The sequence below is a fragment of the Conger conger genome, chromosome 3 (genome assembly GCF_963514075.1).
Source record: "Conger conger chromosome 3, fConCon1.1, whole genome shotgun sequence".
Classification (NCBI taxonomy): domain Eukaryota; kingdom Metazoa; phylum Chordata; class Actinopteri; order Anguilliformes; family Congridae; genus Conger; species Conger conger.
In genome coordinates, this window is record NC_083762.1 from 8,753,041 (window position 1) to 8,894,583 (window position 141,543).

General features: G+C 43.2%; 9 protein-coding genes, 1 long non-coding RNA gene and 1 other non-coding gene across 17 annotated transcripts in view; 6 read left to right on the forward strand and 5 right to left on the reverse strand.

Annotated features, from left to right (window-relative positions):
- The window catches only part of sytl4 (synaptotagmin-like 4), a 17,502-nt gene extending 7,497 nt beyond the window's left edge, over nucleotides 1–10,005 (forward strand). The window contains exons 9-17 of one of the 2 annotated variants that reach the window (XM_061234908.1): nucleotides 118–227; nucleotides 1,558–1,647; nucleotides 2,488–2,666; nucleotides 3,750–3,852; nucleotides 6,353–6,514; nucleotides 7,462–7,567; nucleotides 7,888–8,005; nucleotides 8,170–8,378; nucleotides 9,080–10,005. In XM_061234908.1, coding sequence (XP_061090892.1) covers nucleotides 118–227; nucleotides 1,558–1,647; nucleotides 2,488–2,666; nucleotides 3,750–3,852; nucleotides 6,353–6,514; nucleotides 7,462–7,567; nucleotides 7,888–8,005; nucleotides 8,170–8,378; nucleotides 9,080–9,222 — 1,220 coding nt within the window. In that variant the 3' untranslated portion in view covers nucleotides 9,223–10,005. Of the gene's footprint in view, nucleotides 1–117; nucleotides 228–1,557; nucleotides 1,648–2,484; nucleotides 2,667–3,749; nucleotides 3,853–6,352; nucleotides 6,515–7,461; nucleotides 7,568–7,887; nucleotides 8,006–8,169; nucleotides 8,379–9,079 lie in introns of both variants that reach the window. The other variant, XM_061234907.1, reaches the window with a different exon arrangement.
- Nucleotides 9,760–22,644, reverse strand: LOC133124056 (sushi repeat-containing protein SRPX2-like). 2 transcript variants are annotated; one of them, XM_061234910.1, is made up of 12 exons: nucleotides 21,642–22,644; nucleotides 20,903–21,017; nucleotides 20,569–20,659; nucleotides 16,929–17,009; nucleotides 16,449–16,640; nucleotides 15,644–15,820; nucleotides 14,294–14,420; nucleotides 14,089–14,210; nucleotides 12,678–12,857; nucleotides 11,982–12,115; nucleotides 11,312–11,433; nucleotides 9,760–10,613 (listed from the first exon to the last, which is right to left on the reverse strand). In XM_061234910.1, exons 3-12 carry the CDS (start codon nucleotides 20,633–20,635, stop codon nucleotides 10,433–10,435), a joined length of 1,383 nt encoding a protein of 460 aa, XP_061090894.1. In that variant the 5' UTR covers nucleotides 20,636–20,659; nucleotides 20,903–21,017; nucleotides 21,642–22,644; the 3' UTR covers nucleotides 9,760–10,432. The 2 variants fall into 2 exon arrangements, with proteins under 2 accessions (XP_061090894.1, XP_061090895.1); XM_061234911.1 differs by having other exon boundaries at nucleotides 20,903–21,047.
- A 2,451-nt stretch (nucleotides 22,645–25,095) lies between these two features.
- Nucleotides 25,096–33,144, forward strand: tspan7 (tetraspanin 7). Its single transcript, XM_061235085.1, has 8 exons — nucleotides 25,096–25,290; nucleotides 27,680–27,868; nucleotides 28,534–28,608; nucleotides 28,738–28,833; nucleotides 29,374–29,529; nucleotides 29,872–29,955; nucleotides 30,285–30,369; nucleotides 30,930–33,144. The coding sequence occupies exons 1-7, from the start codon at nucleotides 25,204–25,206 to the stop codon at nucleotides 30,351–30,353; spliced, it is 756 nt and encodes a 251-aa protein (XP_061091069.1). The 5' UTR covers nucleotides 25,096–25,203; the 3' UTR covers nucleotides 30,354–30,369; nucleotides 30,930–33,144.
- An 857-nt stretch (nucleotides 33,145–34,001) lies between these two features.
- Nucleotides 34,002–36,326, forward strand: mid1ip1l (MID1 interacting protein 1, like). Its single transcript, XM_061236668.1, has 2 exons — nucleotides 34,002–34,158; nucleotides 34,882–36,326. Exon 2 carries the CDS (start codon nucleotides 34,942–34,944, stop codon nucleotides 35,449–35,451), a length of 510 nt encoding a protein of 169 aa, XP_061092652.1. The 5' UTR covers nucleotides 34,002–34,158; nucleotides 34,882–34,941; the 3' UTR covers nucleotides 35,452–36,326.
- An 11,487-nt stretch (nucleotides 36,327–47,813) lies between these two features.
- LOC133125277 (uncharacterized) lies at nucleotides 47,814–49,234 on the reverse strand. The gene is made up of 3 exons (XR_009708400.1): nucleotides 49,130–49,234; nucleotides 48,150–48,444; nucleotides 47,814–47,897 (listed from the first exon to the last, which is right to left on the reverse strand). It is a non-coding gene; the product is annotated as an uncharacterized LOC133125277 (long non-coding RNA).
- Nucleotides 49,235–50,839: 1,605 nt separating this feature from the next.
- bcorl1 (BCL6 corepressor-like 1) lies at nucleotides 50,840–72,641 on the reverse strand. 4 transcript variants are annotated; one of them, XM_061233500.1, is made up of 13 exons: nucleotides 66,287–66,419; nucleotides 64,254–64,354; nucleotides 62,591–62,684; nucleotides 59,607–62,171; nucleotides 58,097–58,232; nucleotides 57,402–57,812; nucleotides 56,292–56,491; nucleotides 55,688–55,951; nucleotides 54,779–54,945; nucleotides 54,136–54,281; nucleotides 53,743–53,820; nucleotides 53,288–53,444; nucleotides 50,840–52,935 (listed from the first exon to the last, which is right to left on the reverse strand). In XM_061233500.1, the coding sequence occupies exons 3-13, from the start codon at nucleotides 62,594–62,596 to the stop codon at nucleotides 52,578–52,580; spliced, it is 4,488 nt and encodes a 1,495-aa protein (XP_061089484.1). In that variant the 5' UTR covers nucleotides 62,597–62,684; nucleotides 64,254–64,354; nucleotides 66,287–66,419; the 3' UTR covers nucleotides 50,840–52,577. The 4 variants fall into 4 exon arrangements, with proteins under 4 accessions (XP_061089484.1, XP_061089482.1, XP_061089481.1 ...); XM_061233498.1 differs by lacking the exons at nucleotides 64,254–64,354; nucleotides 66,287–66,419 and adding an exon at nucleotides 72,536–72,641; XM_061233497.1 differs by lacking the exon at nucleotides 64,254–64,354.
- A 6,599-nt stretch (nucleotides 72,642–79,240) lies between these two features.
- trnav-uac (transfer RNA valine (anticodon UAC)) lies at nucleotides 79,241–79,313 on the forward strand. Its single transcript has one exon. It is a non-coding gene; the product is annotated as a tRNA-Val (tRNA).
- A 3,110-nt stretch (nucleotides 79,314–82,423) lies between these two features.
- On the forward strand, nucleotides 82,424–91,764 carry cstf2 (cleavage stimulation factor, 3' pre-RNA, subunit 2). Its single transcript, XM_061233541.1, is given in 16 exon segments — nucleotides 82,424–82,570; nucleotides 83,007–83,085; nucleotides 83,601–83,770; nucleotides 83,928–84,064; nucleotides 85,530–85,649; nucleotides 86,183–86,305; nucleotides 87,232–87,334; nucleotides 87,424–87,486; nucleotides 88,324–88,383; nucleotides 88,649–88,690; nucleotides 88,947–89,094; nucleotides 89,245–89,435; nucleotides 89,709–89,833; nucleotides 89,929–90,021; nucleotides 91,643–91,673; nucleotides 91,676–91,764. Coding segments are annotated over 16 exon segments (1,653 nt in total). The 5' UTR covers nucleotides 82,424–82,491.
- Nucleotides 91,765–94,494: 2,730 nt separating this feature from the next.
- Nucleotides 94,495–101,851, reverse strand: nox1 (NADPH oxidase 1). Its single transcript, XM_061233540.1, has 13 exons — nucleotides 101,731–101,851; nucleotides 101,159–101,254; nucleotides 100,529–100,639; nucleotides 100,089–100,173; nucleotides 99,723–99,868; nucleotides 99,005–99,186; nucleotides 98,257–98,383; nucleotides 97,638–97,730; nucleotides 96,729–96,970; nucleotides 96,400–96,562; nucleotides 95,557–95,703; nucleotides 94,908–95,032; nucleotides 94,495–94,667 (listed from the first exon to the last, which is right to left on the reverse strand). Exons 1-13 carry the CDS (start codon nucleotides 101,773–101,775, stop codon nucleotides 94,541–94,543), a joined length of 1,689 nt encoding a protein of 562 aa, XP_061089524.1. The 5' UTR covers nucleotides 101,776–101,851; the 3' UTR covers nucleotides 94,495–94,540.
- A 1,892-nt stretch (nucleotides 101,852–103,743) lies between these two features.
- On the reverse strand, nucleotides 103,744–119,515 carry xkrx (XK related X-linked). 2 transcript variants are annotated; one of them, XM_061233544.1, is made up of 3 exons: nucleotides 119,402–119,515; nucleotides 106,152–106,414; nucleotides 103,744–105,638 (listed from the first exon to the last, which is right to left on the reverse strand). In XM_061233544.1, the coding sequence occupies exons 1-3, from the start codon at nucleotides 119,404–119,406 to the stop codon at nucleotides 104,836–104,838; spliced, it is 1,071 nt and encodes a 356-aa protein (XP_061089528.1). In that variant the 5' UTR covers nucleotides 119,407–119,515; the 3' UTR covers nucleotides 103,744–104,835. The 2 variants fall into 2 exon arrangements, with proteins under 2 accessions (XP_061089528.1, XP_061089527.1); XM_061233543.1 differs by lacking the exon at nucleotides 119,402–119,515 and adding an exon at nucleotides 118,287–119,393.
- Nucleotides 119,516–122,788: 3,273 nt separating this feature from the next.
- arl13a (ADP-ribosylation factor-like 13A) lies at nucleotides 122,789–134,471 on the forward strand. The gene is made up of 10 exons (XM_061237066.1): nucleotides 122,789–122,870; nucleotides 124,816–124,920; nucleotides 125,706–125,776; nucleotides 126,328–126,577; nucleotides 128,256–128,361; nucleotides 129,612–129,814; nucleotides 130,031–130,133; nucleotides 130,980–131,244; nucleotides 134,107–134,223; nucleotides 134,359–134,471. Exons 2-10 carry the CDS (start codon nucleotides 124,862–124,864, stop codon nucleotides 134,412–134,414), a joined length of 1,230 nt encoding a protein of 409 aa, XP_061093050.1. The 5' UTR covers nucleotides 122,789–122,870; nucleotides 124,816–124,861; the 3' UTR covers nucleotides 134,415–134,471.
- The last annotated feature ends 7,072 nt before the right edge of the window (nucleotides 134,472–141,543 follow it).

Here is a 141,543-nt window from a genome sequence, read left to right on the forward strand (position 1 = left end):
GCCGTCGGTGTGAGTGTGTGTATGAATGGGTGAATGAGAAGCATCAATTGTACAGCGCTTTGGATAAAGGCGCTATATAAATGCCAACCATTTACCATTTTGTGTGCTGGCCTCCAGAGTACAGTCGACCCACCTCCTCAGTGCTGGACCTACGTGTTGCCGGTGGTGACGTCACAGCGACCAGCATGGGGGACCGGAGCAAATCAGTGCCAGGACTCAATTTGGAGGTCAGTCCCGGCTCCAGACACGTAGACTGGGGCAAAACTAAGTGCTGTATACAAAGTCACAAGTCATAGGCCCGTATTCATAAAGTTTCACCACTGATCTAGGATCAGCTTTCATGTCTCCATATCCTAACGTTGTCCATTATGAGCCAATGGCAACCCTGACCCCAGACCTGCTCTCCAGCTGTGTCGAAGTGTCCCTGAGCAAGACACCTAACCCCTAAATGCTCCTGACGAGCTGGTTGGTGCCTTGCATGGCAGCCAATCACCGTCGGTGTGTGAGTGTGTGTATGAATGGGTGAATGAGAAGCATCAATTGTACAGCGCTTTGGATAAAGGCGCTATATAAATGCCAACCATTTACCATATTAATACAATAAGCTACCCAGGTTTGCTGCTCTCATCCCCTGAATTAGAAGGTATCAGAAGGAATGTGGCAGGTAGTTCAAGGAATACACCAACATTTTGGGAGATATACCTTTTTTCCGACTTACTCAGACTTAGACAAGATGTTCGATTTCATTTTCATTTTTGTGCATTTATTGGCTCGGTTTCCACATTAGCACAACGTGTTAGCTTAGCATAAGAATCAGAATCAGTAGCCTACCTCCTTCAGAGTGAAGAAATACACCTTACAGCAACTCTGAAGCGGTCTTACTTAAGGTATCGTGTATTTGAAATACCCATGCAGGATTTATTTTCTTTTTCTCTTTTAAGTGAGAGATATTAGACAGTTGGAACTATAACCACTGAACACACATGTATCCTTCCATCTTCCGCTGGTTGAGCGTAGTGATCCATGTACCTTCTGAAGGTAGAGCTACTACCTTGTTCCCTGCTCTCAACCAAGGGAAGATGGAAGGATGTATTCAGCAGTTATAGTTCCAACCGTCTAACTTCTCCAAAAACAACATCTCTTGTTGAAAAAATATATAATAGTAATAATAATAATTCTGCATGGGTCTAACTTCTCCGGGAAAATTAAAAAAAACATTCTAAGCCATAGGACAGCCCTGTTCTGCGAGAATGAGATTGCAATGCTGATCTTTCTCACTCTGTTTATCTGTTTATCTGGATATATGAGCACAGCTGGTCTGTTTTCATCATTATCGCACGTGGCACTGTCAAACTGATGGATTTTTTGATATATTTGTATATAGGCACACACACCCCTTGAATACATACTGGATACAGTCGTATAATTATTGGGCTTAAAGAGCATTGAGAATAATAATCCCATAAAACGCTGCAGCTTTGTACGCTGTTTCAGCACTGGTGGAGTGAGAGTTATGGCTCTGTGGGAGAGGTGTGACTCATTGCTCTGTGTCTGCAGGAGGAAGAGGAAGAGGAGGATATAGACAGCCTGGTGGAGACCCACAGAAGGACTACAGGCGGCAGCAACTTAAACCTTCGCACTTCTAAGGCGAGTCCATGAAACACTTGCAATTGGAATGAAACGTGTATTCATTGGCAGCAAAAAGCCAAGGAGGGAGTTTTTGTTTTTGAGTGGGAAGGCATGAATCATTTGTATGTATCAAGGGTTTCATCCTGTGTTGGTTTTATTCAACTCTTTTCTGGAATCTTGCATACTCATACACGTGGCGAAAATCCAAGCATGGATTTTTACAACATCTGCGTTTTGTTTTCCGTCCCACGCGATCTCAGTGATAAATGCCTTACAGTGAACAGGGTTTTGGGATTTGTAATACAAAGGGTGGGATTTGAAAAAGAAAAACCCTTGTTAACTTTTCAGTTCTTTCGTAACTGAATCCTAAAGTCCTTTGAAATTTTTGTACATTTGTTCTTCAAATCCCTCAAAGTGAATAGTCGGAGAAGACAAGAAGATAAAGAATTCTTGATGATGGGAACAGGCCTGTCACTGCAGCTTCTGTCCATAGAATCCCGAGCACGATGTCAAATGTGATAAGGGGGTGGCCTGTGGCGTAGTGGTTAAGGTACATGACTGGAACCCGCAAGGTCGGCCATTCGATCCCCGGTGTAGCCACAATAAGATCAGCACAGCCGCTGGGCCCTTGAGCAAGGCCCTTAACCCTGCATTGCTCCAGGGGAGGATTGTCTCCTGCTTAGTCTAAATCAACTGCAAGTCGCTTTGGATAAACGCGTCAGCCAAATGACGTGTAATGTAATGTAATGTAATTTTAAACACCCAAAGAGTTGCTGCGCCCTACTGCAGGAACCAGCCAGGAAGAAAGTTGTTCGCGGGAAGTGACGCGCGCGCGCGCGCGCTGTGTGTTTCCAGCAGAGAACGCTGGGCAGCCTGCTGAGTGTGTACAGTGAGGCGGGGGACTACGTCAGCGTGGAGGTCACCGGGGACATCGTGTTCTGCCTGAGCTACGACGAGCGCGCCCAGACCTTCTGCGTCCTGGTCAAAGAGTGCCACGGCCTGGCCTGCGGGGACGCCGTCCGACAGCGCTCGAACCCGTGAGTGGTTCCGGCCGCGCCCCCCCCATCCCGTCGCTCTTTCACCATCGCCCCGGTATCGCGTTCCCTTCTCAGCTGGAACTAAGCATATGCTGTACTGTTGACTTTCGGGCCTGCTATTGACACGAGTGTCTAGTGTAAAGTTTCCATGGGGCCTGCGAGTCCACTGTATAAATAAGATGTATTCATATTCCTATTACTACTATTATTCCTCAAGCATTTTGCAATGTTTGTCAAAGAAGGCGCCTTTTTCGGTGAACGGAGAACGTGTTACGTCACCCATATTTACTGCAATAACAGCTAAACGTGTTTCGGCTCATGGACCCTGCTCTGAAGTCAGGCGTGTCAGAAATGTTAGAAAAGCTGGTTTAGGACACAGAAAGCCGTGTCTTATTGATAGCCATTAAGGCAGTCCGTCTGTCTTTGGGTACAGTGCACAACAATAGGTCTTATTTCCGACCTAACTGGTCTCCGTGCCTTTTTCCTGTTTGACATATGAACATGAAGATAAGCTCTTTTTTTCTTGCTCAGGGTATATTTTAATAATTTAGGCATTCAAGGCTTGTTAGTAAGACCTCTTAAAGGAATACTTCACTTTCTCAGTGTCTTTGTATTATTTCTATTTTAGTGTACGTTTTCAATTGGCCCACGTTTTGTGTATGTTGTGGAGGATATTTATATATTTACAGTAGTTCCTCAGACCCTGCAGGCATTACGATGTCTGGCATTGAGGTATTCTGGTTCTGTGGTCTAAAGCAAGACACTGCACTTTAGGCAACTCCATAGCGGCTTGTGCAGTACTGTGATGCATACAGAGTTTGTATCACCTCATAGAGGTTCATTACAGCATTCAGTAGTGGAGAAAATATTAAACACTTCACTAGTATATTTTTACGGGTTTGGAATGCCTCAAAAATTAATTTCTCTCTCGGGAATGGTTTTAGACCTTGAGGTTTTTCTCCTGTACGAACACATTGTGGAATCAGCTGGCTGTACAGACTGGTATTCCATGCTTAGACTTTAATCAGAACCGGAACCATGCGCAAAACATCCAGCTGCCTCAGTGCTATTTTCCGGCTGCAGATATGTCAAGTGCTATTTGCTGCCAGACAAGTCTCGCCAGAGCAAGAGGAAGACCACCACCAAACGCAACACGGTGAACCCCACCTACAACGAGACTCTGAAGGTAAGCGTGTGTACATTTTGCAGTCCGACGGAAATGGCGATCGCCTTCATCAAATACGCTCTTCACCCTTCGGAACGGATTCCAGCTATTTACAGCGAAGCCACCGCAACCGGTTTTAATCCTGCGACATGTGCTCGCACAAAAAGTGAGCCTGTTCCAAATGTTTAATCTTGAGTTACATGGTGTGAGTACATCTTCGCCTAATTAAACAATCATTAGTGGTTGGTTTGTTACTTAATGGCCTATGAAATTGCGTGACCTCTGTGGTCTTGCAGACTTTGATGGCTAAATGTGTGACGCTAACTATAAAAAGGAAAATAGAAAAGTTTTGGTAAATTTCAAACCACTCGTCCAGGGGGTGTGACTGGCAAGTTTTTTGAGACTTTTTTGTACTGAATTTGGATTCGGTGCGGATATGTTGGATTTTCAGTGAACAAAGTAATGGATCCTTGACTCTTCAAAATGATAATGTGCTACCCTCCATCAGGCAACTGCCCTGGTATTGACATTCAGGGAAAGTAAATTTTATCAGCATGCATGAGCAACAGGCAAATATTGATTTTTGTATCCCTGCCCCTTTATTCATCCAGTGTGTGAACACTGTGACCATTGAACATATGGGAATGTCAGGAAGCAAAGGAGACCAGTGTACACGTGTGCGTGTTCGTGTGCCTGTGTGCACGTGTGTATGCATGTCAGACCTGGGTTAAATACATAATCGTTTTGGATTCAAATTGTCTATGCTTTACTGAGCTTCTCTGGTGTATTGGAACCTATAAAGTACTCTCACAAAGTGCTGTTATTCGACTCAGACATTGGCCCCTGTTTCACATAAGTCACTAACTGAGAACTTAATTTGTTGACATTTAGAGATTAACCCAGGATTTTGGGTTTCACGAAGCAAGTTCACATTTTAGGCCGACAGATTTATGTCTTAAACCCAAACTTGCAAAAACTCATGTTTTAGGTGAAGTTAGCTGTATCACATGAACAAAGTCTATATAAGCCACCCGGTGAAATCGCACACACATGCTAACAGGTTGTTGTAAATATTGTATAGTTATAATTATAACTATAATAATTATAATTATAATATTATAATTAAATATTGTTAATAATGTAGTTATAATAATTATACTATATGCCATTTAATGACTTCCCCAGGCATGTGACAGCGGCTACACTGCAAACAACAAAAAACAAGCATTTTTAGTCTTAGTGGTAGTTATTACTGGTAGTTAATAATGTTGTAAAGCGTTCAGCTACAGACTTAGAGCAGGTGCCCCCAGGGCTGCCCTCACCACTGACCTGTCTTAACATGTTTTAGTCTTATCATGATTTTTTTCCCTCAAGTAGAAAATATTAGCTTGGTTTAAGTTTGAACTTTTTGCTCATTAAATTTTCTTGCCCCACTGGCAAATCCTGAAATGGGTCAAACCTTGTCATCTGATTGGCAATTTTTTGTCTTATTTAGCAAAAGTAGTTACAGAAACCGAAGTCTAAATATAAGACTAAAATGCTTGTTTTTTGTTGTTTGCAGTGTAGCCGCTGTCACATGCCCGGGGAAGTCATTAAATGGAATATAATATAATGTCTCAGCATTAGTGGCATTATCAGAAAGCACAAGAGTCCAGTTAGGGGTTTACTACCACTTTAAACTTAAGCAGAATTAAATTAGCCACACTGAACATTGAATAAAAGTCTTCTTGCGCATTCAACTGCATTCTCTGCCAGGCTTTCTGTCTTATTTTTGGCCACTCTGACAGTGTTTGTCTTTCTGGTTAGGATTGCTTTCACTTCACAGTACTCAATCGTGAGTTCTACAACCCAAAAGCAAATGAAAAACAGCATAGGTTACATTATGTGAGTTTGAAAAACAATTCTTCAGTCAATTTACCTTCGTAAGTACTCTAAACTATATAACCATTGCCTAATGTAATCCGATTTTTATTTGTCTGTATAAGGAATGCTATCCTGTTTTTTGGCATGTGATTTTTCTCCCCTTTATATCAGAGCAGGCGTGCAGGTTATCGGAGTTGATTCAATGCTAGGTTGACTAATCGAATCCTAATTCACATTCCTGCAATGGGAGTATACCAAAATGTAATTCATGAGATGATTTTAAATTGCATGCCTCAAATTATCCTGGATTGTTTAAGCAATGTACATGAAACCAGGCACTTGTGTGTGTGTGTGTGTGTGTGTGTGTGTTTGTGTGTGTGTTTGTGTGTGTGTTTGTGTGTGTGTTTGTGTGTGTGTGTGTGTGTGTGTGTGTGTGTGTCAGACCTGGGTCAAGTACCTGATTGTCTTGTATTCAAATAATGTCCTATGCTTTACTGAGCTTGTCTGGTGTATTGCAACCTATGAAGTACTCTCATAAAAAGTGTGACGCAGGTCTTTGTGAATGTGTGTGCACGTGTATGTGCACAATGTGTCCTGTGTTTGAGGAAGTTGACCCCGTGTCTTCTCCCCTCCTCTCCTCCCCGCGCCCGCGCTCCAGTACTCCATCACGCAATCCCAGCTGCTGACGCGGTCGCTGCAGCTCTCCATCTGGCACCACGACCGCCTCGGCCGAAACGCCTTCCTGGGCGAGGTGGAGCTCCCGCTGGACTGCAGACGCCTGGACTCCCCCCACGAGGAGTGTGTGACCCTCAGGGAAAAGGTACCCCTTCACAGCTTCACCTGCTCACACTCGAGAGAGAGCTTTGAGTATGTGACCCTCAGGGCAAAGGTACCCCTTCACAGCTTCACCTGCTCACACTCGAGAGAGAGAGCTTTGAGTGTGTGACCCTCAGGGCAAAGGTACCCCTTCACAGCTTCACCTGCTCACACTCGAGAGAGAGAGCTTTGAGTATGTGACCCTCAGGGCAAAGGTACCCCTTCATAGCTTCACCTGCTCACACTCGAGAGAGCTTTGAGTGTGTGACCCTCAGGGCAAAGGTACCCCTTCACAGCTTCACCTGCTCACACTCGAGAGAGAGCTTTGAGTATGTGACCCTCAGGGCAAAGGTACCCCTTCACAGCTTCACCTGCTCACACGTAAGCGGACAGTAGGCAGCCTGTAGCGTAGTGGTCAAGGTACATTACTGGGCCCTGCGAGGGTGATGGTTCGATCCCCGGTGTAGCCACAATGAGATCCGCACAGCCGTCGGGCCTTTGAGCAAGGCCCTTAAGCCTGCATTGCTCCAGGGGAGGATTGTCTCCTGCTTAGTCTAAATCAACTGTAAGTTGGATAAAAAGCATCAGCCAAATTACATGTAATGTAAAGTAATGACATGTAATGTAATGTGAGAGAGCTTTGAGTCACTGTACCCTGTGATTATTCAAAATACTCTCCATACTCCTTCAAGATACCAGTACATTTTCTTACAGATTACAGACCATTCAAAAAGAAACATCCATTTCTACTTATATTCAGAAATGAATCATTATTTGCGTGGATTTAGTTTAGAAGCTTGTTTCAGGAATGTCTTGTATGTGTTTGACCCAGATATGTTGTGGTAGTGTGTTATCAATGTATGTGGATTTTTTTTTTTTTCCCCTCATGAAAAAGGAAAGATATTCCATTTTGTTTCTCTGCGGTTAATACGGCTGTTGTCCTTGTCAAAGGTGGTGCCTGTCGCACTGTCCTCCGCCTTCGCTCAGTACAAAGGAGAGCTGGTGATCTCCCTGAAGTACGTGTCCATGAGCGAGTCGCACACAGAGGAGACAAAAGGTAAGGGGGGTTTCTAGAAGTACTTTTAAATTATCATTATTTTTAAACTCCTGTCATTATTTAATATGTTTGTCTTTATGCTTAGTATAACTTATCAAACTCATTTCTGATGCGTCATTTGATATTTCAGCCAAATTGAATAATGTGCGTGGAACCCCACACAAAAACAATTATGTCACTCTTACGCAAGGACTCCATTTCCCCTAGTGTGAAGAAGGAAAGTTCTCTGATTGTATAAGAAAATACAAAATGATTATTGTTCTCCTTCGGACCCCTTCCTGAGCACAGTGAAAACCCGTTTGGTGCTTTCATTCCCCTAGGCAGGAAGAAGAAAAAGAAGAAGAAGGAGGAGGGTGGGGAACTGCACGTCCTGATCAAAGAGGCCAAGAACCTGACTGCAATGAAGGCTGGGGGCACGTCGGATTCCTTTGTGAAAGGGTGAGGGGGAAATGGGGTGCCTTGACCCTGTTAAAAAGAAAAAAAGACACCCTGTATGTAGAAAAAAAGTGATGATTTAAATCTGTGGTGTGCATGAACAGGTGAAGCCTGGCAGTTTGAGCTAAGATGTCCGGCTGTTTGTTGCATCTGCTGTATTGGCGCAGGTATCTCCTGCCGTGCAAGACCAAGGCCACCAAGAGGAAGACTCCGGTTGTGAAGAAGACCCTGAACCCGCACTACGACCACACTTTCGTGTACAAGGACCTGAGGCTGGAGGAGCTGAAGAGCATGTGTCTGGAGCTGACCGTGTGGGACCGGGAGGCTATGTCCAGCAACGACTTCCTGGGAGGAGTCCGTCTGAGCTCCGGACCAAGTGAGAGACCATCAGAGGGGGCCAGACATCATCAGCGCACTGTTATTATCAATAACCAGTGGGACATTCACAGAGCTGACCACCAGGGGGCGCCTGACAGCACCGACACACTGTTTGTTACTAATGACCTGTGGAACGTTTACAGAATTACACCGGCAGACATACCCCAGCCAGCCCCCTGAAAATTAGGACAGCAGTGTAGAAAAATGAGAAAATTATACAGGCCTGTATCTCAGGCTGCTGGTTTGTTTCCCAAGTGGGGCACTGTCATGGCGCCCATAGTAAGGTGCCTAACCTTAATCGTTTCAGTAAATTTCCACACTGTGTATGTGGCTCTGCCTGTTAAGACCGTTAAGACCGCCTATAATGCAATGTAAATATAATTTGCCATTCCAAATCAATCCAACACACCACATGCATGCACGTGCACACCCACACCCACACCCACACCCACACACGCACACACACACGTGGCAGTTTTTAGCTCAGCTTCAGTGCCACAGCGGGGAAACTGATGACTGTTACGGAGCTTGGTGAAATGACCAGAAAAAAAAAAAAAAAAAAAAAAAACTGCCTTCCTAATTCCCCCCTACATCTGACTGGCCTATAGCTGACAATCTTTAATTTCCTATCCACTCGATTGCTCAGTTCATCATTGTAAGAGCTCCTTACATAAAGTGACCTTGTGGCTGTTTCTCCAGGTGTGGCGCAGGGGGCAGGAGCAGACTGGCCTGCGGACTCCACGGGGGAGGAGGTGTGTCTCTGGCAGAAGATGATGCAGTACCCTGACTCGTGGGCAGAGGGCACTCTTTCACTGCGCTCCTCCATGGCGAAGAACAAGTGAGGCCGCGGTGAGGATAACCCAGCACAGTTCAGCGACACTGGGTTCAATTCCATCAGTTCTCTACTCTACTTATTTCATTGTGTCTGCGACTGAACATCTCGCACGGAACCAAAGTGGCTTGTGTTTTCTGCGTTTTCACGTATCGTATGCATGTCTTGAGACTGGTTTAAAAAAAAAAACGTGTGTGAGTGATTATGTATGGCTTTGAGTCCTCACCAAAAGGTTTTATTTTAGAATAATATGTCTCTGTATGTATAATGACTATAATGATCCCATCAAGGGGTTCAATTAAAATGCTACACAAACATAAATATCAGTAACCAAAGAGTTTTTCTCACTGTAGGTTTTTAGCCACATCTACTGTAAACGGATAGCTGTATGAGACATTGTACTTTTTCAGTGTGACTGATCAATGACAAAACAGTGTTGACATGTAAATGTGGTTATCGACTGAATATCATCACTTTTTCATCATTTCCATCACAATCTTTTGTATTCACACAATATTAAAAAGTCAGTATTGTTCCATTTGGGCAGTTCTTTTGTCAAAAATATTATTTATTTGGCAAATAATAAAATGAAAATATGATTTCCGTAAATGCATAATGCATATATAAGTGCCATATATCATTAACTACTAATACACAGCTCTCTATTTTTTATATTCTGGCATTTCTTTTCTTATGACTCGTGCTTCCTTAACTTAAAACCAAATATTTTTTATTATTTTCTCATGATGATTTCTCTATGATATTATTTTAATGAATAAATATAGTAAATGTATTTCATTTTGAAAGCTGTGGTCATGTTATTTCATTATTCTTTTTATTAACAATTGTTTCAATATAAAATGGTTACATTAAGTAGATTTTAATTCTTTGGGATTTTCATGTTTATACTCACTCAAATGCTAATTGTGTGTCTACTAGCTATACAATATATATCAATAGAATGGATACATATGGCAATCTGTGTAATTTTACACCTGAAGCAAACGTGCTGCTTCTCACCAGTTCCGCCGTATAGACACTTTTCAGGTTTTTTGGCCATTGACAAAAAAATCCAATAATTACGAACCACTTTGTTCTTGGTGGTTATGATTTATGAACAGAAAGCCCTTTTTTGGCAGAACTCTGTGTGTTTGTTCCACTCTCCGCCACTGGGGGGGCGCTGTGGTAATCAGCAATTGGGGGAAGTAGCAATCAGCCGCTCAGCTGCAGTAGTTCCTGTACTTTTCGATGTGCTTCCGCTCCTCGTCGTCCAGCAGAAAGGTGTCGATCAGTGAATAAAGCTCTTCTGAGGTGATGGGGTCCATGAGACGCTCGCGGTCAACTCCGCGCTTGTCCAGCAAGACCATGGAGAAATACGCTTTGGAGATCCTCAGCACCGACCTACAAAACACACACACACACACACACACACACACACACACACACACACATTGCTACCATTATGTCTCCTCCCCCTGCTTTGTGACTGAAGTGCATCCCCCAATGTACTTGCTGATCACCCGGCTGCTGTTTTCTACAGTACGAGCCACACAGTACTACTACACAGCTAATGGCAGTTGGCAGGGTCTAAATTCTGGCAAGTTTCTTTTCTGCCTTTTAACCCAGGATCTTTTTATTCCCAATTCATAATATCAAATTATATTAGCTGGTGTATCATTGCTGCGAAATCCACCATTAATTCAGAAAGAGTGCAAGGAAGCACACTCCCAGCTAATCGTGCACTACCAGCTTCCACTTCTGCATATTGTTTTGCTGTTTATTTTACTCTGTTATTTTACAACGGATGACCGTGGGTTTGACAAGAGTCCTGCTTTAGCTCTTGTGGCATGACACGAAGTCATAAGATCAGCTGCCTAACGTAACGCTGTGGCTGTGGTGTAGTGGTTAAGGTAAATGACTGGGACCCGCAAGGTTGGTAGGTTCGATCCCCAGTGTAGCCACAATAAGATCCGCACAGCCGTCGGGCCCTTGAGCAAGGCCCGTAACCCTGTATTGCTCCAGGGGAGGAGTGTCTCCTGCTTAGTCTAATCAACTGTAAGTTGCCAAATGATGTGTCGCGGCGCGGCGGGCGGGGTCACCTGAGCCCTCCGATGACCTGCGCGTCGAGGGGCTTCCCGTTCATGCGGCCGGTCTCCCCCGGCGGGAGACCCAGCAGCTCCACCACCGTCACCTCCCGCATGTTCAGGCCGCACTCCGAGTTCTGCGGCACACAGACAGAACGCACGTGGTCACCTCCTGCAGGCCCGAGGGGTCACGTCCTTAAACAGGAAGCCTCTGAACACGGCTGACTCATCGTGATAAAACTGACTCATCGCATTCCTGGACGGGACGACGCTTACTTGCGTTGGGTACATTGGTCAGGTTCCCCTGAGAACGGTGCACGTGCTTTCAGGATTTGACTACCGCTTTGCCCTAGACCAGGCACGCCTGTCTCCTGGAGTTCTACCATCCTGTAGGTTTCATTTCAACCCTAATTTGCGCGCACCATACTCTACTAATTTGAAATCTAGCTGTTGAATGAGGTGTGCTTCGCAGGGTTTGGGGTGGAAACTTACAGAAAGGTAGATCTGCAGAAACAGGGTTTTGAGCTGCATGCCTTTGACCAGACTTGGAGCACAGTGGTATAAAATTAGCCTGAAATACCAAGTCCTACAGGCTGATTAAATTTTTATATAGGCTTCCCTTCCACCAACTCTATTACATGTGCAATTGGTTGCAGTCTGCACAGCCAGGTAAAGACGGCCCTACCTGTAACATGATCTCCTGGAGCTTGTAGTACTCGTTGTCGGTGCTGGGCGTGGATACGATGAGCAGCCTTCTCTTCTGGTAGAACTGACTGAGCAGGGACGACGACGTGCTGACCTCTGTGAGGATCTCCACCACTGAAACGGCACACCGGTTACTCAGGATCACTCTGGGACCCGATCAGGGACGAGCTCAGTCCTCCTCTCTCAACTATTCATCTAAAGGACAGCAGACGGCCCGTCCATCGTAATCTCTTCTGTATTTTTACAGCTTGTTCTCATGAGGGGGAAACTTGAGAGGGTCGTAGATAGATGATGTCACAGTGCAGAAAGTGACGTCGTTGGGAATTTATCCCCTCTCTGTATTGGGATTGCTGTATTGGGGTTGAAAGCTGGCTGTGCCACATATTACGTGCCAATTATTATTATTATTTTTTTAATAACCTTCAAAGCATTACAATCATAACATTACAATTACATTACTGTATTTTGGCAAGTGGTCTTATCCAGAGCGACTTCCAATGAGAAGACCTGAGCGTAGCAGTGTGTAGGTGATGTCTCTTCAGAAATAGCTTCCAAATTACTTTTTTTTTTTTTTTAACAGTTTCTACAGTTATATGAATTCAGAGCATCGCTGCTGCAGGTACGATACTGTCTAGGAAACAGCTCTGATATCTCAGCGTTTGGTGGAAATACTCACTGGCGCACGTTGGGGGTGCCCCAGACCAGCTGTGGTCAAACTGGCACTCGGTGGAGGGGTTGCCCCTTCGCTCGAATCCCCTGTTGCAGTGGTATTCACACTGAGACCCGTAGATGTAACCCTCCGGGGAGCAGGTGAGGTGGCCGTGGAGTGGCTCTTTTAGCTCAGGGCACCTCCTCACTGGAGACAAAGAGCACACCTTTCACATCATATTACATTAACGGCATTTCACAGACGCTCTTATCCAGAGCGACGTACAGTTAGACTAAGCAGGAGACAGTCCTCCCCTGGAGCAATGCAGGGTTAAGGGCCTTGCTCAAGGGCCCAACGGCTGTGCGGATCTCATTGTGGCTACACCGGGGATCGAACCGCCCACCTTGTGGGTCCCAGTCACGTACCTTAACCACTATGCTACAAGCCGGCCAATAACAATGTTTCAGCTCACAGCAGCACAGAGGGGTTAGTCTCTCCCCCCCCAAAAAAAACAAAAACTTTTCCCCTGTTCCAAGTCCCCCTCCACCCATATCAGAGCAACCAATGTCTGGATTCTGGAGGATGCCAACTAGGTCCCACCGGAGGTCCAATGACCCCTGGAGGTCCTTGAAGGTACTGCAGGGGTTTCCTGGCTAGACTTCAAATGTAATACTATACATTTATTTGGGGAAATAATCACTTTTTTAATAAATGCAGCCTTTTTTAAATGTATGATGGTGGACCCCTGGATGCCTTTGGGTCTGGGTGGGGGGTCCCCGGATCAGAAAAGGTTAAAAATCCCTGGACTAGCATGCGTGGCACACATGGCAGCCAGCTGCAGCCTGTTTTCACTCTGCTGTTCACCAGGCCCCAGACACCTCATCGACTACAAGGAGTCATTCTCTGTAACTAAGCAGGGTGTAACCTACTGAATGAAGCTATCTGTCACCAGGCAATGTTTTATAACCAGGCCGATTATAACCAATGTAACCCAATGGGACTGGCATAGTGAGGATTCAGTGTCAGCCAATCAGGTACCTGAAAGCTCATATATGGTGGTTTCTTCATGGTCATTGGTAGTGGCCTGCCATGGTATTAAGGGTTAAGGGCCTTGCTCAGGGACCCAACAGCTGTGAATTTTATTGTGGCTACACAGGGACTTGAACCATCAAGCTTCCAGGTCCCAGTCATGTACCTCAGCCACTTGGCTACAGACGGTCTGCAGGCAGTTTTCACCATCTCAGGACAAGATGTAGTAGTGATCCCATGACATTCTATGGTAAAATCTTACGACAGAATTCAGCATCAATGATTCTCCTGTTAATATGAGATGCAGCCAATGTTGTGCAGGCAAAACTTACTGTAGCTCTGTGGCTAGTGTTTTCACACTGGTGAAGTCACCTCATTCCAACTTTCAGCACCCGCCCTAACACCTTACCCTCGACGCGGACGATGAACTTGCACAGTGCCTTGTTCCTGGCCTGGTCATATGCTTTGTATTGGATGACGTGTATTCCCTCTTCAAATTCTGACCCCGGCGGTTCACCAGTAAGCATTATACTGTACATAAAGAAAAAATAATTAATTTAGACAAAAAAAAAGAGAATGGATAGGCCTGAAAAAAATAATAAAAGTTTATATACTCTGTGACTTTTGCGTCAGCAGTATCCTTGACAACTGGACCATCCCAGGACACCCTGACGGTCAGTTTTCCTGGCTCCGCAAATCTCACTCGAGACAGAGGGCACTTTATTTTAGGTGGATCACGATCTGTAACAAGATGAGATTGCACAGAAATTACCAGCTGTGCTCAATTAAAAAAGCAAAGAATAAACAAACAAAAAGAGAAGGAAAACCAAAAAACATAAACATTTTTTGTTCTGCGAAATATAAACTTCCTTTCTGCTCCAAAGACTATTGCTTCATCTGATTTCTGAATCTGATCTGAAGTTCACTGGAGGAGGAAAACTTTGAAGTTTACAAAATAATCCTCTGAGGGACTGGAAGAAATCCAGTAACACAAAGGGAAATGTGGGGGGGGACAGGCTGGGTAACATTTAAACAAGGGGCCAGCTTTAGGGACGGGCTTCAGAAGTACTGCACAAAGCTAGCGTGGGAATAAACACAATTTGGGCTTTCCTTTCTTCATTTAAATGCCACAACACGACTGCATCAATGTACGAATCCGTTCGTATTCAATTCAAATTGAATCTGCGATTAATCATTAATTCACATGGAACACTTTTATTTAGGCAGATTGAGGCACTGCAGTTAAACACACTTGTTAACTAAGGTCTGATCTCTTGAGTGTCCTTGGGGTGGGGTGGTGGGAATCTGTCAAATCTAACGGTCACACTCACATCACAGCTAATTGCATTGCATTGCATCCTGATTAATCGTTATTAATCATAACATTTTGTTATAAATTACAAGAAAATTTACTAATTTGCATCATCGTTGTTCATTGTTTAGAGTATCCCTATCTTCTGGTAGCGTGATCAAGTTGTATTGTTACACGGCTATTTATCTCCACAACCATCTGTTAAAAAATAAGCATTTTAGTTTTGTAAGGCTTAGTCATTTTAGTAGAAAATATTAGCTCGTTTTAAGTTAATGTTTGCTTGAGAAATTTACATTTTCTTATTCCACTGATAAATCAAACATTCAGCAAAAAAGTACAAATTTTAAGTCTCACTAAAAACTAAAACACTTGGGTCTTTGCAGTGCCCAGCCAGTATGACAGTTGCATCAGTAGCATCAAGCTTGATGGGGATCTACCCCTCACAGTCAACCACTGCTGCCTTGCTCCTGGCTGCACTGGGCCGCAGGAGTGTGGATTCTGGAGTTGGTGGTTGGGAGTTTTGAACCCAGACACTTGATGGGGATCTACCCCTCACAGTCAACCACTGCTGCCTTGCTCCTGGCTGCACTGGGCCGCAGGAGTGTGGATTCTGGAGGTGGCGGCTGGGAGTTTTGGACCCAGGCGAGCTTACCCACGCAGACGGGCTCGGCGCCGCTCCACCTCCCCCCCGGCATGCAGGTGCGGACGTGGACCCCCTCCAGCCGGTACCCGCGGTTGCAGGTGTACTCGCACCGGGAGTCTGAAAGCACCCCTCTGGTGCAGGTGTGCGTGCCGTGGAACACCAGGGGCAGGACGTGGCAGCGCACCTCTGGGGGAGCAAATGCGTCACGAGAGGGAGACACAGAGAGGGGTGAGAGGGGCTTACTCTACCCAGGGATGAGCACTATTCTAGAAACATATCATTGAAATATGTATTTTAATCTGTCGTGTGGGATGCTCATTCTGTTTTCGGATGGTTTGTATATGTCCACCATTGTAGTTTATGGATGCATTTATATAGGAGTTATTTTATTTATTAAATATATATTAAAATATATGCTAAAATATATTTTATATATTGGGGTGGGGGAAAGAGGTGGATTCTTAATGCTGATTCAAACAGGCGTTCACAATGACATGGTAGCGCGCACAGACGCAGGACCTTTTCCAGGTCGGTGTTATCATTAAGCTCGTCAATGTCCTTGTCCGTCTTTTCCTCGAAAACGAACATCAGAACTGCTCGGTTATCATTCGACATCTTAAATAGATAGATAGATTGTCTATTTACATATTTTGTATATACTGCAATGTTCACTTTTTAAGAACAGTAGTATGAACAGTCCCGGAGAAACACGATTTAGCTCCCCCCGGGATGTCCCACATATTGTGGAATGACAATCAAGTTAACTTGACCTGACTTGACAAAGGGAGCCAGCGGGCCTTCCTAAGCCACTCACGTCGACAGTACGCGGTCCCTGACCACCTGCGGCTCGGTAGGCAGGTCAGCGAGGACCGGCCCAGCAGCCGGTAGCCGCGGTCGCACGACATCTCGCAGCGCGTCCCCAGGGTGTTGTGGTAGTTCCCGCCGCGCGGGGAGGAGCAGCTGACCTCGCCGTTGGGCATCTTCAGCGAGTTGCACCACCGCGGGACTGCGAACCCAAAAAGCAGAGCAGAACCGGCCTCGTCAGCACTGCCGCGGGCAACACGGGCGACGCCAGCACGCCGCTCACACGGGCACAGCCGGGGCCTCCGGGACCAATGAGAAACATCCAACACACCACGGCACCAGCAAATTACGAGTGTTGTGCGTGACAGACAAATTGTAGGTAAGGGGCAATTTGCAAACCTCCCTGCCGAGGGACAATGACATCACCGTTTGTGAGTTCTTAAGTGGGCCATAAAAAGTGAATGAGGGAGCACTTTTTCGCCTCGCCTACCTCTGTAATCCAGTTGGGGTGTATAGGGAGCCTCCTCTGCTGCAACCTCATTGTAGCCGGTCAGCAGCGTGCTCCCCGAATCTGAAACCGGCAGCAAGGCAACAACAGTTAGAGCCAAACCAAAGCTCCAATGCTCTAGACCAGGGCTACCCAAACCGGTTCCTGGAGATCTACCGCATCCTGTAGGTTTTCATTTCAACCATATTTTGGACGACACCTGATACTGCTAATAGGCAGCTCGTTGATGGCTAGGTAATGAGTGAGGTGTGCCTTGTGGGTTAAAGTGAAAGCCTACAGGATAGTACTATAGATCTCCAGGAACAGGGTTTACCTTTAAGTTAAGTTAGCACCAGGATACTGTCAATACTGCAACAAATGAATTTGGCATTATTGGAGTCACATTAATGGTGTTGTATGTAGTATTGTAGTAGGATCTGACTTTCTGAAAATTCTCCATTCACAGTAGACTAAGGCAGAATTTTGCTTCGTGTGCAATAACAAGCTGAACACCCAGTTGAATATCATTGTACTTTTATTTAATGTACTTTACAATGGCATCCTAAGTATAATGTATTCTAGTAGGCCAAAAGGGTGTACCATTTGCCAGATTCAAATGACAGTACACAAGCGCTTGAACTGCTTGGAAATGGAGGGAAGGTTAGAAATAAAAAGTTTAATGAAATTTTCAGACTAATGGAAAATATGTGAGTTGAGATACATTTGGCTCTAAAATCTTTTTTCCAAAGATTCTTTTATGAAAATTTTTTTTTAAAAACACACAAGCGCACATATAGATACTCACACATATGCCTGCCGTAACTATTAGCAAAGCCTTGGAGACCAGCACAATTCTATTACCATCCATTCTCTAGGAGATGGTGGAAAAAGTGAGTCTGAACTCAAAGTTATGAAAAATGTAGTAAGATTGTACCACAAGTCATACCACACTGTGCCATTGCATTTCCAATGGGGCAATAATTGTGTTAATTTTCCAGGAGCCGTCACAGTTTTTGAAATATTAGTCTCCTCATGGGAGCCTTGTCTTCCATTCCAAGTATCACATGAACTTTTTAAGTCCAGCCTCTGAAAGGGATTTGTCAGGGCCAGGGAGAAAAAACAGATGACATTTTTCTATTTTCCGGCTCCATCAGTGTGCTTCTTACCCCAGGGAACTGAAATTTCTTCTGCCCTCCAATCCTCCATCCCAGAAGGCAGGAGGAACTTCCACCCAATCACTTCCCCTGATAGCAGGTCAACGCTGTCAAAGTGCTCAGCTACCAGCAGGGCTCTTAAGGTTCCATCCTTACACATTTATTTAAAGTGGATCCAGACCCATTCCACCTCTTTAAAATAAGTAGGACTTTTTTTTATTCTCTCCAGATGCAGATCCGTTCCACGTGCATGGACAGCCTAGTACGTAGCATCTGATCAGTCTTTAGGGCAAGGAACTTGGAGCTTTTCCCAAGGAACGCTAAACTTCATTATTGAAATGTGTTACAACAACATTGAGAAAGCATGTTTCAGTCCCTGTTTAATGTTTTGTTTAAACATCTAGAGATATTACAGAAACTAGGGGAAAAAACTACAGAACTCCCTTTTTGGCATTTTAAATTTACTCTCTAGATGGAAACATCCATCACTGTTCCATACAGCCTGAGCTCTAAATCCAAACAGAGGTGACCTACAAGCAGTATATCACCCAGCTGGAAACACACAGTACACAGTCTGATTCTACAAAATGGAAGTAAGTCAGCGCAACAGACAGCTCAGAAAATCACAGCTGGATATGGGGAGTCCAGTATATCCAATGAACCAGGCTTTTACATAATCTTCTGTGTGAAAACCTGGTATCATTCTGAACAGAGAGACTGGCTGACTGTACCAAGTTAGGTATCACATCACAGATTCCATACAGTATGCAGGGTTTCCCAGTGGGTAACTTTTCTGTAGTGGCCATTGGACAGAGCAGTTATAAAATACTAAAGCTGTGTCATAATGGGTAGCCATGGGGCCTGTGCCTTAGGCCCTGCTTTCTGTCTGTTCTTAGCTGGCTACTGTGCCATGATCGCCCTGATTCTCCATCTTGCTAGAGGAACCTTTCCTCGTGAGAGCTCTGTGATTGTGTGCCATCTTAATAAAGAGTGGTTTTACTGAGCTGTCTTTTCAAGCCCCCACTAAAATAGCTACATATGCAGTGCTCTGAAATTATGCTGATTCATTTTAATATTTCAACATGAATGTGAACACAACCTTTGATCAGAAGACAGGCCTGCTCAGAGGATGTAATGACTACTGCTATTTGCATTACAAGCAATGTAATTTCAGGACATGAATGCCAAAACATGATTTATCATGTTTGTTTTGTTCTTTCTTGTTTGATTAATCATTGCCTGGTGGTTATGATTCAAAGCCTCAGCAGACCCTGCATGAGGTGTTAATTGTATGCTCCTGCCCATGTCTATTTAGTTCATTAAATTGGCTGAGTCGTCATGTCGAAACGGTGAAATGAATCCTTGCCCCAGCCGGTTTGCACGGTCCCAGTAATTTACTTGTAACTTGAGTAACTGCAGATCTATAATTACACAATTTTTGAGAGGGTACAACAAAGTGACAAAGAGAGGGTCTCCAGAATAACAACACAGGTGCATAAGTAAAAAGCTGCTTGTTACTGTCCTGCTCATAGTGACCAGCTCATACCAGGTTCCATGGAGGCCATAAAACAGTCACTAACTGTGTTACATAGAGAGAAAGAAACCCTTCCCACTTGGAACACTTTTTTGAGCCGCGTTTTTGAAAGTGAAGGCACAAACAGTAACAGGGAAAACATGGTTTCTGCAGGGGCTTTGCAGTCTAACCGCCATGTTTTCACAACATTAAATGAGATGGAAAATCTTCACACTGAGATCTGTCACCATGATTTTCCATTTACAGCAGGGTGAAGTGGAAACGGCAAGAAGCTCAGAGCAAGTATCCTGCATTGACAAGTTAGCACGACATTACAATTCCCCATCATATTACAACATACATATTTCATTGTCCATATTTGGCTTGTACAAAAGATTTTGTGTGTGAATGAAAAGATATTCGGACATAAATCTAAAAGACAAAAGACAATCTAAGAAGAAAGCACGTATTAAGCCTAGCTCAGTTATAACTATAAGGTATTTCAGTTAGATAATCTACTTATTAAGACATTATACATTACCTATAGCATTACTTGTGTAACAGAGCTTTTCATAAAGGAAACAACAGTAATTCCATTCACCAAATAAAATTGTGGTTCTGAACAGTCTGAATGTCTCCCAGGTTGAGAAAGTTATGCCATGTAATTTTTGAAATGGAAAGCCAAACAATTCATGCTTCTTCTCCCTGAAGTATTCTGCCAGTAGCCTAAGGGCAGACAGACTCCCCAACAGCTGCTTCTAATACAGGGCATTAAACTGTGGTGATAGTGGTATTTCCCTGTGTGAAGGGCTGCACACAAAAAGGAACGTTATGCGAACGTGATGCGTAGGCTACGTACAGAAATGTAGAATTATACAATATTTCACGTATAGTTCAAAAAATGCTCAATTGTCTACTGGCAGCATGCAGCTGCTGTCTACTGCGGAAATGTGTCATGTTTGTGTTTAAGTCCTACCTTCATTGGTCAATCCAAAGACGTGAGTCAAAGCTTCAAATAGTAAAAGAAAATAAAACTTTGACATTTCACTCCCTCGAAGTTCAGAGAGCTATGTGTGAAAAGAGAGAAAGAGAGGGAGAGTGAGTGCCATGAACGCAAAGATAAAATAGCGGAAAAGTTCAATAACAAGACATCGTACTGTACCACTGGGCTCTATTAGCTTGTAGCTCTTTGAAGTACATTCCACTATTTTGCAGTTCTGTTTAAGACTTGTTTCCAATAGGCGACATTAAAACACAAACCTTTTTCGCGCAGTACAGAAAAAAACTCCATTAATAAGTAAAAAATGTACCTTTTCGTTTTCGCTGAGTATGGAAGATGTTACAGTGTCGACTCCTCTCTGCACAATGCGTGAGTAGGCTAGCTCACCGCCAGCAGGCACGATTATTGCGGTCTTGCATTCACTGCTAATATTTTGGCACACACAAGCGCTTTGCCTTTAAAGACACACTGTTGTTGTAGGAAAAGTAGACAATGGAATCTAGTGACAGTGGAATCTAGCGTTTGTACAATGACAAGTTGTATATTGAATGTGGGGGATACCAATTAATTTGCTATAATAACCCCAATAACAAGGCATAATATGTTTTAATGTTGCAGAGTGCTTAAATACAACAGTGCTTAAGTAAACATCGGGAACTTGATAGAACATTATACTTGATTTAACGTTGTTGTTTTTTAAATGGGAAAGAGCAATCAATCATGACATTGAAAACCACTTTTAAAAGTAATATTTCATTAAGCCACGGACTCATCTTTAATGACAGCAAACCATTTTGCCAGGCATTAGTCTATAGATATTAACTGTAGTAAACTGAAGAGCACATATTATTTAGTCAATTTTTTAATGTGTCAGTTCAACCAAATACAGTAAATACAAATTAAATATTTCAACATCTGTTGAGTTGCTATCAGCAGTTAATTACTTTGGGCCATGTGCCGCTATAACATCTAAAAATCATATTCGCATAACTTATTAACAATCATTCTACTTTAAAAAGTCATTTTAATGAGTCAAATTAATTTTCAACCTGTCTCCGTTCCAGTTCGTCTCCTCACTGCTTTGAGTCTCCAATGCCCTCTCAAGCTCCAGTTTATTCTCAGGCTCACATTCCTCCTTGGGCTCCTGTCCCTTTCCGAGCCCTACACCAGTCCCACGTGCCGGTCCAGACTCTCACCCTTGTCCATCCTGAGCTTTCAACAGTGGCTTTCAAGATGAAATGTATGCTGAGTATGCTGACCTGAGTGTGGTTTTCAGAACGAGACGAGCCACCACTCTTCCTCCTCATCAGCCATACAACTGCGCCGCTGACCACCTGCCCCGGAACCTCCTCTCCCTCTCAGCCCCTGAGACCACAGCCATGGAGGAATATATTTTGAGTTGTGCTGGCTCTGAGTTTCATCCGCCCATCCACCTCTCCAGCAGGCACAGGCTTCTTCGTTGTGGACAAGAAAGATGGCAGTCTACAGCCCTGCATCGACTAACTTGGCCTTAACAAGATCGGCATAAAAACTACCCTAAAAACTACGCTACCCTCTCCCGCTCATGTCCACAGCTTTCGAGCCACTCCAAGGGGCCACCATCTTCACGAACCATGACCTGTGCAATGCACAGATCTCATCCAGATGTGCTAGGGGGATGAGAGGAAACCTTCAACATGCCCACAGGCCACTAAGAATACATGATGATGCCCTTTTGGATTAGTTAATGCCCCCACCATCTTCCAAGCCCTCGTGAATGACATCCAACGTGATCCTCTCAACCACTCTGTGCTGGATTACCTTGATGACATCCTCCTTCTCCAGGACTCTCTCCAAACATATCCAACATGTGAGACAGGTTCTTCACCGTCTACTCGCCACCGTGGGTCCAAGAACAGCAAGCCTGATGCTCTCTCCAGATAGTTTGTCCCTCCTTAGCTGAGACAGGGCAAAGCAGGGCAAGACAACCAGGACCAGGGCGAGTCGACCAGGACCAGGAGACAACATTGAGGTGCCTTGTGTCCTCCAACCCTGCCTCCTGGAGTAACCATGTTGTATGCCCACAACACTTTGCACTGCTTCTCCGCTGACATGTCCCCATTCCAGTACCAGTTTGGGTATGTGCCCCCACTGTTCCCTGAGCAGGAGCTGGGAGTGCTATCAGGTGAACGGTTCGTGTCGCGGTGCCGACGGACCTGGCAGAGGACTCACCAGGCACTACTCAGGGTGTCCAAGCAGCAGAAAACCCAGGCCAACCATCTACACCCTGGGTCCAGCTCTCCACAAAGGACCTTTCACTGGAGTCTCACAAGCTGCCGCTATGGTTTGTGGGGCAGTTTACGGTTGTGCGGTGAGTCAATCCCGTCGCTTATCCTCCGTTACTCCTTCCGTTCGTGAAGACCACCGGCTCTTGACTCTGCAGTACAGTGGACTGGGAGGAGAGTTACAGCCACTTTTGGGTTCCAGCCCAAGACATTCTGGGCCCCTCTCTGGTACGGGACTTCCAGCGTCACCACCCATTGCATCCTGGGGGAACATTAGGGTTCACTCAGGCCCTTCCAGCTGCTAATCAACAAAGGTCATTAGCACTTCTCCCTTCTGTTCCCCTGTCTCATTAGAGTTTATTGTTTGCCATTATTAGATTATTGCTTCTTGTTAGTCTGCACATGTTTATTCAATTTAGGTGATTGTCTGCATGTGTGTCTCTGTGTATATATGTTCCACACTCCCCTTGTTTTGTGCAGTCTTTGTCTTGCCTTTCCTGTTTGACATTCAGCTCCTTGTGTTCTCTGTACATTCATCATTTTCCCCAGCTTCCTTTGTTTGTTATCGCCCGTTTACTTTTGTCATCTTGGATTTTTTTGTACCTTGTTGCCACTTTGTGTTTTGAGTAAAGATTCTTATCACTCCTGCTTCCTCTTGTTTCTTCATTTGGATCCACATTCCTGAGTCCCCCTCGTTACAAAATATGAATGGCTTTATTTTATTTCATTCCATTGGGTAATTCTTAAGGACATCACATATTACTATGCAGGGGGTTATTGTTTAGGCTGCATAGCTCTATTGACAACAATAATAAATAAATAAATAAATAATATTAGAGTTGCACACCCTATATTACTACATGCAGACAGCTCCAGAATTATTGGCACCCTTGATAAGAATTAAGAAAGGCTTCATATAATAAACAACACAGACGCGGCAGCCTGTAGTCTAGTGGATAAGGTACATGACTGGGACCTGGACAGTTGGTGGTTCAAGCCCTGGTGCAGCCAAAAAAATATCCACATAGCTGGAGCAAGGCCCTTAACCATGCATTGCTACCAGGGGGATCTATAGTCACTTTGGTTAAAAGCGTCAGCTAAATAACACAGTATTATTATATAAACGTACTATAAATACATTATTGGCACCCCTAACAATTATTGTCAATAAAATCAAACTAAGTTAATTTGGCAGAAGATTTTACCTAATTTAGTTAGCATAGTGGTTAAGGTACATGACTGGGACCCACAAGGTCGGTGGTTCGATCCCTGGTGTAGCCACAATAAGATCCGTCCGCCCTTGAGCAAGGCCCATAACCCTGCATTGCTCCAGCGGAGGATTGTCTCCTGCTTAGTCTAATCAACTGTAAGTCGCTCTGGATAAAAGCATAAGCCAAAGTACATGTAATGTAAAGTAATGTTGTGTCATTCCATCACTTCCTGTTTCACTAGAGTATAAAATTGAGGTAACAAGCATGCAAAATCCCTTGGTCAACTGTCACACTCCGTGCTCCCGTATCCTAGCGTTTTCTGTTTCCTGCCTTTGTTTTTGCGTTTCTTGTCCTTGTTCGCCTTCCGTAGTCTTTCACTCACTTGTGTCTCATTACCCGTTTCCCTGCACTCATACATGTTCGTCATCTCAGTTACTATGTCAGTGTATTTATACCCGCCTAGTTTCCCAGTTTCTTTACCAGCTTGTTATGTGTCCCGACCATACTCTCCAGCGGTTTTCTGCCTGCCTGTTCCGTGTTTTGACTTCCTTTGTGTACCCTGACTTCTGCCTTTTGGGCGGCCTGTAGCATAGTGGTTAAGGTATATAACTGGGACACGCAAGGTCGGGGGTTAGATGTTTAAGTCCTAAACTATCTGTTAACCTATATTTGTGGAAATATGTGTAGCCTACGAACATGCAAGCTACATTGTTAGCCTAGTGGTCTTTGTAGGCCACACATCATTTGGTAGGCTACATCCCAATCTGATCAGTCATATTGTTAATTGGCAACTAAGCCGTCTGTGAACCCACTCAACAACCTCATCGTGAAAGACTGTCAAAGCACAAAAGCGCGTCTTGGTACAACAGAGGCAAGACTGCTACCTGGGGCACTGTTTCTATAGTAACAGCTTCGCTCAGGGAACACAGGGGACTCTGATCCAATAGTCGACGCTCTAATCAAACTACAGCCCCCCGAACTCTTTTTCCATACCGGAAAGCGAGAGCCAATCAGTGACGACATTTCCCTTCTCCTCGAGCGTCGAGTGAAAGTTTTCCTGGGTAGACGAAACGGAAAGTTTGGGAGCCTTACCAAAGCTGTGAAATTGCGATTAACACCCCGCTAAACCCTTCAGGATGTCTTCTCCTTCCAGAAGGCTGCAGACCAAGCCTGTGATAACATGTCTTAAGACATTTCTTATTTCTTACAGTCTTATATTTTGGGTAAGTTACAAGCAAATTGTTGATGGAGAAGCAAGCTAGTAGGAGACAAAAAAACAATGCCTAGTGGCGCTGATAGCAGTACTATGACCTAGCGAGTTGTCTAGATTCGGAAAACAATGACTGACTTTTGCTAGCTGACAGGCGAGTGTTTCAAATTATTAACTAGCTAACTTAAATCGTTAACTTAAAAGTGTTAGCTACAATTATGTTCCATCATTTTAATTGATAGAAAAATCTCTGTATTCTTGTTCAACTATTTAGCATTAAATAAATTATCCCAGCTGGCTGTTCTAGCAGAGCCTAACGGCAGTTGTCTCGGCGTAGCAAGCAACAGATGTTTGTAAATATCGCTACTATTTTAGCAAGCATATAAGTGAACCAAACCACTAAACCAGATCGCTTGGTTTAATTATGAAGCTGGCTACATTTGATATTTTGTTTGCCGTTTACGGTTTACGAGCGAGATATGCTAGTTATGTTAGTTCCTAAGTTTCTTACTTTTGACCACGCACCCCGAATACCCTTCAACGTGTCTGTCATTGTATGTAAACCCAGGGCCGGTTGTCAGAAGCTGTTGCAGCGTTAAATATACAGCTTACGTTAACTCTCTAGTTAACTCTCTGGGACACGTTTGGACAGAGATATTTTTAAGGTGCTATAAAGTGAACTAGTCTATCTCGACTGACGTTGCCAAGATAAACGATAATTAATTTAGCTAGTAGGATACGTTGAAATTATTTTAATCTTATAATCTTCACAGTCGGCTTGTTTGTCGTGTGATAGGGTCAATGTGGCCTGATCGTATTTTAAACCTGATAAGTATTGAGCGCAGCATACTGCACGGTAATTAATTGACGTGTGTGTGTGTGTGTGTGTGTGTGTGTGTGTGTGTGTGTGTGTGTGTGTGTGTGTGTGTGTTTTTAATGAGAACCCCAGGGTACTTCAAAAGTCTCAAAGTGCACTGATACTGTAGCCTACATTTAATTCATATTTTTTCAAGCATGTAAAGAAGATTAGTTCGACGTAGAGGTATTGGGGGCTGTCTGTTTATTTTCTGGAATATTTTTGTCTCCATGTCCTAATAAGTTTGTCCGTTTGGTTTTCTACAAAAGTTAACCTTGATATAAAAAAAGAAGAAGCTTGTGCACATCGAGCATAATGTCTTGGAAAATAAATATCTCTTCCTTCTGATCAGTATTGTACCAGTGAAAGTTATGATTGACAGGAGATCATAGTCAAAAAGAACACATATCACTGAATTAGTCCCGGGGGTGCAAAGTGCAAAACAACACAATTTATACAGCTGCAATTTATTGCTTTATGGTAGCCGAGTGATTTTGTCTGTCTTGCACCAGATGGACTGTTGATCAGTAATACTGTGACTCCCAAGTGCAGATTCAGTATATTCACAAAGTTACTGATAGTAGATAATGCGTATGACAATAATAGCAGATTGCATTTGTGCATTGCCTTTATGTCTCAAAGCACTTTGCGGTAGAAAGGGGTGACTCGCTTAAACCAACACTTGCGTGCAACAGTTACCTGGGTGATGCTCAGCAGCCATCTTAGACCAGATCAGTAACCATACATCAGCTGTGGGGTTGTGGACAAAGGGTATTTCTTTCCCAAATCAAAATGGGGGGGGGGGGTTTAATCTGGCCAGGTTGAACGAGCTGGAACTGGTTTACGTTTGTATTAGTCGTTACGTTACACTTTCCGAGCCATCAGCATCTCCCCATGACTTCCTGAGACCGTCGGCCTATTGTACGTGCCCCAGGGCACGCGAAGAACAAAACACTGCAGTAAATGTCAAGTGGCTAACCTATGCCTGTTGAATAAATTATTGCCTGTGCTGGCTGCACAATTATAATGGCTGTTGTCAGCTCTGAGGTGTACTGTGTGCATCACCGGATAGTTGTCGGTTCAAACAAGCGGAATGTTTCACAGGTTTTGCTTTGGAGAAAAGGAGATGGAGTAAGCCATCTTGCACAAACTGTACTCAAACAGAATTGATTCCCCATGACTATAAATAAGATAGTGCTGAAAGGTGAATTCCAAAATCTAAAAGAAAATAAAAAGAATTCTTCATGCATCTGTTTATTTTAAATGCGTATACATTGCACGTTTTAACTATTTTTAGTTTGCATTTTTGCTTTGTATTTCTTTAAAAATGCCTTTTGGCTAAATCCTTTGTCAACGGCACATTGTGTTTATTGCTAAACCTTTTCCCAGTCAAGAAGACTACTCAATAAAAAAAAAGCAAGTGAGAGTATGTTTCAGCACTAGAAAGATTGTATAGTTACTTGGTGTAGCATGTCTGCCAGTTGGGTAGACCACTGTAAGGGTGCTTTTTGAACGCAGCAATTAAGCTGGCCCCACTTCCTTCCAGTTAACAGGGGTCATCCTGCTGGCGGTTGGCGTGTGGGGCAAGGTGAGAATGGAGTCCTTCTTCTCTCTGGCCTCAGACAAAAGCACCAATGCGCCCTATGTGCTCATCGGCACTGGTGCCATCATCGTCATCTTTGGCCTGTTTGGCTGCTTGGCTACATGTCGCGGGAGCCCCTGGATGCTTAAGCTGGTAAGTTTTATGTATGTATGTATGTATGTATTTTTATTTTTTTCTTCCCTGATATGTGGTCTATTGTTTATGGGAAATATTTGACTAGACCACAAAATAACAGTAGCCACACACATTTTGGGTCTGAAAATAAGTGACTGATTAATCTGTAAAGTCACACCCCTGGTGTCCTTTCCTTTCCACAATAATGCACTCGCTGCACAGCAAGGGCTGAACCATTTCAGAGTTTTCAGGCAACTTTGGCTCATAATTATTTAATTAGCTCAATCATACTGCATCTTGGTCATTTGTATCAGCAGCAGCTACAGTCACAGACTGCTGGTGTGTCCTGAAGACTATGTTCTTACTGTGATCCAGTGCAGGAGTGAAGCAGCGTAATCTATAGAGCTGTCAGAAAACTAAAATGAAAGTAATTGGTTGGAACAAAAACCAGCGCGCAGAACGGCCCTCCGGGACCTTAGGCTATGTGCTGAAAGCTGCTGTCTTTTCTGTGTTTTGGTTTCAGTACTGAATGATTCTTCAATAGGTAGTGTACAGTATCTGCAGCTTTTCAGTTTAATAGGTGGCTACTGTATGCATCTTTGTTTGTGTGTAGAGTGATCATATAGATGAGTGAATTCATAGGTCTGGTCTCTAATGGCTGGGTTTCTTTATGGTCCCCTCAGTATGCCATGTTCCTGATCCTGGTGTTCTTAGCCGAGCTGGTGGCAGGCATCTCTGGCTTCGTCTTTAGACATGAGGTGAGGTGTTCATGCATGTACAGTTCAGTTTTCTGAGAGATTAAATGTGATACTATTAGTGATTTAACTAATTGTTGTTTTGGAGTTCCGCCATTGCCTCTAATGCTTGGCTTCTCTTTTCCCTTTCAGATAAAGGATATATTACATGTATCCTTTAAAAGTGCTATGGATAAATACGATGGTACCAGCTCCCAGAGTCACACATTGGACACCATCCAGACATCTGTATGTGCTCCTTCCTTCATATATTTTCAATACTGCATGCTGTAAATATTGTAAAATACTAAACATGTTGCCCAACCTGCGGTGATGGAAATGTGTGTATAAAAAGCATGATTTTTATAAAATAATGTGTTAAACAGGAAAGGTCTGTGCCTTTGTAACATTCCTGAGCTACAAGCTGACAGACTCACAACCAAGACTTGTGTATAATGGAGGCATTAAAAAAGTTAAAATGTATGGACAGAAATAGACAACAAAATTAAGTGGTTATGGTAGAAGAAAATTGAAACACTGACTAGACTGTTAAAACATAAGAAATTTGAATCCAGTGTAATGTGCCACTGGCTTGTAGATTCATATTGAATCCCCATACAGTGCCATAAAGTATAAATAAGTTAAGGTAAATCTTTTCTGTGTTGTTTATCTCATCAATTCTCGATTCCGCCACTGTGATTGGTCAGGCTCACTGGGGAATGGAGTAACTGGTGAATTATAAAACCTTCCTTCCTCGGTATGCTAATGTGTGACCCTGGTGCTGTGCAGCTGGAATGCTGTGGATCTGTAAACTACACGGACTGGGAGAACACGGGATACTTCAAAAGCAAAGGGATTCCTAAAAGCTGCTGCAAGGAGAGCGACGTTTGCCCCCTCGACGACCTTAAAAACCCAGACAAAGCTGCCAAGGTGGTTTTCCCTGAGGTGAGGGCCCTGTTACCTGTCAATCGCAGAATTGCTGTAATCAGGTAGAGCAGGACCGGCTCCTGCCGAAGGTAAACACTGGAATGTATAATATAAAAACACACATGAATCTTCCATGAATTTAATGACTGCTACTCTTTCACATTGCTATGTTTAAAAAGCAAGTTGTTATTTTTTAAGAGTTCTCAAACATCAGATATGGTTATGATGCTGTGAGTGTGAGCTAGAAGGTATTAAATGTTAATAGGTATTATTAAATGGTGCTATGAGTGTGAGTTAGAAGCTATTAAATGTTTGTAGTTGTCATGACACGCCCTTCATTTTTTCCCCTCTCTTTTCCAGGGCTGTTTTTCTAAGGTATCTAATAAAATGGAGTCCAACCTTGGAATCATTGCAGGGATCTCCTTTGGAATAGCCTTCTTCCAGGTAATACGGATGTCATTGTTCTCAGTGGTGCAGCGTGCTGAGTAAGCATATTTAATCTATGAAGCAATCGCACATTTATTTATTCTTTTTTTTATTTATTTATCTGATAGCTTTGGGTGGGGTGTAAATGAATAGTTAGTAAACATGGGAAGGGTGAACTGAGATAGAAGAGAGGAAATAATGAGAATAATATTCAGTAGGTGACCAGAATAGCTCGGAGGCAGGGTGACTCAGTGAGCTGGAAGAGCCATGTACGGGAAAAGGGAAATGTCACACGTGTTTTTCCTTATGACAAAAAGGTTTGATTAAATGTTTAATGTTCTGCTCAGCTCATAGGAGTCTTCCTGGCCTGCTGTTTGTCCCGGTACATCACAAACAACCAGTATGAGATGGTCTAGGAGCGGCCTGATACAGGTATAGCACCATGCTTCACTCGCATACGTACAAACAAGATCGGTCTGCTCATTCACCAATATTGTCGCTGCCAACCATTCCAGGGCAAAGAATACCATATTATGTATGCTATTACATAATGGAAGAAGTTTAATCAAAATTTTGGTACTCATTTCTATGCATGGAAATATGTTTGGTTTGAGTTCAGTAGATATTAAATGTATTTTTCTCTGCAGAATCCTGAGCACACAAATAAATTGTGTGAAAATGCAACAACATACTCATTCAACAATCATTTTCACTCAGTTATGCTGGTACAAGAGCTATTGATTCTGCAATGTTAGATGCATCCTCTCACATAACTGCTGTATCTTGTCATAGAAAATTACTATTTGGAATATTTTGACCACTTTAAGGTGTCCACAATGACTGAAGAAACTAATTATAATTAGTGCTGTCTTAAGTGCCTAACAAGAGTTAATGGTGGAAGTATCTTAATTCAGTATGTAAAACATATGGGAAGAATTAAAAAACGAAATATGAATTATATGTGTTTTCCTCTTTCTTTCTGATTTCTACAGACTGATCTGGATGAAAGCTGCCTAAAGGGACCCAGTTTTTACCTTTTTTGTCTCTTTGTATGTGTGTGTTTTGTTTCATTTTAGATCATGTGCTGCTTGTTAAAGGCTGTTTTTCATTTCTCCGTTATTTCTGGAATGAAGGGAAACGCAGACCATGAATTCACCTCACAAAGAAATCTACTTGGATCTGTGGCAGATCGTTTTGACTGAAATGTTTGTCACATACTGGACTGGCACAAATTATGGAAACATTGCATTTATATACAGTGTTTGACGATTCGTGAAAAAAATGTTTTGCAACAATTTATCTTTGCATAATAAATGTAGCCCTGTGATGGACTGGCGACCTGTCCAGGGTGTATTCCTGCCTTTCGCCCAATGTATGCTGGGATAGGCTCCAGCCCCCCTGCGACCCTGTTCAGGATAAGCGGGTTAAGATAATGGATGGATGGATGGATGGATAGTAAATGTATTTGTAATAAATGTATTATCATCATAAAACAAAAACAAAAAATCATAAGAATTTGTGTTAAATAATAATCATTACTCCTTCCTATATAGAACAGTACAGGTGTCCTGTACAGGTGGCTGGCCTGTTGCGTAGTGGTTACGGTAAATGACTGGGACACGCAAAGTTGGTGGTTCTAATCCCGGTGTAGCCACAATAAGATCCGCACAGCTGTTGGGCCCTTGAGCAAGGCCCTTAACCCTGCATTGCTCCAGGGGAGGATTGTCTCCTGCTTAGTCTAATCAACTGTATGTCGCTCTGGATAAGAGCGTCTGCCAAATGCCGATAATGTGATGTAATGGAATAGTTCACAACTACATCATCGAACACTCTAATGTATCTTACGGTTGTAAATTTTATAACCGCTTGAACATGTCTTTGTCCAATATTTTTGTACATAAAATTATATTTATAAAAGTTTTTTATGTATATATACATTTCATTTCAAATTACTGATGGTCACGTGATGTCATTACCACTCATTGTATTCTTTTTGAATACATTTTTACATACAAGAATGGTTCAGAAAAACAAAAAAAGGGTCAAAGATTCGACACGAAACGTCTTTAAACACAGTGTTTCCATAATGCGTGCCGGTACCGTTATAACAATTATAACAATGTGAAAAGTCAAATGTAATTCTCATTTAAATCAGCGGTGTCTGCTGGCGAGCAACCGTTTTAATGAGTCATTCCAGACCTGATTTATTGCCAATGTTTTGATGGGAACATCAGTCACCTGATGTTAATCACCTGTGAACAGCTGAAGTCTGATGTTAAACCTGCAGGACTGTCGATGGCCAGAACCAGGAGGGGTACACCGCTGATTTAAAATTCATCCATTACATTTCATAGAGCCATTAAACCATTACCAGTGTTTTGTGCATATCTCCTCATCCCACATAAATGTTGTTACGGTGCATGCAGTAAGCTATTTAAACTCTTTTGGGCCCGCACTGTATGATGTATATGTAAGGCAATGTGTTCAACCTTTATATATATAGTGACATTCCACAAATTGAAACTTTTGCCCACCACTCTGTGATGGACACTGTTATAGTTCCAGCCCTAACCTACAAGGAAATGGAAAGGGAAAGCTGACACTGGTATTAAAAGCATTTATGGCAGGCGATTTATGTGCTGTGAACTCTGGTCAGCCTTTACCCATTTTTCTTTGACTTGTTCAAGTGAATACAAAGTGCCATTTAGTCAGATCCTCGATTCAGACTAGCCATAGCCATCTCTGTGATGATTCAAGAGGCCAGATTGAGTTTGTTATTTAATTCCAAATGTGTGCCTTTTGAACCTCAGCTTTGCCTCTGAGAATGTATTTGATCCGTACATATCCCTTCTCTTTTTGATGTCCATAAAAATGTCAAATCTAGGAAGAGCTGATGTGTTGGATTTAAAGAAAGTTGTATAAATGTAACATAAATATTCATGTAAAAAAATTGAAAGAATGAATAGCAGAGAAAATCATGCCACCAATTAATCTAATTGGAAACAAAGGGAATTTTGTTACTTAAGGGAAAAGAAAATTGTGCATATAATCACTGCAAAATATATTTTTCATCAGCTAGAACTATTTAGTGGTTTTGTGCAACTTTTGCCTCTTTAGGCGTAAAATCTTGGAGCAACTCTATAATTAATGTCTTGTTCACATATTTTGTGGTTTCAAAAATAAAACTTGCTTATTGTCAGTGTTTAACATTGCCTCGGGTTTATCTCTGTGTACTGCATGTCAGTGTGGTTGCTTGCTTGCTTTTTTTTTTTAATCACGTATTGTCCAATTCCTTGTCTAGTTTCGACATAGTGCTACGCCAGGTGGCACTAGCGTATTTGATTTCGTTCTCCTGACCTGAATAGTTCATTTTTTCCTGTTAATGGGAACGGTCAGAGATACCCAGTCATGCAGCCTACTGTCGGGTACAGATCCACAAGTACTGTTTGTAGATGATGTCCCCTGCGGTAGTTTTACCTTTTTCCACTTAAGGAGCAGGGGAGCGTGTAAAATAACAATTTCAGTATCTAACTTCACGAATAATATACGAGTCTTCACCGTGTTTAGGTCAATCAACGCTGGTTAATAGAAGGATTGGAATGATGTTTTTGAGTCAGTCCATGACTGAAACGGGTGCATGAAAAATGTCCGATTAGTTGTCACGCTTTTTTATTTAATTTAAATGAAACCTAATCAAACAGGTCACCCTAGCAAACGATTATGGTTCCTAGTGGCTATAGTAAAACCTCTCTGTAAAATGAGTTGCAAAAAAACCATTTAAAAGACGTGTACGTTTATATTTCCACAAAGTCTTATCAAACTTAAGCAGAAATATCTTTACGATCATCACGCAATGATTTCTCTTTACTGAGTAAAAGCCGTAAATAGGTAAGGGCGGCGTCCTTGGACAAACCCTTCGCGTATCTGCCTGTTATTCGACAGAAATGTTGATGGAAGAAACGAGGTAGTCCTCTTCCATTGGTGTCTATCACGTCAATCAAATGGCCGACGTTCAATCACTGATGCAATCCCTTGATCGCTTGCACAGTGGGGGAAGTCCTTTTCAGCCGGCTTTCAGAGTATAAATAGCACAGGGGCTGGTACTGTGCGAACGCCCAGTTGTTTGAAGCGGCAAGAGCTAAGCACTAGCAGAATTTACTTCCTCGGTTTAGCGAAGTTAGTGGTTTTCTGGAATTTCTTTACGATCCAGGATTCATTCAGGTTAGTATTTTTATTTATTTATGCCATTTTCATTGTTGTCGTGATCTTGTACGCGCCCGTCTGATGTTTAGTAGCAGGGTGTCAAGGTCAATACCAGCAGGATGCTTGTTTTACTCGTTGCAATAAATTGGTGTACCAATTCCAGTCTGGTTTTAAATTAAATTGTATCAAATGTGTTGATTTGTAGGATTTGAGCCACCATGCAAATGGCTTATCTTCCTGTATCTGCTATGCAGAGCTTTGGTTTGGTTATGTCCGATGTCCGGGCTTTCTGTTTGGCAATATAGAGCTCTACCACTAAAATGGGAGTCGCAAAGACGCTTGCTAAATCTAAGCTTTTCAGTTTCATGTTATCTGGTCGTCTACCTGACGCAGCCACTCTTTAACTCCTTGTTCATCATTCCGTATAAACAACCCGGAGGGCGCTTTTGGTTCTATGAGGCTAAATGATCGTTATAGGCTTTCGATTTATGTCCGTAAAACAACTGTAATTTGGACATTTTAGTTACTTTCGCAAAGCAGTGTATATACATTGACTGCACATGGAATATCTCAAAAAATGGTTAGGCCCTTTCCCTTCAGCTAACTGGAATGAGACATTTTGAACTAGCGCTCTGTGCTAGACACCATGTGCTTGACGTGTGGGGGCTGATGGGAGAAATGGCATGCAGTTCCGTCCGTCATCTTTGCCTCCAACTCTTTTTTTCCGTATTGTCTTCACAGGTCTTCTAGTATTCCTGTCCACCCGCTTGCTTTCACAAGGAGCCTCTAGGTGCCGTCGCCATGATGCAGCTCTGTTCTGAGTCCAGTAACAAGCACTCCCTCATCAATGTGATGAACCGTTTCATCGCTGCTGCCAACAACATGGACGAAACCATCATGGTGCCCAGCCTCCTGAAAGACGTACCCCTGGAGGACCGGGAGCCCACGGAGCCGGTGGTCGTCAACAACAACAATGACGAGGAGTTGTCCTCCAATGGCAAGCAAAGGGACATGTACGAGCACTACCTCCTCCTCAAGTCCATCAAGAACGATATGGAGTGGGGCCTGTTCAGGAAGGAGGCAAGCGGTGGGTCCAGCTTTCTGGAGATGGCCTTCAAGCAGGAGGGGCGGCAGGAACAGGATGGAGGTGGAAGCGAAGAGGCCCCTGGTGAGGAGACGTGTGATCTGGAGGGCCAGTTTCACTACCACCTGCGGGGGCTGTTTGGGGTCCTTTCCAAACTCACCGTGCAAGCAGACCACCTCACCAACCGCTACAAGCGGGAGATTGGCGGTGGGAATTTCATTAGGTAGGACTCGGCTCATTTTTACAGACATTCTGGGACTATGGCAAAGTGGTTGGTGGACTGCTGTGAAACTGAAGGGTCTGGTTTTTGGGTTTCTGACCAGGTGGAAATGACCACACAAATGAACAGATGCTAACCTGTCAAATGCATGGCACTTCCTGCCTGAGCAGCACATTTCTAGCATGCAGATGCCCACAAAACCTCCTGTTCTCATTTGAGCAAGGTTAACTTTGGTAGCTGCACATGGCCATGCATCTAGATTTGGAATGGTGCTCTTAAATTTTAGCGGGAGGGTCCCGGCAGTGCCTGGAGAATTTGGTGCATCACAAGGACTGATGTGGATCCAGTTGGCAGTAAAGTGCTGCAGATTATTGATCGATCAGTTCTCCTAGGAACCGTGTCTTAACCTGCTCCAGCTTCCATAATCTAATTTGTTGTGTGTTAAAAGATGTCTAATTATTCCATGCGTTTAAAATGTCAGCTAATGTTGCAATCTGAAGTTTGCGCATCCGTTTCCAAGCCTGTTTGCTTGGTCATTCTGTGAATCATTTTAGTACATTAACTCGATCCCTTCATTTAATTTCTTTTTATATTATTTTTATTTATTGTCTGATCCCCTCCAGACGAGATGTGCCTTCTACACATTGTTTAATTTGGGAAGTCTCCTCAGATCACTTCCTGCTCAGGCCCCACTGAAATAAGCATTGCATCAAATCCATCAGAGCCACTACCCAATCAAATGCAAGTACCACTACAGTCAACTTTGGGGAACTTGTCTGTTTGTGTTCGGTGACATTTCTCCTTTCAATGTTTGTGTCCATAGTTTTCACATTTTTATATAATGGTCATGTGTATATGAATAAAGCGTTTCAATTCCTTGTACTATTGTATTTGACTTATTGGTTCTAAATTAACTGCTCTTGTCATTGTCGTCTCTTTGCAACTGCCAAATGCCTGTTCTTGTGATGCAGGTTTAGTTTGCTTTGTAGCTGCAAGTGAGGATGTGGTAAGGCCTAGTAATCAACCCAAATAGCTTTGCTTGTCCCTGCAAGAAAGATTATTTTGCATCTTCTGTTTGACAGGATTATTTATTCCTCGCTAATGTTTTGTTTTATGGCCTTGTTGCACATAATCTCACACAGGCAAGATGAATAATTCTTTTTCGGTTTGTTGCAGCAGTTTCCCCGCTGTTCAGCGTGTCACGGCTCACCATTTAGGGGTTTCATCTAGGGGTTTGTAAACTTGACCTCAGGTGAAACTGCTTTTGGGCGAACCAAAGGAACATAATGGTGTAAGAATGCAATGCATAGGTCATAACATTAATTGGAAGCCCACCAGAAATGTATCACAATTCAAATGTTTCATGAGTGGATTTGGCTGTATTTTTAGTTTATTTTTTTTCTCCCCTAAGCTGGTATCCCATATTATGAACAACTTTCACAAAATGCAGAATCATGAAATAATGCCGTGGTAAATTTAACCAACTTTTTGAAGGTGCAAGGTAATTTCAACTAATTTCAAAATGAATTCACAATGGCATACATAAAGGTAGAATAGGCTATATGAAACACAAAGGAAAAATTAACAATGGGCTTGCCTATCTGTCACAGCCTTTTGTACAGTGCTGCAAATTCTCCTTGCTCTGAGCACGCACTCTCCCTAGCAACTAAATCCAGGACAGCAGCCAATAGGATTACAAAGTCCTCTTTTTCAGTCCTGGAGGCCAAAGTAGTGATTAGAAGGCCAATGAATGGTGTGGAGCAGGGTTGTCCAATCTTATCTTAAAAAGCACTGATGTAGGTGCAGGTCTTTGCTTTATCCCAGCACTGCAACTCCTTATTTAACCAAATATGCTCTGTAATCAAGACCTTGATACGTGGAATTTGGTGTCTTGGCGCTGGGCTAAAACAAAAACCTGCATTCACACTGGCCCTTTTTAGATCAGATTTGACACCCCTGGTGGAGAGGCAGTAAGAGGGAGAGTGCGTTTCTCAGGGGCTGGGCAGATCCAGCATAGTGCCGTACTCTTGGACATGCACAAACACGCAACGCCTCCGTGCATGTGAGGGCCTGGCATCACTTCATCTGCCCCCAAAAAACAGCTCCCCTTCTTTGTTCCTCTCCTCAGACGACCCGGTGAATAGAATGAGGCAATCGCTGCAGGGTCCAGCGCTTGAACAGTGAACAGTCAGTGAAGTCTTTGATCCACTCCTGTGAACTGGGTCAGCCACTCTCCAAGGCACCTGGTGAACGTGTTTGTTTTTGGCTCATTCACTTGTCGGTCTTTGTGGCAAAAAGAAAGTGACAACTGATGAATCCTGAAACTTTTTTTTTTTTTTTTTTTTTTTTTTGTCTTCGCTCCACTTTCCGAACATTGAGTAAAGTTTCCCGTGCCTGCATTCCTCTCTGCTTTAGGAACATCTTTCAGCATGTACAATAATTCTATTTGAAAATGTTCAATAGGTAAATAATAAATATCAAATGGAAAGTATATTCTCAAGCTGAACTGGTTTTTTATTTATTCATATTCTTGTTGCTGCTCATCGTATAAAAATAGTGCACAGCGTGAATATGGTCCAGAAAAGGGAGTACAAAGCAGCATGCAGGATCCCAGCCTTAAAGGGTACGCACGGGGCCCTGACTCATGTGGCACGGGGGCCTGTCTGCACCGAGCCGTGCTAGATATCTTGAGAAACACTGGAGCCAGGGTCGCCTTCATTTCGTTGCCCTTTAAATACTGACCCTCCAGCTCAAATACAGCACAGCACGTTTCTACCAGCGTATCCAGCTGGCACTTCGCCCCAACATGGCAAATAAACGAGGTCACATTGAAAAAGCAGGAATTGTGATTGTAGATTGCAGATATGCGACAAATCTCTAATCCTGCTTCCCTAATGAGTCTATTTTCTTCTTCTTCTTCTTTTTTTTGGTGAAATGACAACACAACTGGGTGGCATGGATGGTGCAGTGGGTAGAACTGCCGCCTCACAGCAAGGAGGTCCTAGGCTCCAATCCTGGTCGGCCGGAGCCTCTCTGTGTGGAGTTTGTATGTTCTCCCCGTGTTTGTGTGGGTTTCCTCCAGGTACTCCGGTTTCCTCCCACAGTCCAAAGACATGCTGGTTAGGCTGATTGGAGAGTCTAAATTACCCGTGGGTATGAGTGTGTGAGTGAATGGTGTGTGTGTCGTACGATGGACTGGCGACCTGTCCAGGGTGTATTCCTGCCTTTCGCCCAATGTATGCTGGGATAGGCTCCAGCCCCCTGCGACCCTGTTCAGGATGAGCAGGTTAGGATAATGAATGAATGAATGAATGACAACACAACTGTGGGGTAAGACAGGGGTGCCACAGCTGGTACAAAGGCACAGGAGCCCGGGACTGTTGACACACCGTAGGCCATGAGCTGATTGGGTGATTTAGTAGCCCATGCAGAGCAGGGAGGAGGCCGCGTGATCAAAGAATATGCTTGGCAGGAAGTTCCCCGTCTGCGTCCAGCTCCCCCTGGCAGCACCTTCCAGTCACTCTGACTTGCGCTGACTTTGCTGATCTCCTGCAGGGTCAGTCTGCTGACACATACAGAGACAGGTCTGTGCTCACAGCCAAGCTCCTCTGACAAGTGCCCACAATTTATAGAATTCAAAATGCATGAGCTAACGTACACCACTGACTGAGTTTCAGCCTACACAAGTAAGTAAACGCACAGACCGATCCCAAGTTGGTTAGGGGGAAACGCTGATGTGCCTGGCCACTTGCTTTTATATCCTCTTTTTTCATTCGGATGCTTACCCCCAGGGCCTTATTTTGCCTAGTCGCTCTTCATTCAGAAGTTACATAACAATCTGTTTCTAGCGCCTGTCAGTCCTGTTGCACTTCTCTATTTTGCTACTTGCGGTTATATACTGCCCTCCTGCATGGCATCTGGTTGCCTCTAAGAATGGAGCGGTTGGTTGTCTCGGCAGGCAGTCAATCACACTCAACTGCCGTATCGCAGTCTTGGGTGGAGTGCACCAGACGCCGGTCGGTCGATATGAATTTGCATGCACCTGCTGTAATAAAATTCTGATTTGCGAGGGCTCTTGATTTCAATGCGGTAGAAATCAGACTATTTCTATCCCAAGGACACAGTCAGTGATGGGAAATATTGTGAGGAAGGAAATATTATGAGGAGCTAAATGAGCTGTCAGTTACTGAATTGAACAGACTCAATGGGCTCTGCTCCCCATAGAAAAACACAACGATTGTTTCAAATCACTGAGATGTCATATGCTGCATTGTCACATAAAAGCATCCTCAGACCAGTGAAAGACATAGTGACCATGATGTACAATATTTCCTTACAAACACTTAATAAGTGCTATAAGATGCAAGTTGGCTGTTTGGACAACAAAACATATTAGTGGTGGCCTAGTTCTCAGAGGACCAAAACAATATACAGACCCTTTTAGACCTCTGGCCGATGGTGCAGTTATTGCCTTTTCCTGAAATAAAAAGCAAAAGTGCTCACTTCATTATCTGCTTTGAGGGCGATTACAGTTACTGACTTTGCATTCGTAACAAAGTCCGCCACACTTGTTAACGTGTTAACTCGCTCCATTGAGCCTAGATCTTGTGAAGGACCGAAGCAAGGCTAAGGGAAATTAATGGTGTGCCTCCCTCCCCCCTGCTGAAGTTTTAAGCAAGCAGAAGCAGAGCTGTTTGTTCTGGATGTATCATGTGTTACTTAATATATTAAGACCCAAGTTCACAGTGAGTGAATGAATGGAATCATTCTAAGAAATCTAAGAGATTTCATACAATGAAATAATATTTCCATAATTACAAGCAACCACCTCACTGTTTACTTAACAACTATTATTATTCATGGATTTCAGGGGCAATATCAGGTTAGAGCGATATCAGGATAATGGGTGGGACTGAAATTGGAAAACAGCCGGTCGCTAGTCCCTCCTCTTGCAATTCTTTCAAATGTGTTACATCATATAGGGGATTCAGATATTTCAGCCTAGATTTATGCCTGAAGTTTTAAGTTAAACTCAATGTTTTTTGAGGTCTCAATTTCAAAAGAATCTCCATCATTTGTATAATATAACTGTTATATATAGTACATATTGGCTTTTTAGCATTGTTGCTGATGTGAGTAGTATGAAATGACATCGGGACAGCTCTCTCACAACCTGAATATTCATATTTTTCATTTAATATGAAGCTAATGATCTACACATTTCATTTAATGTCAGTACTGGAAAAGATAATATATCATTTTACTTATACATATGAAGGAACGACATTTGAGTTGTTGCGAAGGCTTAAAAAAAAATGTTTTGCAAGCCGTAAAAAGAATAGCACCTTAGGTGCTTCTGTGATAAGTGAAAAGGAAAGTGCTTTACCGTTGAGCCCTTGAACAACGCCCTTAACCCATAATCTGCTTCAGGGGATTTACCCCCGTTCTCTCTTAACTTTCCACTTGCAACTGTTCTTTCTGGCATTCCTCCCAGGGCATACTTGAATAAAAGTACCTTCAATGGACCTCCAATACATAAATAAAGGATAAAAAAATAGAGTTAAATAATGTTAAATACATGCTGTGAATAAATGCTAACTAACACACTTATCATGCGATTATTCTACTTTAAAAAATGGTTCTTATGTCATATTATTATTCACATACTATTCACGTGAAAAATTCATAAATAACCCAAATTCAATAACCATATCCCCCTCCCAGAAGTAGGACTGCTTGCCTCATGGTTTCAGAATCTAAAATTAAAGTGTAAGAGGAAAGAATCTTGCGCTGCACATTTGCTTCAAATTACCCATAAATCTGCAGCTACAGCTGTGGGGAGACTCTGGTGTTGGCTGACACAGCGTGGCTGTTCTGTGACGGGAACATTGTGTTCTTTTCTGTCTGCGGACGCTCGTCCTGCAGAAGTAGCTTAGCTGTAGGACCTCCCTTCTCCTCAGCGCCCCGGCCTTCTTCCGTCTTACGCAAAGCTAAGCACCGCAAGTAAACCCAAAGAAGGGGGCTCACCTACGCTCTGAGCAAAGTGCGTGTGCAGGCTCTCATGTTGCCAAGTATCAGTCATGCAGTTTCTAATGCGACACAAAATAAACAACAAAAAGACAACAATGTAGTGCAAGCCTAGTTGCAAATGGCTTATCTATGGGTTCATCAATATTACCCAGAAGCCACGAGCAGTGCCCGTGAGTACCCCCACACCATCCCTGAGCATGCAGCTCTGGTTTCCAATCCTGTGTTTGTACCCCCCACCACCAGCTCTTCAATTCCATGCTGGTCCCATACTCAAGGAATGTTCTCCCCCACCAGAAGTTGCATAACGGCAAGGAAATGGGTGGAACTGGCTGCAGCTGTCTGACCTAAAACAACTTTGACTGGGTCCTTGCAACCCTGTTCCCTCTGTCCCTCACTCTTTTTGAATTACAAACTGAAACTCAGTCTTATAGGCCTTACAAACTAAAATTCAAAATATACATACATTAGTGTGCTTTTTGTGGTTGGTGTATTTTGTGTGAATGCGCATGGTATTGAAAGCTGGACTTGCTGATCTGTTCAAATCATTGGCACGCAAATAGGGCTGATCTGTTTCAGGATTTAATTCTCCCATCATTACTCATTATATTTTGATGAAACCATGAACTACAGCAGCAGTCTACACACCAATGAACCCGCGCTGATGTACTGTTTTGCCAAAATAAATAAACGGCCAAAAAAACAACAACAGCAACATTCAGCCCAGCCTGCCTTTCAGCAGATAGGGGGGGTGGGGGATCATTAGCTCCCACTGCTTTTTAACCACAGGGCCTGAAAGCAGTTGTGTCAATGACAACATTGTGGAATCAGAGCCAGCAAAAAAAGTAGTTTCTTTGCAGATCACTGCTCTGGCCGGGGAATTTCATGTAATCTAATCTGAGCGACAAGGACAAGATAGTAGTTGCATCCGTTTCTGCTTTTTCAGCAGCAGTAAATAAAGGCAGGCTACAGAAAACATGTTATGACAAACTTTAGCAATACCTTCCGACACACACAGATACACACACACACATGCACACATGCATACACACGCACACACACACACACACACACAGACATGTGTGTGACTACAAGATTAAAGTGAACTGGCAGCAACAGTAAAGCCATTACAAATAAACAAAAATGCTGTTAGTTCTGTGGCAGTGACCATATGCTTCTAGTATGGGTACATGAAATGATGTGAATACAGAGGTGACTGATGTGAAAATGAACAATACAATGAAACGTCTAGACACCGGCTTCGGGTGACTGGCGCAATACGTGACAATGTCAGACAGGTAGTTACTGCGGGTATGTTCAGCACATAAGCCGTGGGATATCTAACCCTGGAGCACTGTCAGAAATAGTGCCAGCTTATCCAGCATTGGAGACTGGGTTATTAATACACGCCAAGTTAATTCACAGACATTGATCAGTGACAAACCCGTGCTCCTCATTCTCTTTGTGCCTTTCTGGGAAGAAATGTGAGATATCAGACGTACAAACTGAATGGCTAAATATACCAGGGAGTGATGAACGTGCGTCTGGTGATGTTCAGAGTGGAGGGCCATGCAGTTACATTTTGTAATTTGAAGTTAAAATTCTACTGTTTCAGATGAGTTTTGACGTGTATACTTACATGAATGTCATACAACATAGAATATTTGTGGTCAACTGCAAATTAACAATAATACACCTAGCAATCCATTCGTCAAATCATTTTTGCGTACAGCCATCCCATCCTTTCTCTTTTTCTCTTCTGAATCTCAAAATGGCCAAGAAGCGCATTGCAGTTAGGCCGACTTCCAACAAAAATGCCTTCTAATTGTGAAATTCTGTTCGCAAAGCCATGGCAGGGATTCAGGCTATGGCAAACTTCGCAGCAGAGGGATTAAGTGCCTCTCTGACGACATGCAGCTTATGACGTGGGAGCCGTGCGCGGTTATTCCAGAAAGCGCTGAGTCAGCAAAGATTCCGTGAGCCTCTTATGACATCACGCTACACGCACAGTAATGCTTTGGTTATGGGTTCAAGTGCGACTGCTAGTGCAGCAACAACAGAAATGTACAGAATAGAACATACGCGAAAGCAACTATTTTCTCGACCAGCTGCTATGCAAAATCAATGCCTTCTGGGACTGTGTAGATATGCAGATTTGACCAAGGTATAAAAAAAAAATATACTTAATGGCAAAATGGACGTATTCCCTGGTATAAAATCGAGCTAAGAAATTACCAGCTACCAGCTGTTTCAAAACATAGCTTGAGCTGGTGAAACCATGTTGAGTATGGAGCTGGTCTGAACTGGTCAACCCAGCTACCGGCTGCCTGCTTTGAACTGTTTTTTTTTCAGCAGGGTGTTCCTTTTTTGGAGAATTGGAGAAAATGCAATGAGAAGCATTGTTTGCGTAGTTTGTAAAGTGTGGGTGGCAGTTGAGAGTGAAGGGGAAGAGCCACATATATGCATGTGAGGGTGGCTTAAAAAAATGCCTATTGCCAAAGGGAGGCCCAGCTGAAAAGATTTGGGGACCACTGCTATAAGACAGGGTGCTGTCATTAGAGTGATTAGAGTTCCACAGTTAAATAGTGGTTTCTCGCCCTGTGATCTTTGTTCTCCATCTCATTCTTTTGAGTGAAAAATCCTACAAAATACACTTTGTTTTACACTATATTTGTGTACAAGATATGTTGAAATTAGTGGAAGTGGTTGGCCTCTTTTCACACCAAGAAAATGTATTTGCTCGACAACTGACAGGCAATCATTAGGATGGAGTTTAGGGGATTGGTGACGGCATGAGTCTGACACCTTAAGCCAGAGGTCATGTCTTACTGATGTAACAGCAGCAGACCCTGATCCAGTTACCATAACAGAGCTACAGAGCTATAGTACTCCTATGACTAGATGTATTCTTTTTACAATCTGCATCAAATGCTTTAATACTGTACACTTTTGTTCCACCCACAGGCAAATGTCTTCGGTGTTTTGTGAATGACCACGTTCATTATTTCTTTATATGAGGTTTGTATTCAATCTAACATGTCTCATGTTACAGTAACAGTGGACAGCTTGGTCCCCAGAGCTGAATCTATAAAACCTTTTAAGCCATGTTGGTATGTTGGTATTAAGTAGTTGAGAGCTACACGGCCTGCTGTTTTTTATTTTTGCCTTAAGGTCATCAACTAATTTTGACCCAAAAGGCAAGTTTCACAAAGCAGGAGTACTGAGTCACCTGGATACCTGCAACCCTCCCAAATCTGGAACATGGACTGAAGTAAAAAGATATTTTACTCTGTGCAGTTTTACTTGGTGCCGCTAACTCAGTAATCCTGCTTTGCTAAATACCCCCAGGTGAGGTAAACTGTGTTGAGTCAGACCGAAATGAGGTTCAGGAATGCCACAGGGTCTGTGGTCATTCCAATCCATGGGGGATATAACATATCCATTTGTGGATTTCAAACTAACTTGTGCTCTTAAGAGTTCTCAATCATTTATGTGACCTGACATATTTGCTATATCTCTTGATAATTTTAAGAACGGCAACTGAGGACTGTTCTTCTGAATAGAGAACAGTCTTTACTGGAGAGGAATTGTGTGTGTGTGTGTGTGTGTGGACCTATTTAGGCAATTAATCTAGAGAAACCTGGCAGTTTTGCAGTAGCATGGCAACTCAAGTGTAAGCTGTTGTTGATAGGTCTGCACAGAGATCTGGGTGGGAATCACTTGAGGCTATACCCAAAGAACAGTAACCCTGGGCAGGAGCCAAAGAGCATGCACCACAACATTCAGGTATTATCCAACCCTACAATCTGTTGCAAAAGTCTGGGAACCAATGACAAGCTGTTTTGTTAACATAATTGACCAATCACAGAACAGCACCTCTGGACTTGGCAAAAGGTCTGTGTTGAGGTAAATGACTTGAACAGGTGCCATTCTGTTTTCAGGAACCCACTTCTTCAATGTTTTGTTTGTTGTGTTCACACTTCCAAAATAGTAGGAAACATTTTATATATTTATATTTATTTATATTTTATATAGGTCTCATATTACATCATGCAAAGCATTATAATGTTCTAACATGTCCTTCAAAAGTATGTCACATATTACACAAACATTACCGGATATAATGTCACCAAATATAATTTACAATTAAAAACGGCTTTGCTTACTTTACTTTTATTAAGCAACATTGAGGTATAGATTTTTCTGCTATATTAGTATATTTCCTTTAACTGTACCCACCCTTTCATCTGCAGTGGTTTCCAAAACTATTCACGCCCCTGATAAAGCTGAGGAAAGAAAGCTATGTAAACTAAACAGTATCAGCAGTACAGGTAATGGGCTTGTCACACACTGTGACACACTCCTGAGAGGATAGACAAGTCTGGACACAGGCTTTTATTATGTTTTATTATGTTTTCCTAGGACCCGGAAAGAGAGAGAGAGAGAGCACGTAGTTTATCCACATTAATGTCTTCACCCTCACAGGATCATGGTAAAACAACAAACTATAATAACAAAGGCAAAGAGTGGATAGGCAACAGCAGCAGAGAACTTAATAAGTCTAGAAATTAAGTCTAATAAATACCTAATAAAGCGCTCAAGGATTGTATATTGTGTGCTTAAAAGTATATACAATTATATTATTTACAGTTTTTTCCTTTTATTGAAAAGGACCAGGGTGTACCAGTTTTTCTGTTTACATGTTGAAAAAGGAAGTGAAAATCCACGCCCCCTCTCAGCAGACGTACAAACAGACGTAAGCAAATTCAGAAACAAGAACCAAGGCTCTTATTTTGGCAAAGAGAAAAAGGGGAAGGTGGTGAATACAAAATGTTCTATAAAAATCTGTGTCTGCATCTGCGAGCCAGATTGAGCCAACCCCATGGATACAAAAACAAAACGGCTACATTGTACTTGCATGAAGCTTGTATGAGATCATTTCATGTGAACAGATAGCACCATGCTTCCAATTTTAAGAAATCCCCTCTGGTCAGCCAAGAGCCATGCAAAACAAGATGCGGGATCATGCCACTGGCTCGTGGAGGCAGGGGGCGAGTGGGGGGCTCTCAGCAGACGGATAAACAGGAACCAGTGTCACATTACCACAGTTCACTCAATACCACACCACAGAGCAGTGCGGGAACCACTGCTGGACACTGACGGACCTTCATACATGGTGTTGTGTTTATAGAACAAACTGTCCAACACCGACCAGCTGAGGCCATGATGAAATTCACCAGGAAACGCCGCAAGCATTAGTAAATTCAGTTATTTTTTAACTCAATTATGGACTCACCCTCACTTCAACCAAAGCTTAATTCATGAGTGTACTATCCCTAGCAGATCAGTGGTTAATTTATTTAGTTTGAATTTATGCCTGGATGCAATAAATCTGGCCCTAAGTAATAATAATAATAATAATAATAATAATAACAACAGCAGAGAGCAACAATGAAGGGGCCAATCCTTACAGCACCTCCATGTGACCAATTCTGTTGGTTACCCAATTCGGGCCAATTGCTGTTATGTTCCCTCCATTTGGCTTAAAGGTACAATGGGTAAGATTTTTGTGTTAAAACATTATTATAAGATGTTGACTCACCCTCTGGCTGTGTTTATAGTCCTTAAATTCGGGTTTCAAAATATACAGTTGACGGCCCAACACTCTATTCCAAAACATTGTATAACTGTACAATAATTCAAGCTCATTGCTTGAAAATTGGTTCTAATTGCCACAGCGAATGATGTTTCAACGTCAGCGTGTTTACAGAGAAGGGGGATGGATAAACAGTGTTTTGTGGTTTGAAGGTGTTTGTTGCTGCTATTCCTCTCTTGACCGTTAGAAGAAATGACCTATTGTACCTTTAAATATACAGTATGCTTTAGTTTTGGAGTATTTAGCACTTAAACCTGTATTTGATAGTGCCCCAGTGGCCAAATTTAGCTCAACCTGGTGTGTGCCCCCCAGACCTCATTGTACCAGGCTTGATGCCATAGACAAGGCACAGTTTGCAGGCCAGACCCTTTATGGTGCCTTCACCACCAAATTCGTCAGTATATTGTGGCCATATACACAGCTATCTCTTAACACGTCTTAAAGAAAATGATTCATAGACGCCAATTAGGATCATTTACTGCAAAGTTCCACAGAAAGGTTGGTCGAACTGTCTGCTTTCTTTGCAGAGTAATTAGCATATAATATATTTCCTAGTATAGCACCCTCAAGTGGTGAAATTCCATGCAACTTTCTGCGTATGCCTTGGCGAAGAACGGCACCAATTTCGCGTCAATAAAACAAAGCATTGCTCACTTCATGTTTATGTGTTTATTTATTTACAGCTGCCATATTGTTGCCTTCCTGGATCCAGACCCGATCTGTGCCGGTAACGACTTCGGGCCAGAATCCTACCCGGTGTCACTTACTGTCTGGGAAATGGTCAAGATATCATTTTACTCTCAAGATGAAATTTTGTGGTGATCCTTTCATCGGTCTTTGGGGAGATGTTTAAAATGTTTTACATGACAATAAATTACAAAATTAGAATAGGTGCCTACACACACCCTGGCCCCTAAAAAGAAATAGTATTAGTTCAGAAAATGTAGTTTAGTTCTGAAACTCTTTCCTTGTGTTACCAAATGTAGCATCAAATATTTATCATTTTCAACAAATACACTCACCTAGAACTTTATTAGGAACATTTATTAGCCCCACTTGCAACGGTCACCAGCGGTTACCAGTGGTGACCAGCGCCTTGACAACCCGTCATAAGGCCTCCACCCGCCCCACGCATCAGTGATGGTCAGCCAGCCTACACAGTCCTCCGGCTCCTTGACTCCCGCTGGCTCCACGGGGCTCTGCAGTACTTTGTGGACTGGGAGGGTTACTGCCCAGAAGAGTGCTTTTGGGTCCCAGCCCAGGACCCCCTGGGCCCCTCTCTGGTACGGGACTTCCAGCATCGCCGCCCATTGCATCCTGGGGGAACGTTAGGGTTCACTCAGGCCCTTCCAGCTGCTAATCAGCAAAGGTCATTAGCACTTCTCCCTCCTGTTCCCCTGTCTCATTAGAGTTTATTGTTTGTCATTATTAGATTATGGGTTCCCATTAGTCCGCACATGTTTATTTAATTTAGGTGATTGTCTGCATGTGTGTGTCTGTGTATATACACTCACCGAGCACTTTATTAGGAACATTTTTACTTTAGATAATCGTATGAATAAGTAGATGTAATAATCAGCCAATTGAGTGGCAGCAGTGCAATGCATAGAGTCATGTGGATACAGGTCAGGAGCTTCAGTTAATGTTCACATCAACCATCAGAATGGGGAAAAATGTGATCTAAGTGACTTTGACCGTGGAATGATTGTTGGTGGCAGACAGGGTGGCTTGAGTATCTCAGAAACTGCTCAACTCCTGGGATTTTCACGCACACTAGTCTCTAGAATTGTTCTACAGTTGCTCACCATTCTCTTGAGAGAATGATGCAAAAAAACTGAAACGCCAGACTGCTCAAAGCTGACAGGAAGGTGACAGTAACGCAAATAACCACATATTACAAGTGTTACGCAGAAGAACATATTTGAACATACAACGCATCATAACTGTAAGTGGATAGGCTAACGCAGTAGAAGTACAAAAGATAAGTCCAATAAATACCTACTAAAGAGTTCGATGAGTGTATATTCCTCGGAATCCTCCCTTGACACATAAGAGTTGTGGCGCAAACGTACGTGATTTCGCATCGTGTTTCACTACGTGACACATGGCACGTTCCTCGGTCATTGTAAAAAAAAAACTTCCTGTGTTGGTCCTATTGTATCCTGCACAATACTTCATACTGCCCAACTGTCGTCGATTTATAACGTGTTTTAAGTAACGAGATAATGAATCTTATTGAATCCCTTATGGGGACAAGTTGTTTGATTGAACGTTTCAGAGCCATTTTGAACTGTGAGATGACGTGCTTTTATAAAAATCATTTCCGCGATCCTTTGCACCGGCGAAATGCACGGTACAGTATATCCAGTGATAGTAGGAAAAAAAATGTCTGGATTTCTAATTGCTAAAGTAACTTCACTTATTATACCATATAAACTACGTACAGTAAAATATCTGGGGTAATTGTCGCGAACTTTATCATGCTCAGTTTCAAAACTTTCACTTCAATGCGAGTTGTTACCTCCCCCTGGTGGATAAATTACACATTCCCGCAAAAAATCTTCTATCGCAACCAGTTTAGATGTAGGCCAACTGTAGCTGGATAACTATTACTTAAACTCACTCATTTTAAATAAGCGAATTACTGTTATCAGTTCAAGGGAATTCTGAAAGTAAGGTACCAGCGGAATCAGAAGCGTGAGATCCAGGAAATCATCTCACGATAGCTATCTACTTTGAAGTAATTAAGTAACTGAGGTCAAACACCTTTTGCTTCGATTTGGAAATGTAGATGTATGACCAAAGCCTTTAGAAAAACACAACATTGGACAACATTTCAATCAACTCAAAACAATAGAGTCAATACCAACAAGAGAATACACTGTTTGACATTGGCAGGGAAATTTGGCACATTTCACTTGGGACACCACAAACGCATGATCCATGGGACATCATTGAAAAGGGAAATGAACAGACTTTCCAATTATATAAGATACAATGGTAATAATACAATGACAACAGAGATATGATCGACCGAAATACACACTTCTTTATGTACAAATCTCTAAATGAAAAGGGGTCCCTAATTGAGATGTAATTGAAAAGTAAGGGGTTCCTAATTGAGATGTAATTGAAATAATTGAAATAAACAGTATTATTGATAATCAGTTAAACCATTTCTGCTAACCACTTTCCAGTTCCGCTAGATGAAGTACCCAACTTTTAGGCCAGAATCCGATCATTTAATCCTCAGTGTTATCTTTGGGAGAAAAAAAAAAATCAAAGCTCATCAAGAGATGGTATTTCTGGCCACAGTTTGAAATGAACCGGAGAAACAAACCTACCCAGCTTAGCTCCATGTTCCAGTCAGTAGTATGTGTAATTTACCAAGTAATGTGGGGTGGAGCCGGAAGGTTGGTGGTTCAATCCCCGGTGTAGCCATGATAATACACGCCTGCACAGCTGTTAGGCCCTCGAGCAAGGCCCTTAACCCCACATTGCTCCAGGGGGGATTGTCCCCTGCTTAGTCTAATCAACTGCAAGTCGCTTTGGATAAAAGCGTCAGCTAACTTACAAATTAAAATTACACAAAGGACTTCAGCATTGTGTACAGTATCATACATGTTGGGGAAAAAAAAGACAAAACTTTTTTTTTTTTTTTTAAACAAAGCAATTTATACAATACATTTTACAGAACACCTGAAGACCAGACTTCACAATCATGCTTTATTCAGATTTTTTTTAAATAAGGGTCAAATAAAAGGATTCCTTCTATTTTCAACAAAGCTCTCATGAACACTAAATTGTCCAAAAAGTCCTCCATGGGGAGAGGGGGGCGGGGGGTCGGCTGTACACCTCACAACTTACTACATAGTTTTTTTTTTTTCATTTTAAATAGCATAGGAGATTAAAACAAAACACTGATTGTCAAGACAAAATATAGCTTAGCACCAGTACGTTAAAACTGTACTTTTGCATATTAAAATACTGTATGCAAGGAGGGAAAACAATAATAATAATACACACACTTCAAATAAAGCACCAAACATTCAAAGTCCTATTAAATCATTTTTGCCAGGATAATGAACAAGTTAATTATAATTATTATCGTTGTTATTATTATTAATAGTCAGATAATCAGTAATCAGGCCTGCACACGAGAGTTGGAAATGGGAGAGAGAATATACTAATAATAATAATAATAATAATAATAATAATAATAATCAAATTAAGCAAGGACACCAACTGAACATTTCAAAATAAAACGCACGTAAGTTTCTATCAGCCACAGCCAGGATCCATACACCACCAGATGACTGGAAGGGACTGGAGGGGACCCAGAAGGGCATTAGTTCTTCCCAGTTCTTTAGACTGAGTGCAGGGTGCCATGTCGCACCTGGATGTGAAGAGCCATCCCATCTGTTCTTGGGAAACTGAGAGTGTGTCAGTGTTAGCAAAGGTTTCACACTATTATACATGAGGGGGTTGAAAAAAAAAAAAAAAAAAAAAAAAAAAAAAACCTGACAGCATTAAGACATTAATGCTATCAAATCCGACATCTGCACAAACCTGTAAATGCTTATTGATCTACAGGCATAGAATTTATTTCTGGGGGCAGTGGCATTTTTTTAGAATATCTTAAATGCAGACACTGAAGGAGATCAGTAGGAAGCAGAACATTCATTTGTAAAGTAAATCCTCTTTTTTTGGTTATCACAGTCGAGCAGAACCAACGTTGTTTTTTTCTTTCCAAGACGCTTTTCCCAAAGCAGAATACCATCACAGACCGGGCAAAAAAATATACAACTTCAAACTGTACAGGAACAATGTCTGTGAGCAAATACTGACCCAGTGACCTGAGGGGGTCTGTGAATGGGGATTTCACTGGCAAGTGGAGAACCCATCTGGCCCAATGGTCCTCCTACCAGTTAGCTGAGCTTAAGCCTCTTAGCTGCACATAAGAGTTTACCAAGATAAAACACTGGGATTATCTCTCTCGGAAAACATTCAGTTTCTCTCGAAAACAAATACCCACAAAAACCTTGTCATATCAACAATACATTACAATATTATACATTACAGTCCAAAATGTGGTAACCCTGATGGCGAGATATACATATATAATTCTATATACATATAAGCATATAAAAAAGGTTTTAAAACATTTATTGAATACTGAAAAATACCTACAGGTTTGAAATGTGAAAAGTTCATGTCCAACTGTGCCCACCACTAATTCTTCTTCATAGGGTCGACAACACAGCAGTTAGTCTGTCGCTTTTAGCCTTCACTACAAGGAGGCCAAGATGTGACGGGGGCCCACCCTCAGAAAAGTACATGTCCAGAGGTTTGCGTCTCCCCATGAACATAAAAAAAAAAAAAAAACGCTGGTTGTGTTTGTGCGTCACGGTTGCCACGGCAGCTCCTCAGCACGCCGGACGGACAATCTCTCACCTTTCTTCCTTTTTGTTAGACTTCTTACTCCTGGGCGACGGGGAGTTGGACTCGGCTTTGGGGCCGGTCTGCGTGGCGGGGGGAGTCTCCGGCTCCAGGAAGTGCACGGAGGAGCCCAGCAGCTCCTGCAGCTCCAGAACGCAGCGCACCAGCTCCACCTGGCCGCCCGCGTCCTGGTCCTCGCCCCCCGCCGCGTCCTCCGGGACCACCGTCAGCTGGCTGACGGACACCTGCCTGCACAGCTCCGCCCAGGACACGCTCACCACCTCCAGGTGGGGGTACCGCGCCCGGAATATCCGCGCCGACATCTTCAGCCGCTTCAGGACGTCCGACAGGAGGAACCAATTGCAAAAGCTGCGGGAGGAAAAAGAGCCGAGGCAGGGAACAGCTGTGACTTTTAACAAAAAATATATATAAAATAAAATGAAAAACCCTGCTTACTACAGCTACATTTTCATACTGCACAGCCATTTTGGTCCTTTGATATATGCAGCATCCTTTTAAATGATGCATGACTTAGGCATGAAATAACTCTCTGAAGATGTGCTCGTATTCCTAATGAATTCTGTTTCAATATACAACTGGGTACTTTTTTTTTTTGAATACAACATTTTTTATAAAAATAAAAAACGAAAAAAAAGTTCAGTTTTATTTTATTTTATTTTTTTACAAGCTATGTAGTGCGTTAGCGCAGCAGCTCACTCACCCCTGTGACAGCGACACCTGGACGTGGTAACAGGGCAGGAGGGGCTGTGAGGAGAACTCAAACATGAAGCAGTCCTCCTCTGCGCTCGCCTCCTTCTGCCCCTCCTCCGCCCCAGGGAACGAGAGCAGGAAGTCCCAGCATGCCTCCTGTCCAGCTTCTGAAAGTATTTTTATCGCCGTTAACTTGAGGGTTAATCAACCCAAACCCAAACGCACATACTACACTAAAGTGTGAAAACACCTGCCTACAAAAGGCATAGCCCTCCCTCTAGTGGAAGCTTGGTTTCAGTACAACATTTTACACAGCAGCAAACGGTCATCAAAATGGACACGCATTAACCAGACAAGCTTTAGCACCTGACCTGTAACTCGAATTAAAAGTCAAATTAGAGCATAAACGGGGAAAAATAAATTTCTTAAGGTGAAGTCACACATGGTGTGGCATTGGTCTCTCACCAAACACAGCACTGCTGTAGAAATCCCAGTGCATGCTGGGATCCTCGCTGCTACGCCCATCCAAATCAGCAAAGTATTCTGGGATTGAAGAAAAAAGGCACGTTCACTTTGAAATATGCTGACATTCTGAACAGCCCAGGGAACTCATTTAAAAGAGTTCAAGAGTTTGGGTCAATTCAATTCAAATTCAGTCAGTATTCCTGAAAATTAATTGCTATTCATGACTTGAAAAAATTCCCAAAATCAGTCTCTGGTGATTTTTCAAACAATGAACTGAATTTCAATTCTTGAATTGACCACAACCCTGCATAGTGGTTATTAATTTAGTATACAAACAGCAGGCCCACGACACCCAAGTATTTTTTTAAATAATGGCTAAAGCCAGATAGTTACCGCTGAGGAATGTTTTCATGCTGTTGCTCTGAGCGAGTTTGACTGCCGTCTGTCCCGAATAGGTGGCCAGGGTAGGGTCTGCCCCACGATTCAACAGCATCCACACGGCGGGCAGATTATCGCTGGCCACCGCATCATGAATTGGCCTGCAGAGGGAGCTCAGTGTTAGACATTTCTCGCGATGCATTATCACGTACGATCAGCCAGTAGTAGGTTTGTTTACCGCTGACGTACACAAACCGAATATGAACTCTGCAGGGTTGCAGCATTTTCCACCAACAGTAACTACTTAATTTAAGTTGTGAACTAAAGAACCCACACACCTTGTTTCCAGGGCCAAAACAGGCAGCTAACTTACAGGAAACCACAAAAGCCCATAGACACTACATCCCTGGAGTTTAACATTGCTCTTAGAAAATAATATAGCTCCTACACAGTCAGTAATATTCTTCAAACCTCGGCATCAATACTGTAATCAGCCATTCTGGTGATTACATTACATCAGTAATTAGCATCAGCGAGTGAATTCCTATTGTTGTACTCCCAAGTATACAGTATATTACTGAATACTGAAGAAGCAATCCTCAATCCTAAAACCCGTGTGGATATCCCCGTGGGTTCCCCGTGGGTTCCCCAGGCTCACCGCGTGCCGTCCTGGGCGCTGCAGTTGACGTCGGCCCCGTGCTCCAGCAGCACCTGAACGATCTGGGTCCAGCCTCGGGCGCAGGCCTCGTGGAGCGCCGTGTAGCCGGCGTTGTCCCGGCGGTTCACCTCCCGCTCGTCCTTCTCCAGACAGTACAGCACCACCTCCTGCGGGAGCGGGAGCGTCAGCTCCACGCCGCATACAGCCATCGTGCCGTACGTACTCAAAACAACCAATTACCTCACCCTAAAGCAGCCGCATAGCAAAGCTACGCTAAAGAGAAATGCAACTTGCGAAACGACAATTACTCCAAACGTAGTTCAAAACCAGTACTTATAATAATAAGAATTTAATAAATAAATAAATAAATAAATAAATAAAACATTCTCAAAATTATCATTATCATGTTCCCCAGACATGGTGAGTGTGAGCAATGCCTTCTTTTTTTCACACAGGGAGAACTACAGCTCAGTGGGGAGAACCAGCAATGTGTGGAAATTTTCAGTTGGCAACTATTTAGTCAAAATGGTTTGGGGGCAAAAGTAGTTGGTCGTTCCAGTAGTTGGTAACTATACCTTAAAATGACAAAAAGGTAAATAACTACTAAAACCACAACACCCATTTTAATGTAGCTGAACCAGCAAACTGCAATTATACTACTAGTTTAACTACCTGTGGTAAAACATGTAGTTAACTACTCCCCAAAACTGAACGCACAGGTGACTAACCATTACCGATTGGAGAACTTGGTTTAACTGATATCTCCAGCAAGCGACCGCACGAACGATCTCAGAGCAGTCGTGCTGAGACGATCAGAGAATCCACAGACCCGCCCGTAAACACACCCCCGTAGGGTGCGAGATGGGGGCGAGCCCCCCCCCCTTCGCAGGTGGAGGGGCGGAGCACTACCTGGTAGCCCAATCTGGCGGCTCTTTGAAGCAGGGTCTCGCCGGCGTTCTTATTGACGATGAGCCGCCGGACCTCCGGGGGGGGCGGGCGGCCGGGGGGAGACTCTGGCGCCCGGCCCCTCCCCGCACTGCCCCTCCTGCCTGCGGGGGACGGCCGTCCCCGGGGGGAGGCGGGAAGGTCTGGCGGCTTCTTCACAGGAGAGCCGCCGCCATCGGAGACCAGGGGGGCGGAGCGCTTCCCCGAGCCGCCGCGTTTCGTCTTGAACTGGAATTTAAAAAAATAAAAATAATTAACAAAAAAATTTTTGTGCACTGAAAGGAAAAAACAAATTAGCATGTGTTGGAGGCGTCACTGTAAGGACAGCAGGCAAGGTTCACACTCAGTGAGCTCCTCAGACAGACACGGGGAAATATCTCATTTCAGTCTGCAGTAACTCCAGAGGCCAGACGAGGGCACTCTAAGCACGGTTTTTTTTAACGGCCTTCCTGATTAAACGGATTACTCACGCACAAAACATGAGGGTGAGTCAGGACGATCGTCAGAGAAGCGCGCTTCGAAATATCTGCCTCCCGAAAGAGAGCCATTTTGTGACCCTCCCCCTCACCTTCTTCTCCTCCGTGTCGCACAGGTGCTTGCTTTTGAACTTCCGCTTCCCCGAGGGCTTGTCCTCGGGAGAGACGGGCCGCTCTGAGTGTCGCGCGGACCCGGACCGCGTCTGCAGGGGCCTCCTGGGGCTCCGGTCTGGGCTGGCACTCCGACACGTCAGCGTGGCACTGAGCCGTGGATACAGCCCAACCCTCTGATCTACAAAACAAAAACAAAGAGTAATCATATTTACCATTAGCACTATTGTTGTTGTCGTTGTCATTATCCTTGTCATTATTATTATTGCATTCTGCAGCTCACTACAGTTACCGACTCAATAAATATGCCGAGACACCGGTTACAGTAATAAGCGTGATACTATATCTCGGCTGACTGTGGAGTACGCCAAAAAAAAGATAAGACTGATTAAAGGGAATGCAAATTATGTTTGGGAATGTCTTACTGAGATGAGTAATGCAATCAACACAAGACTGCACTGGGAATATAGGTACAGTAAGTGTAGCATTCATGTTGAAGCCAGGGCCAGGATTTCAGAAAGCAGTGCTAATCTTGGATCAGGTTTCCCCTGTCCGTATCCTAAGTGTGACCATTATGAGCCAAAAAAGCTAAACTGAGAGGTAGCACTCCTTGTGTCTTATTAACAGCATATACATCCATTCAATGTGGCCCATCCTTTAAAAATAGCCTTTATTTAAATAATTATACAAATACTCAACTTACAGAAATGCTCAAAAACTCTTTCCCACACTGAGATTCAGAAGTATCCATTCAACAAAAAACCCCCCCAAAAAAAACAGTACAGGTATGCCTCCATCAGCATGTGAAAGATGCACATAAATCAACTGCATTACGTTTAGCAGCTGCTCATCTCCAGAGAAACTTCTTTAAAATAAGATATACAGTCAATTTATACAGACTGTAATTCAGGTTAAGTACCTTACTCAAGGCCACAACGGCAATGCCCCCACCTGGGAATGGAGCCTGCAATCTCTGATTTACGAGCCCAGGTCTCTATCTATTACTCTGCGTGGCCGCCCATAAATCTTCTGATTAAAAATGGAAGTAAGCCCATGAAATTTTGCCCCTACAATTATTTTGTCGGGAGTACCTGTCCCAGCCCTGGTCGCCTGTCGCGTCGCAACGCACTTCCCGTCCTCTTCTCCAGCCCTGTCCCTCTCCATGACGTACTCCCCATTTTGGTACTTCCTGTTCCTGCGTCGCTTCCTCTTCTTCCTGGGCGAGGCGTCGACCTCGGCCCCCGCGGGCGCAGGTTTCGGCGTCGGCAGACACCCTTGGTCGGGCAGCGGTTTGGAGCGCGGCCTGCCCCTCTTTCGCCGGACTTGGGGTTGCGGGGCGGGAGAAGGGGCCGAGACCTTCGGGGCAGGGAGATTCTTTTCGGCTGGCCGCCGCCCCCTCTTCTGCCTGGGTGGGCAGCTTGCCACGGGCCCCGCCTCCTGATTCAGCCAGTCGGGGCTGCTTTGCAAAGTCGGGGTATCCACCACGGGGCTGCTCTCGTTACCTGCACGGAGCACGACGCAGAGGACTCATACCAAAACCCGTCACACCCGTTACGCATTCCAACAAAGAAGTGACTTGGTTTTTACAGACAGTTTGGCGTCACAACGTTGACGTTAACATCGTTAATCGTTCGATCGGGGAAGTCCTGAACCTGACGTGCCTTTAAGAGCAAGCAACACAGAAGCGACTCGGTCTCACAACTGTTTCGTTAAAAAACGACATCGTCAATCGTTCAAGGTGGAAGTCTTTAATTTACAATTTCATACCTGAGGACGTGTTTATTACCTGCTTTGATGCGAGGGGGCCGGGTCACCTCAGTGACGTCGCTCCACACACGCGCCACCTTTTCCCGCTCATCGGGCGGCCGGGACGTGGCCTTGTCCGGTTGCCCAGACTCCAGCACCGGCGCCCCTTGTTTCTTCTGCAACAATACACAAGAAACTAAGCTAACAATACAGGTCACTATCTTTTAAACACTAAACTTTATTGACACGGTATAATATTTTACCGATACTCCTTTCCTTTCCTTTTTCCCCAGTTTGGAATGCCCAAGTGTATTTATCACTTTGCTCATTGCTGCAAGCGCTATTATCGATTCAACAGAGAGCAGACAAGCATGAGCTCCCCCCTATAGCATGTGATTTAATTGTGTCAGCTGCAATGTTTTAATCACAACGCAGTTTACAAAGTGGCGCTTGCACAGACATGAGTCAGAGGAAGACCCTTCATGTGCAGCTTGATCAGCAAATGGTTGGCATTTATATAGCGCCTTTATCCAAAGAGCTGTACAATTGGGCGGCCTGTAGCGTAGTGGTTAAGGTAAATGACTGGGACAGGCAAGGTTGGGGGTTTGAATCCCAGTGTAGCCACAATGAGATCCGCACAGCTGTTGGGCCCTTGAGTAAGGCCCTTAACCCTGCATTGCTCCAGGGGAGGACTGTCTCCTGCTTAGTCTAATCAACTGTATGTCGCTCTGGATAAGAGCGTCTGCCAAATGCCAATAACGTAATGTAATGTAATGTACAATTGATGCTTCTCATTCACCCATTCATACACACACTCACACACCGACGGCGATTGGCTGCCATGCAAGGCGCCAACCAGCTCGTCAGGAGCATTTGGGGGTTAGGCGTCTTGCTCAGGGACACCTCGACACAGCCCGGGCGGGGGATCGAACCGGCAACCCTCTGACTGCCAGACGACTGCTCTTACTGCCTGAGCCATGTCGCCCCCGCCAGCAAACCTGCAGGAAACCTGACTGACCAGCAGTAATCACTGTTGTGTGGTGAGACACTGCCATGCTGGCTAACTGAAACCCTCCTGTCCCTGGGTGACGCTAGAACCAATCACTGGTATGGATTCAAAACATACTGTGGCGTCCTTTCATTCGCCATTCACTAGAACAGGACAAGCCACAGAGCAACCGCTTCAACGAGTATGCAGTACATAATGGTATAAACCTATATACATAAAAAAACATTACACAACACAAGCATGCTAAACTGAGAAATGATTCCATAAACACATGTTCAATATTCAAGTCAATACTTGATAATCTGGATGTTCTCAAAATTCATATAATAATCAGCATTAGTAGCTGCAGTATTCAAGCACTCTTGTAACTTGTCCAAAACTGTTGGTCCATGTTCTGCATAGTAAAGGTTTGTCAGATTTCTCAGTTACCATGCCTCATTGTCTGTACAAGATGCAATCATGAGCAAGATCAATTCTGACTATGAACTGGAGAGCCAAAAGATAATATCCAGTACAAAAGAAAATAGAAAATAAGTCTTACTTTTCGGCGATGAGGCCACTCTGAAGTGCTGCCCTCCTTGTCACGTGATCTCTTTAAGCCCTTTTCCATCTTTTTTGAGGACGCCAAAGATGATTTTTCAACTTTGTTCTGACTGATCTTTTTGTATTTGCTAGCACTGACTTGACCTTTGGAAGGAGGTGCCTCTCTGGGTACACTCAACTCCTTCCCCAGTTCAGCCACATCTGGACTTTGACCTTTGAGGACGGATAAAGCCATTCCTTCCAGCTTCACACAAGGAGAGAGGCTCTCGGGCGTAGGTTTCTCCTCATCCCTTTGTGGTTTTGTTTTGACACCGTTTTTATCAACGTGACCGCTGCCACGAAGCATTTGAGCTTGGGCAACAAGTTTGGAGTTATCAGAGCACTCCTCAATTCCTTTGCTTTCCTCGCGCTCAATGGGTTTCTCAGTGCTTTTCTCTCTGGGTTCAATAATGCTCCCATTTTCTTGTTTGCTGGAAATCTTAGCAAGCGGTGCCCCAGAGGAATCCTTCTTGACTTTACCCTCTCTTTTCTTCATAGGCCTGAATGGCGGGAAACCGCTCGACGGAGTATCCTGGGATCTGAAATTCAAGCTTGTTGCTTCAGGCCTTCTCGGCCCATCCGAGGCTGCATTACAACACCCTTCACCACCAAGCTCAGATGTCTCCAGAGCTTTCTGCTTCACTATGGACTCAAGATTTGACAGTGGAGACGACTTTGTTTTGCCCCACTTTTTCTCAACCATCTTGGATGGGCTTGGGTGACTGCTCTGAAACAGAGGACCTTTGCAACCCGTGGTCACCCGCAACTTGGGAGTCAACTGGATGATCTTCTGCTGGGCTGTAGACCTTTTGTGGATAAGAGAAACTTGCAGGTGGCGTGCAGCATTGTCAACGGCGGGAGAAAGTGGAATCATCGCACTCCCACCACTGAGCTTACAGTGAGAATTTGAGCCAGCAGAGATGGATAAAACTGTGGTGATACTATCCTTAGAGGAAGCAGGTGTACTAACCTGTGTTCTGGGTAAACAGGCACTGTTACAATACTTGGATCCAAGTGTGTGCTGCTGGGTGTCTTTCACAACAGGTGGTCCTTTAACTCGAGAGACTGGCTGCTCCCCTTGGTCAATAATGGAGATAGTCACCTGTTTAGCAGTGCTCTGGAGGTCTTCCACAAAAGCGGCACCTTTCCCATCCTTGCTGCGTAGGGTGGAGGCCAATATTGGGCTGGCCACACCCACGTAGGTCCCAGCTAAGTTGCTAGTGGAGCTGTGCGGGCTTTTAGCCCAGGGCATTGATGGTTTGTGGGCCTGATGATTCAGGAGTCGTGAGCCTTGCTTTGGAGGGGCTCCGTTTCTCAGGGTCTCTGGGAAGATGGAGAGGGGACCCCCAGGCCCAAAACTAGCAGGCACAGCCCTCTTTGGAGGGATGGGATCACCTCCCTGACCATCCTCAGCAAGGTGGCACTCTGTGGCTGGGGAGGCGTCTTGAGGTTCCTTAGCCGCTTTAGGACGTTTTGACTTCGATGACAAGTCAAGGGGCACATCCCTCAGTTCGGTAACTGTAGGTTTGTGCACAACAGCACACTGGGGGGACTTGAGTCTTGAGTACATTATGGGTGTCTTTTCCACACCTTGGTGAGATGGACTCTTCTCCAAGTGGTTCAGCAGCCTACTGTGCGTGGAGACAATGGCTGGAGGGGTGGAGGGAGACACCGAAACAGGGGGCGAAGGTGTTGGGCCCGATGTCGGCTGCTTCAGGGGTCGAGCAACGACAGGCGAGGCCACAGAATGCAGGGGTGAGCCGTGTTCTGCTCCTGCGTTGGAATTCTTGCCGCCAGAGACAGGCCCATGCTTGTTTTTATGCACTGCTGTCGAAGGAAGTCGGGCTTCGGGGGCAGGGGCCTTGGCCACGGTGAAGTGGTAAGGGAAGGTCTGGAGGTTTGGGGCAACGCCAGAGCTTGAAGTCTGCGGCCGGCACTCAACATGAGTGAGCTGGCTGGCCGTGGTCTCCCTCAGAGCTGAAATCTGGCCCAAGCCAGGCGGGGGCAGGGTGATCTTGCACAGCGGGGGGCTGAAGCTAGCGGACGGGAGGAAGGCGACTGGCTGGCCTGGTTTGAAGAGCGAGGAGCACTGGAAACCCGCGGGAAGGCTGATGACGGACTGGGCCTGTGAGTTTGCCCTCTTACTTGGGGTAACGCCACCGTGACTTGAGTTCAGGGGGGGCTTTTTGCTACACGTCCATTGCTGGGCGGGAAAGATCGGAGCGCCATCCACAACAGGCTTGGGGACCTCCACGTTCTTGCGCAACGACCCAATATTCACAGGGGAGGAGCCTAACAAATGTGCACCTTCATGCTGGGGACTGTCTACCGAAGAGATATCTGAAGCTTTGCAGTCTGTCGATGTTGCAGTGGTGGCTTGCTGGCTGAGGGGCCCATCTCCTCTCAGCTCTGGAGGCAGGTTCTGGGGTGGGTTCCCCACCATGCTCACGGGTGCCTTGTTCGGAGCGCCAGCGTGTTTGATCACTGGGCTTCCGTCCCCTATATTCATCGAAGAAGGATCCACCTAGACAACGACAGGGTTACAAAAACCCACATTCAGTGTTCACACCAGTATCCATGGGTCTTGTAGAATTTGCACTCTCTCTCTCCCCACATCAGATCTTCCCTGCTTACAGAATTAACAAAATCCTGAACCAGAGTAGTCAAGTCAAAATAATCTTGCATACAGTGAATGGCCTGCAAGACTTCCTGTGGTATAAACACTGATATCAAATACCCATCAGAATGTCTTTTCTGGGAAACCTATTATCGGAAGAATTTCCCTCAAAAAAATCTTTCACTCTGCTCTCATGTGGACCCAAGATAACTAAATTAAATGCGGAGTACACATTTAGCTTCCTGGTTGCAAATATGTTTCATTATGCACTTTATTTTTTTTACATACAATACATCTATCACTATGCTCAAAGAAGAGTATTTTACCTGCATAAGAGTGCTGTTAACACAACATTCCTCAGGAGGTGATGATCTCAGGCCTGTATTGGCAAATACTTCTTCTGTACATGGAGCTTCACTGCTGAACACACAAATAGAAAAGGAAAAAATAAAAAATAAATAAAGTGTATGTAACTACACAAAAGCAGTGAACGAACATCGTGTTGCAGCCCTTTTCCTTTGTCTGCATATTTAGAATGCCTATTTGTAGGCGCTTCCCACTACTGCAATATCCTCCATCAATTTGGGAACTTCAAAAACACACTTCTGCTGAACAGAAGCAGCAGAGCGTATTTACCCACTCTTAAATGAACTGCTGAGTTTTCAAGGTGGAAACCTAAAAAGCTAAATTTTTCAGTGCATGGAACTTTAATACAAACCCGCTCTTCTGTATTAAACCAAACCTACCAGGGAACGTGCGGCTATCCAGAAAAACAACCGTAGGATGGCCACCCTTACACAGTGCCACACACCTGGGACAAACTCTGAGCAATGCTTTGTAATGAGGTCAATGGGAAATAAAGTTGTGGTTAGAGATTTTTGAATGTTTTTGCAGTCTGAACCTCACCATCCAAGGGCACTGACGTGACTGTATAGAATTTTGCCTAAAATAAACGTCTAAATATCAATATTCTCCTTATAAATAATCCAACAATAATAAATACCGGTCACAATGCGAAGCCATATAGCCATTTCTCATTAATGCACACGTTCTTCTATTTTGTCCTTTATCGTCATCACATCTATGAAAAGCCAATAATATTCTTGACACAGTACCCATAGCGATACAATGATCCACTGTGAGAATACCCGCAAGATTTTATACTATTTGTCAAAGTAGGAGGTGCTTGGTCTTTTTTGTCTCTTTCTTAACAATTAGACTAGATGTTGAGTGTGTGGACGCAAGCAAACTTCCTGTGTGTAAATAAAGCTTCCTCCCTTAAAATGTCTCAATTGAAATAACGTCATGAAGCTTTTCTTATGGAAAGGAAAGGCCGCATTTCAAAGCTCAATTTTTGCACAGTTGGCATGAAAATCACAACTGAGTTTTCATGAATTTGTTTTTGTACTTTTTAAAGGAGCACATAACCAATACTACCGCAATGGCAGAACAAAAAATGATTAGAAAACCTCAAGAGAGTTACATTATTTTTAGTTTTAAACTTCTAAATTTGACGTCATTTTGAGCGTATTGACTCAAGGGTTTAGTTACTGGGTAGCTAAAATGGGATGAACGAGAGCAAGCAAAGGTAAAATGCTCTTCCAAAACAGCAGGCACAACAGCAAGAAGAGAAACAGGAAATAAGAAACACGGCATCGCTGTGTGCCACTCTTCAACCCTTCAGGACTTCCCACTCTTGCAGTAGAGTGGAGGGGCAGAGACCGGCAGGCAGTTTGGGGGGAGGGGGGGGTGGGGGGGGTGGGGGGGGTGATGGTTTGGCAAAGGGAGTGATGCTTTCCTCACTACTTCTGTCATGGACATAGTATTGCATGCTGCCGTCTCACCTGCACTCCCACAGCCCCTGCCCCCCAAATAAATGATAATAAAACATAATTTAAAAAAACAGCATCCCATGGGAGCCGACAGACTTCCAAAAAGAGACCCAACATTTCACACGTGACTAATTTCATTCGGTACATCCAAACCTACCCCTACTAAAATAAGTTCTGACATCAACTTCTTTCACAAACAACATCTCTGCAGTCATCATCCGTGTACATCGCGAGTGCTCTGGATCTCAGTTCAGGTTTCTGCACAAAAATGAGAGTTAACATGAAACGGCTGGGTTGGCACTACAACTTCAAAGCGATCGCGCAGGGCAAGCATTAAAGGTCGTCCTGTAAATTCTCTATAAATATGACATGTTTCGCGCTGTTTCTATGGGCTAAAAAGCAAAGGCGTCAAGCCTTTGCTTTGATTAAAAGTTATATGCATTGTCCACACATAAGTAATAAAAGTTGAAAACGATTAGCCATATCTATAACGTTTTAAAATACTATTTATGCCCTTCTCTTAAAGATCCACAATAGAAAGGAGACGCGTAACGCCGTTGAGGGTTTACAATAACTCAATCATTCAGCTAGCATTTTTTGTTGACATCACAAGACGAGTACATGTTTTGTTATTTATACTTCTACAGACAATATCAAGCCCAAGAGAAACTAACAGCTCCGCAACTCGCTCGCTGTATGGTGTCATCCAAACCAACATTTGAAAATATCACCAGGTTGACAGTACAAACAGGATTGTCAACAGATTATAGTGAAAAAACAATGAATACATAATTATTATTTATTTTTTTGTTCTAACGTTATGCTGCCATTAATCTGATTTTCTGCTGCAGATCCGTCGTCTCGTCTTGGAGACAGCTTTCCAATATGATGCTATAGCTAATTCTTCGGTTTGATGCGACTGTACGCAAATGGATTAGGTAAACCACAGAACAACGGACAAAAGTGCGTGTCAATTTTAAATCTATCTTATGTTGTTACACAGCATGAAACAATACAGCAAAAATGAACCATTCCCCCTCCCTAAGTATGCTATGAGGAGATCCTGTCTATCGTCGGCTGCGAAGCCTAGAACCAACATTAAGGCACGAGACGCATGCGAGTGGCAAGTAGCCTATGATAATGCTGTTGTCGACTGCAGACGGTTTTGTTCATTTGCCCACATATTCTTAGTAGTTTTGAGTCATTATGCTATGTGGTAAGGTTATTTCTTCGTATAACGTTAGTCTCAAGTGGGCTATAAAAATCACCTGCTCGTCCTAGTTTGTTCATCACAAAATGAAAGAACGGCAACCGATTCTCAGGTGATTCGCGATGTTGAGTCTATGGAAGACAATGCGAATGATTATTTAAAAAGAGGGATACATTTTGTTTTTCTCTTTTCAGGTGGAGGGAAGTCTATACATAACCAGTAACGTTCTGAACTAGACAGCTGTCAATTCTGTATGCCTTTGCGAGGTCAAACGCGTGGTACGACAACAGTATACCCACGAACTAGGCTACAAAAACACGTCTGGACTGACATCGTGGACAGTTAGTCAATGGCAAAAACCATTTCAAACTCCAATTACATAGCTATGTGTCTATATTCCCCCAAAGTTATCTTGTTAAAGACCACGAGGTTGTAACGTTATTTGCAAAGCTACGAAACGGGGTTTTAAACATTTCATACCGTCTTTGCAATTGCAGCCTTGGCCATTTGTAGAACCAAATCAACTCACCACTAGAAAGAAGAAATTGCACTTCCCACGAAAATTCCTGCTAAAAGTATTCAAACAGATAAAATCTTTAAGACACTTGATCCAACTTATTACGAGATTGTGGGCTAACTGGCTAACGGTAGCCAGTAGCCTACATGATGCGAAGGACAATGTTTGCTAACACTCTCCGTCCAGAACGTGTTCAAAATAACACAGACGATATAGCTGCGCAGCAAAGTCTATCCTATCAGACTGAAATACACACTGCTTGACATTGTTGGGAAAGGTATGATATAGTCTAGGTAGCCTATCTCTGACCGCCTTTCGTGGCCCTAGTCGAACCACGTCTAGGTTCAAAGATAAGATTAGACACACCAGAACCGTTTTATTCGACTCCCGTAACGTTGCAAATAATTCCCAAAATAATTATCGGACCAAACAGCCATGTCAAAATGTATAAACGACCACAAACCAGTTTGTATAGTAGACAAATAGAGGGAAATGCATCAATGGACAAGTGAATTCCGTGTCTTTCGGTCAAGTCCGTTGCAGTTCACTAATCTCGATCGTTTTCGGTTCTGAAAGTCCGGGGGGTTTCGTCAAGACAGTCCGTACCGTATCTCTCTGATGGGAGAGAGGCAGATGAGGAACTACTACTATGGGGCTTGTAGTATTTCGCTACCCATATCCACACAATGGAAATATAAAAAAGGGAGGAGTACGGACTGCAGCTACCAGCATGCACAGCAGGCCCCAGCCGCTCAAGGCGAAAGGGGATCGCAACGGTGCGCTAAACTGAAAAAGCTTAAGTAGCAAAGTGAAAATAGGAAATGCGATAATAAAGGCATTGCTTGTTATATCAGTTATGTGTGTGAAAGGCCCATGTAATTAATATGTTACAATAACAGAAACGTTTCACGCGATGTACAGTGTTAGAAGCATTGAAGTCTAACCGAAGTGGGAAAAGAAAATGAGCTTGAAAAGGTTGCTATGTAGTTCTCACGTTGCAGCGAAATTAACACGAGGAGCAGAGACGCTTGCGGGCGTGGAAAGATGTTTAAAACTAGAGACCAACACTGGAATAAGCAGTGCTGATAAGTGCTGCATTTAAATGTCATTGTAAATACAGATACATAAGTGAGAAGGAGACACGTGCTTCCCATTCACAATAACTTCCTTTAAATTTCACGATGTCCGCTTCTTGGTCCACGTCCGTATAGACCAGCAAGAGGAAGCACACAAAATGCATTTACACACACCGAATTATATGACCAAAGCAGGCCTTTTGTCCCGATAGTATAGCTATAGAACACGATTAATCAGCATTCGATTAATCAGCAGAAGCACATGCGCACATATTTGCTGTATGTGTGCACACAGCCATCTGATTTGGCTCAATACATTTTGGCGCATATTTTTCTCAGACCTAAAACATCCCCAGGTTTCAAAGGCAGATGTCATTTAAATTACCGCCATTTATTTGGTGAGGTTTTGGGTAGGAAAAAGAATCCATAACCTGATCTTTTTTTTCTTTCTTTTTTTTCTTTTTTATCTTGCAGCTTTTACATTTAATTTGCTTTGCAGACACTGTACTGAACTCTGACCCCTGCATTGACTCCCATATCACCCCTACCTCACATTTCACCCTGCCCTGGTAATACCGTTTTGCCTGTCTCCTTAGCTCTCCCTTCTATGGACTACTTTAACCATCTTCTTGATGACTGTGATGCCACATCTACCCCTCTCTCCTGTCCAGCCTCTCCATTTGTACCTCTCTTCCTCCTCTGATTTGTTCCATTTTCCACTTAGCCAGAGTGAACTTAGGTCCAAATAAAAAGCCATGGAGAAAGTCCTAAGTCCACGTGGCAATGGCCGACGTCTGCTGCCCTCAACACAAACCTGCTATCAGACAAAAAATGTGGACTACTGATAATAAAACCTAAAAGCCCCTTTTTATCCAACCCACTGCTACCCCTCCAGCCACATTCTCTGCCACCAAAATCTCATTACCAAAGATTTCTTGACACTCAATATGAAAATGTATTCATTATTTAAATTACCTCTGCTTTTAAAGGGAGTGATTGTGATAGAAGTGTGCGCACACAACACTGCTCAAAGGACATGTTTGGACATATGTACGGCAATCGGATTCCATAGACCCATCCTCTTGGCAAAGGCACAGACAGTTTCAATCCACCAACCCCCATGAACAGCAAACCTTGAAGAACAGTTCCGGCAAAATCAAACTCAACCTCTTGAAGTTCAACCTTAGATAGCCTTGCTAGACTAGGCACCACAGCATTCCCATTCTCCATTGGGCCATCCCAGACCACCAAAACCAAGAGCATGTATACAATCGACATTGGCCTCAGAGGTAAGAGCAGTTGTCTGGCAGTTGGAGGGTTGCCGGTTCAATCTCTGCCCTGCGTGTGTCAAAGCGTCCTGAGCAAGACACCTAACCCCCAGTTGCTCCTGATGAGCTGGTTGGTGCCTTGCATGGCAGCCAATTGCTGTTGATGAGGGCGGCCTGTAGCGTAATGTTTAAGGTCCCCACAAGTTCGCTGTTTCGATCCCCGGTGTAGCCAGAATGAGATCCGCACAGCTGTTGGACCCTTGAGCAAGGCCCTTAACCCTGCATTGCTCCAGGGGAGGACTGTCTCCTGCTTAGTCTAAAATCATCTGTAAGTCGCTTTGGATAAAAGTGTCAGCCAAATTACATATAATATAATGTAATGAGTGTGTGTGTGAATGTGTGAATGAGAAGCATCAATTGTACAGCACTTTGGATAAAGACGGTATATAAATGCAGACATTTACATTTACAATCTCTAAACTCCTGCTGCTGTCCTTCTTGGAGGGTAAGGAATTACCTGAAGACTATACAGTATTTGTGTCCGGAAAAGCAAGCTGGATTGATGGTTTGGAGCCATTGCTAGCGTTTTATTTTCTATTCATATACAGAAACCCAAATCCAAAGCAGATAAAATACACTGCTTATGTCAAGACAACACTGATGGAATGTCCAATGCAGTCATAGATTTAACTTGACAAATAATGTACGGAAAAAAATCCTTCTTGTAAACTATAAAAGTGTTCTCATTTTCTGAATGACTTTTAAGAATCTAATAAACATCTTTTGTTGCTGTATTTTGCATGGACAACTGGATAGTCAAAAAATAGCTTTAATCAGCCTCCTTACTGCCATGCTTCATTTTAGTTGATGCCTGTAGCCTTGGTGAGCAAAATAGTGCAGTACAATTGATGCACTATACAATTGCTTCTCATTCACCCATTCACACACACTCACAGCAATTGGCTGCCATGCAAGGCACCCACCAGCTCATCAGGGTTAGGCCTCTTGCTCAGGGACACTTCGACACACCCAGGGCGGGATCAAAACGGCAAATCTCCAACTGCTCTTACCCCCTGAGCCAAGGTCACCCCGACTACTAAGTACTTTTAGGTACAAATGAAGAGGCATGTAATATTATGCTGTCATTCATCAACACCATCTCAACTCTGACCTGCGGAACAGGATATGGCCACTGTCAATTCAACTCTATAGGAGTTCATAAGAGTCGAACATGGACTAAATGTACACTGTAGGAATTTAACACTCAACATTTTACTGTGAGAAGTGCCAGTCACAATCGTGCTTATATTACACATAATAACCAAACCCACACAAAGGGATATTCCATAAACATGATTTTTGTCATACCTTCAATCTTTCAAGGTTTCCAATGACAAACACATTTTTTAAATGGCAGGCATTCAGTCAATTTCTAACCACAATTCTGGATCCTTATTACTTATTATACTACTATAACATATTAGACAGACGTCTGACAGAGGCCTAATTACATGTGTCCTCTTTCATGGTACTAGCAAATGGTAAATGGTAAATGGTTGGCATTTATATAGCGCCTTTATCCAAAGCACTGTACAATTGATGCTTCTTCATTCACCCATTCATACACACACTCACACACCAACGGCGATTGGCTGCCATGCAGGGCGCCGACCAGCTCGTCAGGAGCATTTGGGGGTTAGGTGTCTTGCTAGGGGACACTTCGACACAGCCCGGGCGGGGATCAAACTGGCAACCCTCCGACTGCCAGACGACTGCTCTTACCGCCTGAGCCATGTCTCCCCCATGCACAGTGCACAGTGCTAGTTGAACTATAATATAGAATTGCTCTTTTTCCATATGAACTCGCGTTTACCTGCCTGTATACTGTAGGCCACAAATATCTATCATTTTGTACGGTGGACAAGGAGTGTGACAACTTGTTTGAGGCTATAACAGGCTAGTTTCAATTCTGCATCTAGGCCCATGGTAATACTCAATTTTGGCCTGAACTAACGGTCAGCAAGTTAATGACAGCGAATGTACGCTGGGGGACTGTAAATCTAAGACCCATCAGATTATTTAGTTTTTTTAAATACAAATAAAAAAGAGTAAATGTCCTTCTTTACTTATTTCGTCCCACATAGTCATATACGCTAAACCACATTATGTTTTATTGTATGAGTCAGATACATCGACTTTGTGCCTCCGTTGGTTGCATTATATACAAATGCTTAATTACAGACAGACCTCCGCGAAAACAGCAAGACGCGGGTAACACGTGAATGCTAGTGTATGCTAGCAGGCACCTTCGCGCGGTACGGTGCTGTTGACATAACCCGAAGTGGAGGCAATGAAGATGAAAGAGACTGAACGTGAGGTGTTGAGAACGCATCTTTTGCCAGGTCAAGCCAGGTAGCGGCATCAGTCCGTCGAAGCTTTACGAAGGCCCGGAAAAGCTTTGTCTTGCCTTCAGAAATAAATGTCATAGACTCTTATTGAACCCATCAGACAAGCAGCTTCTCACATCTTCCGTAGCAAATGTAAAAATAAATATTCACATTTACATTGTAAAGACGATCGGCTACAACAGCATAACATGTGACATATATACAATTATATTTAAAATGAATGCTTACGCAGATAATTAATAGGTAGGTGTAGCCCACTCTACTTAGTTATAAAAAAAAAGTGTATTTTTGCGCAATAGGCTAGTCCGCGACAAATTCATGGCCAGTCTTAGCGTGACAGGTAAAGGGAAACGCCGTCATGAAAATAAATAAAAACTCAAACGATGACCTATTTCTTCATTATAGCCTAGGCTACAGCGCAGGGAGGCAACCCGTGGACCGTGTTGACGATACAGCGACAGATTGCTTTTAAACGTAGACAACAAAATAGCAGTGTCTGTAGAAGGGGGGGAATAGTGAAAGAAACTAGAATGGCTCTGGTTAACACCATTGGATTGCATGTTGTCGGCACAAGTATTTACAATAGCCTACGTGTCAGATTTGCTTATAGTTTAGATCCTAATTTATCCACATTCACCAGCACCGAAGCAGATGCAGAATAACAGTCCTAATTGAACAGACCAAATTGCATATCTGACAATAAAACAATGGCTTTCAAACGATGAGTGGATGAACCGAGCGCGACAGTCCGCGATCTACACGTTGCAGGACTGCGCTGTCTAAACTAGACATAGTCCATCAAGAGAAATACAGGATATCGCTGGACGACAGGCTGAGCTCGGCAAGCGATCCTGGTAACAACCGGCCAGCGCAGAGCCTCTCCAGAAATCGACAACGACGGGACTCCGCAACAAACTGTTCCAGCAAAGACTGAAGCTCAGGCTTTGTAGCGTGTATTCATTTGTAAAAGTAAGAATAGGCTTCGATATTAGGCGATTCGAAGCAGCACCATTTCAGAATATTTAAACTGGATAGCCTACATACCGTATATGTTTTGACAACACCTCAGCTTCCTAGAAAAAAAAAGTATTTTGGGAGGCCTGTGATCGGATTCAGTTCTGCTGTGGAACACATTCTGGACGGCTGTAGGCTACTGTAGGCTAATACTTTCACAAGTTACTTTTATTCACCTGACTTAACTCGGGGCAGTGGTCTTATACTTGTTAGGCCTGTCGAACTGCAGAAGGTCATTAAAGTAGAATGAACTGTCTTGGTGTAAGTAAAATGCTAGCCTGTAATTAGCCCATCGTCACCAGCCCACCGGTGAAAGGAAAAGCCACTCGTAAAAAATAAAATAGGCCAAGTTGGAAGGTTCATATTGTCAGGCAAGGTAATATTCAGCAAGCAGATAGCATACAACCCCCTATCATGTAATGATATTTTGTGGCACAGGTAGGCTCTATAATTAGGGTAAACATGCATAAGTATAGACAAGCCTCTGCATACGCGCTGACAGGTTTCAAGGATGAAACTCCACAATGTCAAAATATGACAATATGACAAAACGACGAAAAACTAGGCTATACAGCACCACACTGCACGTGTAACCTTCCGCACAGGCTTCTCTAGGTGTGTATTGCAATTTCCATTCATTTTAAAGTCGTGAAAAAAGCATAGTTAGCCTAATGGACTGAGATGGGATTAAATTCCAGAATTCGGTAACGCTCATCTCGAGTCTGTTCGTATGATGACCTACTCACTAACTGCATATGGTACTTGTTATTGTCTAACCTACAAGTCTAATAACGGCAATGTATTAGATATAGTACAGTAAAGCCAGTGTAAAGTTGAAAGAGTTTTACTACCGCCCTCCATTGCGTTGCGAAATGCCCCTTTAATACCTCTCGCTCGCCAGCAGTGCCTTTGTTATTAGTAATGGCATGGTCTCGCGCCGTCTTACCTTAAGTCGCAAACTGTTAACATGCGGATTTACGCTTGAGGTTCCGACCAAGATACTAGGAGACGAACGCGAGTTGCAAAACTTTACTTGCGCGTTTCGAATGTGATTTAAAGAGAAATGAATCCAGGGTGAAATTTGGGCTTCTCCTCGCGATCTTCCATCATTACCACTTTTCGACCGCAGCAGCTGGAGAGCGAATCGCGCAGGGTCCTAAAGCCGGGCAATGTCTTATTTACAGGTGAATACATGCAGGTTGCATGTTTGTCGATGGCGAAATATAGTATATTGTTTTGAATACCACATTTCTGTCTTTTTACCCTTTGCTTTAACTAATCAAAACCTATAAATACGAAGCATCGAATAGGAATAGGTTAGAAAATACAATTATTGACTCAACTGTGAGCTGTTGGATGGCCTCACAGATGGACAGGCCTCAATTCCTTCTCCTAATGGGATCTAAGATGGTGTTATGCACTGAGACTACTCTTCTAGTGTACTCTTTTAGTGTCTTCACCTGACACTACACATGTTTTGTAAATATTTGAAATTGGCCCAAATGAAAATGTGTTCTGTAGTCAGTGTGGGCACGTAATGTTGGAACTATAGTTTGCTTTGTTCAAGCACACGGTTTTGAGTCAGTTCTAGGCCAAGCATTTTGCTAACGCAAGGTTCTTTCACATTGCTGTTTGAAACAAAGGACCTTGTAACCTTTAGCGTTGTTTAGTCTGAAGCATTATTAACCATTATAGATACATAAAATCTCAGCTTTTATCAAAAGGTATTTTATGTACTTTGCTTTCACCATGGAGAAATTACAACACCTTTTATACATTGCCCCTCCCCCCTGCTTGTAGTTTGAAGTTTGATTACCAGGTGCATTGCCATTATCTTCTCCCGGTGATGCTCTGCCAGGCCTGTATTACGGCCATCTCCAGCTCCTGCTTGTTTTGGGGGCTATTTTTATTAAGTCTCTTTTCATTATATGGAACGCATGTTCCATTGGACTCAGATCAGGTGAATCACGTGGACAGTCAAGAATTTTCCAGCTTTTGGCTTTGAAGTTGCTTTTACAGTATGATTGCGATCGTTGTCTTTCTGTCAGAAGGAGTGCTGTCCAATGAGTTTGGAGGCTGGATTTGCTTGATCTTGAGCAGATAAGATACTTCTGTACAGGTTTGTGCTTTGGATCTTGGGCAGTTCCTTTTGGCCGCTAATACTCTGCTGCGAGTGATTCTTTGTCTCATCTGTCCGCAAGACCCTTTTCCAGAACTCTGCAGGCTTTTCTAGGTACTTCCTAGCCACCTGTAACCTTACAATCCCATTTATGCTGCTAACTCGTTTGTATCTTGCAGTCTCGCCTCTGTAATTGTGTTTGTGAAGTCTTCTGTGAACAGTGACACATCCATCCACACCTGCTTGCTGAAGGATGTTTATGGTGAGAATTCGTTGGTCATTAACTATAGAAGTCTTCCTTGGCCTACTTGGTCCCTTGGGATTGCTGAGTTCTCTTTCTTTTTAATGATGTTCCAAAAAGTTAATTTTGGTAAACCTAAGGTATGGCATTTTTTTCTGTTTTTTTCCCCCTTATTTTTCAGCCTCCTTATGGCTATCTTTCTGAATTTCATTAGCACAACTCCGGTCCTCATATTGACAGTGTCAATAACAGACTCCGAAGGCAATCAAAGGGCTAAAATGAAGAATAGATACTGAAAGCTGTCTTATACATGCACAGTGGAAGCAAAGGAACACAGCTGACTACACAGAAACACCTGTGAAGATATTTGTCCCAAACATTATGGTTCTAGGGGCGCCATTAGCTCAAGAGGTAAGAGTGGTCTTCCGGCAGTCGGAAGGTTTCCAGTTTGTCCTGACGAGCTGTTCGGTGCCTTGCATGGTAGTATTGTCACGAGTGTGTGTGTGTGTCTGAATGGGTGAATGAGAGGCATTAAGCAGTCCATTTACCAAGGAACAGCAGTTTCTAGGGCTCTCAAAAGTAACCCTTTCACCCTCAGTCTGTGTGACAAAGAGATTCACCCTAGAATTAAAGATTGTTTTAAAAGTTACCTTGATAAGGTTTTCCAGATCAAACCCTTAAATCAAACCCTTGATGATGATAATGATGGCTTCATGTAAAAGGAACATTGAAAGGACACCCCAGAAACCATCACAAACATCCCACAAACCACAATGATCCATGGTCAACCAACCAAAAATGGAGTTGTTGACTTTTTGGCCTGCTACTGGACAATATAAAATCAAAGTAAGAATCACAATATTTTCATTCAGTTTCCTAATCCAGACTGTGGTCCAGGGTCCACACTTTCTGGAAACCCTGCAGTGCAATTACACAGTAACCCAGAGATAGGAGTCAGTCACCTTGAATCATTGCTCACTACTGAGGCCCAGTGGTAGGACTGGGCTCTCTCAAGTCCAGCGGCACATTAAATATCTACCTTCAGACTTGCAAACTGTGGCGTGATAAGATGTGGTGGATACTATGACTATCATATGCTTTGGTGTACAGCACATGCTTGGCTGTGCTTTCCGAAATCGATAGTGCTGGTATATACTCACTGACCATTTTATTAGGTAGACCTGTACACCAGCTTGTTCATGCAAATAATCTCATCAGCCAATCACTGGAAACACCTAATTGCAATGCACGCAGACATGGTCAACAGGTTCAGTTGTTGTCCAGACAAAACATCAGAATAGGGAGGATACGTGATCTAAGTCACTCTGACCATGGAATGATTGTTGATGCCAGAGTAGGATGATTTGAGTATCTCAGAAGTTGCTGCTCTCCTTGGATGTACAGTGTTTACAGAGAATGGTGGAAAAAAAAAAGATAAAACATCAGCAGTTCCTTGGGCAAATTGCCTTGTAGAGATAGAGATAGAGATCAGAGGAGAATGTCCAGGTTGGTTCAAGCTTATAGGAAGGGGGACGACTGAAACAACCATATGTCAATACAGCGGTATGCAATAGAGCATCTCTGAAGACACAACACATGGGCCAATGCAGCAAAAGACCATTAAGTCCAAAAAAGTCCAATAAATATCCAATAAAGTGGTCACTGAGCGTCTACAGTGGGGGAGGAAATTGTATTACTAGATTCTAGATGCTTCACTATACTTGACTATCATCTCCAAGATGTTGTTAAACTTATGGTGTAGTCAAGCCATTCACTGGTGTAGGTAGGGACTGTAGGATCGGGTTTATTGACGCTGGCTTTGGTACAATTATCAGTGCTTTGTTACTTGTTCCCTGGGGAATGATAACTTGGTGATCCTGTACTAGAAGGCGATGCAAGAGCCCTTATCAGGGACCTGAGGGCATAACTTGGCACTGTCACCTTGGTTACTGCATTAATCACATTGTTGACAATGTTATCATTTAATATTTAGAAATGTGTATGGTGGACAGCATCATTTGTGGTCAAGGATATGATTTAACTCATAGTTAGGCAGTATGCCATATACAACTAAATGCAACAGTATTGAGACAGTGACACAGTTTCTGTTGTTTTCACCCAGTACCCAAGGACATTGGATTTGAAATAAAACAATGAATATGGTTAAAGTTCATCCTGTCAGCTTTAATTAGTGGTTACTGTATTTACATCCATATCGGGAAATCTGTGCTGGTATTACAGCCCTTTTTATACATAGTCACCCAAGTTTAGGGGAGCAAAAATAATTGGATGATTTGATGCTCAGCTATTTCTATGGTCAACTGTGCATCATTAGTTATTGCCCTAGAAAGCTAAATAAGGGTCAAGCGTTGATTTGATTCTAGGTGTGGAATTTGCATTTGGAGCATATTGGAGCCTATTGCTGTTGTCTCTTGACCAAATAGGTGTCAATGCCAGTAAAGCCGGGCCATCATCAGACTGAAAAATCAGAATAAATTGAGATTTAGCCAAAACGTGTCAACAGTTTGGTATATTGCAGTGAATGGCCAAAGAATACTTTCAATTGTGAAGAAAAAAACACTTTTGATTTGTTGAACTGATCAATAACACTCTCCAGGATGTCGGCATAAATGTGTAAATGGTTGGCATTTATATAGCGCCTTTATCCAAAGCTGTACAATTGATGCTTCTCATTCACCAATTCATACACACACTCACACCGACGGCAATTGGCTGCCATGCAAGGCGCCGACCAGCTCGTCAGGAGCATTTGGGGGTCGGGTGTCTTGCTCAGGGACGCTTCGACACAGCCCGGGCAGGGGATTAAACCGGCAACCCTCCGACTGCCAGACGACCGTTCTCACTGCCTGAGCCATGTCGCCCCCAAATGTGTCAAAGACTACCATAAAGAGAAGATGACACCAGCATAACCCCAGGGGGTTCACCACAAGATGAAAACCACTGGTCAGCCTGGAGAACAAACATACATTTTTGGATGCTAACATTACAAACAGAGTTCTGGAACAGCCAATGAGTTTTTGGGGGCCAATCGCCAATCGCCAACTGAGACTGAAGGCAAGACGTCCCTGAGGAGCTTAAAATATGACGGGAAGATACCCAGCGTGATGTCTACGGTTTCAGACAGTCATTGAATGCAAAGGATTTGCAACCAAGTACTAAATAGGATTGCTTTATTTCAGACAGTCATTTCATACATTTCCTTTTGGTCCCCTAAAATGGTGGGCTCTAGGCTATAAAAAAAGGAGTAGCAATTCTACACAGATCACCCGATGCGGATGTAAATAACCTACCCGCAAATTAAAGCTGACAGTCTGCACTTTAACTTCATATTCATTGTTTTATTTCAAACCCAGTGTGTACAGAGCCTGTATTTTTGCATTAAACTGTGTGCTCTCGCATACCTTGCAGCTCGGCGCACCCAACAAGCCGCCAATTATGTCAGTAATAGAACGTTACAGACTCTACCTTTTCGAAATACACGCACAACCCGTTGTAATCTCGGAGAAGCCTCTGTTACACGACTTCACCAAACACATGTAGGCCTATTTATCTTGCGATTAAGCGCATGATTCAAGGGTCTTGTGGATTCTTTTGAAATTATCCTGCAGGCTTGCGAAACTTTTTAGAAATTCTTACAAACCTAACCTATAGATGGAGCCGTCTGCTGCGAATATAGAGGCCGAACACACAGGGCGGTCATAAGTAGCCAAATGGAAATCCAAGGAATAAATCTATTTTGACATTTTGTTGCAGAATAGGACTAATAGACAGCCGCTAGTAGACTTAGGCCTACATCTGATGCCGATATATTACGTTGTGCTGCAGCCTTTCTTTCATAAATGGTCAGGAACCTGAAAGGTAGCCTACACCTAACTGCACACTTTATATTCACATAAGGTTAAAATTCGACAAGTACTTCGATAAGCGCTTCTCGCTCTTGCAGCACTACAGCAGCGCAATACACATTCCATGCGTGGTACTTTCCCCTACTATGGCTTTATATTGTCCAATTATTTGGGCTACTTTCTGTGATTAACCTGCGGGCAGGTTAGTCATTCCTTTTGATATGCTATCTTATTTATCAACGCCCAAGCTTCAAATGTATTCTGCACAGTAAGATGAGGTCCACAATATAGTTTTGGGCAGTTCACGTAGCCTACTGAAAAGTTTCCTCATGACATAATTTTAAGCACAACAAACTCGCAGTAACACGACTGCAAATGGCAGTGTCCATCGCGCTTTAAGTAGGCTAATAATATACTATTCCTGCAATCGTATCGTATGCCCTCAATGGCACAAATGTAGGCTACGTGTGGAAAATAAGAAGAAGCGAAGATGGGTATGTTTTTCAGTCGGGAAGCTGGCTTGTCTGATAGCGTCTGTAGGCGAGTATCAGTCAGCGTTGGCACGTTTCATTCAGTCTGTAGCTATTTCAGACGATGAAACGTGACAAATGTGGGCACATACTGGATTAGCAAGCTAATCAGCTAGTTTATTGTCAAGCATGTGAAATAGTGGGGGCATATACCACAATCAAATGTATTGTAAAATTGTAGGCTATTGTAGAGATATAGTGATTGAAATGGCTTTGCGGGCTCAATAATTGTATTTGTGAGTGACTTCGGGGATATTATTACAGCGCCGGTTAGCGAGTTGCACAACTAAGTTACCAACAGAAGAGCGGATGTAAAAGTTTAACTTAGGTTAGTTTGTTTCGTCAATCTGTAGACACGCCCAAATCTAATTGATGACTATATAATAGTTATACAAAATAACGTAGATCTTGAAAATATTAAAACGTAATAGTTTTAGTGTTACTTCTATTTGTTCAGCGCAAAGACACTGCAACAACGTTAGTCTACACCTCTAATGTTATAACCTATACGCATAGGCTAATAAGCGCCTTTGAATTTAGCATATTTACACTGTAGCAAGGAAACGGATATGGCTGATAGACTATTTTGTTACTCACCAACTAACCAGTAACCTATAACGTAAAGCGTGTGTCCCCATAGCAAACCAGCAAGCTTTCTTTAGGTGTTGTGAATCGCAGGCTCGCCGTTGGTGATTTATGCACGGCCAAGCCATTGCAGTTGTTTACGGACCTCTGCTAGTGGTTCATCACGATTTGATAACATTCGGTCGTTTCGTAATTAAAGGTAGGCCTATGTAGCCTATATCACGAAAAGCATGGAATTGCTTACGATTCAGAATTACGTTTGCTGAAAATAGACCTATATAGTCTCTTATTTCAATCCCGCATTGTAAGCGGTTCCATAGTGTAGTGGTTATCACGTCTGCTTTACACGCAGAAGGTCCTGGGTTCGAGCCCCAGTGGAACCACGTGTGTTTTTCTTCTGTCTTCTCTTAAAAAGCTAATTCTAGCGACCTGGATGTCATCACCCCCTGAACATCGGTATGGAAGAAAATCTGTGAAACGTCGGAATGTCTCTCGTCGCACTTCATAAATGCATCGGTATGAATAATATCGTTTTCCTGCCTGATTGGAGACTAAAAGCCCTACCCTACGGAACGGAACGCACGCGCGTGACAATGGAGATGCGTGAAAGCAGACCTCACAATGACAACTACATTTTAAACAATCTTTGACATGCCTTCTTTTTTTCAAAAGCATTTGCTTCACGCCTGTTACACGATCTTCCCACTTCGGGGCCAGACGCGGATTGCTGGAACAGAAATGCTACCGCCACAGCTTGGGTTCGAATCAGAATTGTCCTGGAGATTCTAAACACAAACGGTTAATCACATTTCGAAACGTTCGACGCTCTGTTAGAGTGACCCTGGTGTTCTTGGTGTCACCTCCCTGCCCAAGGCTTTTCTTGCCCGGTTACTCAGTTTCCCAGACAGCCAACTCTCTGAAGAGTTCTGGTAGTTCCAAACTTCTTCCATTTTACAATTATTGAGGCCATACTCAAAATGTGAATACTCAAAGCTTTACAAATGGTTTTGTACCCTTGCCCTGATCTATGTCCCACCACAATTTCATTTCAGAGGTCTACAGCAAGTTCATTGGATTTCATGGCTTGGTTTTTGTGCTGACATTCAGTGTGAATAGAAGGACCTTGTATACCTTATATACATTGACTACAGGCATACTTCTGATCTCATTTGAAAGGTAACCCTTTGGGGTTTGTTTCCCAAGAGTCAGAAATACTCCAAACAAAGTTACTGAAACAAAGTTACAGAAGCTCAAACACAGTGAAAGTGGAAGTTTCTTTTTCTCACTGAAAGATTCAACTCAAAAGATTTTCTGTTTTTGACTGGATACAGATTATTGTAGCTGTGGCTTGTGCGCTTAGCCTGAAAAAAAGTGTTTGCATTTCCCACCGCCTGTCACCCTCCCCTACCTCTCTGTCCCAAACTTCCTCTCCTTGCAGCTATCCTCAGACAGCAACAGGTTGAGAAGATCATAAAAAATAAGTGTAATAATACCATCTTATATATTCATTGAGGTCCATTGATTTAAGTTTTTGTCAAACACCAAAACATTACGTTACATTATTGGCATTTGGTCTTATCCAGAGCGATGTACAGTTGATTAGACTAAGCAGGAGACAATCCTCCCCTGGAGCAATGCAGGGCCCAACGGCGGTGCGGATCTTGTTGTCGTTACACCGGGATTAGAACCAAAAACTTTGCGTGGCCCAGTCATTTACCTTAACCGCTACGCTACAAGCCACCCCTTTTTCCTCTGCTGAGTTCAAGAAATAATAAATGGTTAATTTACTTAAAACTGATTGATTTGCAAGAGCCAAGACTTGAGAGCCCAATCAACATTTTGCAGCTTGAATAGAAAAGGGCAGTCTACAAGCAAATAACGAAGGATCTGAAGGATTTTGAAAGATTCCCTGTGGAAAAACAGTGAAACAAGTAGCGGTATCCTTGTGATGGGAGGATGCAAAATGTATACAGGAATATGAATCATTGTAACCATTTTTTCTTTTTTCTTTCTACAATTTAATAGGCAATTCCGGACTCCTAACAGTCAAGAGAGGACAGCAACAAACATGGAATTAGCTAGCTATATAACTAAGATATGATACCAGAAACAATGCAACTCAGCTAAACATGCATGATTCAACACGTAAAGAGATAAAAGGAACATGTAGCTGCCAAAATTGCACTCCAGACAAGCGATCACTGAAACTCTGTATACTATTGCTTATTATCCAAGCGAAGACTACATGTCTAGTTATAAAACAATACCAGTTCGCTATCCGTAGCAACAAGCAAACTAGCCATAGTTAGCTTAACAAATTTACAAATATCCACCTGAGGCAATACAAACGTAGTAGCGAGCGTTGCAAGCATTGTTGCACACGCCTTGTATCTCAGGTGGATATTTGTTAGGCAAGCTAAATAATAGATAATTTGCTTGTTGCTGCCGATAACGAACTGGTATCGTTTTATAACTAGATATGTATTCTTCGCTTGGATAATAAGCAATAGTATACTGTATACAGAGTTTCAGTGATAGCTTGTCTGGAATGCAATTTCGGCAGCTACACGCGAATAATCAGAATAAGCCCCCACGCCATTGGCTGTGGCAATTAGCACCTTTTTCAATCAATGACCTTGAATTATTGTACAGCTGTGCAATGTTTTGGTACAGAGTGACGGCCCATCAACTGTATATTTTGAAACCTGAATTTAAGGACTGTAAACACAGGCAGAGGGTGAGTCAACATGTCAGTGAGCCTTTTACAGTGATATGGAGGGATTTACAATGGTCCTGTGACAATGTTTTAACACAAAAATCTTACCTATTGTGCCTTTAAGGTGACTGTAAAGGTAAATCTGTGAATGGCTTCAAACTACATTGAATGGTGTTATTATGGTCGGTATTATGTATGTGTAGGTCCCTGGTTTAGCCACAATGAGATCTGCACAGTCGTTGTTATGGCCCTTGAGCAAGGCCCATAACCCTGGGAATGGATTGCTCCAGGGGAGGATTGTCTCCTGCTTGGTCTAATCAACTGTACGTCGCTCTGGATAACAGAGTCTGCCAAATGGCATTAATGTAATGTAATATTAAGCATCAGCAAAATTAGAAAAACCATATGCATTACAATATGAAATTATGTTTTAATCTATTCCTATGTGGGGATTCATTGGGTGGAGTTCATTTGTTTTCTCTGGCTCTGAGCCATTGGCTTAGGTACCTTGATGATCAATAATTAATCGACAATAAATGTTTTTCAAGAAGATAAACATATTTCCCTGGTATAATAAATAATATAACGTGGTTGTATTTACGTTTGTAACTAATTGTTGGTTTGTTCATTTAGGTTTATTTTACGTTTAATTAGTTAGGCAGGTGCCTTCTATATCTTCAAAGTGGTAATTCAATGGCATTCAGAATATTTCTCAAAACGACGCTTTCGTACAGCAACCGTAGGTATTTCCCCAACTTTCGGTAAAAATACAACTCCCATGACCACTCCTTTTGCACTCACAAAGAAGTTCTTCCGGTAATGACAGTCGTGGGATACTGTTGAACATGGCGAATATAGCGGCTGCTGTTGTTGCCGCCGCTGGTAGAGATCCTGCTGTTGATCGGTCTCTTCGTTCGGTGTTTGGTAAGTTTGCGTGACTTCTATGCTTCATATTTTCCCAGTGAACAAAATGCTTGCAATAGCTAGCTAGATCGGTGATAGAAATTTACTCATTTAGAATCCGTATAGTAGTAGTCGCTATGTTGCAAACACTTGCTAACTAAAATTAGCTAGCGACTTGTGCAGCTTTCATTAGCTTCTATTACTAGCGTAATATGAGCTATAAATAAAACTTTTAAGTTATGTTTGCTGCTCCTGGATTTTAACAGTTGATTTCCATTTGGAATTATGTGAAGCCGCTATTCTTGTGTTCACTGGGCTGTGTGGTCTGGGTCATACTGGCTAGGTAGCGAAGTTGGCTATAGCCCGCACGCTGGTTGGTTAGGCAACCGGTTAGCTTGTGACCAGACCTTGCTCTAAAACAGTGGGCATGCCAAATTTTCTGTTCTCTTTTTCTTAGTGGGAAACATTCCTTATGAGGCCACAGAGGAGCAACTGAAAGACATCTTCTCAGAAGTCGGCCTGGTCGTCAGCTTTAGGTACAATTTTATTTTAAAGCTCAATAAACAAATTGTCCCAAGTCAAAATCAATCATGAATCATAATATTATCGTGCTAACTTTGAGATCTACCAAGGTATGCAAGAAGGAAAAAAAACACCGTAAGTTGTATAATGTTTGCTAATAATGTCAGTAAGTCTTTGAGATAACTGATAGATGTTGAATAACTTTCCACATTCCGCTTTTGTTTCTTGCTAAGAGTGACAGAAATTGTTAAATGCACTGCATTTATTTAGCACTTTAATACAATTGACGCATCTCATTCACACACGATTCTGGGGATTAGCTCAGGGACACTTCGACACGGCCCAGACAGGGGATCGAGACGACAACCCTCCGACTGCCGGACGGTCGTTGTTAACTCCTGAGCTAACGTAACCTCCTGAACTAATACGGATACCTCATCCAGCTGACTAGAGTAGAGGCTGCTTGATGTGCGAATTTGTCATAGCCCTTGTTCCTGTGTGTCATTGGGTGCATTCGCCTCCCTTGTAGATTAGTGTATGACAGAGAAACGGGGAAGCCCAAGGGCTATGGCTTCTGTGAGTATCAGGACCAGGAGACGGCCCTTAGTGCCATGCGGAACCTGAACGGGAGAGAGTTCAGCGGCAGAGCCCTCCGAGTGGACAACGCTGCAAGCGAGAAGAACAAGGAGGAGCTTAAGAGTAAGCGTGTCCTTTACAGCTCTCAAAACAAACCGTTGTAGTTTTAAGATAGCAGTTTCACAAACCCTCTGCTATACATTGTTCACCTCCTTTAAGAAATTGCTAGAAATTGTAGTTTAACCAGAGCCTGGGCCCAACATTTTCTCCCTGTTTTCAGGTTTGGGTACAGGTGCCCCTGTCATTGAGTCTCCCTATGGAGATGGCTGCCAGCCTGAGGAAGCCCCAGAGTCCATAAGTCGCGCTGTGGCCAGTCTGCCCCCAGAACAGATGTTTGAACTGATGAAGCAAATGAAAGTGAGTATAATCCAGTTGGCAAAATACACCTTGTGAATTACTACAGTCCTACTGGATGCCTCCCCCAATCACGTTTTTAACAGCTTCTTCAGTCATGGAAGCTTACTAGCTAGGCATTGTGAACATGGAAAATATATTTCTTCAGTACTGAGGATTGGTTGGTTTTAATTGAACAGGCTTGCTGCTTGGTAGCTGAGTGTGTTTTGAAGAATACTGTGTAAGGAGTTGTGGCATCATATACTTTGTGTGACTGCCATTCTACAGTCGTGTTTGATGCTCTTTATCATTAGAGTAAGCTGTGGCCTGTCTCCTCCATTGCTCGTTCTCTCTCAAGCTGTTGGCGAGCTCCAGACAGCCACAGGCATTGCTGCCTGGTCAAGAACTAGTCCTTGCTTCTAAGAACTAAATTCATGGTGTTTCCCAGATTCTGTTAAAAGGATATCATCGTATAAATACCTGGGTATATGGTAGGGTGACCGGCTCATTCAAAACCTGGTAGAGAAATTTTGCTGGGCTTCTTGAAATGAGGCTTTGAATTTGGAGATTTTTCATCACATGTGGCTCCCTGTTGAAATAGGGTTAAATGAATAAAATAAATAATCCAAAATGTTAGTAGATGCTACTGCGCACTAGTCTAAAAGTTCACAAGCTTTTCCCCTGCCTGCTGCTGACTATAAATGTATGTTATCCCAGGATTGGGGCAGTTTCTGTTAGAACAAACATTAGCAATGGTGTTTGGAGAATTGTTGGTGGTTCAATGAACATTCTACAAAGTGTAGCTGTCTAGACTTTTAGTTTGGTAATTGTCGTCCCCCTTATAGTTCTTAAGGAGTGCACCTACATAACCTAATACCCTGCTGGTCCCAGGTCAGTGGCCATGTGATATGAGGTGTTGTGATTCTGGATCAGTAGTGATCGAATAAGGAAGGTCTCAAGGTACAAGAAATGCTTCTGATGCCTCTTCCTCGCTCCCCAGTGTACTGACACACACAGGTTTGATCTGTCCATTTGTGCACAGACTGCTTCAGAGTGGGAATGCTGGTAGAGGGTCAGTTTTTACTCTTTGAGCTTGCAGTGAATATGGTTGGGATACGGTAAAGAAAAGCCTGATTCAAGGCGAGTGCTTCTCTCAACATCCCTTATGAATCTGTTTAGCATATGGTCAGGATCCGAGGTGTGCAGTCTCTCCGGGGCGGCTTGTAGCACACTGGTTAAGGTGCATGACTGGGATCCACAAGGTCGGTGGTTCGATCCCCGGTTTTAGCCACAATAAGATCTGCCCTTGAGCAAGGCCCTTAACCCTACGTTGCTCCGGGGTAGAACTGTCTCCTGCTTAGTCTAATCAACTGTAAGTCGCTTTGGATGAAAGCGTCAGCCCAGTGACTTGTATTGTAATGTAATGCACTCTGGACTGGCTTTATGAATCGGGACCCTGATCGTGCCGGTGCTTGTCGCGTTTCCCCAGCTGTGTGTGCAGAACAGCCCCCAGGAGGCCCGGAACATGCTGCTGCAGAACCCCCAGCTGGCCTACGCCCTGCTCCAGGCCCAGGTGGTCATGAGGATCGTCGATCCCGAAATCGCTCTGGTGCGGTCCGTTCCTCCACCCAACCCCGCACGCACGCACACGCATGCGCACGCACGCACGCACACACACGTGCACATGCACATGCATGTGTGTAAACTTGGCCGTTGTGGTCTGGGTTAGGGCCAGATTGACAGTAAGTTCATTCATTCCAGGAAATGAATTGAAACTCGGGTCATTTAATATGAAAAAATGAATTGCAATACATTGTGCCCATTTTTCAATTCTGAATTGACCCGAACCCTGACTGATTGCATACAGGACCCACAGCTGAAATGCACAGACATAATTTATTGGTAAGTACAGTGGCGTATGAAGTACAGCGTCTATCTAGCTCTGCAAGCGCTAAATAATTCACGACTCTTGTAGTCGTCAATCTTTGATCGTTTCAAGATTTGGACCGTTTCAGTGGCTTGGGGGGGCTGTTGTTCCCCGAGATGTACTGTTTGGTATTAATAATTGTGCCGTCATAAGTTATTTTATTTTATTTTATTTTTTATCAACAGAATTAGGATTTTCCCGTCCATGTTTTTCAGAAAATGCTTCACCGTCAGACGCCGGTTCAGCCCCTGATCGCCAGTAGCCAGGCTGGTGCAGTGCCAGTGCCCAGCCAGCCCCTGCCCCAGCCCAACATCCCCGTCTCTCAGCCTCAGCCGATGGTGAGTGCAGCCGCACGCCTTCCGCCCGCCGTTCTGCTAAGGTTTTGCTTGAAGCTTTTTTAACACGTGGCCCAGGTTAGTGTCGTAAATGAGAATATGTAAAGGTTAAATAAATAAATATTACGCACGCGTAAAACTTCCTCATTGTTAATTCTTTTTTAAATTAGTTAGTTAATTTTGTGCATTTTTGTGAAGCCTTGAAGACATGTAGTACCTCAAGCAGGGCTCATTCATTCACTCATTCATTATCCTAACCCGCTTATCCTGAACAGGGTCGCAGGGGGGGCTGGAGCTTATCCCAGCATACATTGGGCGAAAGCAGGGCTGACTGGTGAAATTCCTAGCCCCAATGACAAAATCATATCATATGTTATTCCCGGGCCCAAGACAATTCTATTCACCATAAGATCACAGACCATCGGGTGCTCTGTTGTCTCCTGCAGATGGTGACTCTGGTCTCGGGGATCGATTGGGAGTCTTAATTCCAGAGAGGTTATCAGGAATAGTGAGGCCTGTCTGACGCTTGATTTCAGTACCAGAACTAATCTGAGGCTTGAATGAGTCCAGCTGAGCCATCCGAGGGATTTGCAAAGCTTCTCGACCGTTATTTTAAATTATTCTACATCTATGCGTATGAACAAAGCTGTCATACCAGGTGATTGACGGGTACTCCATCGCTCCTCTGTGTGTTTGTGTGACGCTGGTGCCTGTGTGTCTGCCTGTGTGTGTGTCTGCCTGTGTGTGTGTCTGCCTGTGTGTGTGTCTGCCTGTGTGTGTGTCTGCCTGTGTGTGTGTCTGCCTGTGTGTGTGTCTGCCTGTGTGTGTCTGCCTGTGTGTGTCTGCCTGTGTCTGTGTGTGTGTGTGTGTGTCTCTCTGTCTGTCTGTGTGTGTCTGTGTGTCTGTGTGTCTGTGTTTACGGTGTTCAGCCAGGCATGCACGTGAACGGCGCCGCCCAGATGATGCAGCCCCCTCAGATGGTGGCTGGCGTGACGGGGCCGATGCCCGGACAGGGGCCGCTGGGCCCTGCAGGTAAGGCTCTGCTTCCTGCTGCGTCTCAGAGCCAGTCGTGTCCTCGGGGCCGGTAGCCATTTTGTTTTCCTCTGATCTTTTCTCCACAGTCGGGATGCAGCCCCAGATGGGTATTCCCCAGGGAGGTCCAGTTCCCATGGATAGGGGCCAAGGTAAACTGACATGCTCCCGACTCAAGGACTTCATTCTTCTGTTTGTATGGGTTTTCTTCTTCTGTTGATGGGCTTGAAATTAAATTAAAATGCAACTTGTGCAAGTGTACAGTTATTAGCACGCAATTATTAGCATTTTATTAGCAAGTAATCTTCCTTGTGATGGATAAATTTCATGTTGTGTGAGAAGTTTATCACTCTCTTACAAGGGGGGGAAAAAGATAAATGCTTTTGGGACAAATTATCCGTTCATAAAGCCATGTGGTGATGATTATAGTTAAAATGTATTTGGTCTTTGCACTCTGTGAAAAAAATCCTGTTGCAATCCCATTGTCTGTCAAAGCCACTTTGGTAAGTATCAGTCTCTTTTCAGTGACAGTGTACCCCTGTTATGTTGCTCCTCTTGCGTGTGTGTGCCAGTCTGTGGCTTTACACTTGGGGTTCAGGTGAAACGATTCCCTACTTTTCTCTTTTTTTTTTTCTACTCTGCTCTCCTTTCTGTGTTTCTCTGTGTGACCACCGGGGGGCGCTGCGCAAAGCTCAAATCCAGTATTGAGACAATAATGCTTTGTTGTCCTTTAAGTTTCCGACAAGCATTCTTCCTGCCTTCTTTGTGAGCCTGAGACAGCAGGAGGAGGGAGAAAATACTCCTACCTCTCCCTCCTCCCCCCATAGTGTGTGTTTTATTTTTAATTTTTTAATTTTTTAATTTTTTTGAGAGCGAGAGAGATTAGAACCCAAGTGTGAAGTCCTCTCTGGTTTCTGGCAAGTGGCAAACACCCGTCTGGTGTGCTGTTTCTGAGCCTTGTCTCTCTTCTTTATTTGCTGCGCTCCCAGGAAACCCTCAGCACTCTCCTGTAGGACCGTCAGGGCAGGCCGCTATCGATCGGTCACAAGGTATCGCTAGCGCACCCAGTTCATGGCCAGCATAGAATCATGCACGCAGGACTATGGGCTGGCTAGGGGCAGTGTCAGCTGGGGGGGTTGTTTGTGATGGAACCAGTGTTGATCTCATCAACTCATTGTCTAGTTGGGTCTAGCCGCGGAGATTGTCATCTCTGCCTGTAAGTTAGACTTCTGGACCAGGCAGTTTAATGGATTGTGGCACCAGTACAAGGTGGCAAGGTGACAGGAAGTCTGATTATTTCCTTCGCATTTACAGTATGTGCCTTTCAGAAACCTGTTGCGTCAGAACCCAGTGAAGGTATGTTTTGTGAACGTGCAGTAATGGGCAGGTGGGGCGATGGCTTTCGTGCGAGACAGATCTTTAGCGCTCTATTTCATGTGGTCATGGTCCTTGCTTTTTGCTGTATCTCTCACTTCCTCCTGTGGGTGTCGTGGTTGGGTTTGCGTTTTTCGTGTGTCTTTCGTGTGCCGTGTTTTCCGTTTTTCTGCCACTGCGTGTGCGCGTTCGGCTGCGCGCGCTGCTCACATACGATGGGGGGGGGGTCTTCCCGCAGTGCCCATGGCGGACCCACGGGCCCCTATGCGTGGGGGTGTCCCTCCGGGGCCTGCTGTAGTGGCCCCCAGGGGCCTGCTGGGGGATGGCCCCAACGACCCGCGAGGTGGCACTCTGCTTTCCGTGACCGGGGAGGTGGTGGAGCCCAGGTGAGACACCCAAAACAAGTCGCAAGCATCGCCACGCGAGAGATGACCGACTGCGGTGCGAGTCATTCTTGAGAGAAAACAGTGCTGTACTCACTTTGCACAGCTATTGTTGACGTTGATCCTTTGTTGTGTGTCCGCTTGTGTGTTCAGCCGGGGATTCATGGGAGCCCCTCCACACCAGGGCCCCCCCATGCATATGGCCCATGTCGGGAGCGGACCCCCACCTGATATGCGAGGACCCCATGATATGAGGGGTGCCCCAATGGGTGAGCCGAGGGGCATGATGGGCGAGCCCAGGGGACCCATGATGGAACAGAGGGGGCCACCCATGGATGCCAGAGGTATGAGGAGATGGAGAGAGTGCACTAACTTCAGGATGACCGCAATTCAGCTCCTTGTTCGGTAGTCAAACCAAATAATGGTTCAAAGAGTGTTACCTTTGCTGCACCCTGCTACGTGACCTGTTTTGTCTCCGGGGCTACAGTCGCTGGGTAGCATTGCTGAGAAATTAGTCATCCTTTTTTTCGCTTGCAAGAAGACTGGTGTCCGTGTCCCGTGTACTTTCTCTGCTGGCTAATTCTCCTTAACGATCGGCACGTCACGTCCTCGTTTAGCGCCCATCCCCGGGGCCCGGGACCCCAGGGCGGTGGAGACCCGCAGTCTGGACGCCAGGGGCCCAGTGCCTGCCCAGAGGGGGCCCATGGCAGCGGGAATGCAGGGCCCCGGCCAACACGCCATGGTAACTCGCGCGCCCACTTTGGCCGTCGCTTCGTGCATGCGCGACGGTGGTCCCGCACTAACCGCTGTCCTCCTGTGTGCACACGCGTACCCCAGCAGGGCCCTGGGCTTTCGGGAGTTCCTCAGACGGGCGGAGGCGGAGGATTCAGCCCCGGTCAAAGTCAGGTCACCTCTCAGGACCATGAAAAGGTGGGTGCAGCTCTCGACAGGAAGAGATGTTGAGGGGGGTTCTTATGCAGACTTGGCATGGTAACACCTCGTGGTAGCATTCTCCAAAGCTTACTGCTGTTCCTGATGTCAGGATAAAGACGAAGAACAGGCTCAACAAGTGTTTGTGTGGTGGCTCAGGTGTGGGGTTCAAGTTCCCATGTTCCTGACGCCATACAATGGCCAATATGACTGACTTGGAACTGCAGAATGGGCTCTTGGTGCATGAACCAGTGCATTATAAAGCCAAAATGATTCTGCATTGAAAATTTACTTGGGAACGAACATTGCCTTCATTGAAGCAATTGACCAATATGCATTTAAAACAAGTAAATATAAATGCATAAAATATGCGAGACCTCTGGTAATTGATTTGCAATGTTATTCAACACTGAATTGGTTCATGCATGCTACAGGGTGGCTCTGCGTCAGTGTGCCTACAGTGTCGTGAATAAGTATTTGCTCCCTTCCTGATTTCCTCATATGACATGTCATACTGAATGGTTTTCAGTAGCCAAAACATAATATTGGACAAAGGGCAACTGAGTAAACACAAAACACATTCTTGAATTATTCCATTTATTTAATATAAACACCCATATCACCCAAATGAGAAAATAATTGCCCCTTTAGTTACTCAAACAACCAATTAAAATCTGAGTGTAAACTGAGGAACTCTGATATTTGTGTAGATGTAATATTTTACTTTTATATACAGTGACTCCAAACAAACTTTTCAGGACAAACTCCGCTACAGTAGTATGGCAGCAGTAAGTAGGTCAGAATCATATGTGGGCTGTAAATTGCTCTAAGAACACAGAAATTGGACAGAACTTTTTGGACGACGCAGATCCCATTGTGTCTGGTGTAAAGCAGACGCAGCATTTCACAGTAAGGAACCTCATGCTACAGTCAAACACGGTGGTGTGGTGTGCGGATGCTTCGTCACTGCACCTGGGCGGCTTGTTTAAACAACTGTTTGATGACCTTTGTTATTTGAAGAATTATTTAAATGTGCTTTGTTCCCTTTGTCTAATATTACATTTTAGCTAGAGATCTGAAACTATTCACTCTCACACAATCAGGAGGAGGGCTAATGCTTTGTTTACAGCACTGTTTGTTTGATTGTCTTACTATGCCATTCCAAAGTTATCATGTTTGTCAAATATTATCAGTTTTATAATTACAATTCCCCCGTTCCCATGCATTCTCACCTGAGATGCTGGCCCGTGATCACGCCCGTGGCACCTCACTGCACGGCCCACACATTACATTACATTACATTATTGGCATTTGGCAGACGCTCTTATCCAGAGCGACGTACAGTTGATTAGACTAAGCAGGAGACGATCCTCCCCTGGAGCAATGCAGGGTTAAGGGCTTTGCTCAAGGGCCCAATGGTTGTGCGGATCTTCTTGTGGCTACACCGGGATTAGAACCACCGACCTTAGGTGTCCCAGTCCTTTACCTTAACCACTACGCTACAAGCCGAGTGGGGCCATGTCGAGTGACTCACCGCTGCACGTGGCTCGCCCTCCCCGCGGGTGGCTCGCCCTCCCCGCGGGTTGGCTCACCCTCCCTGCACTGTCTGTCCTGCCCCCAGGCTGCCCTGATCATGCAGGTGCTGCAGCTGACCCCGAGCAGATAGCCATGCTGCCCCCCGAGCAGAGGCAGAGCATCCTCATCCTGAAGGAGCAGATCCAGAAGACCGCGGGCGCGCCCTGAGGACGCTGAACCCACGTACGTTTCCGCTCTGTTCCGGGTCAGAGAGAGAGAGAGAGAGAGAGAGAGAGGAGAGAGAGAGAGAGAGAGAGAGAGAGAGAGAGAGAGAGAGAGAGAGAGAGAGAGAGAGAAGAGAGAGAAGAGGAGAGAGAGAGAGAGAGAGAAGAGAGAGAGAGAGAGAGAGAGAGAGGAGAGAGAGAGAGAGAGAGAGAGAGAGAGAGAGAGAGCGAGAGAGAGGAGAGAGAGAGAGAGAGAGAGAGAGAGAGAGAGACTTGGAGATTGTGTTTTTAGATGGGTCATATTGCCACCATAAGTAATGCGGGGGATCGTGTTCTGCTCTGAATGTTCCTTTTTATGGGATCCATTTTTATTTATTTTATTTATCTCGGTCGTACGCATTCTTTGTATTTTATTTCTCGCTTCGTACGTAAAAGGAAAGTACTGTAGCTTATCTTTCAAATATCATTTTTTCCTCTTTCACTTGTTGATTTACAGGTCTGGTTGCAGTTTCCCTCCCTCTGCTGGCACATGCGTTGTGTTGCCTGGAAGATGCCTGTACAACACGAGCCAGTTTCACAATTGTATAATGTGTATTTGTTACTGTGTGTGCGTTTAATATTTTGTGTTTTTGGGGCGGGGAAGGTTGTCAGGTGCTACAATGCCTCAGAGGTAAAGCAAGGTGAGGTTTGTGTGTACTCGCAGCAGCAAGGAGCCACTGAAATGGTTCAGGACAGGTTCCAGGACACGACAAAGACCTGTTGAAATGGTGTCTCTTGGGCAGGTTGAGGGCCAGGGTATTGCTATGTCACTTGGATACCGTACCATTCTTTTGTATATTGGCTGTTATTTTAAAATGGAGACTGTCACTTATCCCCCCTGAACAATGTATGGTTTTCTTTGTTTTTGAATAAAAACGTCACATTTCCTTTGTCGTTTTAAAAAACTTTATTAAATGGGAGTCATCTTCAAAGCAAGGGCAGTTTACTTTTCTCAGGAAAATCAAAACCTTACACCTGATTTACTGTAGATTCAGACGCCAAGATTCAAACATTCTGCATAAGGTTCTCTGGGTCATTACATTTTTTTCCCAAAGCAAATCCATTACAACAGATGCCTCTTCCAAACAAGATATTTTGTGCAGATATGTTCAGGTATTGGTCTGTAAAAAGCATGTGAAGTTCTTCATTTGGTGTAATGTGCAATGCTGTGAACCGCCTCTTCTGCATGCATGAGGCTCAACACAATTTCAGGTGAATAACAAAAATGATGTGAGCAGCATTAAGTATTTACAATATTTACATTCAAATGCATTACAGTTTAGGCAGGACTGCTGGTGCAGAGTTGCATATACTACATCTAAGAAAGGATGCACAGTTCTTCCTCCTCCTTTGGGCCTCGTTAAAGTTCACGGAGGTTATACGCAAAGAAGTGTGTACAGTCGATGTCCTGATTTATAAAGCCGTATGTACACTGAACTGCATGCAACTCCTCATAAATCTGTATGAGCACAAGCCCAGTATCCAGCTCCATGAATTCGCGATTAAAAATAAATGGCTAATGGAACGGCCATTGTGAATATGACTTAAATCAGCCTTTCCTTCCAATGAATTGTCGGAGGAATCTGATGGTCTCTATCATATGGCAAAGCAAAAAATAAACTTCATTGGGAGAAATTGACACTACGGAGGAAGGAGCCAGACCGGCTATATTGTTTGGTTTTAGCATTAGCAATAAATGATAAGTTATGAAGAGGTAGCATGTCACAGAAATGTAAAAAAAAAAGTGATCGGAAATTAAATTGGATGCTACATTCATACATACAAATGAATAATTGTCGTGATTAATTGACGGCACTTACGTAATACGTTAAAACTTGAGTTTGATTACACTTTTTTTTTTTTGCGGCAGTTTCTCGATTGCAAAGATGAAAAGCAGATAGCCTACACCCACGCAAGTATACAGATATTACCATGTAAATATATCCCATCCTAAACCCCTCAGCATCGAACTGAAATCATATTGTTGTAGTTCGCATTCAGCGGTCGAATGGAGAACAGGATAAAAAAAACACTTGAAATGTATGCGTCTGTACTGTGACACTATACGCTTCTCAGGCATAAGATGAAACTGAATTAAACATGGGAGGCGTCACCCAACCGCCAACATATATGTGTTTTTTTAAATCCTCCCTGGACAGTCTGGACGCTTAAATATGCAGTTTCAGATCAAACCCAAAAAGACAGAAACTAGAGAGGACGTTCCTCTGGGTTATGATTATTGGAAGGCTGTGGACTATGGTATGAAGTGAAGGGAATTGAGTGAAACCGGTCTGTCTGACATTTGCTGTATGGGTTTTCCACTACTTGCCATCGGATTCGTCAGTTTCCACCGTCTCCAAAATGTTTGTACGCTTGTTTGTCAGTTTCCGTAGAAGTGCGCACATTCTCCGGCCAAGATAATTATTTGTATAAATCCCAACTTTTGCGTAATTATTGGCGTAAGCTTATTTTCAAGCTTCTTTTTGTGCATACGCAGTGCTTATGAGGGGGGGAGGGCAGGACTGTTTATGATGGGGTATTGATCTTTTACCAGGCTCAGCACATTTAATTTTGGGAGTGGAATCTGCAAAGTATTTGTGACTCCTCACCTAGAGTTCAAGAAGCCAAATCTGTTGTACAACAAGATTAGGGTGTGCCTAGATAGTGCAATCCTGCCATAAATGTCATTTTGAAAGACAGAAGAGCAGGTTCTTCAAGATGAATATGCAAATTTCTTTTGCTCAGAAATTCTCCTTGTTGAAGTAGAATTGGATTTTTCGTGGATCCACATCAGAATAGCTGATGCAGTGCTTCTCTAGGGTCTTTGCCAGGGCCGCAGGACCACACAGGAACGTGCCAACAACTGACCTGTGGGGAAGAAAAAAAGAGAATGTCTTTGTCCTTTACATGTACTGCCCCATCTCTGGATCAACATTTTCTTTCGGTTACGCATTGCACACTCTGTACAAGACAAAACTACTTCTAAATGACAAGAGGCTCAGACAAAGACTCGTTGGCATACAGCAGAAACCGATGATGCAATAGCCGTGCGGAAAACAAAGGCACCGACTATGCTACGAAGGCCTAAAAGAGGGCATGAGCACTCACGTGGGGTTCTCCTTTGAGATCTGTTCGAATTCCCGGTCCCAGTTTGGCCTCCCGTAGTGGGTCTTCTGTTTGAGGCCCGTCACAACATCCTTGTCTTCATCAAAGTGAACCATCACATGAGCGGTCTGAGGAAGATGAAGGGGGGAGCATTGTCATCACTGCAGCCACCACCTCTATTGGAGGTTTTTATGTTTCTTTTTTTTTAAAGATGTTTTTGGCCTTTTTCAGCTTTATTGGACAGTATAGTATATAGAGAGACAGGAAGAATGGGAGCGAGAGAGAGGGAAAGACATGCGACAAATGTCGGACGGTCGGATTTCAACCGCCGACGTCGCGGCTCGCAATGAGCATGCGGTCAGTGCTCTACAGGCTGCACCACCGAGACACCCGGTTTTTATGTTTCTAACCTGCATGAACTCTTTGAAGGGTAGGGTTTGTGGAATGTTTTCAAAATCTAGTTCGTCAGCGTTCTGGAACTCCACTGTGATTGGCCAGTAGTGATTGGCACATCATGGCATCAGAATGTTCAGTTGAGAAGATTCTGATCGCAAGTTTGTGATCTTGCCCCTTAAAGGGTTAAATGCCACATAGAAGGTTTGGTAAATATAAACTATGTCCTCATTATACAACGTGAACTCCCTGTACGTACATGGCTGTGGTCCCATCCAGTCAGGAAGAGTTTGTATGTAAGAAAGTTCCCCATTCCTCTCTCCTCCATTTCTCTCTCCAACACCTGCAAAAGGTCTGCAAACCACTCGAATGCATGCGTCTCTCTGCACAACCAATAGAAGTAGATCTGGAACAAGGAAATAGTCTAAATTAATAAAACAACTGAACAAAAAAACACTGACCCAAAACACAATGCAATGCTGAGAAGCAGGACATCTAATCTCATTCTTAAAAGGATAACTCTGTATTTCAGACAATGGTATTGCACGCACACATATTGAATGGCTGAAAGGGATCAATTCAAGTGAAAATGTTTTGAAAATGAACAATTCTCACATTGCCTACAGCCAATTTACGACTAGTCAATTTTCCACCCCTGAAATTAGCTCAAACTCCTGAAACCAGTGTGCAGGAGGAAATGGGGAGTATCTTGTTTCTCGATCGTATTTGAAACCACGCTCTACACAAAGCTATTGTGCATTACCTGGCAAACTCCTGGCTATGGTGGGGATTGCCAGAGTCATGGAAATTCCAGACATTATTTTTTTGGTGACAAATGACATCATGGTTTAATGTTCTAATTTTAGGACTATATGGAAACCCCACCAGAGCTTCCAGATTTCTTTATTTCCTCATTGAGTTCCTGGTATGTAGCTCCCTTTGGCCAAAAAGGCCCTGCAGGGTTAATAAGTACTTGTGCTTGTGTTTGTATAAGGGACAAAACAGTAAAGATCAATGTAACTGGGTCTGCTAAACAAATCCGGTGAATAGTTCAACTGAAAACTAAAAGGGGCAGCGCTTTTTGTTTAGGAAGGAACAGTACCTTTCTGGTGCGCAACATTGGGTTTGACTCTTTGAACTTGTACCAGATGGACTTCAGAATGGAAGCAAATGGTGTCACGCCGATGCCAGCACCAACCAGCATGCTGACCTCGTAGTCAAACACATCCTCACTAGCAGTACCAAAAGGTCCATCCACAGCCATTCTGTGTGTGCGAGAGAGAGAGAGAGAGAGAGAGAGGGAGAGAGAGAGAGGGAGAGCTAAGGATGTGAAGCTGCGCTCATAGTCCGTTTTAAATGCATCACAATCTCAGAATACACGACTCAGCTTTTCCTTTAGGAACACGTATCAGTGAAAGTAAAGGGTCTCACTTGGGTCCCTGGGCTCCCTCTGGGAGCTGCTCCACCATGCTGATGAGTTTTTCGGTCCAGTCCCCAACAGAGCGGATGTGCACACTAAAGAAGTCCTCCTCGGGGGCAGAGGTCATGGTGAACGGGTGCCACTCCAGTTGGGAGATGGAGGGGACGTTGATGAAAACATACTGGCCCACCTCCATCTTGAAGCCTGCCTTCACCAGCTGGAGCTCCAGCACCTTGGATGGACGGATCACAATCTGACAGAGAGGAGGGAGGGATGGGACAAATTTCTCATGAGCTTTTCAGTGAATTCAAAAAAGGTACAGTCATCAGTGGCGGCCCCCGACCCCCGATCTGTCAGTGGGAAAACTCGATCAGCCAGTACGGAATTTTTTTTTTTTTTTCAGAAAACTTTTATAATACATAACATTGGCCTTTCTGTCAGGTAAATCATCTATTTTTTTTTGTCCGGTAAAATGTGTTCATAAGAACAATATTTAGTCGGTCGTTTTCACATGCTTTCCTTTACGCTGTTTGCCAGACATACTGGTAGAGCACCCGAGAATCACAGTCAAACACCCACTGATGGTGACCCAACTGCTAGCAGTCGCCTCTCTAGCAAAGGCCCTCTGGGAGTATAGCATATCTATGGCCTTGGGGCACAAATAAAAGTGTGGCAAAAATATGTCACCAGAAAGAGATAACACCCCTCCAATTGAACATGCGCGTGTGGGCGCACTCCAAGCGTATTAAAGTGGCATTAATACATAAAGTAAGTATTCTTCTGATAGTTGCTTGCCTCATCTCTTTAATTGTGCTTACCTTTAAAAAAATAAAATAAAATCATTATCAGCACCCTTCGACCTTTTATGCATGTCAATCTTTAGACTTCGGCACAGCACACGGACCGGTTACACACTTTACCTTCCTGTAGCGGACAGTCTGCATGTAGCGGATGAAGCGCAACACGCGCTCACAAAGGTAGAGGATCATCGGACCAATCACCCACATCCAGGTCTGCAGAGGGGACATAGACAGACAGGGAATGGGCAGCCTGTAGCGTACATTAATGGCTTTTTGACAGATGCTCTTATCCAGAGCGACGTACAGTTGATTAGACTAAGCAGGGGACAATCCTCCCCTGGAGCAATGCAGGGTTCAGGGCCCTGCTCAAGGGCCCAACGGCTGTGCGAATCTTATTGTGGCTACACTGGGGACCGAACCACCGACCTTGCGTGTCCCAGTCATGTACCTTAACCACTACGCTACAGGCTGCCCTAGTGGCATAGTGGTTAAGGTATATGACTGAGAACCACAAGGTTGGTGGTTTGATCCCCCGGTGTAATAATAAAATCTGCACAGCCGTTTGTGCCCCTCAGCAAGGCCCTTAACCCTGCACTTCTCCAGGGGAGACTTTAGACTCCTGCTAAAGTCTAAATCAACTGTAAGTCACTTCGGAAAAAAGCATCAGCCAAATGTAATGTGTAATGTAAAGTTCCAGCATATGCCTATGAGTTCCAGCAATTTCATTCTGAAGTCTCACCTGTGGGAAGCCTCCTGCAAACTGCGGAATGGGACATTCCTTTATCTTCCCCCAGTCCTGGGGACGGTTTTTGCAGAAGGTGTGATTGTGTGGCGGGTTTGTGGTAGTTTGACTTCTCACAATTCGCCTAGATGGGGGGGGGGGGGGGGGGGGTCACAGCATCAACAGAAGCCTCCAAAACTCACAAAAGCAGGGGCAAATACTTTATTTAAATTACTTTAGACGCCAGTAAAAAAACAACAACAATGGTACCGATGGTCACTGATCATTATAAAAGTTTCTATTTTCATATCTTCAACATTCAGATTCTTAAATATGATTGCACATTTTGGTTTTCAACACATTTTGTTGAGAATGCTCAGGGGTCTGCTGGAGTGCTTTCACAGGGGGCGACATGGCTCAGGCAGTAAGAGCAGTCGTCTGGCAGTCGGAGGGTTGCCGGTTCAATCCCCCGCCCGGGTTGTGTCGAAGTGTCCCTGAGCAAGACACCTAACCCCCCAAATGCTCCTGACGAGCTGGTCGGTGCCTTGGCAGCCAATCGCCATTGGTGTGTAAGTGTGTGTATGAATAGGTGAATGAGAAGCATCAATTGCGCTTTGGATAAAGGCGCTATATAAATGCCAATCATTTACCATTCTTACCAGAAAGGTTGACAACATAAAAATTGGGTACTACCTTCCTAATGCTACCATTACACATCGGACCACTCAGTTATTCCTTGTTTTAAATGTATAGATTTTTGCCTCACCCAGCTCCGTGGATCACCAGGCCGGCGAAGAAGATGATGAAGAGGTGGTGGGTGTACCAGAAGACCTCAAAGTAGCTCCGGCGGATGACTTCCATGGAGGAGGTGATGATGAGGATGAGTGCCAAGGTGATGATGACCCCTGTGATCCCAGCGATGGTGGTGAACACCACGAGGGTGGGTGTCTGGGACGCAGAAAATCGATCGTATCACCACCAGTCACATGGCTCGCTCTCAAAGGGCTCCTCTCGTGTCCCATAACAGCCCTGTCCCCTGTACCCATCTCAGTAAAGTTAAATAGATACACGATCTGGATACTATAGACGTACGCAATGAAAAGAAAGAAAAAAACTTTGTCTTTCCAAGGCTGACTTTCGTCTGACAATTTCCTGGGTCGAGAACTGTTCTTCCCCCTGCCTTTCCGATATCCCTCTTGTCTAACCCCCCAAAAAAAAAATATTTACAATGACTGTATTTTTGTTTAGAACAGCCCTGAATGTGTATTTTACTAGTTATGGATGTGATGCTCCAACTTGTGGAAGAACCTATGCACTTGGAAGTCGCTTTGGATTAAAAGCGTCTGCCAAATGACAAAAATGTAAATGTAAATGTACCCTTGTTACGCACTTTGCTAGTTACTCCGGATAAGAGCATCTGCTGAATGCCCGTCCCTTGTCAAAGTGAGCAACTCGGTGAGCAAGGCTTGCGCCGCCCGACTTACAGCGGAGACGGAGCGGATGGGATTCAGGTAGGTTCCATTGTCGGTGTCGTCCAGACTAGAGAGGGCCGTGCTGAGCTCATCGTACAGCGCCCGTCTGCTGTTCTTGAACCACTCCATGTTCAGCAAATGGGCGACGGTGTGCACAGCTGGCCCAACGCAAAGGCAGGCAGACAGACAACGACGTTCTCAGGACATGAATTTCGAATTTTGGCTTCACAATAACTGGGATATCGCTGCCATTAAAATAAGATGGCCGTCATTAAATCTGTCGCATCTGAACTGCTTGTGTAAAGGACAAGGAGTCGCTTCCCGTATGAAATATGTGCCATATAAATAAAATCGCACCGATCGATTGATTTGATTTACCTGTCATCAGGCCAATCATGTATGCCACCAGTTTATGGAAGGTGATATTTTTATCCAGCTGTTTTCTCATTGATCGCCCGCAACACTGAAATAAACACGAACAAGAGGCAACTCAGGCAGTGTGAGCATCAAAATGCAACCAATGCACCACAATCTGCATAATAAGCAGTCCAATTACATTTCGATAGGTCACAATGCACTTTCATTCCCTAAGCAGGGACTGACTTCAGTTCAAACTCTGAGGTCACTGTATTAGCAGAAGTACAAAAACGCATTGGGCCAAGAAAGGAATGTTTGTTTTGGAGCAATTAAACAAGGACAAAAACAGAATGAACATTTGCCGTTTAAAAAAAAAAACATGACCCTGCAATACTTAATAACAGCACATTACGCAAGACCCAAGCCGTGCAGCCGCTCAATACCGCGGCGATTGGACTCACCATGAAGGAGCCGCGCAGAAGAGAGAGCAGGTTGCGGCAGACGGGCAGGAGGATCAGGAGGCAGTTGAAGTTGAGAACAGCCGCAGGCGCACGAGCCCAGGCAAGGGCAGCCTGAAACCCCAAAAGACAAGACCACATAACGCACTTCCACCATTTTGACCGTGCAGCAGGAATGGACCAAGTATTTTTCACCGACAATTGCGGCATGGCTTTTCTGGAAGATCATTGGGTTTATCATTACACTGTGGTCAAGGGGACATTATCAGGTCATTAGTACAAATCCTATTGGCTAATTCTTGCCAATTGTAATTGTCCAATCAGAGAGGCATTATTATATTCTCTCTTTGTCCAGGGGTTGATATTAAGCCAACAGGGGGTTAATTTGACAATCCAGCATGTTGGGTTATGTAAAGTATTCAACAAGCTGGATTATTATGTGTATGTGTACTGGGTTAGTAACCCGGTATGTGTACAGTCTAATATTTACCCATTGCTGAAATACCTCAATTTCGGTTGTTTTTACTTTTGGTTTTTGACATTTTCCAGAGCACAGACTCATTGTCTAGATGCAGCCTATTTTCATACAAGTATTTATAAATAATCCCCAGAAAGAATAAGGATGGCGCTTACCCCTAGAATATGGCGAGTGTAGTAAAACTCATCCCTCAGGTCATAGCGAAAATAGAAGTACACAAACAGGAATATATTTATCCCCATCCACACCACCTGCAGACAAAAGAAAAATGGTGTAAAAATCAGTATTGGCTTTGTAACCGTGACAAGAGTTTCTGAATAAATATGAGCAATTTTGCAGTTAAAAACTCCAAATGTTCTCTAAGTGCGCACGGTTGTATTCACCAGAGAGAGCAACGAAACGGAATATGATGACAAGATTGATAAATTCTCGTTGCCGTAATATGTGCATAAAAAAATAAAAAAATAATCAATGGCATACGTCTGATGAAGTGACTCAAATCAAACTGTGCGTCTTACGTCATCCCAGACCTGATTCGTTTTCGACAATTCTGTTAAGGTTGCAGTAAAAATGTTCAGCTTTATGTATCATGTAACTACAAATGAAGTTAATAGACATTTTAAAAATATGCCTATGAAGTCCTAGCTAACTGTCAAACAATGATTTCACGTGCACCTCCACTGACAAATATTACTATTGCAAAATTAAAAAAAAAAAATGTACTTACCAGAGTGAGTGCTGACAACCCATTGTTAATAATCCAATTTCCCATTTTCCAACACTTTGGCACAACACAGCTCTTTCGGCACCGGTGAACTGGGACACGTCTTCATCGGAGTACTTATAGCTACACATCAGGGCTACCTGTTCAGTCCCCTCCTTTTTATGGCCGCACACCAAAGATGCGATTGGCGGTGTAGAATTCAGGTGTGGCTAATACATGCGAGTTATTTCCCACACTCTCAAGGAAGAAAATACTAAAATGTCAAATGAAGCAGCCTGTGTCGACATACCATACTGGTTCCTAATGTGAACGACATACCATTCCTGCAGTTACAATGGCCCAAACAAAGGATGGCATTCATGCGGCGTCCAGGAAGACAGAACTATTTTGCAAGTTTTGTGGTGAAAAGATGAATGTCAAATTCATCTTCGTTACGGAACATTTGTAATTGAATTCTTGACAAGCGATTACAATTTTTTCGCGCTCTAGAAAAGCCCTACTAATATCCGAGTTTCTTTCTGAGGTAGTAACCTATAGGATATTCCGAATAAGCATTAATCTCTTTGTGAATGCTTATTCGGGACATGACCTCCTGTCTCAGAAGCCCGTGCTTACTTGCTAGTTTGCTACAATGAATGCAAGGTGATATACGCAGACTAAAAACACACCTTTTCAAACTGTACCTTAGTCCTACCTCCTGATCATCGACTGTGTTTAGAACAGCACTTCATGTGTATTTTACTAGTTATGGATGTGATGCTTTAACTTGTGGAAGAACCTAGGCACTTGTAAGTCGCTTTGGATTAAAAGTGTCTGCCAAATGACTAAAATGTAAAAATGTAATATACACTCAGGGACAAAGGCTACACCATTTTAGTAGGCTGCAGGTAGGCTGCGGAATTTATATTAAGGGAGCTAATGTGCGTCAAGAAAACACCATTACACCACCACCACTAGCCTGAACCATTGAGACCAGGCAGGATGGATACATGGATTCACATAATTTACACCAAATTCTGACCCTACTGCATGTTGCAGCAGAATTTGCGATTCATCTGATCAGGCAAAGTTCAACTGATCAGTTTTAGAGAGCCGGTGCCCACTGTAGCCTCATTTCCCTGACCTTAACTAACAGAAGGGGAAACGGGGGTGGGTCTTCTGCTGCTGTAGCCAATCCATTTCAAGGTTTGACGGGTGTCCAGCAGAGATGCTCTTCTGCATACCACTGTTGTAACGTGGTTATTTGGGTTACGGTAACCTTCCCGTCAGCTTGAACTATTCTCCTCCAATTAAGGTGTTTTCGCCCACAGAACTGCTGCTCTCTGGATGTTTTTTTATTTTAATTAAAAATTTTTACACCATTCTCTGCAAAATCTAGAGCCTGTTGCACATGAAAGTAGATCAACAGTTTCGGAGATACTCAAACCACCCCTTCTGGCACCAATTATTATTCCTCGTCACTTATATCACATTTCTCCCCCATTCTGATGTTTGGTCTGAACGACAACTGAACGTCTTGACCATTTCTGCTTTTTCACAAAGCAGGATTACAGAGATGGTCAGATAACCGCTCTGAAGAAAACCCAGTGAAGTCCACATGTTGACTTCAGTCCATGTTCCAGATCTGGGAGCGTTCAGATTTTTTCACTCAGTTATCCAGCTAACTCCTTGTAAACCTGCAACACAGGCCTCGTTTGAGTTGCAATCAAAGCAGAGCTGTGAGGTAGGTCGTCATGTCGCACCTTTACTAAACAAATTGCCCAGGTGAACAATGCTTACAGCCCATCCCATATGAACAGCATTACAGGCAAAGTCAGGTTTTGATTTAACTGCTCAGCTGCAGGTTTAGGCTACTGGAAAAAACAGTCAGTGACAAGTTGAGTTTTGTTAGTTAAATGACTTGAGGAAAGCCGGTCTTTCATGAATAGCTTAGTAAAGTTTCCAGGTATCTAGGTTAACCTGCTTGCCAAAACATACCCCTCGATGAGTCACAGGTAAACAAGCTCAGTCATGCAGTTCATTAGATTATTTTATTTTAACAATACACGTTCAAGTTTCTCTGGAAAATGAACAGGAACAAATCTAATAAATAGAACCTCTGACGTAATAAAAAATAGAATATTTCTAGATCCAAACATTTAAACAAATACAATCAACATTGTGGATCTGTACTGTGTGAATAAAAGCATTATCAAAAACAGATTTTAATCAGCTTATACTGGCTGCCACTTTCTCAAAACAGCTGATCTTCTTGGCCAGAGGGCACAGGCTGCCGGCACCAGCTCTGCTACGACGTGCAATTTCTCAATTATGGAAAAACAGAGCGGTCAGATAGCAGACTGCAGTATGAGGAAGGCCGCATCCAGTTTCACGTCGTCCTCGACACGTTTCCTTGTCCGCCAGGCTCAAGGGTGGAAGGAATGGTGCGGGCATGTTGACTCTGGGGGCCCCGCCATTCATTAACCTCACAGAAAATACTTAAAGGATGTCTGGTCTGTGTCTTAAAACCCATTCAGAGGGAGGTGGAGCCATCCGGCCGGACCAGTCTGACTCACTCCACCACTATGAAGACCCTTGGCACACATCCAACACACCTGGACTGCTGCCTCCATCACAATGCCTCTTTTTGAAGGCTCCCTTTGTACAATGTGTCATATCGCAATACAGAAGAATACATTCTTTCGTCTGCCGTGGTCCGCAGGCAGTGCAGTGCATGTGCAGGTCAACATTTGTAAAAAAGCGAAACACGAAGCTCAACAAAAGCAGCAAAACTCACTTCGCCACCAAACAGGCGTCAGTCCTGCACCTTGCCTTCGCCTGCTCCAGCTCCGGCGTGTGACCTTATGAAAACCGACGGGGGGAGAAACACAAATACGGCGAAGAATTCTCAAGCCCGACAGGCCATCGCGGACAGAGTCAGCAGACAGGAAAGTCTGCGGGCGAAAACCACAAAACAAGACGCAGACCTGTCCTGGGTACCAGCTTACAGTCTGCAGAACAACCTAGAACAGACTGCTCAAACCTAGGCCCAGAAGCCTGACAGAGGGGTGACCATTACACCCAGCACCAAAGCTCGGGTGGGAGGGGGGGGGGTGGGGTTGTACCCTCTCAGGCAGCATCCGTGATGTCATCGAGAATATCCGTCTCGCGTTCGAGCCCCAGTCGGCCGCCGAGGCCGTCGGGAGGGGCCGGGACCAGCGGCGCGAGGGTCAGGGAGACCCCCGGGCGGGGCGGGGCGTGGCAGCAGACGCAGCGGAGGCAGTCGTCCACGTTGTGGCTGAACAGGCGACGGCAGGGGTGGCAGTACCGGTAGAAGAGCAGCATGAACAGCACGCCCAGCGCGTAGCACACGATCAGCTGCAGCGCCAGCATGGGAGCGCACACGTACTCGTAGAAGTCCGACTTGAAGAAGTACCACAGCGCGACCAAGGCCACGTTCTCCGCCAGGCGCACGCTGTAGTAGGCCGCCAGGTGGCCCCAGCGCTGCCGCTTGGCGATGAGGTCCCGGTGGGCCAGGTCCAGCTCCACCGCCGACCAGCAGAAGACGTTGATGCAGGCGTAGAGCAGCGTGACCAGGCACAGCACCACCGCCGTGCCCACCTTGCTCAGGTTCTTCTCCAGCTGCTCGGGCAGCGAGGCCCGCCCGCTCCAGAACTCCACCCAGGGCAGCAGCAGGAAGAAGGCCAGGTTCCCCAGCACGGCGGGGGCCACCCAGTAGGTGAGCGCGGTGCTGCAGAGCACCAGGGACGTCACGCGCGTGGCGATCTCCAGCCCGCGCCACAGGACCATGCACAGGTAGGCCGCCGGGCGCACCCGCACCTTGTAGTCGTCGTACTTGATCTGGATGGCCAGCACGCTGCACACCAGGGCCCCGTAGGTTATGGACACCAGGGTGATACCCATCAGGGCGACTGGAACAGAGGAGACGAGCCGCTTTCACCGCAGTCCCCTTCAACAATGACACTAAATGGGGGGGGTATGCAGAAGGCTTTCTGAAAACCCTTATCCTTTAATCTTTTATTTACCAATCAGACGCCGGTACATTGTGAACACTTTTATGAAGAAAGTAGTCTTAAAAATTGTCGTCAGCAAATCGAAACAACATTTGTTAACGAGACGTTTCTAGGAAGAGTGTTTCAGTAGAATGGGATGTGCAGGAGCGTTTTAATTCAAACACCTCGTGTGCAAGGCATGCATTATGCAGTGGGACAGGTAGGGTAGGGTGGAGGGAGGGGGACAGTCTACCTCGTGTGTAAGACATGTTTTTCACGGTGGGGAGAGTCTACCTTGCGTGCAAGACATGTTTTTCACGGGGGGGGGGGGGGGGGGGAGAGTCTACCCTGCGTGTAAGGCATGTTTTTCACAGGGGGGGGAGCTTGCGTGTAAGGCATGTTTTTCACGGGGGGGGGGGAGGAAGAGTCTACCTCGCGTGTAAGGCATGTACTTTTCCTGGATGCTGGCGTACAGCTGCAAGGTGAGCTGGGGGGTGGAGCCCAGGAAGGCCTGGATGACGGCAGTGCGCTTGAAGGCATTGCGGTGGGTGGCCAGCTTTCGCGCCGAGTGGCTGATCTCCCATTCCACGGGCGTGTCCGCGGTGCCATTCCTCAGCCTGATCTTCCTGGCGATGGTCACGTACGGCTCCTCTTTTTTTCCGGCCTGGAAGTACACCAGCAGAGCCTCCACGCACCTGCAGGGGCCAGGCAATGCAGGGAAAGGGAGAGGATAACTAACATGTGACACGCGGACTGACACGGGACCATTTGCTTAGTAAGCACCATTACCAATACACAGCCGGCTCCAGAATGGGCTTTTGACGGAACTTAAGTACTTAAGTCCGGAGACTGAGATGGCCGTTGCAGAACACAGATGTTATTTTCACTTCATCATTTTTGTGTGGATTTTGATGCATGTTTTGGAGTCATTGCCCGGCAGGCTAATCTACCCAAGACGAGTCTCAGCTTCCTAGCAGAGAAAACCAGATTTTCTGCCAAAATGTCCTGGCCTGGCCCAGACGAGTAAAATATCCGCAAAAAAACAACCACCATATTATGATACAGGGCCTCATATACAGGAGAAGACATTGCATAATAAAGCACATAATACATTTCACATATTGAAATTGTGGACTACAGAGACCAAAGAACAGAAATTGTACCACTGTCCAAATACTTACAGACCTCACTGGAAGCCTATTTGCATGAGACCTGGGTCAAATTACAGTACATAATTGTTTACATGCTCGATTGATCTTGATCTTGCGATTCAGCCAACCGAGAGGACCAGAAGGCGAGTGAGGCACTTCTCCTTGTATGTCGACTGTGCACATGGCCATTCAATTTTGGTCTAATGTGATCAAAGCACTCTCCTTCACTCTTAATTCCAATGAAGTTTGGAAAGGACCAGAAGCCTGGTTTTGTTCACTGTGGTCAGGAAGGGCCGTTTCACGTCACCCTTCCAGTGGGTTCGTTGGCACGGAGGTGGCACCAGCGTGCTGGATGCAGGAGAAACGGGCAGGCGTAAAGACCTAAGCGATTCTGACCAGGGCCAAATCGCAACTGCCAGTTCACTGGGTAGGAGCATCTCGGAAAGGGCAAGGCTTGGAGGGTGCCGGTCAGCAGTGGTGAGCACCTACCGACAGAGGTCCGAGGACGGACAAACGTAAGGTGATGCATAGCTGCAGTTTGTCAGAGCAGTCAGAGCGGCCCATCATTAAAAAAAAAAGATAATACATTTAAATAGGAATTTGTTTTTGATATTTTTACACAACTTCTCTACTGAAGAAACATTCGTAATTTAATGCCCTTTTTTTTCTTCTTTTTTTGCCAATCATGCATTTTAATGGATTTCTGATGTGACTTACTGTGCAAGTATGTTCCTGTAAATAGAGGTCCTGCTTGAACTGATCAAAGTTGAACAATTATTATTAACTTTTGAAGTACACAAAGTTTAATTTTGATCAGAAACTTTCTACCTTTCCAACTACTTGGTTGAATATGCAACACTTTTTGGTCATTTTCTGGCCAGACACAATTTTGGCCATCGTTTAATTTTTGAATAAATTATCTATTTCACCATTTTGCTTGTGGCTGCTCTTAACCAAAATATCTACAAGTATTAGAAGTTTGGAAGTCAAACTTCCAAGGTCTTCCTTAGCCTACCAGTCCCTTTGCAATTACTGAGCTTACTGGTGGCATCTTTTAAAGATGTTCTAAACAGTTTTGGTAAGCATATTGTTTTTCTCCGTTTTCATTATTATTCTCAGCCTCAGCTGGCTTTTTTGACTGTCATTGACGCTAGAACACCGGTCCATATGTTGACTAACTCTAATAACAGAGTGACTCCAAAGGCAATGAAAAGCCTAGACACAAGACTAGATGCTGAAAGCTCTTATACCTGAACGAAGGAAATGATTGAATGCACCTGACCAATTAGAAACAGCTGAGTAGCTAACTGTCCAATTATCCTACACCTCAGGACGAAAAATATTTATAAACAGGGATGCAATTCTAACATGGATCACCAAATAAGTATGTATATGTCCTCAAATTAAAGCTGACGACCTGCACTTTAACCTTATATTTGTTGCTAGATGAATTATTTGTGTTGTTCCTTACATGCAGCCTTCATTTTTATTAAAGGTGGCAATAATTCTGGAGCCCAGTGCATGTTACGACAGAATTTTAATTTACAATTTTAATTTTGTTTACTTGATCTTCAAAATATTTGAGACATTGTCCATCAAGCATCAACTAGATATACAACATTAGACATTAACCAAGGCAATGCCATCCATCCATATGCAAACCCATTGATGCTCAAGCATGCATTGGGCAAGAGGCAGGTATACATCCTGGACAGGTTGCCCAGCAACGCGCACATACCATCCACTCACATACTCGACATGGCTCAGGCAGTAAAAGCAGTCGTCTCATTGGCTCAGGCAGTAACAGCAGTCGTCTCATTGGCTCAGGCAGTAAAAGCAGTCGTCTGGCAGTCGGAGGGTTGCCGGTTCGATCCCCCGCCCGGGCTGTGTCGAAGTGTCCCTGAGCAAGACACCTAACCCCCAAATGCTCCTGATGAGCTGGTCGGCGCCTTGCATGGCAGCCAATTGCCGTCGGTGTGTGAGTGTGTGTATGAATGGGTGAACGAGAAGCATCAATTGTACAGCGCTTTGGATAAAGGCGTTATATAAATGCCAACCATTTACCATTTACTCATACCTACGAGCAATTTAGACACCCTAATCCCGCATGTCTTTGGACTGCGGGAGGAAACTGGAGGAGCCAGAGGAAACCCACAGACACAGGGAGAAGATGCAAACTCCACACAGGGAGGCCCCAGGACCTGTTAGGCAACATCCACTGCACCACAGGGTCACCAAGGCAATCCCTTGTTCAAATGCACCAGGTGTAACCACAGTGAGATGACAAACAAGAGCAACAGATAATGATTTGGACCAAAAGAAAGAGTGACGAAGGACACACAAAACCTTAACCAGAGAAAATGATTCAATTGCTATCGATTCGAACGCAGTCCAACTCATTAGGTTATATGGCATTCAGTATGTGTGGTTTAAAGCAATAAAAATATAGTTCAGGTAACTCCAAAGCAGCTTGTACTCAGTTGATTCAGCTGCATAAAAAAAAAAGAAATACAACGTAGAAAATGCATCTTTAATTATTAATAGAAATAATTTTAAACAAGCTTTTAGTTGCGTTTTGAAATTCTTGAAACTCAATTCAACTGTTGGAAAGAACACATCTATAAGATGATCTGTACGATGGTTAAAAAAATCCCTTACCATTAAAGACAACAGAAGTTAGAGCAGCACTAGCTTGCTCAATATGACGTATACACGGGGGAAATAAATCGCTTTTGGGGATATTTTGAAGGGCGAGAGGAGGGGGAAGAATGCGCAACATTGATTGGAGGGGAAACTGACACATTGATTGACATACAATCCCACTAGTACATGATGACGTAAAAAGCTAAATTCAAATGATTTTCCAGTAACTTTATGGAACATGGGCAACTCCACAGTAATGTCAACCTGAGCATGAAAAAAATAAACGCACTTAAAACTTATTATCTCCCAGTTGATTGTGACCAACAGGAAAATACTTAAAAATTGATTTATTAGTCCCATTACCTTCAAAATCAATGCTATGTGGTGGCCATCTTGAAAACATTCAAAATCATTTCAGATGGTTCTCAATGTCAAAACTGATATGTGCGTCAAACAATGTGCATTTCAGACGTGTCACATCCATAATGCAATGGCATAACATCCATACCACTGGTATCTCCACATAAAAATCTAAACAAAGATATAAACATCTTAAAAATTGCTACTTTTATGTTCAGCCAAGCCTCCTACATTACATGGATATCAAACTTTCTGCATTAGACTTGCTCAGCGTATAGTCTCCCCACAAGTTATTTGTCACATTTCTTCTGGCTTCACAATATTTCTTTGTATTTTTTTTTTTTTTTGGGCCTTTCCCTCAGCCACGTGGGTGCTATGATAATATGCATTAACATTTATCATCAAGTAAGAAGAGTAATATTTCTGGGGGATTTTGTTTGTCATTTTGTGTCCAGCATCCATAATGCTGGAATAGCCCATATACAATTTAACATGTTCCTATGGTTATGAAAAATCATATTTCAGAAGAAAGTCTAATATTTTGGTATGAGTCTTGTCTACTAATTATATTATAGCCACATCTTGCCACATTTTACTGTAACAATATGTGCAGTCGTGCCAGTCACACTGTTCTTAAGGATCCATTTCTTACAAAAATGATGTCAGAATTGCAACATTTTCCAATCAATTTTCTCAGTCTTTACCGCCATTTCAAAAAAATAAAGATTACTTATGGCATAAATTCTTTACAAAGCTGTATTTTTGTTTAGAAGAAGTCCACCAATACCCAACTGCAAATCTACGCACGTCTAAAAATCTCACCACTAGGGGTCAGTTTTTACCCAAGTGTGGAATACACATCTACACCTGGTCATTTCTCCCCCTCTTCAAAGTCTTTATACTCAGTCAATTATACACTTTCAGACTAGCGGTATTCGTATACAGCCTATAATTTATATGCAAATGATCACAGTATTAATGCAGAAATGGCATATTGTGTGGAATGTACCATGAATACCAAGTATGCATATTCAATAATAAAAAAAACAATAAAAAACACTTTAACCAACTAAAGATTGAGGTTTTAATATAATCCAAGAATGGGTTTCCATTTTATCATTATATTATTATTATTATTATTATTACTACTACTACTATATTTGCCTCGTATTCCATGTGCATGCTATATGCAATGATCGCATTTGCGTTTAATTATGTTACTATTCCAGTTGCCAAAACTGTGGTATTGCTACTTGGTCAATTTCTCAGATTATTCTACAAGGATTAAAATGTCAAATGTGATCACTCCAGCACTTGGAACCGTACTCTAGGGTTTTCAGCGCACTTGTCCCTGGTTCTGCTCTGATTTGCACTTTGATGTACGTCGTTCTGGATAAGAGCATCTGCTAAATGACTGTAAAGTAATGTAATATTTTCTTCATTTATATCATTTTATTTTACTCTTGTTTTTACTCATGTGCAAAATCTGCAAATAAATAAAATATCATTGCAAATAAAATCCATAAAATGAATCTGAAAACCAAGCATCACTATAAACTGCTTTTTGAAAAAAAGACTTTAAATGCACTTTCTTGCTAGAGTTTAAACCATAAATCCTGAATGCCCCAACACCAGCTATTTTTCCAGTGGCAGGTCATCAGAAGCTGCAAAAATGGATTATACTTAAATGTATATATTTTAAAACCCCAGAACGTGAACTTGGCTTTTAAATGTCCACAAGATGGCGTTCTAAAGCAAGGCATCCTTGAATTGCCAACAGCTTATCTGCCAACCTCACTGAAGTATGGGTTATGATTAATTTGTTTTTAACATACAAAACTTTCAAGACTGTGTATAAAAAGTGCATAATTCAAGATGAATAGGAAATGGCAAAGAATATGTACAAAATAAAAATGTATTCATTTTAAGATATCGCCCAAGAATCAACTTTAAAGTGGCTGCAAATAGTTTTAACAACCATAAATTATCACAGAGGGATGCATCCACTACACGTTCACCAAGTATCGATTCAAAGGAATGTAAATACCTATAATAACACACGTTTCAAGTCAGACATAATATCTGTATTGAAAAGAATGTCAGGATTGGATGGGCGGGGTCTCACCACTCCAACTCCGTCCTCAACTCCTCCCAAAATGTACTACCCACAAGTAAATTTTATTGGAGAAGGAGGGAAACTAGGAGAGGGACAAGGTTAGTACAGGGATTAAAAGCAGAAAAATAGCTAAATGCGAACACCACACTAAGGCCCCAGTCGGGATTTGAATCCTGGAAGCTGTTGAGAGGCAACTATATTATCCACTGCATCGCCACACAGCCTGTGCTACAAATCTCCGTAAAAAAAATGTCTATACGTTACATTACATTACATTACATTAATGGCATTGGACAGAAGGTCTTATCCAGAGTGACGTACGGTTGATTAGACTAAGCAGGAGACAATCCTCTCCCCGTCTCTCCCCACCTCCCTGTAAACCTTAATTGTTGTCTTTCTGTGATTTACTTTTTTGTGTGTCAGTATTTTAGTTTGGCTAGGTAAGCAGTGTTTGGCTAGTTAAGGGGTTTGGTCATACTTTTGCATTTTGTTTGTTTTTCAGTTAAAAATAAAAAAATATATATTAAAAAATTTAAATTGGCCCTGGTCCTTATCTTTGTTGTACTGGTAGCAGTTGAAATTGTACTTCTCTCTAGGGTCATTCAGCGCACTTATTCCTGGTTATGGGTATGCACCTTGTTGTACGTCGCTCTGGATAAGAGTGTCTGCCAAATAGCATTAATGTAATGTAATGTAATGTAATCCTCCCCTGGAGCAATGCAGGGCCTTGCTCAAGGGCTATGCAGATTGTGGCTACACCGGGGATCCCAGTCATGTACCTTAACCACTATGCTACAGGCCACCCCTTTTGGACAAGTTACAAGAATTATTGAATACTGCAGCTACTAATGCTGATTATTATATGAATTGAGAACATTTAAAAATCTCATGAAACTATGGGAGGAGATATGCATGGGACTAAAACATTTATTGGCCGTAAGGTCAGGGAATTCTAGATGTCATGGAGGACCCAGACCCAGTAGCTCAGAGTCTTGTAATAAATTGAACTCCACCCAATTAATCCCCACATAGGAATATATGTAAATGTTTAGACTGATAAGTCAATATTGCAATGCATTTGATCCTCTAATTTTGCTGATGCTTAATACCTACCATAATAGCCCCTTACAACGTAGTCTGAATCCATTCATGGATTTTGTCTTTACAGTCACTTTATATCCTGAAATGTATAAGTTCATATAGCGGCATTTCAGTTTGTCTTGGCAGTTAATTGGAAAAACACCATTCACCTTCCCACAGAACAGTTTCATTTCTGCAGAGTAGTTGTAGTAAATTCTAAGGGAAAGTACCCTATGGAAAAGTAGGTCACAAGCAGGAAGGCGGAGTTTGTCCTGTCTTTCCTATGACATCAATATATTTGTGGAGGAAGGACAGAGGAAAAAAAATAATAATAATAAAAAAACAACAAGGAGCTCCCTGGGGCTCAGTTTCATTCCTAAATGCTGAGCAGTGAGAAATGACCCAGCTCTTCTGCAGCCCCTTACACACAGAGAACACAGCTGCTGCGGTGGAGTATCTTATATCACCTCCCAACCATCTTTGCAGCAACATGCCATCTCCTTAAAGAGCAAATAGGGGACTACGCTGTATAGTAATCTGCTGGGCTCAATACACCATTTAGGGCGGCCTGTAGCGTAGTGGTTAAGGTACATAACTGGGACCCGCAAGGTCGGTGGTTCAAATCCCGGTGTTGCTACGATAAGATCTGCACAGCCGTTGGGCCCTTCAGCAAGGCCCTTAAACATGCATTGCTCCAGGGGAGGATTGTCTCCTGCTTAGTCGAAATGAACCGCAAGTCGTTTTGGATAAAAGCGTCAGCCAACTGACATGCAATGTAATTTATGGGGGCAGGGCCTCACACACAGACTCTTAATAGACCATGGTTTTGATCAAATCCTCTATTGACTGGGTTTGCAACAGGGGGTCATGGAAGGTACTGTGGGGAGACCCTGGCCAGACTAGATATTCAGTGACTAAAAGATAGATTTGGGAATTTCACAAATGCAGGTATAACCCTTTTCACTTATGATGGGGGTCTCAAAGATGCCTTTGAGCCACAGTTGGGGGGGTCCATGGATCAGAACATTTTGAAAACCCTGCTCTACGGTTTCTAAGAGGCCACAAAGGGTCTGAAGCTCAGGAAGGGGCGCGATAGCTAGTCATTTTGAGGAACTCATAACAACCCACCAGAAGCACAGTTTTTAAATAACCAGAGGGCGGTTTGTTCCAGTTTCATACACAAAACCGCATCCTCTTTAAAGAATACCTTCACACACAAACCAAAAAATAAAAATAAACAATTAAAGAGGAAGTCCTATCATAACAGGAAAAGGCTGCTGGAAAGGTTAGGCTTCTGTACCTTAGGTGAACCTACGTGTCATTCTCCAAGTATCATTATGAATTCACATTTTATCTAAATTTACAGAATCACAGACTGCTGCCAATCATACCACATTTTTGATGCCTGAACAGAAGAAAGTAGTCATCACTTGGACAGATCACATAAGCCTTACTAACTCTTAAGTTGAGTGTTAAATGTCAAGTCTGCCCCTGTAAAATATTGCTGCCTCCAATTACCTACTCAGGATTTCCCTCATCATTAATAAATAAAAAGAGGTATGCATGTTTGAAATGGGAAGCCGTACGTCAGCGGGCAAGGAAGCAGCGGTAACCCGAGGTTACGTTGGTGGACTTAAGATCCGCGTTCCCGTGGCAGGATGAAGCAAACCACTGTCGGTCAGAGACAGATAACGACGTCACGCAGACTCAAACCAGAAATGTCAGCTTGTGCTTGGGGATGCTGTTGGGGGGTCCCATGTGTGTGTTTTTTATCTTCAGAAACGATCGAGATGCTCTGGATATAAGCATTTGCTCAATTAATGTAACACAACGGGCGTTCACGCTAAGCACCTTACGAAAGAAAATTGGCGGATAAGCCAAGACAACTGCAAATCAGCATTCTGTTGCACTACTCACAAATTCCTGGTTTCAGAGTCATTGTACTGGTAATGGGCCATGAAATATTCATCTCCTTTAAATGGTTCCAGCTGACTGGGATTGGAGTGCAGTTTGAGACACATACACACACACAAATGCAAAAGGAAGACATATATACACTCACCGAGCACTTTATTAGGAACATTTTTACACCTAACTTACTTATTCATGCGATTATCTAATCAGGCAATGTAATGCATACAATCATGTAGATACAGGTCAGGAGCTTCAGTTAATGTTCACATCAACCATCAGAATGGGGAAAAAAATGTGATCCAAGTGACTTTGACCGTGGAGTGATTGTTGGTGGCAGACAGGGTGGTTTGAGTATCTCAGAAACTGCTGATCTCCTGGGAGTTTCACAGACACTAGCCTCTAGGTTACAAAGAATGGTGCAAAAAACAAAAACGAAACCAGAGAGCAGCAGTTCTGCAGACAGAAACGCATTGTTAATGAGAGACGTCAGAGGAGAATGGCCAGACTGATCAAAGCTGACAGGAAGGTGACAGTAATGCAAATAACCACACATTTCAACAGCGGTATGCAGAAGAGCATCTCTGAACACACAACTCAGCATAACGGTGCGGATAAGCTACAGCAGAAGTAAAAAAAATAAAGGCTAATAAATACCAAATAAAGTGCTCGGTGAGTGTATAGCTAGATATAATACATATTAAAGTCTTACTTTTGCATTTGTGCACTAGCAAATCAATAGACGGCAATGGAAATGCTACCAAAGATGAAGTGTTATGTACTATTATTTACTCAAATACTCTCTTACCCAAATAGTCTTCACATTTTAAAGCTTTTGATTAGACTTTATTCAAAATAATAAAAAAAAGGGAAAACTTTGGGAACCCTGTCAATTAGTACTTTACTGTACTGCAACAACTATAACGCTTGTAAACGCTTCCGGCAGACAGCTAAGTCTTTCAATTAAATTCTTTCCCCCCATTCTTCCTGGCAGAACACCTCTAGCTCAGAAATATTCTTCAGCCTCCTTGCATGTACAGCACGTTTGAGATCTCTCCACAGATTTCCAATAATATTAAAGTCTTGGGACTGTGGCCATTCCAAAACCTGCACCCGTCTTTCTAGAAGGTTCTTCTTGGTTGATTTTGAGGTAGGCCATGTGTTGGATCATTGTCTTGTTGGAATACCCAACCTCTCTTCAACTACAAAGTCTGGATTGACCTTGGATGAACATTAACCTCTAGAATTTCATGATATGTGCTGCAATCCATTCTTCCTTCCACTCGCACAATATTTCCTGTGCCTCTAGCTGCCACACAACTCTAAAGCATAATGGATCCACCTCCATGCTTAACAGTTGGCAAGCTGTTCTCAAAAGGATTCACCATTTTTTCACCAAACAGGCCACCACCAAGGAAGGTATACTTGGTGGTGGCCAAAAAGTTTATTTGAAGTTTAAATTTAAAATTTAAGTTTAGTCAGTCCAAAGCACATTGTTCCAAAAGGCTTCAGTGTTTTCTTTTGCATACTTCAGACGCTCAATTTTGTCACTCGGCCATGTTGGTCTTTCTTGTTTAAAGTATGTTGTATTGTTGTGCCGTGAACAGCTAGACCCTTGCTTGCTACCGTTTTTTGCAAGCCCTTGACAGTGTGGTTTCTTCTGAGCATTTCTCACCAGGTCCCAGGCCATTCTATCTGAAATCTTTCTTGGTCTTCCAGACCTTGCATTGACTTCAACCATTTATCTTCCAATCCATTCATCTTCCATCGTCGAATAATATTTCTGACAGTGGACATATGTAGTTTGAAACATTGAGTTTTTGCAGCCGGCAACTGTTTAGAGGAACCCATGGTTGTTAACACCAGACAGTAGGCTACAGCTACCGCAGTTGGATACTTTAGGAGGCATGGCGTTACTTCAGAATGAAAATGTCAGCCCTGGAATTATACTCACCTGACTCATTGAAGCCCTAACGAGTAAATCGCCTGGGTCTGGGCCTTCATGTACATGTTTTTTAAAAGTAACAAAGTATAATCCAAAAGGGGTCACAGACTTTCGCACAGGGCCCTTTTCCTTTGTTCTATAGACAATTCAGTTCTATAGACTGAATTATATCTCCAGGCACCCTGACTAAGAGTTTTCTTCCAGATATACAAATATAGAGCCTGTATCAATGCGTCACTGACCTTGATCCTTTTACACTGGTCTGCGAACTGCCAAGCACTACAGCCCCAATTAAGATGGGCACGTGTCCAGGAGAGGCGTTCAGTTATTGTAAAATGATACAGGTAGCTGTAAACGTCACAAATCCAACTGAAAGAACTGCAGATTCAAGCCTCATAAACCATTTAATATTTTCCCAAAGTACATTAAGATTACAATGCTTGCATCTTCAAGCGACACAGTTATATTAAAGACAGAAGCATCCATACAAACTGAATTATAGCTGTAAAGCCCTGTTTGCTTGCTCCAAAGGATCTCTGAAAAAAACAGATAAGCTGTTGCACTTTGCGATATCAAATATGCGCAGTCCACGATATAGTGGTGTCCACATGAAGATGGGAAGAGATAATGGATCCATCATAGTTTCACTTCAGTTTTTTGTAACCTCTGGTTACTCTGTGGCTCAGTTAGCCAATTACCCAATTTTGTAGCATACACCACTGTTGCTTCAGCCGTAGATTTCACCACAGTAAAATGTTTCAAATGTGGGAAGCTGTCGTTCATGAACTTAAAAACAAATTGACCCATGTCAATGTCAGATAATGTAGGCCTAAATAATTTGACAAATGAAATAAATCACGTAATTAAGTTACTATGAAATCCAGGAACCAGTATGTCCCACCCCTACACTTCATCAACTCCAGGATATTTCCGTGACTTCCGACAACGTTACGGACAAGACGGGTGTTTTGAAAGTAAAAACGGTCCAAAACAAGATTCCCTTTTCGAAATGGCCCCAAGTTATAGCCTCAAGCACACAAGCAAACCGTTTCCATAACCTGACATACATACTCATATCTCATCGATCCACTTATCTTTCTTTTGGAAAGGCTGTCAAACCAAAGTCCATATCAGTTTCTGAACAATGACAAGACCCCAAGTTCCACTCAGAACGCATCATTCTGCCCTCCATCCAAACTTCCACCAATGAACCACTAAAAATGTAATTGACTGTTGTCAACAGACAAAATGAAGACATCTATTTGGAATTCTAAAGTGCCAGAAAAGACCATCCGGCAAAGACACGGCGCAGGTCGAAACTTTGGTTCTTATACTCGAAGAGACATAAATCATTCACATACCTCATTATCGGTCCCATTTGTAGAAGATGTAAGAAAAGGACAATGGGCCGGTCTCTTCCCAGGTCCCGATGTACAAAAGTCAGCGTCAGTTGAGTGAGCACCGAGGGTACTAGCATGAAGGTAATGGTCAGCCCTAACCAGAACTGATCATCGGTCTTGTGGTACACACTGCAGAGGATCGCTGCGCTAACGAATTCGGCACAATACAGAACCGTGGTAATCACCACGCCAAAGGGAGGTTGAATGCTGTGGTGGTTGACTACCAAAATGTGCCGGTTTGAAGTCTTGCGAGCTGGTTGATGTTGTTGATATTCAAGAATATCGTTTTCGGTTCCTTCGCACTTGTCAGCCATAGTCTTCTTCACTAATATAAAATGGGCAGTACATTCGCCAACTACGAAACCGGTTAACTTAGCCAACGTTTGCTGTGCTACGTAACCTGGTGCCAACTACGCCAATCTAGCTAGTCATTTCTGCATTTGTGAAGCATTTATAATATACATAACTAACGTTATCGTTATTTCCTATTCATACTGACACATCCCAGTGGAAAAAAACAAGGGACGTCACAAATATAGCTAACGTTAATTGCCTAGCTAACACGCGATTAAGCTAACTTAGTCTAGCTAACGTTAACTATAACTTATGTAGCTAGCTAGGCTAGGCAAACTTGGCTATCTAACGTTTGCAAACACAGTGCCCTGTGTGACATTAACGTAGCATCGATTGCTCTAATTAAATTAGTCAAAACTACTACCATGATCATTTATCTAAATAAAAAATCCTCGGATTCCCTGCAATATCAGGTCCACTGTGCATGTTTTGGAAAAGCTGTTATGCTATCTAATATCACTAACGTTACCTTGTTCAAAGAAGCCGCGTAAAACCCCACAACATTCTACAATCAGTTGTCACAGCTTGTAGTCCGCGGTGATGGGCTCAATGCCCCCATTTAATTGCGGCTAAATAAATCTGTGATGTACACTCCATCTAACCCGTCGGTCTGAGTCACTCTTCTTTTCAAGTCCCATTTGCAATAATTTGTGTAGCAGTGCACTAGTTGGTTAACTCCTGCTGATCAGTAAAGGCAGGTGCGCTTCACGCATGTTGCCTACCGCATGTTGGGGAGGCATGTTGTGCAAAGTCAACCCTCCTGTCTTTCGTGGGCCGTGCCCTCGGGTCCTAGTGCTCTTGGACAGTTAAAACCGAAGCGTGTCGATTCATGCGCGTGACTGGGAGTGAACAAATGGAATAGGTTCTGCTATTAATTCATTATATCAATTAATTAAATTAATTGTAATTAAATGGTTGATTAATTTATTACATTAATCCCACGAACAATAACCCTAATAGTTAACATTAAAATGATATTCAGTTACATGAGTCTTCTGCAGCGGAAGTAACTGAAGTATTTTGTGATCACATCTAGATGAGTATCTCTATACAATAATGATCCAAGATATGCTTTGGGTCACTGAGATACCATGAATGACCAAAAATGTTTGCATATGATCTGTTGAATTTCACAAAATCATTGAAATTGTACCCAATACAAATGACCCTGTTCAGAGTGGTACAATATTTTTTATTGGTAATACATTTGGTTCGCATTCTGTGCACTGAAAGCTAAAGCTACTTTGTTCTGGTACATTTCTAGAGGGTTCACCAAAAAAAAAGCATTACTTCGGAAAGTACAGAAGGAGGGTTTTATCCACATTTTGAATGATATAATAACAAGGTAAAACCATCTTTCCCTGCTTTTCAAATGCAATTTAATCTCTCTAGGACAGGGGTCGGCAACCCTGGTCCTGGAGAGCCGCAGGGTGTGCTGGCTTTCGTTGTTACTTGGCATTAATTTATCAATGAAAGCCGTTGATTACACAGTTAACTCACGTGGTTTCTTGGGTCTGAATCGGTTGCTTACTTTAAGGTGGAGACGAAAGCCAGCACACCCTGCGGCTCTCCAGGACCAGGGTTGCCGACCCCTGCTCTAGGATATGCAGGGGATCTATAATTAACTGGAGTTTGGTGTTACTCCTCATTGCCCCTGTCAACCGTAGTAGTGTCTTGTAACGTTATACTGCTTACATTGGTCCATCGTTCTCTCTGCCTAAGTCGTAAAACGGAGTGTGAATATTTACTTTCTTAATCTATTTTAGTGATTCAGGTTGAACCTGTAATCAACCATAACAACAACTTGTTAAATGATGAGTAGACATTTTGATACATCAATTCATATTGCATACAATACCATTTAGAAAGGCAAAACCTATGTGGTACACAAATGTGGTAACATAATGTATTGTATTGGTGGTCCAAAACATTACCAGTCTTGTGAGAAGATACATTTTCTGTGACTTACCCCTTATTTAAAATGTCACCCAGCATTTGTTCAAACATGGAGTTAATTCCATTATTATGGTTATAAACAAATGGATGTACCCTTTATCCAATGAATGCAACCAGTGCAGCATTGGATTTGACTAATATCTACAGGAAGGAAAAGAATAATATACAGTAATTTCCTCCACTTCCATCTCCCATAGTGTGGAAACTTGGTTTTGTGAAGTTCAGCCTCCACTGTTCTAGAAACACAGAACATTACCATATACAGTATGTAATTAGGAATGCCAGCTGGCATAGTGCCATTTGTGTCACAGCCAAATGATGGAGGGTGGAGTCTCGAGTTGGGACAACAGATAAAAGATAGCCCTAATTGGATGAACTAACTTAACCTTCCTGTTGTCCTCAGCATCAGAAATCTTTAGCAGCAGTGGAAACCCCCCCCCAAATTATTATTTTTTTTCATCATGAAATTTGACCCTACCATTAGAAAAAATTGTACATTCATGTTTATAATAGTGGTACATCATCTGGGTACAAAGATTGCCTTTTGAGTCATTTTAACCCTGCATTTATGAAATCAGATGCCATAATCAAAGTTAACTGCTGTAAATCAACTAAAAACAGTTTGAAAACAGTTATTACAAATTATTAATGAGTGACCGTGAATTCTTCCTTAAATAATATTGATTTAGGGTTTAAAATTCAACAAAGAGGCTTTATTGCAAGGGTCCGGCAAAGGTTGGGAATGTTTCATCCTGTGGACGCAGGGTGCATGCATAGTATGAAGGCAACACAAGGGTTAACAGACTGGAGCATGGAGGCAAGAAATAGTCCATCATCAACATGTCCATCACATTAGCAAAGCTTTTTCATAACTTTTGCAAGTGTGTAAGGCCATCTAGTGGTGGAAAATAAGTAAATAAATGTTGATATAACATTTAGGCTGTACAATTGTGGCCACCAAGTAACAATCAAAGGATACAGTTCAAAGTACATTTTTAACATGCAAACAATATTAACAATGTTACATTGTACAAACCTTTTTAGCGTTAACTGTTTAAAAGTAGCATATTTGTTCAAGTAAATCTTGAATGTTTTCCAACAAAATAAATATATCATACATTTACAATTTACAATTGACATGAAGGCGACACGGATGGTGCAGTGGGTAGCACTGCCGCCTCACAGCAAGGAGGTCCTGGGTTCGAATCTCCGTCGGCCGGGGCCTCTCTGTGCGGAGTTTGCATGTTCTCCCCGTGTCTGCGTGGGTTTCCTCCGGGTACTCCGGTTTCCTCCCACAGTCCAAAGACATGCAGGTTAGGCTGATTGGAGAGTCTAAATTACCCGTGGGTATGAGTGTGTGAGTGAATGGTGTGTGTACAATGGACTGGCGACCTGTCCAGGGTGTATTCCTGCCTTTCGCCCAATGTATGCTGGGATAGGCTCCACCCCCCCTGCGACCCTGTTCAGGGTTCAGATAATGGATGGATTGATGGAATTGACATGAAGACAATTAAGAGTAGAGGAGAGTATGACTACATCTTCGGTAAATAGGCATACACCAACGTAAACCAACCCTAAACAAAGCATACCTTATTCAGCAGTTCGAGAGCTTGTTGAGCAGCTAATTAGTAGAATCAGTTGCACCGAATTAGACTTGAATTGAAAACCGTAGACAGTAGACCCCCAGGACCAGGGTTAGGCAGCCCAGGACTAAAGTGTCCGGTTGCTTTGAGTGTTCTCCAGCAAATTAAAAAATGAATCTATGTAGGTATCTGAATAAATGAATCAGTAACTTATGCCAACAACCAACCACCAACTGCAATGGGAGGTATGGCTATCTTTTGTGAATGAACACGGGTGTAACGTCATTCACTTCAACCACCATTGCAGTCAGTGACATTGCTCATGTGATTTGACACCCACCCCAACACACTATTTCAGCTATTAATAGCCAATGTTGTCACCAGGTGCCACAAGCAGCTTTCCATATGGTGACACGCCTTTCTTGAAACTGACCTACACTTATCCTATTAGAATATTCTGACTATCCAATGGGGAGCACAGCCCTTAAATGAGTGACACAAATGGAGACTGCGTTTCCCAGACTGCACCATATGTATGAGGTGATTACAGGATTACTGGAAGGATTTGAGCCTGATTAGTTGTTCGCTGAGTGGTACAAGATGTCAGAGATGTGGCTAATACAAACAACCGCATGGATATAGACACCCTACTGTAAGTAAACCAATCTTTTTTCTCCCCCCTCCATACTTTTATACTCTCTTGGGTCTTGTTCTCAAACTTATCTCAACAACACTCAGCAAAGATTAATGCTGCATACACAAGCAAGCATGTAATGAGGGATAGTGTGATAGGCAGAATTTACTGACTGGCAGAAGCAAGCCCTCTTGTTTCAGGTCTGAATGACTTTGTCAGTTCTGACATTAAACTTTCATGAACTTATCAGCAGTAAAATTGTCTCATCATGCTAGTTGTTGCTTTGCTGTTTCAAATAGTGGGGTCATGCTAAAAAACCTCACTTTGGGGGAAGCAGGTAATGGGCATCATGATCCTGGGGGTTGCATTGAGATGCAAAATGGACACAGATTATAAAGATGGAACAAATTAACAGGACAGCTAGTTCATATCCAGTTTATCTGCTACTGGGTCTTTCTGCTCCTCAGACATACTGCATCTGATCTGTTTATTTATTTATTTATTTATTTATTTATTTATTTATTTATTTATTTATTTATTTATTTATTTATTTATTTATTTATTGTAACACACATTCGAGTTGTCATATTGTTAAACTGTAAACTTTCAGTAATCATGCTCACTGAAAGGTGATGAAATGTTTCTAAATGACAACAATGTAACGCAATCACTCGGTTCATAAACAGTGACTCATAAATAGCAGTGCAGGAATGTACCTGTCATCATCAAAAAAAACCTTTCACAAAGAGTGTTGTCTTGCACTACTCTTTTATGTCAGGTTCTGCTTTCCGCGTCACGTTTCAGGGTGTTTCTGACTATCCTTAATATTAAGAATAATATTCTATCCGTAGTTTTCACACTATCTTACTTTATCACGTTTTTATCTACACTTCTGCATTATCCCTGCGCTGTTTTGTGTTGCATGTATTTCTGCTGTTCCCTTACTGTCTCTGCCGTTTCAGATATTCTTAGTTTTTCCCTTGTACAGTACTAACCATTATTAATCAAACTAACATTAGACCGGAGTAGATATTAACTAACTAATCAATTAACATTCCCGTCATTAGTCTCACCTACCACTGCTCGGCCATTCCTAATTACTAACACTTATTAACCGACTAACATTTGATCAGCGTAGATCAGGAGTGTCCAATCTTATCCAGAAAGGGCCGGTGTGTGTGCGGGTTGTTGTTTTAGCACAGGACTAAGACAGCTGATTCTAATCGTCAAGGTCTTGATTAAAGACCATGATGAGCTCATTAGTATAATCAGGTGTGTTATTGCTGGGTTAAAACAAAAACCTGCACCCACGCCGGCCCCTTTAGGATAAGATTGGACACCTCTGGCGTAGATACTATGACATTAATCAATTAACCACTCATCATCCCTTGTTCAGTATCCACTTCCATTTCCTACCTCTTCTCAGTGTGATTCCCACCAAGCCTGGGGCATCACATTTTAGTTTTCAACTTATAAATGCTATATAAAATGCCACGAATTTACTAATAAATGCAAAAGTAAGGTATAATAAAAATAGCGGCTATAAGCAGAACTGTGAACAAGCAACTCACTGGTCTGCTGTTGTGATCATGATGTGCCAATGGCAACACCAGCACATAAACTGAAACTGAAACTGAAAATGAATACATTGACAAATATACATTTTAGTTGATGACACTGGAACTTATACACAGTCATATACACATTATATCACAGATGTATTGTTTCATATCTGATTTAAGAATACTGAATTTCACTGCCGAAACTTCCTTTTAGAATGTGTTGCACTTTAACTCCCTCAAAGAGAAGTTGTATGAATATTATCATAACTGTTTGTTTTGATGCTCCTCTACTTATTCTGTGTTTGAATCTGACACGCTTTTTATTTGCTAGATAATATCTGTGTGTATGAGTCAGATATGGCTTGGAGACAAAGACATGATGATCATTTTTATGCCCCCAGATATGGCCTGAAGGGAAAATGGTGACTGTGCTCTTCACACCAAAACATGTTCAACCTGATGAGCAACTGCTGCAGCTGGGTCTCCAAATTCCAGCAGCCCATTCGGTGAGAGAGCTTCGGCCAACCTCAGTCCTGATAGCAGTAAGCCCTGAGTAACCCATCAATGCTGCCTCAGACTAGACTGGTTTGTACACCGGCACTCAACTGAAATCGCAGAATGTTCATGAACGTTCTAACATTGCCTGACATTGACTATGGTCATTGTTACACTTCAAATATATTTAATTCATGAACCGAATGTTACTGCGACCACTGGTTGCAGTGATGGTCCCCGATGGACTCTTGAGAGAGTTGTTCAGTTTGTACCTTATTTTCTTGAACAAAACTATAAAAATACTGTATTATGGTTGAGTGTGTGTATCAACTCACTGCCTTTATAAATGTATACAAAACTGAGTTGTTGTTGTTTTACTTTATGTTGTTGATACAACTGGACCAATAAATTACCTGGTAAAATTCCCCAAAACAAAATGTAGATCATACATTTTTGTTGTGCATATTCAGAAAAATAGAAATGGTCAAATTCAGTTCCTGTATCTGACAATGTTTCCTGCTGTACTGTACAGATGTTTCCTGCTGTGCTGACAAGTAAAATGGTTAAATATTGGTATTTGCCAATACAATTGCAGAAATAGTGAAATGTATGGTTTTGTAAAGTAGATGTGGCAGGTAATCAGCCCATTAACCACGGTCTATGTCTGTGGTTACTGGACTAAAGAAACACACTCTGTAATTACAAACCCTCTAACGTCCTGCTGTCACCATTGCAAGCATTCCTTTTACCTTCAGCTAACAGTGATTCTGACCAATCTCAAACTTATGTTTTCCAGGAAGGTCACGGTGTTGGTTGTTGGTCTTGACAATGCAGGGAAAACATCCATGATCAGGGGACTCATGAAAGGTACCCTGATATGGGGAGCGGCTAACCGTTACAAGAATGCAATGTGCATGAGTTGCCGTGGCATTGAATCTGTGAGAAAGTCATTTGTTGTGTGTACTGCCAACACACAGCAAATTTTCTCAATGCCACGGCAACTGTAGGCCGCAGGTTGAATTCCCAGGTAGGACACCCTTCAGAAAGATACTTAAAGGTGCAATAGGTAAGACTTTTGTGTTACAACATTGTTACAAGGCCATTGTAAATCCCTTCCTATCATTGAAAAAGATTTACTGACATATTCCCTCTGCCTGTGTTTATAGTCCTTAAATTCGGGTTTCAAAATATGCAGTTGACGGACACTCCAAAACATTGTATAACCGTACAATAATTCAAGCTCATTGATTGATTAAATGCAAAGTTGTGTAAGGTATGTATTTTCATTTTTATTGTGCGACTTTCTTTTTGTTTTTAACTTTCTAACTGTTGTTGAGTGTTGAGGCAACCTGTATTTACCCTTGTGGGATCACTAAAGTGCCATCTAATCTCGTCATTAATGTGACCCCTCTCTGTAGCTTTTCCCGGTGAAGTAAGCCCCACGCAGGCATGCGTCCGCACAGAGCTGAGAGTGGACCACTTCCTGGTGACCCTGCTGGATATGGCTGGAGCTCCTGAATCCCACCAGGCCTGGAGGGACCACTACAGTGAAGCTCACGGGATCATATTTGTGGTGGACTCTAGTGACCGAGTGCGGCTTCAACAGGTCAAGGTGGTCCTGTCAGACCTGCTGAAGCAGCCCAGGGTGGCAGGCAAGCCCCTCCTTGTGTAAGGATCTCGCTCTGTTTTCTCTCTCAGATTTCAAATGGCTAACGCACATTTCATCCTTTCAAATGGCTAAGGGCTGCTGGATGGTTCACTGCTCCAGTGTATCGATAGATTCTGCCGTCTGGTATCAAACCCAGAGTGTGCAAGCAATCACAGGGCAACAGAAAATAGGTGACAATGTTGCCCAGGAAGGGATTCAGTCAGCTGTGATGGTTGTCTCTCAGCAACCTCCCCCATTCAAATGCCCAAATTTGATTAACTGGTGCTACATGTGTGAAATGTTCCCCTCTCTCAAACAGTAAATTTAACACTGCGGGTGTCGAAATCAACACATTTTGTACATGTGGGACAAGTGTTAACACTTTTGATAGTGTTGAACACCATGTTGAATATCAAAACTGAACACCTTCTGAGTGTTGACTTGACAACATTGAGTTTATTTTTCCAAGTGTTAAATTCCTACACTTATAAAGTGTTCAGATATTTGACTATTTCAGGAGTTTTAAAAACAATATTGTAAATCTGTGTAAAGCAGATGTATTGCATAAATGGCAAATAATTAGTGCTTACCTAATATAAGCAGTGTAGAAGATAATGTCAGAAACACACAATTAAGCAATTATTATTTCTATTATTATTATTTAACAGCAAAATTGCAAACTATAACAAAGTTATTATTTTGCATTATGGGTAGTCCTCTACTGCAACTGCAGTGGTTAGCGATCCAAGAGCTATCACTGCAGTCGAGGACTACCTAATGCTTAGTGGTATTTTTTTTAAGTTTACAACTTCATTAATTTTTGCAGTTTAGGGTTTTTTTATATTCCATATTCTAGAGACTGGAAATATACACTCAGTGAGCCATTTATTAAACCTGTACACCAACTTGAAAATGCAAATATTTAATCAGCCAAACATGTGGCAGCAACTAAATGCCTAAGAGCATGCAGACATGGTCAAGAGGTTCAGCTGTTGTTTGACCAAATGTCAGATTGGGGAAGAAATGTGATCTAAGTGACCATGGAATGATGGTGCCAGACAATCTCAGAAACTGCTTATCTCCTGGGATTCTCCTGGGATTCTCACGCACAACAATCTCTAGAGTTTGCAGAGACTGGTGCGAAAAACTAAAAACATCCAGTGAGCAGCAGTTCTGTGGGCAACATCTTGTTAATGAGAGAGGTCAGTGTAGAAAGGCCAGACTGGAAGGTGACAGTATTGCAAATAACCACACATTACAACTGCAACTAATGTTCCAGTGTTAGTTGTAACTCATGATGTATGAATTCTAGTACACAAAACATGATGTTTTATACAAAGGCAAAAATACAATGAAATAGAAATTGGGGATTGAGTGAGTGGGTGGGAATCAGGTGGCTGTTGCCAATTTGCCAAATGCAGGCAGTTAACACCCAAAATTAAGTCTCAGCATTTAACACACAAATGTAACTCTTTGTCTGGTTTGATTTTAACAAAGGTCATGTTTATATTTTCTAAAATGCACACCAGAAATGTAACACTTTCCCACAACACCAAACATTCAGAATTGCTTTGTAAGCAGCAGCTTGTGACATTGCATGTTTTGGAGCAGAGCATGTGATTTCTTTATTTTTTTACCCACGTGTGGGGAAGTGCGTAATGACGCTGTGAATGTGCTTTTTGTATGTGTGTGTTTTAGGCTGGCTAACAAGCAGGACAAGATGGGTGCTTTAATGGGAAGCGAGTTGATCGAGGCCCTGACCTTGGAGAAACTGGTCAATCACAGCCGGTCTTTCTGCCACATTGTGAGTGCAATTACACAAGAGCATGCAGCCTGCTAACACAGTCAGTTAGATCTGGTATTTCCACTTTGCTGATTATTACCTTTAGACAGTCACACAACATACAGATGCAGATAACATATTTGAAGGTTGATGAAACATAGATGAAGCGAAGAATGAGTCAGAGGGTGTGAAATGAAATTTTAGAAAACATTGCCTCTGGATTACTGGCAGTCCTTCCTTCGTCACTCCTCCCAGTCATGACTGGCCCTGCTTCTGTCGTTGGACTGCATAATCATTGTGACTCAATCTGAAGACCCATCTCTTGAGACAGCACGCAATATATATTTATTAGATATTGTTTTGGTGGTTTTATGGTTTTATAGTTCCTTCTTAGGGTATATCCCTCCCCCTTCCTTCTGGATATACAGTATTATTAGAGTGGTCTGCCACCCATTTAAATAAATAGATAGATCATTATATTTATACAGTGTTTTTCTAGACACTCAAAAACACTTACAGTGATGAGGGGGAAACTCGCCTCAACCACCACCAATGCGTAACACCCACCTGGGTGATGCACGGCTGCCATTTTGCACCTGAGCGCTCACCACACACCAGCTGAGACGAAGAGGGAGAGAACAAGGTTTTTGCCAGTTAAATCAGGGGATGATTAGGTGGCAGGTTGAGCCAGAGCCACGGTTTTGAATTTAGTCAGAATTTGGAATTTTAGGGAACTCCCTGTCGTGGCATCTTTAATGACAGTTAAAGGTCAGGACCTTGGTTCAACGTTTCATCTTCAAGCAGCACCTCTCCCCATCCCTCCCTACCTCCCTGTGAACCTTAATTGTTGTCTCTGTGACTTGCTTTGTGTATCGGTATTTTTAGTTGGCTAGGTAAGCAGTGTTTGGATTGTTAATTTTGGTCACTTTTGCTCTGTTGTTTGTTTGTTTGTTTGTTCAAAAAAAAGAAGAAAAAGAAAGAAATTGGCCCTCGTCCTTATCTTTGTTGTACAGGCAGCAGTTGAAATTGTACTTCCCTCTAGGGTCCTTCAGCGAACTTATCCCTGGTTATGGGTATGCACTTTGTTGTACGTCGCTCTGGATAAGAGCGTCTGCCAAATGCCAATACTGTAATGTAATAATGTCATCTGATTTGGTTTGAATCAGATCATATGTAAGGTGACCCAGATGATAATGTCTGGGTTTGATACCACACAAAAAGAGCCTAGGGGCAGACGTCAGTGCTTAGCGGTGTGGTGTCTTGCCCCTTAGGAGTCATGCTCCGCCATGCTGGATGTCCGGAGGTGGTCGGACAGGAAGACGCTACAGGGCCTGCGTTGGTTACTGCGAGCTGTGAGTCTGGACTACCCCGAATTGTGTGCTCGTGTCTCACGGGATAACAGGCAGCCCCTGGACTCCGAGGAAAAAGACAGGCATGGCAAAAATGAGAAAGGGCGCAAGTCCAAAGAGGACAGGTGAGCGGCCCAAGCTAATGCCTTCTGACTACTCTGAGGTTATAGTCAGACCTGGTCTTAGGCTTTGTGAAATCTAGATAATTATTATTGTTCATAAAACAAGCCCAATCAGTGATTATTACGGGCTTTCAGGGGGGATTTCAGCTTCGCAGAGAGCAGGTAGTCCCAGGACAATAAATTAATTCACTGTGTTGTGTGTGCTGTGCTTTGATGTAGAATCCACACCAGCAAGCCTGAAACTGGTCTATCGCGTCCCCAGAAAGAAAAGTTACCTCAACCAAGGAGCAAACTGGAGCCCATTCAAAATGTCCTGGAAAAGGTGAGTGCTTGCCTCCCTCTCACTATCTACAGCTTTATCAGTCTTATTTATTGATTTGTTTCCTTATCGATTCCAATATTTTCCTGGTATTATAACCGAAAGTAAACATGCAGCAGCTCGTCTGGTCTTCAACCTTCCCAAATACTCACATGTCACCCCCCTGCTTACTTCCCTCCACTGGCTGCCTGTCATGGCTCGCATCAAATTCAAAACATTGGTGCTAGTTAAGGGGTCTTCCCCAGCTTACCTACAAAAAATCATCAAACCCTACACCCCTGCCAGACCTCTTCGTTCAGCCTCCACAGGCCCCTTGGCACCTCCCCCTCTCCGAACTTCCACCTCACCTAAGACTACTGTCTGTTCTGGCTCCACGGTGGTGGAACGAACTCCCCGTTGAGGTCATAACTGAAGAATCTCTTCCCACCTTCAAGCGCAAACTGAAGACGCACCTCTTCAAGCAGCACCTCTCCCCGTCCCTCCCTACTTTCCTGTGAACCTTAATTGTTGTCTTTCTGTGATTAACTTTTTTGTGCATCAGTATTTTTAGTTTGGCTAGTTAAAGGGTTTGGTCATACTTTTGCTTTGTTTGTTTGTTAAAACAATAAAAGAAAAAAAAAAAAAAAAATAATTCAAATAGGCCCTGGTCCTTATCTTTGTTGTGCAGGTAGCAGATGAAATTGTACTTCCCTCTAGGGTCTTTCAGCGCACTCATCCCTGGTTATGGGTATGCACTTTGTTGTACGTCGCTCTGGATAAGAGTGTTTGCCAAATGCCGTTATTGTAATGTAATGGATTATAGTATTGCTCTTGCTTCTGAACCCATCCATCTGCTGCAACCAATTACAGGAAAACACTTTGAGAAAGAAGGTGAAGAGGAAGAAGCAGCAGGTGAAGACTAAGGATGCCATGAAGAACAGCACTGGCAAGAGGGAGGAAGAGGAGGAGCCGGGGGATGCTGAGGCAGAGCAAGAACACAGTGAGCAAAAGGAGAAAGCCAGCGCTGCCCTGGTACCGCGTAACCGCGCAAAGCCGGCCTGCATGACCCAAATGAAAGAACAGACTCTGGAGCTCCCAGAGACACCTGACATCGAACAATCAAACACAAAGAAAGGTAGTCATCATTCACCGAATGTACATACATACATTTTTTCGGTCATTATATGAATATTATAATGTGTAATTCGTGTAGGAATTAGAGCCTTATATACTCAGTTTTATACATATACATTTACGTGTATATATGTGCAAATAGTACACAGATACACACAGATATTCATGCATGTTACATAATGTATATACAATATATATTGTCCTCTTTAAATGATCCCCTAAGATGAGTATTAATATACAGTACTGTGCAAAAGTTTTAGGCAGGTGTGAAAAAAATGCTGTAAAGTGAGAATGCTTTCAAAAACATTTTTATCAATTAACAAAATGCAAAGTGAGTGAACAGAAGAAAAATCTAAATCAAATCAATATTTGGTGTGTGAAAACAAGGCCACGCGACTCTACTATGCACGAAAACACAGGAACTGGGGTGCAGAAACTGAACTGATGAGTCAAAATGAAATATTTGGACTGATGAGTCAAAGTTGAAATTTTTGGCTGTATCAGGACGTTTGTTCACTGAAGGGCTGGAGAGTGGTACAAGAATGAGTGTCTGCAGGACACAGTGAAGCATGGTGGAGGTTCCTTACAAGTTTGGGGCTGCATTTCTGTTGGGGATTTGGTCTCCTCAATGCTGAGAAGTACAGGCAGATAATTATCCATCATGCAATATCATCAGGGAGGCATCTGATTGGCCCCAAATTTATTCTGCAGCAGGACAAAGACACAGCCAATGTCATTAAGAACTACCCTCAGCGTAAAGAAGAACAAGGAGTCCTGGAAGTGATGGTATGGCCCCCACAGAGCCCTGATCTCAACATCATTGAGTCTGTCTGGGATTACAGTGCATCCGGAAAGTATTCACAGCGCTTCATTTTTCCGACATTTTGTTATGTTACAGCCTTATTCCAAAATGGAATAAATTCATGTTTTCCCCTCAGAATTCTACACACAACACCACATAATCACATGAAATAAGTTTTTTTGAAATTTTAACACATTTATTAAAAATAAAAACTAAGAAATCACATGTACATAAGTATTCATAGCCTTTGCTCAATACTTTGTTGATGCACATTTGGCAGCAATTACAGCCTCAAGTCTTTTTGAATATGATGCCACAAGCTTGGCACACCTATCTTTGGGCAGTTTCGCCCATTCCTCTTTGCAGCACCTCTCAAGCTCCATCAGGTTGGATGGGGAGCGTCGGTGCACAGCCATTTTCAGATCTCTCCAGAGATGTTCAATCGGATTCAAGTCTGGGCTCTGGCTGGGCCACTCAAGGACATTCACAGAGTTGTCCTGAAGCCACTCCTTTGATATCTTGGCTTGAATGTCCTGCTGAAAGATGAACCATCGCCCCAGTCTGAGGTCAAGAGCGCTCTGGAGCAGGTTTTCATCCAGGATGTTTCTGTACATTGCTGCATTCACCTTTCCCTCAATCCTGACTAGTCCCCCAGTTCCTGCCGGTGGCTGCCACCACCATGCTTCACTGTAGGGATGGTGTTGGCCAGGTGATGAGCGGTGCCTGGTTTCCTCCAAACATGACGCCTGGCATTCACGACGAAGAGTTCAATCTTTGTCTCATCAGACCAGAGAATTTTGTTTCTCATGGTCTGAGAGTCCTTCAGGTGCCTTTTGGCAAACTCCCGGCGGGCTGTCATGTGCCTTTCACGAAGGAGTGGCTTCCGTCTGGCCACTCTACCATACAGGCCTGATTAGTGGATTGCTGCAGAGATGGTTGTCCTTCTGGAAGGTTCCCCTCTCTCCACAGAGGAACGCTGGAGCTCTGACAGAGTGACCATCGGGTTCTTGGTCACCTCCCTGACTAAGGCCCTTCTCCCCCGATTGCTCAGTTTAGACGGGTGGCCAGCTCTCGGAAGAGTCCTGGTGGTTCCGAACTTCTTCCATTTACGGATGATGGAGGCCACTGTGCTCATTGGACGCTTCAAAGCAGCAGAAAGTTTTCTGTACCCATCCCCAGATTTGTGCCTCGAGACAATCCTGTCTCGGAGGTCTACAGACAATTATTTTGTGCTCCGACATGCACTGTCAACTGTGGGACCTTATATAGACTGGTGTGTGCCTTTCCAAATCATGTACAATCAACTGGATTTACCAGGTGGACTCCAATTAAGCTGTAGAAACATCTCAAGGTTGATCAGTGGAAGCAGGATGCACCTGAGCTCAATTTTGAGCTTCATGGCAAAGGCTGTGAATACTTATGTACATGTGATTTCTTAATTTTTTTTTTTTAATAAATTTGCAAAAATCTCCAAAAAACTTTTTTCACGTTGTCAATATGGGGTATTGTGTGTAGAATTTGGAGGGAAAAAATGAATTTAATCAATTTTGGAATAAGGCTGTAACATAACAAAATGTGGGAAAAGTGAAGTGCTGTGAATACTTTCCGGATGCACTGTACATGAAGAGACAGAAGCATATGAGGCTGCTTAAATCCACAGAAGAACTGTGGCTAGTTCTCCAAGATGTTTGGAACAACCTATATACCGAGAAAAATTGTGTGCAAGTATACCTAAAAGAATTGATGCTGTTTTGAAGGCAAAGAGTGGTCACACCAAATATTGATTTGATTTAGATTTTTCTTCTGTTCATTCACTTCTTCTGTTTATGCTTTTGTTCTTCATTGATAAAAATAAACAATTAACATTACTATTTTTGAAAGCATTCTTATTTTACAGCATTTTTTCACACCTGCCTAAAACGTTTGCACAGTACTGTATATTAAATTAAACAGAATTTAATTACATTCTGTTTTATCGGGCCCTAAGGTTTTTTCAGAATGTTTTTGCTTGCTTTTCTGCAGTCTGAACTAACGCAACAAAATGGTGTTTTTCTCACACAGGAAAAGGAGAAAAAAAAAAAAAGAGAAAGATGGTAAAAGTGAAGGGGAAAAACAAAATTAACACTGAACAGATTCCAGCCGGATATTCTCAACCAGTGGACCTTTCTGCTACTTTTGGTAAGAGCTCTGTTTCTCCCACATTTCTGTACTCCTGTGGAGGAAGAAATGTAGGAAGAAATGTACCAAAAATAAGCTACTTATTGGAAGTTGTTTATTTAACAGGACACAAATGACTGTTTCTTTCTCCGACAGACCTCTACAGAAAAGCCATCTTGGCTCTGAAGGCTCGTCAGGACCAGGGACGATAAGGGCCTGGCTTACTAAGACCTGTAGCACATGCAAATCCTTTTTATCACACGCAAAAAACCATAACATGATCAATAACTGGTTGTGGTATTTGTTTTTTTTTCCCATTGTTGCTTGTGTTATTCGTTTTGAATGCGTTTTGCTGGTGCAACAGGCCTCAGTAAAGCTTGGGGTGTGTGATGCTACCGCCAGCTGAGACCTTCAGACTTCAGCGTACTGAGTACACTCAAGGGAGTGAGTGGGTGTCTACACCTTATGTCTTGATTCTAGTTGATCAGGTAGTAAGAGAGAAAATCCTAACCTAGCAGTGTGAATGAGCCAGGAAAGAGCAAGATCATCTACAAGTTCCTGGTTCCACTGTTCTGAACCAAACCTTAAAATGAAAGTAATCAGAGAAGGCCATCAAATCAGGAGTCTTGGCAAATTAAGGGGGTCCTCAGCAAATATCTAAAAGGTAATTTCCTCTTTAATATATAGCCATTAACAGGCCATTATCATTAACATGCCACTTGGCTAAGTATTTTTTTATTTGGTTGTTATGAGCCATATTTTTCATAGCTAAATTGGAATTAACATCAAAAACTACAATAATCGAGACCGCAAGCAACTCCGGGCTGGAGCTGCTATCTGGGAAATCAAAGATCTACAGTTTCTTCGATTCTACAGTTTGCTGTATAAAGACAAGAGGCATCAGCCAGGTTGACAGTTACAGTGGGCTCCAGCATTATTGGCACCCTTGATTAATATGCACAATATGCTGTCAATTAAAAAATAATAGTTACTGACATAAGCTTTATTTTCCCACATATGCAAAGTAATGTGCTTTATTAATGATTCGTTGGAATCAACCAAAAAAATAGAAACAGATTCCACAATTATTGACACCTGTGATTTAATATGTTTATTTAAGATTAATTTGGTTAGAGAACACATTTGAATGGGATTTTTGACAATTCCTCCATGCAGAACTTTTCAGAATCCTTGATGTCCTTGGGATACCCCCGTCAGACCACAGTTCAGGCCACAGGTTTTTGATGGGATTTAAGTCTGGAGACTGAAATGGCCATTGCAGAATATGGTTGTTTTTTTACCTTCTGTGTGGATTTTGATGTATGTTTGGATAATCTACCAACTGCCAAGTCTTAGTCACCTAGCAGAGGTAACGGAATTTTCAGCCAAGATTTCCTGGTACTTTGTTGAATTCATTGTGCCATTGATCTTGAATATTGTCCCTGGACCACTGGCAGCAAAACATCAATGACCTCCCACCAGAGCTAGTGAGAGGAGCTGAACGGTCAGAATATCCCGCTCCTCGCTCAGGTGGCTGTTCACTCGGCCGCTCCTCCGCTCAAATTCGCGTCAGGCAGCTCCGCTCAATTTCGCTCCGCGCTCCACTTAAAAATCCTTCCGCTCCAGTGAAATCGCTCCACGCTCGCTCCAATTTAAAAGAGGGAGAAATAATCTACAAGCCGAATTGTCACCTTAAACAGAAAACTTATATCCTAAAGAACTATTTACACTCACGGAACCTTTCTTTTTAAAGAAAGGCAACGTCGATACACATAAGCCTAAAAAATGAAATACAATTTCATGAACAGCGATAAGTAAAAAAAATTTAAATCGTATTAGGCCTACTTTGAATGGCAAAACTAATTTCTTTGTATTATTAGCCTGTATTTAATTTAACCTTCTACTTGATATGAAGCATATTCACATTGCTCACGTTTTCTTTGCTCTGCGTGTGTTCGCGTCGCACACGCTCATGTTTCCGCGAAATGAGTCTTCTTAGATTCCAAAATGAATCTTTACTCACTGAAATAATGTCACCACATGGTTGTTCTTGCTCTATATTGTTGGTATCTAGTTGTTTGGTAGGAATAGTGCACTTGTATGACTTATCAGTTTCCTTTCTAAAATATTTTGCGAACTCAATCTCCAGGAACGAGTTTACAATGGCCCATTTTTGAAGTTTAACGGTCTTGGTTGTATTAGGAAGAAATGAATTCTGGGTGGATTTGGGCATGCCTCAGACTCATGGTGTGAGCGGTGAGCGGAGCGAAATTGGAGCGAAACAGAGCGGCCGCTCCGGCCTCTAAATTAAAAAGCGCTCCGCGCTCCAACAAAATTCCATCCGCTCCGCTCCTCGGTCGCTCGCGCTCCTCTCCGCTCCGCTCACTAGCTCTGCCTGCCGCCATATTTGACAATAGGTATGAGATGCCTTTCCTTGTATGCATTCCATTTTGCCGCTAAACCAGTCAATTGTGTGTGGTAAATTTTGATCTGATCGGACCATAGCCCTCTCTTCTAGTGATTATTCTAATGAGGTTTGGCAAACTCAAGCTGTTTGGTTTAGTTTACTGTGCTCAGTAAGGGCTGTCTGTATGGAGGAGCTATTTTATAGTTCTTTTTGAGACTTGGTAACCCCAAGACACAATCACTCTGCAATTTCTAAACTGTGATCCTTGTACTTATGGCCTCCCTCACCATCTTCCTTCCCATCCGTGGAGATATGATGCGCTTCCTGACAAAATTGCAATCATTTCATGTGTTTTACGCATTTTTACAGTGTAAAGTGGTATGTTTAGCCCCTTTTCTTGTATCCATTACCATCTGTGTCTTCTGAATTGAGAGTTCTTTGGCTTTTCCCATGCTGATTTTGCATGTGTGTTACATAATTTTCATACTCTAGTGAAACAGGAAGTGATGCAGTGACACGATATAATTCCAGTAGACTAAGATTAACAAAATTAAGTAAAATTGGATTGCCAATTTCAATTTGTTTTTATTTACAATAATTGTTAGGGGCGCCAATAATTTTGGCACCTGTGGCTTTCAGAAAAATTTGATTACCAAAAAAAAAAAAACATCAGTACTTGAGAGTAAATTAATTGAAATAAAGTAACATGTTTTCCCTTATGTTTGAACATAAAATATAGATGATTATCCATGTTGTTTTTTTATATGCAGCCTTTTTTCTCAATTTATATTAATAATAATTCCAATAATTCTGGAGCCCATTGTATGCCCTGAAAATAGTAAGATTCCCATACTGCTCTGACACTGGGTACTTTTTTGACAATTGATTGCAGGCTAAAACTTTGAGATTGTAATCAAGAAGTACTGTACAAGACCAGAGTTCATACTTTTTTAATTAAATGTACATCATTCCAGTAGATACACAGATATGTGGTTTTGTGATACGTATACAGTACTTAGGCTTTCCGATCCTGATTTGCTTTGGTAGCACTGATTGTTTTTTTTGTTGTTGTTTTTAATAACATGTCGTATGTCCTCACAATACTTTCAGATGTGAAAATTAATTAGCACAATAATTTGAGAGGGAAAGCTTTACAATATGTTTTCTTTGGAAGCATTTACAGTACTGTGCAAAACGTCTTAGGCACCTGTATAACATTCTGTACAGATAAGATTATTTCAAAAATAATTCAATGAAAGGTCCTAAATAAACATACTATACATTTTAGTAATTTGGCAGAATGGTTAAAAACTGAATCAAATCAATATTTTTTGTGACCACCCTTCGGCGTTAAAACTGCATCACTTCCAGCAGGTAGGTTGTTCCAAACAGGTTGGAGAACTTGCCACACTTCTGCAGACTTTGGTTGGCTCCTTGCTTCTGATCTCAGACAGCCTACATCAAGTGTTTATGTAAAAAGTCAATTGCTTAAATTAATGTTATTTTTTCTTCATTAAATACAAAAATGTATCTGAAAAATTTAATATTTTGGAAAATGAATATTTGGAAATCTCAAATGTGTTATTTTATACTAACACACGCAAAAAAAAAACAACATATATATCATAAAGTCTAGGGTGCCTAAGACTTCTGCACAGTACTGTATGCAGAAATCACCAAAAATGTACATAATTTGTACAAGATTTCTCAGTATTCTGTTTATTGAGAAAAATGTACAGTTAGTTGATTCCTTGTTTTTGCCAGTTTTTTGGCCACCTCACACCCCTCTGCTCCTTTCACCAGTCCTGGACTCTTGAGCAGAATGGTGGGATGTCAACCAACACGGGATGACCTGAGTCTGTGAAGGTCAGATTCCAGTTCTACAAAAAAAACCACAAAAGAAAACACGATAATTATTCCTCAGTGTCCATTCAGGCAATCCTTTATGATTACCAGCTTGTTGCATATCTGTAGCAATGCCTGCTAAGTGACCATAAAATGGTACAAATACAAACGATTGCCTGAACAATTGGTACTGTATATATGGATATGGATGAAATAAACTTTTAAAACTACAATTTACTAAATACAGTGACAATAATCATACTCATGAATCCGATTTTTTGCACAATGTATAACACACTTTTACAGTATGATGAATTCATACTCACGTGGGCATTTAACTGTCTGATGAAACCACAGGTTTTCTGAACAAGCTCGTGCCGCTGAGGTTCATCGCTGCTCCCGTAGCAGGCAACACGTAGGAATTCCGTGGCATATAGCAGGAGATCCCTGCAAAAGCACACGTTTAAGCTTACCTACCGGTTTTAGGGCATACTACAGATATTCTAATTGTCTCAAAATGTGTGTGGCTTTCCACTGCACATGTTAACTCCAAAGTCAAACGGCTAAACACGGTCTTGAGAAAAGGTTTACGCGACAACTTATTTTCTATTTTCCTGGTAGTAATGCAAGAGTGTCACGCACGCATGCACGCAGACACACCTGTAAAACAGAAAGCTAATAATATACAGTTGAGCTACTTACTGCGAAGTTACTCCAAGTTCTTGCATTAAATGAGAAATAACAGTCATGGGCTGATTCTTCAACCAAAATCTTTCAACATCAGAAACGCCCATTTCTTCCAGTTTATGTTTCTGTATAAATGTACATTAAATATATAAAACAAACAGGCCATAACATACACAGCTTCAGCACTAGTCTATGCTTTCGCATCGTTTGAAAGATAGATCTATAAAACGATGGCTGCACTGACATACGGATGCAATCATAACTAACGTACCATTCGATCATATTCACAGGGATAATATCGTTTAATGTAGCAAACTACCTAGCAAGTAAACTAACGAACTATGTAGAAACTGCCAGCAATACTTCAGAAGTACCCTCATTTGTTTATAGGCGAGTTAGATAGTTAGCCGATGTTAAGGTTACCTACCAGCTGCCGAGTCGTTCCTTCCATCCTTGCTGAAAAAGAGAAAGAAATAATGGCTCGCTGTGGTGGAACGGACAAGTATATGATGTGAAAAGTACGAATTGGGCGGAGAGGAGGCGTGAAACAAAACAAAACCTCCTCCAGCAGGCTCCGGCGGACACGCACAGCAGCGGAAACCTGGCTAGAGGCAAGTGGGGCGTGGACCATTCGGATGAGTTCATCATGTAGTCCACCCGCCAAGGGACACAGAAGCCTCTCGGGACAGCAAAACCTGAGTAAAATTCTACTTTTTCGGTCTTTTAGAACCACCTTTGTTTTTGTTTTTTTGGATAAGATATTGATTTTGCTAAGTTTTTCTTATTTTGTAATCACTATTTCTTGAAGTTTGTTTTCATTCTTTTGATGTCTTTGTCTCATTAGTTTAAATGTCTGTTTAAATGGGTGTGTTATTGAGTGTGTTTAAAAATAATAATAAAAAAAGAAGAATAATATTTTTAAAATGTAAAGATTTTGAATAACCAATAAAACCACATTTTCATTTAACATTGATGGAATGCTGGTAAAATGAGCCCTTAAAGGCCACAAAAACAGTAATTTCGTCACATTAAAATTCCAGCTAAGCAGAATTATTTTAGCACACACGGGGAACCCCCACGAGCCCGGCAGACACGGAGACACGGGCCATAGGCAGACACAGGCATCCCCGCCGCCACCAGGCAGACACGGGCCTGGCAGACACGGGTACGGTATGATACCACCATCAGAGGTTCCGGGTTCTTGAACCCATTTGGCCAAAAAATATATATACAGTTGGATATTTCAGTTTGTACATTTTCAATTATATCAATAATTCCCACCAATCGTGATAAATTCAACATTTTAAAGTATTCCTGCAGTGTTTTATTTACATTTTACATTTTTACATTTTAGTCATTTGGCAGACGCTTTTAATCCAAAGCGACTTACAAGTGCATAGGTTCTACCACAAGTCAAAGCATCACATCCAGAACTAGAAAAATACACCTGGACTGCTGTTCTAAACATATAGTCGTCATCATAAGTGCAATTTTTTTTAAATTTTTTTTTTTTTTTTAATTTTTTTTTTTTTTGGGGGGGGGGTTAGACAGGGATAGGGGTATCAGAAGGGGGGGGCGGGGTAAATCAGGAGGGGGGACTAAGGTAGAGTTTGAAGAGGTGTGTTTTGAGTCTGCGTCGAAATAGGGGGAGGGATTCTGCTGTCCTGACAGTGGTAGGCAAGTCATTCCACCACTGAGGAACCAGAACGGAAAACAGGCGTGAACGTGCAGCTCGACCGCCAGGTGCCCGTAGAGAGGGAATCGTAAGGCGACCAGAGCTGGCAGACCGGAGTGGTCTAGCTGGGGAGTAGGGAGTGATCAGGGATTGTATGTAATGTGGGGCAGTCCCCTTAGCAGCCTGAAATGCCAACACTAGGGCCTTGAATCGGATGCGTGCGGCAATAGGAAGCCAGTGGAGGCCAATGAGAAGCGGGGTGACATGAGCCGACCTGGGCTGACTGGTGATCAAGCGGGCTGCAGCATTCTGGACCAGCTGGAGGGGCTTGATGGCGCGCTGGGAGACCGGCTAGGAGGGAGTTGCAGTAATCCAGGCGGGAAATGACGAGCGCCTGGACTAGGAGCTGGGTGGCTTTCTCCGTCAGGAGATGACGGATGCGGCGTATATTAAACAGAAAGAACCTGCAGGTTCTGGCAGTGGAGGATACTTGTGGAGCCAGGGAGAGGCAGTTATCAAGAGTCACCCCAAGATTCTTTGCCGTACGGGAGGAGGAAACTACAAAGTCCTCCACAGTCAGTGAGAGGTCGATTGACGGAGAGGACTTAGCAGGGATGTAGAGAAGCTCAGTTTTGGCAAGGTTGAGCTTCAGGTGATGGGAAGTCATCCATGCAGAGATATCAGCCAAGCAGGCAGAGATCTGTGTGGTGATTTGGGTGTCAGGGGG

Excerpts from the sequence above, each read along its gene's own strand:
- arl13a (XM_061237066.1), top strand. The coding sequence starts at position 124,862 with ATGTTCAACCTGATGAGCAACTGCTGCAGCTGGGTCTCCAAATTCCAG. Across the intron at positions 126,578-128,255 it reads GCAGGCAAGCCCCTCCTTGT|GCTGGCTAACAAGCAGGACA; the intron begins GTAAGGATCTCG and ends TGTGTGTTTTAG. Across the intron at positions 130,134-130,979 it reads TTCAAAATGTCCTGGAAAAG|GAAAACACTTTGAGAAAGAA; the intron begins GTGAGTGCTTGC and ends AACCAATTACAG.
- LOC133124056 (XM_061234910.1), bottom strand. The coding sequence starts at position 20,635 with ATGTCAAAGTTTTATTTTCTTTTACTATTTGAAGCTTTGACTCACGTC. Across the intron at positions 15,821-16,448 it reads AGGGACCGCGTACTGTCGAC|AGGTGCGCTGCCACGTCCTG; the intron begins GTGAGTGGCTTA and ends TTGCTCCCCCAG. Across the intron at positions 10,614-11,311 it reads CAGGTCATCGGAGGGCTCAG|GTCGGTGCTGAGGATCTCCA; the intron begins GTGACCCCGCCC and ends TGTGTTTTGTAG.
- xkrx (XM_061233543.1), bottom strand. The coding sequence starts at position 118,639 with ATGGCTGACAAGTGCGAAGGAACCGAAAACGATATTCTTGAATATCAA. Across the intron at positions 106,415-118,286 it reads CAAATGGGACCGATAATGAG|GTGCGTGGAGGCTCTGCTGG; the intron begins GTATGTGAATGA and ends TGGCCCCTGCAG. Across the intron at positions 105,639-106,151 it reads GTACATGCCTTACACGCGAG|TCGCCCTGATGGGTATCACC; the intron begins GTAGACTCTTCC and ends CCTCTGTTCCAG.
- bcorl1 (XM_061233497.1), bottom strand. The coding sequence starts at position 66,321 with ATGCATTTCCCTCTATTTGTCTACTATACAAACTG. Across the intron at positions 62,172-62,590 it reads TTAACAGCACTCTTATGCAG|GTGGATCCTTCTTCGATGAA; the intron begins GTAAAATACTCT and ends GTCGTTGTCTAG. Across the intron at positions 52,936-53,287 it reads CAGGTGTCGCTGTCACAGGG|CTTTTGCAATTGGTTCCTCC; the intron begins GTGAGTGAGCTG and ends TTCCTCCCGCAG.
- mid1ip1l (XM_061236668.1), top strand. The coding sequence starts at position 34,942 with ATGATGCAGCTCTGTTCTGAGTCCAGTAACAAGCACTCCCTCATCAAT.
- tspan7 (XM_061235085.1), top strand. The coding sequence starts at position 25,204 with ATGTCTTCTCCTTCCAGAAGGCTGCAGACCAAGCCTGTGATAACATGT. Across the intron at positions 28,609-28,737 it reads GCTTCGTCTTTAGACATGAG|ATAAAGGATATATTACATGT; the intron begins GTGAGGTGTTCA and ends TTTCCCTTTCAG. Across the intron at positions 29,956-30,284 it reads TTGGAATAGCCTTCTTCCAG|CTCATAGGAGTCTTCCTGGC; the intron begins GTAATACGGATG and ends TGTTCTGCTCAG.
- nox1 (XM_061233540.1), bottom strand. The coding sequence starts at position 101,775 with ATGGGAAATTGGATTATTAACAATGGGTTGTCAGCACTCACTCTG. Across the intron at positions 100,174-100,528 it reads TTCTGCGCGGCTCCTTCATG|TGTTGCGGGCGATCAATGAG; the intron begins GTGAGTCCAATC and ends TGTTTATTTCAG. Across the intron at positions 96,563-96,728 it reads GAGGGAGCCCAGGGACCCAA|AATGGCTGTGGATGGACCTT; the intron begins GTGAGACCCTTT and ends TCGCACACACAG.